This window comes from Bufo gargarizans, chromosome 5, assembly GCF_014858855.1.
Source record: "Bufo gargarizans isolate SCDJY-AF-19 chromosome 5, ASM1485885v1, whole genome shotgun sequence".
NCBI lineage: Eukaryota > Metazoa > Chordata > Amphibia > Anura > Bufonidae > Bufo > Bufo gargarizans.
The window spans coordinates 457,843,237-457,987,415 of NC_058084.1; the positions used below are offsets into that span (position 1 = coordinate 457,843,237).

The window sequence follows — 144,179 nt, forward strand, 5'->3', positions numbered from 1 at the left end:
GATCACCCGGTCCGGCTGCCGCAGTGAGTGACAGCAGCTAAGCTTAGGTCGGACAAACACTGTCTGCTACGCGGGCCACATGACGAGGTCTGGCGGGCCGGATTCGGCCCGCGGGCCTTGTGTTTGACACCCGTGTGCTAAGCTTTTCTTTCCTGAACCTGCTATTCAGGCTATCTAACACTAGGGGTAAGCTCCGCACACCGCATCAACACTGTCACACTCTGCCACTCTATGCTTATCTATGATCTCTGTATCTCAGCGCCAATAACTCCTCTTATTCCCTCACAGACTGCCTAAAACCGACATCACATAACTACACCCCTCCCGACATGTTTCGCCGCTGTTGCGGCTTCGTCAGGGGATGCGGGGTATATGTGTTTCGCCAAACACTTGGCGTCCTCAGGGGTTTTGGGCAGTTCTGCCAAAAACCCCTGAGGAACCGCCCAAAACCCCTGAGGACGCCAAGTGTTTGGCGAAACATGTCGGGGGGCAGAGTGTGAATGATACATGTGTTTTAAACAGCGAGTGACTGCAGAGCAGTAGACATGCAGCCTGAATGAGTAAATAGGGAGCGATAAGACAGACCCAAAGGTGCAGCGCACTGTGAGAAAGCCAGTGTGAGCTCAAACAGCACGGCAGGTACCGTGGGAAGATAGAAGAGCCTAGTAGGCAGATAGGGATGAGAGCCACCTAGGTAGTCCCATCGCACCAAAGCAAGGCAATAATAAGCGACAACTGCAGACACAGCTGATAATTTTAAAATGTCAGTCATAGGTAGGGGATTTTTTAGTGATACAGAAATAAACGTTATATTTTATACATAGGCATAAAATAACACATGTAAACCTAGAGACAACTTCTGGTCCTAGTGACCAATTGTAAATAATCACATCCTGTATTATACTCCAGAGCTGCACTCACTATTCTGCTGGTGCAGTCACTGTGTACATACATTACATTACTTATTCTGTACTGATCCTGAGTTACATCCTGTATTATACTCCAGAGCTGCGCTCACTATTCTGCTGGTGCAGTCACTGTGTACATACATTACATTACTTATCCTGTTCTGATCCTGAGTTACATCCTGTATTATACTCCAGAGCTGCACTCACTATTCTGCTGGAGGAGTCACTGTGTACATACATTACTTATCCTGCACTGATCCCGAGTTACATCCTGTATTATACTCCAGAGCTGTACTCACTATTCTGCTGGTGGAGTCACTGTGTACATACATTACTTATCCTGCACTGATCCCGAGTTACATCCTGTATTATACTCCAGAGCTGCACTCACTATTCTGCTGGTGCAGTCACTGTGTACATTGCATTACTTATCCTGTACTGATCCTGAGTTACATCCTGTATTATACTCCAGAGCTGTACTCACTATTCTGCTGGTGGAGTCACTGTGTACATACATTACTTATCCTGTACTGATCCTGAGTTACAACCTGTATTATACTCCAGAGCTGCACTCACTATTCTGCTGGTGCAGTCACTGTGTACATACATTACTTATCCTGTACTGATCCTGAGTTACATCCTGTATTAGGCCCCTTTCACACGGGCGAGATTTCCGCGCGGGTGCGATGCGTGAGTTGAACGCATTGCACCCGCACTGAATCCTGACCCATTCATTTCTATGGGGCTGTTCACATGAGCGGTGATTTTCACGTATCACTTATGCGTTGCGTGAAAATCGCAGCATGTTCTATATTCAGCGTTTTTCACGTAACGCAGGCCCCATAGAAATGAATGGGGTTGCGTGAAAATCGCAAGCATCCGCAAGCAAGTGCGGATGCGGTGCGATTTCCACGCATGGGTTCTAGGTGACAGTCTATTCACTGTATTATTTTCCCTTATAACATGGTTATAAGGGAAAATAATAGCATTCTGACTACAGAATGCATAGTATAATAGTGCTGGAAGGGTTAAAAAAAATAAAAAAAGTTAACTCACCTTATCCCCATGATCGCCTAGTTCCCGGTCGGTCTGTTCTTTAGCTGTGGCTAAAGGACCTGTGGTGATGTCAGATCACATGCTCCATCACCATGGTGATGGACCATGTGATTGGAGCATGTGATCTGACATCACCAAAGGTCATTCAGCCCACAGCTAAAGAACAGACCGGGATCTACACGATCATGGGGATAAGGTGAGTTAACTTTTTTTATTTTTTTTAACCCCTCCAGCGCTATTGTACTATGCATTCTGTATTCAGAATGCTATTATTTTCCCTTATAACCATGTTATAAGGGAAAATAATACAATCTTCAGAACATCAATCCCAAGCCCGAACTTCTGTGAAGAAGTTCGGGTTTGGGTACCAAACATGCGCGATTTTTCTCACGCGAGTGCAAAACGCATTACAATGTTTTGCACTCACGCGGAAAAATCGCGGGTGTTTCCGCAACGCACCCGCACATTTTTCCGCAACGCCCGTGTGAAACCAGCCTTATACTCCAGAGCTGCACTCACTATTCTGCTGGTGCAGTCACTGTGTACATTGCATTACTTATCCTGTACTGATCCTGAGTTACATCCTGTATTATACTCCAGAGCTGTACTCACTATTCTGCTGGTGGAGTCACTGTGTACATACATTACTAATCCTGTACTGATCCTGAGTTACATCCTGTATTATACTCCAGAGCTGCACTCACTATTCTGCTGGTGCAGTCACTGTGTACATTGCATTACTTATCCTGTACTGACCCTGAGTTACATCCAGTATTATACTCCAGAGCTGCACTCACTATTCTGCTGGTGCAGTCACTGTGTACATACATTACATTACTTATCCTGTACTGACCCTGAGTTACATCCTGTATTATACTCCAGAGCTGTACTCACTATTCTGCTGGTGGAGTCACTGTGTACATAGATTGCATTACTTATCCTGTACTGATCCTGAGTTACGTCCTGTATCAATACCAGGAGTTGAAGTGGTGGCCATATTGCCTATCAACCATTTCTCTTTGAATCTAGGAACACTTAAGAGGTTTTTCCAAGCAAACCAGAAAAAAAAATGTGAAAAATTGATGGAATGTAATTAGAATAATTTGTTACATTTTTCTCATTGTTTCTGTTTTAGGGGAAAGGCCCTGTAAATGTCTCCTCTGTACATTCGATAAGTAAAACATCAAAATGACATCGATCAGACGACTTTTCTTTCTGTGTTGATTCCCCGCAGTTTCATGACTTTGCTCGGTTCTTTCTCACTTTTATACAATGTGAAGCAGAAAACAATCCCTGGGACCTGATATTTACGTAATACATTCCAGGTCCCTCTGCGAGGCATCAGTCTTACCCTGTAATAAAGCGATGATCCCCACAAGGAGACACAACACAGTCTCCCTCCCGACAGGACTATAAACCCCAGCAACTTTGACCTTTCGCACAGGCGTAAAATTAAGCGGAGTCAAAGTGTGGTGAATACTGGTGATGTGAGAATGACTTCTGCCCCTCGCCTCCTTACTGTATGCCCATGGGGGCAGCCTCGGCCAGTCCACCCCTGCCTCAGGGTTGGAGATGAGAGAATTCAAAGCATCCGATATTAGGACGCAGAGCTCATTGTCACAGGCAGTGGAAATCATAGGTTGAACTTTAAGGGAATGTCCACTTTTTTCATTATGTGTTTTTTGGGTCCAAAGTTCTGCACCAAACTAATGTAATCAGTTTCTATGAGGAGGTAAGTTCTAGACGTGACAGCGGCGAATCAATGGATGTCGTAAATCTGGACTTCTCCAAAGCATTTGACACTGTACCACATAAAAGGTTAGTATATAAAATGAGAATGCTCGGACTGGGAGAAAACGTCTGTATGTGGGTAAGTAACTGGCTGAGGGATAGAAAACAGAGGGTGGTTATTAACGGTAAATACTCAGATTGGGTCACTGTCACTAGTGGGTACCTCAGGGGTCAGTATTGGGCCCTATTCTCTTCTTTATATTTATTAATGATCTTGTAGAAGGCTTGCATAGTAAAGTATCAATTTTTGCAGATGACTACAGAGGGCAGTATACTATATATATATATACTACAGAGGGCAGTATACTATATATATATATACTACAGAGGGCAGTATAATATATATATATATATATATATATATACACTACAGAGGACAGTATACTGTGTACAGATGGATCTGGATAGATTGCAGGCTTGTGCAGAGAAGTGGCAGATGAGGTTTAACACTGACAAATGTAAAGTTATGCACATGGGAAGGAATAATGCAAGTCACCCGTACATACTAAATGGTAAAACACTCGGTAACACTGACATGGAGAAGGACCTAGGAATTTTAATAAACAGCAAACTAAGCTGCAAAAAACAGTGTCAGGCAGCTGCTGCCAAGGCCAATAAGATAATGGGTTGCATCAGAAGGGGCATAGATGCCCGTGATGAGAACATAGTCCTACCACTTTACAAATCACTGGTCAGACCACACATGGAGGACTGTGTACAGTTTTGGGCTCTTGTGAACAAGGCAGACATAGCAGAGCTGGAGAGGGTCCAGAGGAGGGCAACTAAAGTAATAACTGGAATGGGGCAACTACAGTACCCTGAAAGATTATCAACATTAGAGTTATTCACTTTAGTAAAAAGACGACTGAGGGGAGATCTAATTAATATGTATAAATATATCAGGGGTCAGTACAGAGATCTCTCCCATCATCTACAGTATTTATCCCCAGGACTGTGACTGTGACGAGGGGACATCCTCTGCGTCTGGAGGAAAGTACAAATTGACCCCCCCCCCAGTGGACAAGACCCCCCCCCACCCCCCGGGTCTTGTCCACTGATCCGTTAGGCTGCTGCGCCGCGCGGTCATAAATTCAGTAACTTCCGAGCGCTGCGCAGCGGGTCACGGGTCTCGCAGGATTATGCGCCGCAGGACGGGGTTGCGCTCTGAAGTGACTGAACTCATGCCTGCGCAGCAGCCTAGCAGTTCAGCGGACAAGTACAAGGTAGGGGGCAAATTACATAATATGAGGCACTAGTGTGTTGGCAAATTTGTGAGGCAGTGTGGGGGTCAAATCACTTAATGGGGGCAGTGTGGGGGGCAGTATTACTAATGAGGGCATTCTAGAAGGGATTACTATTGGTGGGACTATGAGGAGCACTATTACTATGGGGGCACTATTATTTCTTCAGGATAGTATTTGTGGTATTGGGGCCAGGGCACAGCGAGCAGCAGGATAACACTGGGGGCACCCTGGGTTGGGGGATGATGATAGAAATGTGAGGAAGATAAGATGTCCGTGTGTCACACTCTGCAGAGACGAGGCGGCTGAGAGAAGTTGTCTGGACCGAATAAAGAAGATGATGACAGAGAAGATCTACATCGGAGGAGACGTCACCTGGAGGCCCTGGATGTGACAGGTACGTGCTGCTGTATAGCGAGTACAGCAAAATGCGGTGTGTGGGGGGAGGGTCGATTTAGGCTCCATTCACACGTCCGCAACGTGTTTTGCGGACCGCACATTGCCGGCACTAATAGAATATGCCTGTTCTTGTCTGCAATTGCGGACAAGAATAGGACATGTACTATTTTTTTGCGGAACGGAAGTGCAGACCCGGAAGTGCGGATCCTCAATTCCGTGTCCGGGCAGTACATCGTCCTGCCCCATAGGAATGAATGGGTCCGCAATCGGAACGAAATTGCGGACGTGTGAATGGAGCCTTAGAGAACTGGGCCAGGGTTAATGCAAAGTGTTAATATGCACTGTAACTATATGAGCCCGGTACTGTGTTGTCACTGTGCATATTAACCTTTTACTGTGATGTCACTGCATATTAATAGGGATAAGAAAATAAATCCCCTATCTAAAGGTTAGGAGATAAGTGTCTGATCGGGGGGGTCCGGCCGATGGGATCCCCCACGATCTCCTGTATGGTACTCCGGATCTCCTTGTGCCCGGAGCGGTGGTCAACTCTCCCCCTCCATGTATCTATGGGAGAGCCGCAGATACAGCACTTGTGTATCTCCGAGTCTTCCATAAAGATACATGGAGGGGGAGTGTTGACCACCCCACCGCTCCGTGCGGTGGTTAACACAGCTTATTTCTTGAGGACTGAGCCGGGGCGCCGTACGGGAGATCGCGAGCATCCCAACGATCTTCATGGGGGCCTCATGTTCGAGTTTCGCCTAAGGCCTCTAGAGCTGCCTCTGTACACAAACATAGAAGAGGATTCTTTACGGTAAGAGCAGTGAGACTATGGAGCTCTCTGCCTGAGGAGGTGGTGATGGTGAGTACAATAAAGGAATTCAAGAGGGGCCTGGATGTATTTCTGGAGTGTAATAATATAACAGGCTATAGCTACTAGAGAGGGGTCGTTGATCCAGGCAGTTATTCTGATGCCTGATTGGAGTCGGAAAGGATTTTTTTCCCCCTAAAGTGGGGAAAATTGGCTTCTACCTCACAGTTTTTTTTTGCTTTCCTCTGGATCAACTTGCAGGATAACAGCCCGAACTGGATGGACAGATGTATTTTTTTGGCCTTATATACAATGTTACCAATTTCCTAATAAACCTTTATACCGGTGTGAACTCTTCTTTTTTCTGATACAGAGCTCAAAAGCTATGGCATAGAGATGACTTATAAAATTCTGCCTACAGCCACCACTAGAGGGAGCTTAAGAGCCTACTGCTTATACTTTGGAAATAACACAGTGTGCAGTGAGATCCCCCTACTAGTTGCTGCAGGTAGACATTCTGCCAATAGCCACCACTAGAGGGAGCTCAGGAGCTTACAGCTTATATAACATTGTACTCAATAATAACAGAGTGTGCAGTGGTCTCCCCCTACTGGTGGCTTCAAGTAGACATTCTGCCTGCAGTCACCACTAGAGGGAGCCTAGGAGCTTACGGCCTTTAAATTCAACTCAGTAATACATGTAACACAGTATACAGTCAGCTCCTCCTAGTGATGGCCTCAGGTAGACATTCTGCCTGCAATGAGTGAATGAGTGAATCTGGTCTGAGGTAAGTGAAGTAGACAGGTCTGGGTTCTGTATACAGTGGGTTCTGGTCTGGGGTCTGTATACAGTACATGGGTAAATCTGGTCTGGGGTCTGTATATAGTTCGGTCTGGTCTGGTGTCTGTATACAGTGGGATGTCTGGTTTGTGGTCTATATACAGTAGAGTCTATTCTTGGGTCTACATACAGTACATGAGTGAATGGGGTGTCTGGGGTAAATGGAGTGGACTGGTCTGGGGTCTGTATACAGTTGGTCTGGTCTTTGGTCTGTATACAGGAGAGTCTGGTCTGGGATCTGTATACATGGGGCTCTGGTCTAGGGGTATACAAACAGTAAATCAGTGAATCTGGTCTGAGGTACGTGGGTCTGTATAGAGTTGAGTCTGGTTTGGGGTCTGTATACAGTGGAGTCCAGTCTTGGGTCTATATAGAGTTGAGTCTGGTTTGGGGTCTGTATACAATTGGATGTCTGGTTTGGGGTCTTTATACAGGGGGTCTTATCTGGTGTCTGTATAAACATCTTATCTGAGGTCTATATAAATTTAAGAGATCTGGTGTGTGGTCTCCATTTATTTTGATTTACTTATTTAAACCTATATAAATGAAAGCATAAGAAAAATATTGTGCAGACATGACGTTCCCATCTTTGCAATCTCTCAGATGTCTTTTTTCAAAAGTTAGCAAGTACAGCATTCATCTACATAGCCTTTCCTCTGAGTAACCAGCCGTGATATCTGCCCCATTCCATGATGTGACCTCCCTAGGGGTTGCTTGTTCCTCTGTAGGAATGCATGGCCAAATGCTTAACAAGAGATCACTCACAAGAGAAGAATGAGCCTAGTGGTGGTCCTCTGCAGGTGCTTCTGGATAGAAAGGACTTAGTAGGAAATACTTGAGTCATCTCACTGTCTAAATAATTGAAATCTGTGACATATGATGACCCTACCACTGATTGACCGCAACAACCACGAGGCAGCCATTGATTTATGATCATAAGCTCACTTACATGCACTGGTGAGATCTCTAGCACTGTTTATCCTGGACATCCTGTTTCATCATGAATAGAACGCCAGAATAACAGTAAAGACAGACATGCAGAAAGAGAGATAAGGTGCAACAAGGGTATAATTCTGCCAATCATTGCATATACTGTTCAGTTCCTTTGGAAAGATAGGTTTGTTATCCTTGGCCTTGAAGGCACAGGTACTTCTAGCAGGTCCCAGCTGAGCCGAGGGGGCATGTGTATGAGGGGTGGGGAGGTACATGTTGCTTGAATAGGCATTTAGCTGACATCTATCTTACACTTATGGACAGATTTGCTATCTTGGCCCAAGGAAACTTTTGGTTTTTAGATATGGGGACAAACCGAGGAATGCAGATAGGTGACCTATGGTTGTATGGTTGTATCTATGTTGTAGCTAAAGAAAGACTCAAAAGAGTTCCAGGCATTAAATTAGAAAATCTGACAATTGCAAAAATTGGTGACTCCTAAAAATAATTGGTTCTAACTGGTGATGACCATAGAACTTGTGCTTCTCCAGAAGGTCCTGTTTTCTGGATTCTCGATGACTTGTCTTCTTTGATTGTCTCCACTCATCATGTCATCAGTGAACTTAAACTCTTCGTGGAATAATTGAACCTTCAGTAAATTTTCTTCAATATTTGGCTTAACTAGGTAAAAAAAGCAACTATGGTTTTCTTAAAGGACTTCTCCAACGCCAAAGTTGGACTAATCTTTTCCTCATTGCCCAACTTTCAGATAAACAGATAATTTATTCATAGACTGGTCAGTTCGGATCCTCAGTCTCGATCCATCAATACTTTTGGAGACCCTCTCTAAGTCTTCAATCCATGTTCTACCAAGTACTAGTCTTAAGGTGGCCCTATACAGTACATTAAATGAATGTCAATTGAATGTGCCATTTTCAGTGGCATCGGCTAAGAATCTAATGTGTATTGGGTTGTCTCGACTCTCCCCCGACAGCAGATACCAGGGTAAAGTAAGAAAAGAGTGTTTGATTTCAACATGTCTGATACTTTTGTTCGGAAGCCACTGGAGTTCGAAAGCTACTGCCAGCAACCCAGTGTGATTTCTGGCAGCCGCTTCCAGCAAAGCATGTGCCTGCCAGAGCACTTGAGATGATTAAGCAGGTGCCGGCTGCTTGGCTTGGCCACATTTTAAAACTGGCTCCCTCTACTGGGCAATGGTGGAAGTATGAAAACTCATTATTTAAAGGGGTATTCCTATCTGGACATTTATGGCATGTCAACAGGATAAATTCATAAATGTTGGATAGGTGCAGGTCCCACCAATGGGACCCACTCCTATCTCAAGAATGGGTTTCCAACGTGAATGTAGAACAAGCTGCACATGTGTTACGTTCTTTCTCTCTTCACTGTTATGGGCCGAGCTCTTGGTATGAAAGTGGCTCAGAATGGATGATGAATCTGGTGCTCAGCGAGACATTTTTGCATAATGCTTGCCAACTATTGGTTGGCTTACTGTATGCACAATTTTGGAGAATCATGTTGCATGTTGAACCATGCTCCTTTCCTACAAACCATACCCAATTTCCAGCTAAACCACCTCCTCTCATTAACCGATTGGTTTTTTTTTGTGCGCATTTGGTTCATAAATAGGCCAGAAATTTGTAAAATCTTAGCACATTTTGCTTACCAAAATCTTTTATGGCAAATTGGGGAAATTTAAGCCAAACCACCGAAACCCACTGGAACTGCCTGGTCAGTTTTTACATAAACCCCATAAATGTTTATGCCCTGACAAGCTGAATTGGCTGGGATTGTCTCTGAAAATCTAGGCATGTTGTTGACCATGATTTTGCGACAAGGTCTAGGTACAATCACATTAGCAAATTTGTCTGGAGAGTAACTTACAGTATGGGACAAAGAGAATCACAGATACGGAGACGAGAACTTAACTTTTCGATTTCACTATTTGAGAGACGTCCACCATTAGACCTTCTTTATCCATTGACCAATTGGGGAACCATCGGAGAACATTTATTAATAGTAATAAAGCCTAGGACATGGCAAGTAAAGTTCAACTTAGAAGCAATCGGAGCCATTGCAAATAGTTGACTAACCCAAGTTGGCTTCATCCTCATACAGTATCTAATGGGTGGTAAGAACCTTGCCATGGTCACCACTAAGACAGGGGTTGGAGAGCAATCTATCCCTGATACCAAAAATGGGTGCCATTATTATCTTTGCTATTGGAACTCTTAACTTCTATGTATACCCAAGGTGGACCTTGGTGAGATTCCAACAAATATCCTATGACTATGGGCAGCATAGGGCTGGAGATATCTTCTAAGACCAAAGGTGTAACTTTAGTCCCTGGAAACTCTGCAACAGGACCCCTACCTACTATAAGTGTTCATGCACACGAATGTGTGTGCCCCATGCCCAAGGTGTGGACTGCACGGGCACCGCTTGTGTGCACACCATTTGTGGATGTGAATGGGTCCGCGATCTGCAAGAGATGGTCCGAACTGCAAAAAAATAGGACGTGTTCTATTTTTTTGCGGTGTGGAAGGCACGGACCGAAATCCCACAGAAGCGCTTCGTAGAGCCTCCGTGGCCATCTGATCCGTGCCTCCTTATCTTGCAGATTGCAGACCCATTCAAGTCAATAGGTCCGCATCCGTGATACGGAGTGCACAGGGCCGGTGCCCGTATATTGCGGACCACCGCATGCGGTCCGCAATACAGGCACGGGGCACACACGTTCATATGCATGAGCCCTGAGGTCTTATGTGATAGAGGTGTCTTTGGGCTTGGAGAGACCCAAGGACATTGTCCTAATGATGACTGTTTGGGAACAGACAGATAATGAAAGAGCGGAGGAGATAATGAGACTGTAGAGATAATGAGGGTGGTAGTCGTCTGCTGAGATCACACAGGAAAAGGAAGGGAAATAAGGTCCTTACAGCTAGGCTTATAATTAGAAGAACCTTTATCTTTACAGTGTATCTTAGGCCGGGCTCACATCTGTGTTGGGACTCTATCCGGTCACTGTATCCAGCGTACATGCTGGCTATTGGCTGGATAACAAATACTACACACGGCATTTTTTTGTCTGGCCGATAGCCGCATATATGCTGAAAAGAGGCCGGGTCCCCTTACAGTGAATGAGGATACGGCGGTGCACGGTGGCATCTGGCTATGCTGGATACAGGGAACTCCTGCAGTCCTGACGACTGCCGGAGTTCACAACGCATATGTGAACGCAGCCTTATGTGATGGTTGCTATCCTATGTATAATAATTAATGCGGGAGATTATTAGGGCTGGCGTTCCATGTGTCTGCGCTGGAGTAAGAGGCGCCTAAGTTACTAAGCGCTGCAGACATGGTAATAAAGTTAACGCATCTTCTGGTAACCTGAAAATCAAGGGTACACCAAGGGTATTGAGCTGTTGTAGAATTGAGCTATCGTTTACACCGGGTTCTGGCATAAATTGTAGTAAATCTGTCAGGCTGTAAGAGGCCATGGCTCCTGATTTAGAGCTCGTTCACACGACCGTTGGTGTCTCGTTCCCGTATTGTGGACCGCATTTGCGGATCCGCAATACAAGGGCACCGCTCCATTGTCATTCCTCATCACGGATGCGGACCCATTCATTTCAATGGGTCCGCAAAATCCGGAGATGTGGAACGGAAGCACGGAACGGAACACTACGGAAGCACTACGGAGTGCTCTCTGGGGTTCTGTGCCTCCGCACCGCAAACAAATAGAACTTGCTCTATCTTTTTGCAGAACGGAGGGATCACGATCCCCATACGCCTGCCCCACGGAAGGTGCCCGTGCATTGCGGACCGCAATTTGTGTTCCACAGTGCGGGCTTCACACCGTACACTGATGAAGCTGGCGGAACAGAAAGAATGAACTTGTGAGCATTGGAACGTCGGTCATGTTTAGGGTTGAGCGAACCCAAACTGCAAAGTTTGGGACTGTACTGAACTTTGCTAGCTCGGTTACCTGGACCCCGACTTTTTTACTGAAGTTTGGGTTCGATGTTCGGGTGATTTTATTATTTTCCATTATAACATGGAAAATAATAGCATTCTTAAGACAGAATGCTAAATAAAATGGCCATTGAGGGGTTAAAAATAATTTAAAAAAAACTCACTTCATCCACTTGATCGCGCCGCCGGTATCCTCTTCTTTCTTCAGGACCCGCAAAAGAACCTGCCATGACGTCACCGCGCTCAACCCGAACTTTGACCTGGTGAACCCGAACTCCCACGGGTTCGCTCAGCTCTAGTTATATTCCCTGACTTTGGTCCATTCTTAATAATTTTGGACATCACCTTTGTTGTCCCATCTCCTGACACGTCCGTTTTAGTACATCTATTCTTATGACTCTATGTTGTGTCATTCCTCTGTTATTCCTGCTAGAAATTCTGAGTGAATTGCTAACAGTTTTCAATGGAGGTCCAGCTGGGTGTTACCAGTTGAGGGTGGATGCGGTGTCCCTGCCCAGCCTGACACTCTCCGATCAGACTGCTAGCAATTCATTCATAACTTCTAGTGGGAATAATAAAACAATAGCACAATTTGGAGTCATAAGAATAGATGCTCCAGAATCATTACATGGGGTACCAGATTATCAAATATTCTGGATTATCAAAGATTTTGAGCGCATAAACCTTTCCTAAAACACTATCGACAAAAGGTTATATAACTGAATAAAACACAATATTTCCTCCAACCCCTCCTACAAAAAAAAAAAAAAAAAAAAGGCATGAGCTTTAGAAAAAAAGTCATCCCCCAAGATTCCTCTTCTCCTCCAGTCTGGGATTGTGGAAGCGCAGGACACAAGAAATCCATCTCAGCTCTTCCTTAGATCCTCCTCTGGAGGAGGCGTGCCCCCCCCCCCCCCCAGCCTGGCTAGTATTACAGAGGTGGACACTGTCACAGTCCTGCAGCTCTGCTATTGCAGAGAGGATCCTCACATGGAAACTGACGGAGCTCCCAGCCCTGCGATCCAGCCTCACTGCAACACAGCAGAGCTTTCTGCGCTGGAGATCCGTTACATTAGCACCAGGCTTTAAAGGGGCACCAATCCCATTTGTAACTATGGGGGTCGTCTCTGTACAAATTTATTCTGGGATGTGGATTATACTGATGGTTTTGAAGCCTGGAAACTGTCAGCAAGGTAAGAATGTATTTATTTATTTATTATTTATTTTTTACATTAGTTGCTTTATTATTATAATTATTACATATTTATGTAGCAGATTTCTGGTCGGAAATTCTGAAACCGACTGCAGGTCTAGAGACCTAAGCTAACCGCGTCATTGGGTTCGTTGAGGGTCATTAGACCCATGATGGGGACAGAAATTGCAGCCGCAGTAGGGTACACAAATTTGCCTGCGTAATCTTACCTGAAACCTCCTTCTATGGTGCGGTACAGGTAGTCACAGGTAAGGCTGGGTGAGGTTGGGGGCATAGCGTTCAGAAATGTGCCCAAAATATGCCCCAGATGTAAGCCTATATTTCAACTCCCTGTAGAAGTCTATGGGCACTTTATATGTTGGGGGAATTTTCCTCTATATACGTATTGGCCGTAGGAAATGTGAACCTATAAGTGATTGACATAGCGCCGTCAGAGTGTGTGGCGGTGTACATTGTGAAACCGGCACTTACAGGGAAGGGCTTGTTCACACGACGTGCCATGTTTTGCGGTCCGCGTTTGCCTTCCGCAATTTGCGGAACAGAACAGGAGGCCCATTATAAAAAATGACTATTCGTGTTTGCAAAACGGACAAGAATAGGACACGTTTTTTCATTCTTGCGGGGCCACGGAACGGAGCAACGGATGAGGACAGGACACGGAGTGCTGTCCGCATCTTTTGAGGCCCCATTGAAGTAAATGGGTCCGCACCCGAGCCGCAAAAAAATGTGTCTCTCGGATGCGGAAAAAAACCTCAGTTGTGTGAATGAGCCCTAAGGACTATAATAATCTAGAAGCATAGAAATACATTGTGTAAGTAAAGCTGTAACCCCCCCTCAAGTAATCATTTACTGTAGTCGTTGTAAAAGCCCCCCCGACAGATCGATACATTGTACGTCCATGTAATTAAGCATCTGGTTATTTTACTTAAAGGGGTTCTGCACTTTGTTTTAACTGATGATCTATTCGACACCCAAGACCCCCGCCGATCAGCTCCAGCAGCGCCGCGGCCTTCTCGCTGTTTACCGCTGGCCCAGTGATGTCACAACTAGTATCAACTGGGCGGGGCTAAGCTCTGTTCACTTGAATGGAGCTTAGCCCCGCCCACACTAGTTGATACACGTCGTGACGTCACTGGGCCAGCGGTAAACAGTGAGAAGGTCGCGCCGCTGCCTTCTCAAACAGCTGATCGGCGGGTGTCCCAGGTGTCGGACCCCCGCCGATCAGAAGCTGATGATCTATCCAGAGGATAGATCATCAGTTAAAACAAAGTGCAGAACCTCTTTAAAGGGGGTGTCCACTTTTTCCTAGAAGAGTTTCTTAGAAGTGTCTTGGACCCCCAGCAATCAGCTATAATCTGTAGGGGAGATCTCCAGCAAGTGTTCCACTCTCCTACAGCACCACCACAGGGGAAATGAGGGTATTACACAGTCCAGTCTAATTTAAAGGAGGTTATCCCATGAATAATGTACATAATGTAGTACATTAAAACCTCTTTCTAACAAAGCTAGAACCAGCCCTGTACCTCACATGGATCCAGAGATCTCCACATTCATTGCTCCAATTGTTCTGCTAGATTTATTTCAAGCTGACAGCTCAGGGGGCGTGTCCTTTATCAGGGGGCGTGTCCTTTATCAGGGGCGTGTCCTTTATCAGGGGGCAGTCCTTTATCAGGGGAGCAGTCCTTTATCAGGGGAGGAGTCCTTTATCAGAGGGGTGTCCTTTATCGGGGGGGGAGTCCTTTATCAACGGAGTCCTTTATCAAGGGAGTCCTTTATCAGGGGGGTGTCCTTTATCAAGGGAGTCCTTTATCAGGGGGGTGTCCTTTATCAAGGGAGTCCTTTATCAGGGGGGTGTCCTTTCTGCAGCAGCTGGTGGCAGTTGAAGGATGGGACTGAGCATGTGCTTCCGCCTTAAGGAGCAGGACGGAGAAATTAGAAAACGAGCAAGCAGCAGGTGGCGCTGTACAGATAGATTTAATTGAATAACTCAGTAGCTATAATACATTTTAAATTACATGCAATTACAAAAATATTCGGATCCAGGTGCTGGTTTGAAAACTGTAGAATATTTTTCATGGGACAACCCCTTTAATGGGATGTCCGTGTGATGGTTGGACGTGCGGGCTTCACTTCTATAGGACAGGAACTTGATTGACCTTTCTATAGGTATGTTCTATATGTTGTGTTATGTTAGGGAATTACATAACTAGTGATTCCTTAGTGTACAATTCCCCCCTTTTGTGTTTAAATCACCAATTTTCAATATAACATCTCTGCTTGCTGTCAGTGAATGGATGAATCAGCATTTATAATGGAGCCTGAGTACTTCTTACAGCTGAGAGTCTGCTTCAATTGTATCCAGGTTTATACAATGCTCTGTTAGCTAAACAGCCCGGACTCCAGACTGATACGTTTCACCTGCCCTGATACATTGTTGCAAGCCATCAGCAGAGGAAAGAGGTTTGTGCTGCTGCTGAGTTTACTGTAGCTCACGGAGGATTGTGTAGACTGGATTCAAATGTAACAAACCCTCAGCTGTGAAAAAAAAATATTCAGTCAAGAGGAATTTCCAGCCTCGGAATATAAACAAGAATGTTCCCATTCACAGACGATAAGCAGAGATCTAACAAACAATAAAGAATTCATGCACAAAGTGGAAGCTCTTATTATATGGAGACTGCGCTTTATGTAGATCTGAAAACTCCCTTTAATTAATTTTCAGAATTTTTTCCCATTTGCTGTTTTTCCAGTATGTGCAAAGTATGGTGTCCGACGTGAAACGGTGAATTACCGGCGCACTAAATGTAAACCAGATGTTGTCTTCCATAAATGACATTCACATGTAATGCACAGTCCTCAGTTTGCAGAGCGAGCGCAGGATAATTACACTGGAGCTGTCTGCAAGCTATCGCTCTGTGGTAGCATCCATTTAAAGCAGGCATCCTCAAACTGCGGCCCTCCAGATGTTGCAAAACTACAACTCCCAGCATGCCCAAACAGCCTACAGGTATCAACCTACAGCAGGGCATTGTGGGAGTTGTAGTTTTACAACAGCTGGAGGGCCGCAGTTTGAGGATGCCTGATTTAAAGGGACAGTCCACTTTGAACAATCCATTTTGTTAGAAGGGTTCCCCCCAAAAACAAGCTGATGACAGGGTGTCCAGCCATCAGCAGTAATTGGTAAACGGGACCTGGTGGCAAGTATCTATTTTTCTTACAGCGCCTCCGCAGGGAAAAAGAGGTATTACATATTTTCCATAGGAATTAATGGGCAGCTTGTTTAATGCCTAGGACCTACCAGGTCCTCCAGAGGGACAGAAGCTCTTTGTAGCCTCCGAGGACCACTCTGGCAGCTGCTTATCTACTTTTGATACTCACAGCAATGATGCTCCCCCTCCCCCACATACACCAAGCACATTGGGCATATGCCCCGGGTTGCCTGTGTTCATTCATTTATATGGCGCCAACCTATTCTGTGTAGCGCTGTACATAGATTTCCATCACTCACATGGGTCCCTGTTCCCTTTGGGGCTCAAAATTTAAATTCCAGAAGATGTTTTTGGAGTGTGAGAGGATGGCGACAAAAAAAGTGCATCTATCGAATTCTGCAGATTAGTAAGAAAGGGAGTGGAGTAACAGAAGAGTGCGGGATCGTTCTGTAACCATGGTGACACATAAGTCTGCATCAGCGCTACATACAATATAGTAAAGACAATGTAACCAAGTCTATGTACAAAGTGTCTTCATTGTTTATTTATTTTTTATATATATAAAAAAAAATTGGTTGCAAAAGTATACGGAATGAAAGGAAAGCCACCGGGATAGGCTAAAGCAATGTAGGGGGAGGATGTGAGCGAGCTGACGTTTTTGTAAATATATAAGTACATGCAATACATTATGCAAATTAGTTCAAATCAGCTGGTATGAGTTAATTTGCATACTTTTTCCCATGGAGCATTGCATGAAAAATAAGTCTCATATACTGCTATGTCTCTGACTTAGGGCTCATACACACGAATGTGAGCCGCCCATTGGGGACCGCAAATTGCACCGCCCGTGGGGCCTGTGCTGGCGGATGCAGATCCACGATCCATCTACACCCAAAACAAAAAGAGCATGTTCTATATTTTTGCAGTGTGGAGGCACGGACTGAAATGCCATGGAAGCGCCCCGTATCTTCCGGATTGCAGACCCATTCATGCGAACGCGGGTCCGCATTTGTGATATGGTGCGCACGCGGCCAGTGCCCGTATATTGCAGGCTGCCATAGAGGCACGGCCAGCACACGTTCATGTGCGTGAGCATGTCCACAAGCTGCCTATACTGCATGTTCCTAACACACACGACCGCTTATCTGGGGCTTGGAAGTTCTCGGGGCTGTTGTGACAAGCAGTGTAAGCCCTAGAGAGAGGCGCCTGGTTTGGTGAATGACCCCCCCTGCAGATCCCTGTGTGACGGGATAATGTGATGCTATAATGATAAGAATCTGGGTTCACACGCAGCACATTTGTTGCAGAGGTTTTGGCGACTGTTCCATTCGTCTGAATAGGGCTTGCAAAAATCCAACGGGGAGAAATCTCTGCAAGGGATCCTCCATGTGTGAAATGGAGATTATGCATGGCTGAAAAGGCGAATAAGGTCTGGAATTACACAAGCAGTTTTTGATGCAACTCTTTTGAGCCAGTAGTAGATTCAAATACAATGGGAAGTAGAAAGGAAGGATTATATAGTTCTCTTTCCTGCTGGATTCACTTCTGGTTTTGAAAAGCCCTCCTCGAGCAGATCTGCGAAGGAGGGCATACTTACCTGCTCCCTGGTGCTGGGTCATGGCTCCTTCACTCCCTGGCCTAAGCTGCCTTTCAACATCCACTCTGACACTGCTGCAGCCAATCGCTGAACGCAGCAATGACCTGTTTCTTTTGCATCGTGTCAATTGGTCATGTGACACAAGAGAGGCGCAGGTCACTGCTATGGCCAGAGATTGACTGCAGCAGTGTCAAAGTGGATGTGGACAGCGAGGGACCCGGGAAAGGCAGCGAAGATGGTGGGGGAGCAAAGGAAACTGAGACCCCGCAGTCCAGAGCAGGTAAGGCCCCTTTTTACGCGAACGAGTGCAATACGTGACGTGAACGCATAGCACCCGCACTGAATCCTGACCCATTTGTTTCAATGGGTCTGTGTACATGAGCGTTTTTTTTCCACGCATCAGTTCTGCGTTGTATGAAAAACGCAGCATGTTCTATATCCTGCCTTTTTCAAGCAAGTCTGGTCTAGAAGTGAATGGCGCTTCAGTGAAAAACGCATTGCATCCGGGAGCACGTGCGGGTGTGATGCGTTTTTCACTGTCGGTTGCTAAGAGATGTTGTTTGTAAACATTCAGTTTATTTATCACGTGCGTGAAAAACGCATCAAAACGCATTGCACCCGCGCGGAAAAAAAATGAACAATTGAACGCAATCGCAGACAAAACTGACTGAACTTGTCCTTGACAGCGGACATTGCAGAGTCAGGTAGTTGGATTTCAACATTTCTGATGCCTTTGTTCTTGGGGGAAAAAAGACACCGTTACAGGTGCCTGCCGGCAACTAGAGGTGTCTGCCGTTTTTGTGTGGCACGCTGCAGGATTTTGATGCATGGGTGTAGAAAGCGCGCACTTCGGGCTTTCATAAAAATAAAAAAAATCTACTTCTGGTAGATAGTCTGTAGCAAATCTGCAGGATACATTGTAGAAACAACTGATACATTTCATGTTAGTGTCAGTTATGTATTGCTTTTATAGATTGATCTATATTCTGTGAATTAGGCATAAAAATTGGCCAAATACATCCGATAATTTGACACTTTGTCCACTCTGTTGGTTTACTTTTGATCTTCCAGGTTAGTTTGGGAAGATTGGTCAAATCATTCAGGCAAATAATCCAGTATATACCTATATACCAGTATATGTAACTGACTGGTCGCTTTGAGCAGCGACTTCATCGATCGTCTGATCGCTCTTGGCCTGATTCCTGCAATGTTTGTCTGGTTACACAAGTTCCCTGCAGTGGCCACTACAGGAGAAAAGTAGTATTACATGTCATAGATTCAAGTAAAAATACACAACCATGTAATACATCTGATCCACCAGAGCCATGGTGATCGTTCATGGTGGTGGCTACTGGACCTCCACTCCTATAAGGAATTCCATAAAGGAGATTAAAAAGTGCTCCCTTATATAATTTCATACAGTCCCTTTATGTAATAAATTATCTGCTTATTTCCAGAAACAGTGCCACTCTTAGTTATGGGTTGTGACTGGTATTGCAGTTCAGACCCATTCTATTGAATAATTTGGACAGCCCATGATTAAGACTAGCCCTGGTTTTGGAAGAAAGCAGCCATGTTTTACTACTGGTATAATTTTGGATGAATTTTTTGCAACTGTCGCACCGCAGCATGTCACATGTCGCAGTGCGACACCATAGCCTATCATTATAAAAATTGTTGAGACAAAATGTCGCGTGACACATGTTGTCGTGTGGCCCATAGCATTAAAGGGGCAGGGCGCTGTGGAGGTCACTGTTAAAGGGGCAGGCACTGTGGAGGTCACTGTTAAAGGGGCAGGCCGCTGTGGAGATCACTGTTAAAGGGGCGGACACTGTGGAGGTCATTGTTGAGGGAGCAGGGGCCACTATTAAAGGGGCAACTGCTGTGGAGGTCACTGTTAAGGCAGCGGGGTACTGTGGAGGTCACTGTTAAGGGGGAGGACCCCTAAGGAGGTCACTGTCAAGGGAGTGGGGTGCTGTGAAACTCACTGTTAAAGGGGTGGGGTGCTGTGAAGGTCAAAGTTAAGGGGATGGGCTGCTGTGGAGGTCCCATTTTAAAGTGGCGTGGCTCTGTGGGGGGGTCAGTGTTAAGGGGTGGGGGACTGTGGAGTTCACTGTTAAAGGGGCGGGGTGCTGTAGAGGTTACTGTTATGGGGGATACTGTCTATATCTTTTAACGACACACACTAACATTAGATGAAATAGATGAAATATACCCGAGCGAAGCCGGGTCCTTCTGCTGGTAATAATAATAATATTTATTTATATAGCGCCACCATATTCCACAGCGCTTTACAAATTCAATTTACTAGAGGATGGAGTTCAGGCCAGAGGAGTTGGTGGGGGGAGGTTTAGTCAGGGAATAGTCAGTTTAGGTAGCTTGATAAGCCTGCCTGAAAAGATGTGTTTTTAAGACAGGTTTGAAGGTGGAGAAGTCGTGGATTGACCTAGTATTCCAGGGCAGAGTATTCCAGAGAGTAGGTGCAGCTCGAGAAAAGTCTTGAAGACGGGAGTGAGAGGTACGAATTATGGAGGTTATTAATCTTAGCTCGCTAACAGAACGGAGAGCAAGAGTAGGGTCGTAGATGGAGATGAGGGAGGAGATGTATGGAGGAGGAGCACTGTGGAGAGCAGGAGTAGGGTGGTAGATGGAGATGAGGGAGGAGATGTATGGAGGTGGAGCACTGTGGAGAGCAGGAGTAGGGTGGTAGATGGAGATGAGGGAGGAGATGTATGGAGGTGCAGCACTGTGGAGAGCACGAGTAGGGTGGTAGATGGAGATGAGGGAGGAGATGTATGGAGGTGCAGCACTGTGGAGAGCAGGAGTAGGGTGGTAGATGGAGATGAGGGAGGAGATATATGGAGGTGCAGCACTGTGGAGAGCACGAGTAGGGTGGTAGATGGAGATGAGGGAGGAGATGTATGGAGGTGCAGCACTGTGGAGAGCACGAGTAGGGTGGTAGATGGAGATGAGGGAGGAGATGTATGGAGGTGCAGCACTGTGGAGAGCTTGGTGGGTGAGAAGTTTGAACTGTACTCTGTGGTGGATGGGCAACCAGTGAAGTGACTGGCACAGACTAGTAGCATCAGTGCAGCGGTTGGATGGATAGATGAGCCTGGCTGCAGCATTTAGGACAGACTGAAGGGGGGAGAGTTTAGTGAGAGGGAGACCGATTAGTAATGCGTTGCAGTAGTCAAGACGAGAATGATTCAAGGCAACAACAAGAGTTTTTGCAGTTTCCACTGTAAGAAAAGGGCGGATTCTGGCGATATTCTTGAGGTGCTGAGGACAAGAGCGCGTAAGTGATTGAATATGGGGAACAAAGGAAAGATCAGAGTCAAATTTGGCCCCAAGACAGCGGGCATGTTGCCCAGGAGTTATGATTGTGCTGAAGACTGAAATTGAAATATCAAGTTTAGGTGAGTTAGTAGATGGGGGAAAGACAAGAAGTTCAGTTTTTGAGAGATTCAGTTTTAGATACAGAGAGGACATGATGTTAGAGACAGCTGCCAGACAATTACTGGTGTTTTTGGAGTAAAGCAGGGGTGATTTCAGGGGATGAAGTGTATAGTTGGTTGTCGTCAGCATAGAGATGGTATCAAAAGTCAAATCTACTAATAGTCTGTCCGATGGGGGTTGTATAGAGGGAGAAGAGTAGAGGACCTAGTACTGAGCCCTGAGGAACGCCAACATCAAGAGGAAGAGGAGAAGAAGAACCTCTGGGGTCTATATCCACATACACTGCTTATTTTAAACACTATGGGAATTTATTAAATTACCTGGACTGCTGATCCATTTCTATTCAAAAAATAATAATCAGAAAGCTCATTGTACGTCTATGGTTAGCTTCAGACATTCTTTAGCAACAGCACTCCCTTTGGACCGGAGTTGTATTACAAGTAAAACTTTGTATTTCTTTTTTTTTTTTTTAATAATCAATTATACAGGGAGTGCAGAATTATTAGGCAAGTTGTATTTTTGAGGATTAATTTTATTATTGAACAACAACCATGTTCTCAATGAACCCAAAAAACTCATTAATATCAAAGCTGAATATTTTTGGAAGTAGTTTTTAGTTTGTTTTTAGTTTTAGCTATTTTAGGGGGATATTTGTGTGTGCAGGTGACTATTACTGTGCATAATTATTAGGCAACTTAACAAAAAACAAATATATACCCATTTCAATTATTTATTTTTACCAGTGAAACCAATATAACATCTCAACATTCACAAATATACATTTCTGACATTCAAAAACAAAACAAAAACAAATTAGTGACCAATATAGCCACCTTTCTTTGCAAGGACACTCAAAAGCCTGCCATCCATAGATTCTGTCAGTGTTTTGATCTGTTCACCATCAACATTGCGTGCAGCAGCAACCACAGCCTCCCAGACACTGTTCAGAGAGGTGTACTGTTTTCCCTCCTTGTAAATCTCACATTTGATGATGGACCACAGGTTCTCAATGGGGTTCAGATCAGGTGAACAAGGAGGCCATGTCATTAGATTTTCTTCTTTTATACCCTTTCTTGCCAGCCACGCTGTGGAGTACTTGGACGCGTGTGATGGAGCATTGTCCTGTATGAAAATCATGTTTTTCTTGAAGAATGCAGACTTCTTCCTGTACCACTGCTTGAAGAAGGTGTCTTCCAGAAACTGGCAGTAGGACTGGGAGTTGAGCTTGACTCCATCCTCAACCCGAAAATGCCCCACAAGCTCATCTTTGATGATACCAGCCCAAACCAGTACTCCACCTCCACCTTGCTGGCGTCTGAGTCGGACTGGAGCTCTCTGCCCTTTACCAATCCAGCCACAGGCCCATCCATCTGGCCCATCAAGACTCACTCTCATTTCATCAGTCCATAAAACCTTAGAAAAATCAGTCTTGAGATATTTCTTGGCCCAGTCTTGACGTTTCAGCTTGTGTGTCTTGTTCAGTGGTGGTCGTCTTTCAGCCTTTCTTACCTTGGCCATGTCTCTGAGTATTGCACACCTTGTGCTTTTGGGCACTCCAGTGATGTTGCAGCTCTGAAATATGGCCAAACTGGTGGCAAGTGGCATCTTGGCAGCTGCACGCTTGACTTTTCTCAGTTCATGGGCAGTTATTTTGCGCCTTGGTTTTTCCACACGCTTCTTGCGACCCTGTTGACTATTTTGAATGAAACGCTTGATTGTTCGATGATCACGGTTCAGAAGCTTTGCAATTTTAAGAGTGCTGCATCCCTCTGCAAGATATCTCACTATTTTTACTTTTCTGAGCCTGTCAATTCCTTCTTTTGACCCATTTTACCAAAGGAAAGGAAGTTGCCTAATAATTATGCACACCTGATATAGGGTGTTGATGTCATTAGACCACACCCCTTCTCATTACAGAGATGCACATCACCTAATATGCTTAATTGGTAGTAGGCTTTCGAGCCTATACAGCTTGGAGTAAGACAACATGCATAAAGAGGATGATGTGGTCAAAATACTCATTTGCCTAATAATTCTGCACTCCCTGTATATCTATATTTAATCCAGACGAACATAGCGATTTTTCAGACATGACCTCTGTGGTCTCATGTGTTTTTTTTTAGGATTAGGTCAATTGAGATGCTTTTCTCTGCCTATTTTCAGGTGTCAGTAGAGACCAAAGCTTTTACTCACCTTCTGACCCCTAACTTGCTCCCAGTCCATTGATCTGCAATAATTGATTGCTCTTCTTCCTACCAGGCCATAGGGAGGTCACGGAGAACGAGAGTGTTGTAGAAACAAGAGACTGAGGGGGTGAAGTGCTGTCCATCATCAAGTTGAAACCCTCACCAGCACCTAAGGTGGAGATGTCAGAGGTCTCCATTAACCTGGTAAAGGTGGAGATGTCAGAGGTCCATATTAAGGTCACCCTACAGATGGGTCAAATGAACATGTAACAAACTGGAACTTTAGACTTGCTAAATAGGTACAATACCATATGTAGACAAATTGATATTCACAGAGTTACTAAAGAAAATGGGATGTAACGAGACCAAAGAACACAAAAAAGTAACTCTGCAATAATATATGAAAGAAAAAATTCAACATTAAGTGCACTCTGATCTCTAATATCAGGAATCGCCCCTTTTTTCCCTCCTCGATTGAGACTTGTATCAGCTGGATGATGAATGCATCTTGTTGTGATTTTGATCTGGGCTTTGATTTTCTTTTCACCTTTTGCTTGCCTCTGTACACACAGCGTTTTTTGGAGGTGGGAAATATTCCTGACATACACCTATGACAAAAGGCTATGGCACAGGCCATTTTAAGGCAAGCATTCACAGATGGTCTCATATTATCCTCCAGACTCCTCTGATACAATTAGGAATCCATAGTGTATTCTATATTGGTAATATCTGCTTCGATCCTGGTGCAGAAAGTAGCGCCAAACCAGAATATTTTCACCAACATGCTTTACAGTGCTGTTATCAGACTCTTCTAGTGAAATTTTGTCATTGCTATTTTGCCAAACAGATCTCATGTGGCCAAATTATTATATATTTGCCTTGTTTGACTACGGTACATTTTTTCAAAAATCAAAGGTAAAATTCAGTCTTGCCTTGATGTTCTTTCTGGACAGTAAAGGTCACAATAAATCCACTATGTTCCCAAAGAATATGTCTCAGTGGCTCCACTATGCCATCAAAGAACAGGTCTCAGTGCACACACTATGTAATCAAGGCATAGGTCTCAGTGGATCTACTGTGCCACCAAGGGATAGGTCTCAGTAGATCCACTACTGTATGCCACCAGAAATAGGTCTCCATGTATCCACTATGCCACCAGGAATAGATCTCTGTGGACCCACTATGCCACCAGGAATAGGTCTCAATGGATCAAGCATGCCCCTAGGAATTGATCACAGTGGATCCATTATAACACCAGGAATTGGTCTCTGTGGATCCACAATGCCACCAAGAATAGTTCAAAGAGAATTTGCTGTGCCACAAGAAAAAATAGGTCACAATACATCCACTGTGCCACCAAAAGTAATTGACAGTGAACCTACTATGCTACCAGGAATAGGTTTCAGTAAATCAAGCATGCCACCAGGAATTGTTCACAGTAGATCCCCTATGCCACCAGGAATTGGTCTCTGTGGATCCACAATGCCACCAAGAATAGTTCAAAGAGAATTTGCTGTGCCACAAGAAAAAATAGGTCACAATACATCCACTGTGCCACCAAAAGTAATTGACAGTGAACCTACTATGCTAGCAGGAATAGGTTTCAGTAAATCAAGCATGCCACCAGGAATTGTTCACAGTAGATCTACTATGCCACCAGGAATCGGTCTCTGTGGATCCACTATGCCACTAGTAAGGTCTCAGTGGATCAAGCATGCTACTAGGAATTGTTCACACTGAATCCACTATGACAAAAGGGAATTGGTCTCAGTGGATCCAATATGCCACCGGGAATAGTTCATAGTACATCCACTGTGCCACCGGGAATAGTTCATAGTACCCACTGTGACACCAGGAAATAGGTCTCAGTGGATCCACTATGCCAGCATAGAATAGTTTTGAGCCGATCCACTATGAGACCAGGTAATAGGTCAAAGTAGATCCACTGTGACACTAGGAAATAGGACATACTGGATAGCGTCTGCCTGACATATGCCTTTAAAACCTGCAAAAGTTAGAAAATGTAGAATTACCCTTTAAGCTTTTTTTTCCAGTGTGTATGATGTGTGGAGTCTTCGGTCTGCGGTTGTGTTCCTATCACACATCTGTGGACTGGTAGCCTGTCTCATCACTCTTGTTGTTTCTCTTCTGAGGATACATTCCATTCAGATGAGTAACAAGATGTCATGGTGAACAGAAACTCGCCATCGAAGAGCTGATGTTTACAGGCCCGGAGTCAGTGCTCTACAGGAGGAGCAGATTTTATTTTAAAGTGTGTTATGTGAAAACTCCACCTTCCAGGAACCTTAAAGGTGAATCCAATCAAAATGAATCATCTAATAAGTCATGGATAATAGAAGTAGGTGAGTCCCAATCATGAACGTGTAAAGCCCTGCAGAAGATCAGATACCTGCAGAATGCCACCAGCCTGTTGCAACAATCCTATTATGTAGCCGTAGTGCACTCAATGGGGATGAATTGACAGAGACATGTCACAGATTAGTCTCCCACTTCCCCAGAGACCAGAGAATGACAAGGGAGCCGCTTACTAAGAATTAACTGCCCCAGCAGTGCAATACACTTGTAATTTACTCATTTATCCTGCAAGGAAATTACTCTGCTAATTCTGTCCCAATCTATACAGTGAAGCTGGCAAGTGATTATCTATTGTGACGGCTCTAAGGGTCAGCATGAGAAATGCAAAATGTCAAAACTTTTTTATGTAGATAGGGGCACAAACATAAAAAAATATGTATTTCCTCTAAAGAGATCCACTGCTGTATGGTATTATTTTTGTTGAAAAATCGAATTAATAGCGCAGCCTGAGATGTTGCCTTTGCTGCCTGCAGTCACAATACAGTGAAAACCTAAATCTTAAGTTGATAAAATGTATCCAAAAGCTGTTTTGGGTGATTATTGCAATGACGAAACTATTGGAAACCCTTGTATTTAGCATTTTGGTCCATCCCTAGAAGTGAGCGGATACAGCAGCTGGAATGACCCGTCAGTCACAGTGTTTGTACACAGAGGCAGTAATATTAATGTGGGATTTATTCGTCTGTTGCATCTTGTTGCCATTCACCATTTCCAGCAGAGTCTTGAAATAAACACTTCAGATCCCCACAATGAAGAGGATTAATGGCTGGTAAATACATCCCGGTAGCGTTAACAGGCGTGTAACATGCGATTGGGACATAAAGTTGAAAAGTTGAAGCTGAACAGCTGTTACGGGAGGACCTGAGAAGGGTATTCCTGGCTGAACACGTTTAAAAGGCAGAAACCAGAAATAAAGTTGACCCCAGTGATAGGTGAGCTACAGACAGAGTGTCTACAGCAAAATCTCATGTCATGTCGATCCATCTTAAATAAGGTTTTTAGCCTGGTATAAGCTACCGGTAATATGGTTCTTAAACTAGTGTCAATTGCCTGTAATATGGTTATTAGCCTGGTTTCAGCCGCCAGTAATGTGGTTCTTAGCCTGGTGTTAGCTGCCTGTAATATGGTTCTTTGTCTGGTGTCAGCTGCCAGTAATATGGTTCTTTGCATGGTGTCAGCCGCCAGTAATATGGTTCTTAGTCTGCTGTCAGCTACCAGTAATATGGTTCTTAGTCTGTTGTCAGCTGCCGGTAATATGGTTCTTAGCCTGGTGACAGCTGCCAGTAATATGGTTCTTAACCTGGTGTCAGCTGCCAGTAATATGGTTCTTGGTCTGGTGTCAACCACCAGTAATATCGTTCTAGGTTTGGTGTCAGCTACCAGTAATATATGGTTCTTAGCCTGGTTTCAGCTGCAACTAGTATGGTTCTTAGTCTGGTGTCAGCTACCAGTAATATGGTCATTAGCCTGGTGTCAGCTACCAGTAATAAGGTTCTTACGCTTGGTTTCTGCTGCCAGTAATATGGTTCGTAGCCTGGTGTCAGCTGTCAGTAGTATGGTTCTTAGTCTGGTGTCAGCTGCCAGTAATTTGGTTCTTGGCCTAATGTCAGCCGCCAGTAATATGGTTCTTAGTCTGGTGTCAGATGCCAGTAATATGGTTGTTAGTCTGTTGTCAGCTGCCAGTAATATGTTTCTTAGTCTGGTGTCAGATGCCAGTAATATGGTTCTTAGTCTGGTGTCAGCTACCAGTAATGTGATTCTTAGCCTCATGTAAACTGCCAGTAATGTGATTCTTAGTCTGGTGTAAGCAGCCAGTAATATGGTTTTTAGTCTGGTGTCAGCTGCCAGTAATATGGTTCTTAGTCTGGTGTCAGCTTCCAGTAATGTGATTTTTAGCCTAGTGCAAGCTGCCAGTAAAGTGATTCTTAGCCTGGTGTAAGCTACCTGTAATATGGTTCTTAGTCTGGCGTTAGCTACTAGTTTTTTTAAATTCTTAACCTGGGGTCAGCTGCCAGGAATTTGGTTCTTAGCCTACTGTCAGCTACCAGTAAAATGGTTCTTAGTCTGGTATCAGCTGCCAGTAATATGGTTTTTAGTCTGGTGTCAGCTGCCAGTAATATGGTTCTTATTCTGGTGTCAGCTGCCTGAAATATGGTTCTCAGCCTGGTGTCATCTACCAGTAATATGGTTCTTAGTCTGGCGTCAGCTGCTAGTAATATGGTTTTTAGTCTGGTGTCAGCTGCCAGTAATGTGATTCTTAGCCTGGTGTAAGCTACCTGTAATATGGTTCTTATTTTGGTGTTAGCTACCAGTATTTTGGTTCTTAAGCTGGTCAGCTGCCAGTAATATAGTTTTTAGTCTGGTGTCAGCTGCCGGTAATATGGTTCTTAGCCTGGTGTCAGCTGCCAGTAATATGGTTCTTAGTTTGGTGTCAGCTGCCAGTAATAAGGTTCTTAGTTTGGTGTCAGCTGCCAGTAATTTGTTTTGTAGCCTGGTGTCAGCTGCCTGTAATATGGTTCGTAGCTTGGTGTCAGCTGCCTGTAATATGGTTCTTAGTCTGGTGTCAGCTGCCAGTAATGTGATTCTTAGCCTGGTGTAAACTGACAATAATGTGATTACTAGCATAGTGTCAGCCGCCAGTAATATGGTTCCTAGCCTGTTGTCAGCTGTCAGTAATATGGTTCTTAGTCTGGTGTCAGCTGCCAGTAATATGGTTCTTATTCTGGTGTGAGCTGCCGTTAATATGGTTCTCAGCCTGGTGTCATCTACCAGTAATTCGGTTCTTAGTCTGGTGTCAGCTGCTAGTAATATGGTTATTAGTCTGGTATAAGCTGCCAGTAATGTGATTCTTAGCCTGGTGTAAGCTACCTGTTATATGGTTATTAGTCTGGTGTTAGCTACTAGTATTTTGGTTCTTAACCTAGTGTCAGCTGCCAGTAATATTGTTCTTTGCCCGGTGTCAGCTGCCAGTAATTTGGTTCTTAGCCTGATGTCAGCTTCCAGTAATGTGGTTCTTAGCCTAGTGTAAGCTGACAGTAATGTGATTCTTAGCCTAGTGTGAGCTATCTGTAATATGGTTCTTAGTCTGGTGTTGGCTACCCAAATTTTTTTTTGCATTGTGTCAGCTGCCAGTAAATTGTTTTTTAGTCTGGTAGCAGCTGCCAGTAATATGTTTCTTAGTCTGTTGTCAGCTGCCAGTAATATGGTTTTTAGTTTGTTGCCAGCTGCCAGTAATATGGTTCTTAGCCTGGTGTCAGCTGCCAGTATATAGTTCTTTGCATGGTTTCAGCCGCCAGTAATGTGGTTCTTAGCCTGGTGTTAGCTGCCTGTAATATGGTTCTTTGTCTGGTGTCAGCTGCCAGTAATATGGTTCTTTGCATGGTGTCAGCCGCCAGTAATATGGTTCTTAGCCTGGTGTCAGCTGCCAGCAATATGGTTTTTAGTCTGGTGTCATCTGCCAGTAGTATGGTTCTTAGTGTGGTGTCAGCTACCAGTAATTTGGTTCTTAGTCTGGTGTCAGCTACCAGTAATATGGTTCTTAGTCTGGTGTCAGCTTCCAGTAATGTGATTCCTAGTCTGGTGTTAGCTTCCAGTTATGTGATTCTTAGCCTGGTGTAAGCTGCCAGTAATGCGATTCTTAGCCTGGTGTAAGCTACCTGTAATATGGTTCTTATTCTGGCGTTAGCTACCAGTTTTTTGGTTCTTAACCTGGTGTCAGCTGCCAGTAATTTGGTTCTTAGCCTGATGTCAGCTACCAGTAATAGGTTTTCTAGTCTGGTGTCAGCTGCCTGTAATATGGTTCTTAGCCTGTTGTCAGCTGTCAGTAATATGGTTCTTATTCTGGTGTGAGCTGCCGGTAATATGGTTCTCAGCCTGGTGTCATCTACCAGTAATTCGGTTCTTAGTCTGGTGTCAGCTGCTAGTAATATGGTTATTAGTCTGGTATAAGCTGCCAGTAATGTGATTCTTAGCCTGGTGTAAGCTACCTGTAATATGGTTATTAGTCTGGTGTTAGCTACCAGTATTTTGGTTCTTAACCTGGTGTCAGCTGCCAGTAATATTGTTCTTTGCCCGGTGTCAGCTGGCAGTAATTTGGTTCTTAGCCTGATGTCAGCTTTCAGTAATGTGATTCTTAGCCTAGTGTAAGCTGACAGTAATGTGATTCTTAGCCTAGTGTGAGCTACCTGTAATATGGTTCTTAGTCTGGTGTTGGCTACCAAATTTTTTTGTGTCAGCTGCCAGTAAATTGTTTTTTAGTCTGGTAGCAGCTGCCAGTAATATGTTTCTTAGTCTGTTGTCAGCTGCCAGTAATATGGTTTTTAGTTTGTTGTCAGCTGCCAGTAATATGGTTCTTAGCCTGGTGTCAGCTGCCAGTATATGGTTCTTTGCATGGTTTCAGCCGCCAGTAATATGGTTCTTAGCCTGGTGTCAGCTGCCAGCAATATGGTTTTTAGTCTGGTGTCATCTGCCAGTAGTATGGTTCTTAGTGTGGTGTCAGCTACCAGTAATTTGGTTCTTAGTCTGGTGTCAGCTACCAGTAATATGGTTCTTAGTCTGGTGTCAGCTACCAGTAATATGGTTCTTAGTCTGGTGTCAGCTTCCAGTAATGTGATTCCTAGTCTGGTGTTAGCTTCCAGTTATGTGATTCTTAGCCTAGTATAAGCTGCCAGTAATGCGATTCTTAGCCTGGTGTAAGCTACCTGTAATATGGTTGTTATTCTGGCGTTAGCTACCAGTTTTTTGGTTCTTAACCTGGTGTCAGCTGCCAGTAATTTGGTTCTTAGCCTGATGTCAGCTACCAGTAATAGGTTTTCTAGTCTAGTGTCAGCTGACAGTAATATGGTTTTTAGTTTGTTGTCATCTGCCTGTAATATGGTTCTTAGCCTGGTGTTAGCTGCCCGTAATATGTTTCTTTGCCTGGTGTCAGCTGCCAGTAATATGGTTATTAGCCCTGTGTCAGCTGTCAGTAATATGGTTCTTTGCATGGTGTCAGCTGCCAGTGATATGGTTCTTAGCCTGGTGTTAGCTTCCAGTAATATGGTTCTTAGTCTTGTGTTAGCTGCCTCTAATTCAGTTCTGTGAGGAATATGGATCATTATTTACTGGCAGACATAATTTTCATCTGATTCACCTTTGTCTGTGTACATGCAAAATAAGTTCTCACTTCAACCCTCTGCTTGTCACATAGCGGAGGTAGTGAACTCCACAGGGGTTCTGGCTTCAAGGAGGCCACAGGCGTACCAATTCACAACTCATCCAGTCAGCCAGGAACCAGGATGATGTGACCGGCAGAATCTCTTAGCATGAGGTCTAAGCTATTCCCCAGTTCAATCAAATCTAGCAGACAGCATGGAACCGGCGATTTATATGGAATTATGAATCGCACAGCCATCACAGGCACAAATCGGATACTTATTTGTGTCGCTGTGGCCACGATAAACAGGCCCGTGGTCTTAGTGTGGTGGTGGGAGGCCAGGGAAGGGAGATATACATATTTCCCCACAGAAACCCCAAAACGGTTCCATGCTTTGAATTTAATTGTAGCCGGAACCCAGGAGGTTCTGTTTGTCTCAGAACCATCTCCCTGTGACCTTCTGGTCTGGAGCTATGGGCCCTAATAGGTTTTGTGGGTCCTTGGCTTCCAGCCCAGAAGAAGAGGAGGGGACCCTTCCCAGAGGCGGGGACGGGAGGGACCGGCTACTGGTCAAAAGCTCCTGCAAGCCAGTGGGCGGCATCTTTTTCTGAAGAAGGGTCACATTGTGCCATGTGTTTAGAGGGACCTGCAACCAGCTGACATCACTGCCCTCCATGTGACTACAGCAAAGGACTTATCATAACCTAAAGGAACATTCATCTACCCGGTAACTGACTTGTACTCTGTGTAATCCTGTTTGTACCATATTACCCGTATTTATAACCTCAGACCACTGTATATATTCCTTGTGTATATTGTGTTATCTAGTGTGCCCTTAATGCGATTAAATATATAATTTAATCTTGTGCTGTCTTGTATCTCGATCACAAATTCTTACGTACGTGTTTTGGCCTAGTTATAAGCTACCGCGGTTGGTTTCTCACCCTATATAATATGGTTAGCGGACCGGGCTTATATCAAATGAAAAGCTGGTGGCAGTATACCCGGGCAGTGAAAAGGCTCTCTTAGCTTGTTGCCTCTCTGTGCCCACGTGGACAGGATGTGTCTATGTAAACTGTACCAAGTGGACCTTACATGCTCCTCCGGGAGGACGTAACGTCACGTATTGGTAACCAGTGACCATACCGCATCTCGTGAGCTTCACGTAGTTGACGTCAAGTGGGCACTAGGGGTGGTATCCCTCACAGGTTCTTTGCTTGGTGTCAGCTGCCAGTAATATGGCAATTAGCCTGGTGTTCGCTGCTAATAATGGTTCTTTGCATGGTTTCAGCTGTCAGTGATATGGTTCTTAGTCTACTGTCAGATGTCAGTAATACAGTTCTTACTCTGGTGTCAGCTGCTAGTAATATAGTTCTTAGCTTGGTGTCAGCTGCCAGTTGTATGGTTTTTAGTCTGGAGTCAGTAGCCGGTAATATGGTTCTTAGCCTAGTGTCAGCTGACAGTAATATGGTTCTTAGCCTAGTGTCAGCTGCCGGTAAGGTGGTTCTTAGCCTGGTGTCAGCTATCAGTAATACAGTTCTTAGTCTGATGTCAGCTGCCAGTAATGTGATTCTTAACCGGGTGTCATCTGCCAGTAATATGGTTCTTAGTCTGGTGTCAGCCACCATTAATAATGTTCTTAGTCTGGTGTCAGTCGCCAGTAATACGGTTCTTAGTCTGGTGTCTATCACCATTAGTATGGTTCTTAGACTGGTATCAGCCCAGCTCCCAGTAATATGGTTCTTAGTCTGGTGTCAGCCACCAGTAATACAGTTCTTAGTTTGGTGTCGATCGCCAGTAATATGGTTCTTAGACTGGTATCGGCCTAGCTGCCAGTTATTTGGTTGGGACTCACATCATTTATGACTGATCGATGTGACTTTTAAGACATAAGAGCTTTGACCAGATTCCAAGATGGTACCATTTGGCCACTTATAGGAAATGCATTATTAATCAGATTTTTCTTAAAAATATTTCCTGGTGAAGAATGGCTATGAAACGGAGATGGTGTTTTTGCATATTGTGCATCAATATTTTGCATCAATTACCTTGTGCCTGCTTCTACACAGACATCGCAGGAACTGTTTCAGTCTGCAGATGGATTATTGATACCAGATGTCATTTCGGCCATAGTAATTCTGCAAGGTGACTGTGCAATCCGTGTAAAGAGCATCATACATTGGATGGAAACCCCCGTCCAGATGTCTACTGCACATCTTTCCATTTATGTATTCTTCAGAGTTTTAAAATGTAAAATGCTTACAGTTGACCCTGGATAGTGATCTGTACAGCTGAGGTACAGTATTTGGCTGTCTTACAGTGCACCATCTGCATGTGTTTAGCATGTTCTTCCCGTGTTTGTGTGGGATTGCTCCAGGCTCTCCGGTTTGCTCCTACTCTCCACAAACATACTGATAGGTTAATTGGCCTGCTTTGAAAATAGTTTGTCTTAGGAAAGGAAAGGAAAATGTAAGCTACAAGCAATTCACAATGTACACATAATGCTATACAGATTATTAAAGGGATCGTCCCCAGCTCTTTTCATAATATTACAGTAACAGAGTTGGTGCCCCCCTCAACCCATTTCTGACCCCTATATTAGCCACGAGGTGTTTGCCTTACATTTAGGCAGTGATATTCATAGATCAGAGGGTTGCCATAGCAAAGACTTATTATGGTGACCAATAACAGAAGGGGCAGGAACATATCTTCCCTGTCTTCTGGACAAATCTTTTCATCTTGCTTTGACCTCTTGTACTGGCCCAGTGGCCTATTTAAAGGGGAACCACCCTATCACATGTTGCCTGTTGATTAAGGTTCTTCAGTCTTCCTTTTTGACTTGATTTCTATTTTGTCCATTGCTCCTGGTTCTCGACTACATTCCTGCTGCAACCATTGCAAACTAGGCCTGGTACTTATTCTTCTCCTGGTCCTGATTCCTGGTTATTTTACTGTATTTCTGGTCCTGAGTTCTGACTTGCTCCAGACTTTATTCCTTTCTCATTCCTTTTCCATAATTTCCACCATGAGGCATGAATCATCACAAAAACGTGTTGTGGACTTTAAAAAGGGCATGTCCATGCCCAAAGAAAATTTTGGCCACATGCTTTTCATGCCACACTTAACACAGTTGGCAAGTATGCTCTTGGCTTGTCATGTCCTGTCTGTTCTCCTGGTGACAACATTGACTTCAAATGCACACCTCCTTGTGAGGGTTAAGGGTGAAGATCAGGGGATCCCTTCATATATATGATCATAACAAAGCTTTACAAGCACAGCTGTCCACTTTGATTGACAGGACCAAGCAGTGAAAACATGTTCATACCTCGCCCTGTCAATCACAGTGTAGAGGCCCCCCCCCCCCGTGTAAACCCCGCTCCTTTGGCTAGTCACGATCTAGACCAGACTAGGCTGCCATGCCATCCTTTTCCTATTATATATATTATATACATACACACACACCCTATCTGTCATGTAGTGTCATTCTATCATACTGTTGTGGGGGCCGTGTCAAAGTCTTAGGCCCCTTTCACACGGGCGAGTTTTCCGCGCGGGTGCAATGCATGATGTGAACACATTGCATCCGAACTGAATCCGGACCCATTCACTTCAATGGGGCTGTGTACATGATCAGTGATTTCCACGCATGACTTGTGCGTTGCATAAAAATCGCAGCATGTTCTATATTCTGCGTTTTTCACGTAGCGCAGGCACCACAGAAGTGAATGGGGCTGCTTGAAAATTGCATTGCATTCGCAAGCATTGCGGATGCAATGCGATTTTCACGGATGGTTGCTAGGAGATGATAGGGACCCGAACTTTATTATTTTCCCTTATAACATGGTTATAAGGGAAAATAAGAGCATTCTTAATACAGAATGCATAGTAACATGTGGCTTGAGGGGTTAAAAAATAATAAAATAATTAATTATTCACCTCATTCACTTGATCGCGCAGCCCGGCTCGTCTTCTTTCAGGACCTGGCAGGAAAAGTACCTTTAGTGACGTCACCGCGCTCACCACCAGGTTGCAAGGAGATATTGTTTGTAAACTTTGAGTTTTTTATCATGTGCATGAAAAACGCATCAAAACGCATTGCACCCGCGCAGAAAAAACTGAACGCAATCTTAGACAAAACTGACTGAACTTTCTTGAAAAATGGTGCGAGTTTCACTGAATGCACCCTGAACGCATCTGGAGCCAACCCGTATCGTTTGTGTGAAAGGGGAAAGCCATTCCCGTATTGCGGACCGCATATGCGGATCAGCAATAAATGGGCACCCTTCCGTGTGCATTCCGCATCACGGATGCGGACCTATTCACTTTAATGGGTCCGCAAATCCAGAGATGCAGAAGGGTGCGAAACGGAATCACGGAACGGAACACTACGTAAGCACTACGCAGGGCTTCCGTGGGGTTCCATTCCGCACTTCCGTTCCACCAAAAGATAGAACATGTCCTTTTTGCAGAATTGTGCTTTCCTGGGTAATATACCCGGAGAGATGAACATGACATCACACTACACTGTATGTACAGCACAGTATGACCCCTGCTGTAGCATAGGCGCCCATTCTATGTATTGCTGCAGGGCTGACACCGACTGTAGTCTGTCCCCATGGTCTGAGCCCCTGGTAACCAGTCGAGTAGCTAGAAATGACTGGGCCCCACAGCAAATTTTTAAACGGGCAGGCAGGCGTCATACAGTGGCATTTGATTCTTTAACATACATGTGTTTTTACTGGACTATGACGTACACAATACAAAAATGCAGTACTCCACGTTCTTGTATTCTGCACAATCCGGTAAAAAAAAATAATTATATATATATATTTTTTTTTTATATATTTTTTTTTTACAATGAAACTCTATGGTGAACGGATGTCACTGTCATGGCATCAGTATGAGGCATCCGAATATGTTTTTTTGTATACGTTAAACGGATGGGAAAAACGTGATGTGAACCCAGCCTTAAAGGGGTTGTCTGGGTTCAGAGCTGAACCCGGACATCCCTCAATTTTCACCCCGGCAGCCCCCCTGACATGAGCATCGCAGCAGTTCATGCTCTGATGCTCTCCTTTGCCCTGCGCTAAATTGTGAAGGGCAAAGGCATTTTTTGGAGATCTGGTGACGTATCGGGGCTCTCCATGGGGCTGCCAGGAACCCCGGTGACGTCACTGGCACTGATGGGCTGGACTTAGCTCTGCCCTAGCCAGTAAAACGGCTAGGGCAGAGCGAAAGCCCTCCCCTCAGAGCCGGTGACACCGAACACACTGCCGGGCGGAAACAAAAGAGCCCGTGCCCTGCGCGATTTAGCACAGAGCAAAGGAGTGCATCGGAGCATAAGATGCTCCGATGCTAACCTCAGGGGGGCTGTCTGGGTGAAAAGGATGGGTGAAAAGCTCTGGGTGAAAGCTCTGGGTGAAAAGCTCTGGGTGAAAAGCTCTGAACCCGGACAACCCCTTTAAATGTTGGACAAAAATGTGATGTGAACTAGTGGTGCATTGTACAGTTGTGGAAAAAAACCATACTCGCCTGCTCCCCGCCGCTCCGTGATCTTCCAGTCCCCATTCTGGCCTCATACTGGTGTCCCCAAGCTGCACATGGGCGCCCAGAGGAGTGTGGCATCAGATGAATAGGGGGCCTAGAGGGCAGGGCATCAGATAAGTAGGGGGCCCACAGGACAGAACTGGGGGGGGGGGTGGGGGGCTTCTGACAGCAGATGAATGCAGCTGGGCTACATGAGATGCAGGACAGCTAGGGTTGGCAGGCATAAGCCTGGAATGTATGGGCTCCTGATAGTGACACAGCATCTTCATTCTGCAGCACTTCCAGTGTCACTATTCAGTCTCCCCTCTCCCTCCTGTTACTGCCGACTACAGAGCAGTCTCTGCAGCAGAAGCTGGGCTGTACTAATAGTTAGGAGAGGGAGGGGAGACAGGATCTCCCTGTAGGACACTGTCCTGAGCCCTGGCTGCACTATTAAGCAGCCAGGCTCCTCTATTAATGGTCTGTGCTGATGGGCGGGGCTTAGCTCCCTGCTCTGCTCCGAGGATATTCCAAGCAGCAGTGAAGTGAGTGTAGAGGGGGGTGTGGCCAGTCTGTTTACTACTGCTCCGGGCCCATTGTCAGCCCGGGCCCCGAAGCAGCTGCTTCCCCTGCTTCCCTGGTAGGTACGCCACTGGCCTGACCCTCTCAATCAAAGCAGAGGGCAAAGCAGTTGCAGAGATAGCTGAGCCTCTAGGTGTAACGGCAACGCCCCCGTTGCTCTTAGAGGCTCATTTGCATATATAAAATCCTTGTTTTTCTCAGCAATGTGGGCACATATAAATATGGGACCAACACAGATGCCTTCAGGTGACAAGTGCACATTTAACAGGTCAGCCAGTGTCATAGGTACAAACCTGCTGACAGATGCCCTTTAAACCCATGCATGGAGTATATTCATACAGGTCATAATAAGATCCATTAACATCATAATAAAATCCATCAATAGTGCCTACTTTTTATTGGTAGTATCAGATTTTCGACACATCACAGTTGACAGAAACTGAAAAAAGAAATCTAAAAAAGAGGAAAAAAGTTATTATAAGATACAGTTAAATAAAAATAGAAAGTATTATCTAAAAAAAAAATATATATATATAATATATGATTTCAAAATCAATTCCTGCAATTAATTACATTATCCTCACAGAGGGCATAGGAATTAAAACTTAACTTTTAATAAATATGCTCAAAAAGTAGAGCACAACTTCATATATAGTGTGTACCAACAAACCCAAAATTCCCCCCCCCCCCCAAAAAAAAATCAAGATGCTAGGACTCCTCCAAATGGAGCCGCGTTAATTCAATTATGAGGGATGCAGGGGCAAAAGGGTTTCGCATTGAGAATAACATCCCTGAGTTTACCTTCACTAATGCCTAAACCCAGAGGAGGACCCTGATGGTGGTTGCCCTCTGGTCCCGTGCCTAACCTGTCTATCCCTACAGTTACCCTATAGACTTACTGACGCGTTTCCCCTCACTTAGGTTCATCAGGGGAATAGTAGTGGGTAATCATTAATCTACAGAGCAAAATTGGAGAAATAATAGATAATCAAGTGACCCATGCACATAATTAGGTATAGTAGGTAGTAATCCATCAAAACATGATTAGATTAATTACATCAATCTATAAACATGATCATATAAATAGATAAAAAGTAATAAATAATACCAAATTCATGCAGGTCACAAAATAAAATGAGATTAATTGCCGCCTGATAAAGCACTAGACATCCGGGTGCCTTAGTGACTCATATAATCCTTATAGTTCATGAAGGCTCTTAGCATAAGAGGTCAATATATATATAGGTTTGGTCCAGGGGACCTCTTACGTATAACCTAACATATCAGAGCTGATTTCAGCTAACTCGACAAGAGGAGCGGGCACTTCCGGTCCTTGGAACGCACGCCAAAGCGCATGCACCCAAACGTCGGAAGTATCTCTGGCAAGTGGAACACACGTAAAGTAGATAGCGTGCGTTCCACTCACATGAAAATGTGAGTCTTTCATGGAGTCCAAAAGGTGACTGGGATCTGAAACAATAAATCCATTCGGATTATTTTTGGAGAATTTTTGGATCCCAGTCGCCTTTTCTTTGGGACTCCTGAATCGTCTCTAGTGCGGAGAATCTTGGAGCCTCATGACGTGATTAAAAAGAACAACACCCCAGTGGCAAATCACACTGTGGAATGTGTGGAAAGCCATGGTGGTAAACCAGAGGCTCTAAGATTCTCTGCACTAGATTCAGGAGTCCCAAAGAAAAGGCGACTAGGATCGACAAATTCTCCAAAAAGAATCCAAATGGATTTATTGTTTCAGATCCCAGTCACCTTTTGGACTCCATGAAAGACTCACATTTTCATGTGAATGGAAAGCACGCTATCTACTTTACGTGTGTTCCACTTGCCAGAGATAATTCCAACGTTTTGGACTCAATGAAAGATTCACATTTTCATGTTTTCTATATAAAAAACCTCAGTGTCTGGTCTGGTTTCTTTTCTTTTCTATTTTTCTTCTATTTAGAAGTTAGCTCCAAGGTCACAACTAACTAGCCGTAATATTGATGCGTGAAGCATCTTTTGTGTGTATCCATCGTATTTTATTTATTAACTCCTTTTTCTATGAGCAGTTCTCATATAAATATCATACTCCAAACTTTCTTTTTATATGAGACATGGCGGTAATTAATAAGAATTACCATTGGCCTTCGCCTCAGACCTATACATTGAATATGTGGATTATGCATGTCCAGTCCAACCTATAGTCATGTCTGATTAATATCAAATGGACTATGTTTATAGGAGAGGAGGAATAGATAATATCTAAAAGGGCTTCATCTTGGCCATTCCATATTCCCCCCTTACAATACTAGAATGACGTCTGGACCGCATAGTTAGGACGCATATAACGGCAGCAGCATCACTGCGTTAGTAAGAACTGAATACATTTAGGCGTCGGCCTCTTTCCTTGTGGAACGAACACTATCTACTTTACGTGCGTTCCACTTGCCGGAGACACTTCCGAAGTTTGGGCGTGCACGCTTTGGGGTGCATTCCAAGGACCTGAAGCGCCCCTCCTCTTGTCGAGTTAGCTAAATCAGCTCCAAACTAAAATGGCGATGCGACAGGGCACAATCTTGCTACCCTGCGATGGGTATATAGCCGCCAGTCTCACTCATCAATGTGGACACCATCAGGAAGCCGCAGCTGACATTTTAGGTTATAAGTAAGAAGTCCCCTGGACCAAATCTATATATATACAGTACAGACCAAAAGTTTGGACACACCTTCTCATTCAAAGAGTTTTCTTTATTTTCATGACTATGAAAATTGTAGATTCACACTGAAGGCATCAAAACTATGAATTAACACATGTGGAATTATATACATAACAAAAAAGTGTGAAACAACTGAAAATATGTCATATTCTAGGTTCTTCAAAGTAGCCACCTTTTGCTTTGATTACTGCTTTGAACACTCTTTGCATTCTCTTGATGAGCTTCAAGAGGTAGTCACCTGAAATGGTTTTCACTTCACAGGTGTGCCCTGTCAGGTTTAATAAGTGGGATTTCTTGCCTTATAAATGGGGTTGGGACCATCAGTTGCGTTGTGGAGAAGTCAGGTGGATACACAGCTGATAGTCCTACTGAATAGACTGTTAGAATTTGTATTATGGCAAGAAAAAAGCAGCTAAGTAAAGAAAAACGAGTGGCCATCATTACTTTAAGAAATGAAGGTCAGTCAGTCCGAAAAATTGGGAAAACTTTGAAAGTGTCCCCAAGTGCAGTCACAAAAACCATCAAGCGCTACAAAGAAACTGGCTCACATGTGGTCCCGCCCCAGGAAAGGAAGACCAAGAGTCACCTCTGCTGCGGAGGATAAGTTCATCCGAGTCACCAGCCTCAGAAATCACAGGTTAACAGCAGCTCAGATTAGAGACCAGGTCAATGCCACACAGAGTTCTAGCAGCAGACACATCTCTAGAACAACTGTTAAGAGGAGACTGTGTGAATCAGGCCTTCATGGTAGAATATCTGCTAGGAAACCACTGCTATGGACAGGCAACAAGCAGAAGAGACTTGTTTGGGCTAAAGAACACAAGGAATGGACATTAGACCAGTGAAAATCTGTGCTTTGGTCTGATGAGTCCAAATTTGAGATCTTTGGTTCCAACCACCGTGTCTTTGTGCGACGCAGAGAAGGTGAACGGATGGACTCTACATGCCTGGTTCCCACCGTGAAGCATGGAGGAGGAGGTGTGATGGTGTGGGGGTAATTTGCTGGTGACACTGTTGGGGATTTATTAAAAATTGAAGGCATACTGAACCAGCATGGCTACCACAGCATCTTGCAGTGGCATGCTATTCCATCCGGTTTCCGTTTAGTTGGACCATCATTTATTTTCCAACAGGACAATGACCCCAAACACACCTCCAGGCTGTGTAAGGGCTATTTGACCATGAAGGAGAGTGATGGGGTGCTGCGCCAGATGACCTGGCCTCCACAGTCACCGGACCTGAACCCAATCGAGATGGTTTGGGGTGAGCTGGACCGCAGAGTGAAGGCAAAAGGGCCAACAAGTGCTAAGCATCTCTGGGAACTCCTTCAAGACTGTTGGAAGACCATTTCAGGTGACTACCTCTTGAAGCTCATCAAGAGAATGCCAAGAGTGTGCAAAGCAGTAATCAAAGCAAAAGGTGGCTACTTTGAAGAACTTAGAATATGACATATTTTCAGTTGTTTCACACTTTTTTGTTATGTATATAATACCACATGTGTTAATCCATAGTTTTGATGCCTTCAGTGGGAATCTACAATTTTCATAGTCATGAAAATATTGAAAACTCTTTGAATGAGAAGGTGTGCCCAAACTTTTGGTCTGTACTGTATATATATATTGACCTCTTATGCTAAGAGCCTTCATGAACTATAAGGATTATATGAGTCACTAAGGCACCCGGATGTCTAGTGCTTTATCAGGCGGCAATTAATCTCATTTTATTTTGTGAGCCGCATGAATTTGGTATTATTTATTACTATTTATCTATTTATATGATCATGGTTATAGATTGATGTAATTAATCTAATCATGTTTTGATGGATTACTACCTACTATACCTAATTATGTGCATGGGTCACTTGATTATCTATTATTTCTCCAATTTTGCTCTGTAGATTAATGATTACCCACTACTATTCCCCTGATGAACCTAAGTGAGGGGAAACGCGTCAGAAAGTCGATAGGGTAACTGTAGGGATAGACAGGTTAGGCACGGGACCAGAGGGCAACCACCATCAGGGTCCTCCTCTGGGTTTAGGCATTAGTGAAGGTAAACTCAGGGATGTTATTCTCAATGCGAGACCCTTTTGCCCCTGCATCCCTCATAATTGAATTAACGCGGCTCCATTTGGAGGAGTCCTAGCATCTTCTTGATTTATTTTTCTTTTGGGGTATTTTTGGTTTGTTGGTGCACACTATATATGAAGTTGTGCTCTACTTTTTGAGCATATTTAACTGTATTTATTAAAAGTCACGTTTTAATTCCTATGCCCTCTGTGATGATATTTTCTAAATAAGGCCCAGTTCACGCTTCAGTTATTTGGTCAGTTATTTCCATCAGTTATTATGAGTCAAAACCAGAGATTAGGTATGATGGAAAAACTGACCAAATAACTGAAGTGTGAACTAGGCCAAACAGTTAGGGCTCCTGCACACGACCGTATGTATTTTGTGGTCCACAAAAAAATACGGATGACGTCCGTGTGCATTCCGTATTTTGCGTAATGGAACAGCTGGCCCCTAATAGAACAGTACTATCCTTGTCCGTAATGCGGACAATAATAGGACATGTTCTATTTTTTGGCGGAACGGAAATACGGACATACGGAAACGGAATGCAGACAGAGTAACTTCCTATTTTTTTTTGCGGACCAATTGAAATAAAAGGGTTTCGTATACGGTCCGCAAAAAAAACTGAACGGATACAGAAAAAATATACGTTCGTGTGCATGAGGCCTTATAGGCAAGCACAATGTAACAAACCTAATAACACACAAACAGACCTACTGTTTACATATCTTTGATCAAGCACATTGAGTAAGTACCCACAGTGCAGAGAGAAAAAGTAATTGAACCTCTGTATAAGGAAGTCCAAATACTGTTTGGATCAGCAATAAGATAATCTTCACGTGGTCACTGTGGACTGGGCCGCATCGTGTGCAGGAACCATTATTGACTTCTCCAACAGCCGACTGGTAAAAGGTGTTACAGTTAAGCAATTTAAAAGTAATATAAAGGCACACAAAGCCTGGTTACTAACAAATCTATTTATTTATTTTTTTCAAGAAAGATTGGTTAGTTTGAAGTCAAACATATCTTGATGCAAGCAAGTGGCGGAGGCTACAAAAGCATCGTTAAAGACCTGGCTATAGTACATCAATCCACAGTCAAATAATCCTCAATTGCATTCTTCCTTACCTTTTATTTTCGCTCCAGATATCCCGGGATAATTGTAAGGAATATGTTTTTTTTTCAAAGCTGGTAACAGCAATAAATCTACAAATGACTATAAAATTGCAAATATATCTGTTTGGTGAATGTTTTATTATGTGCAAATGAACATCTAGGAGCAAGGAAGGCGTTATTAACGAGACGCTCCACCTTCTCTGCAACTGCTGCGCCCTCTGCACTTTGATTGACAGGACCAGGTTTGATGACTCTTTCACTGCCTGGTCATACAAATCAAGAGCAGGGCCTCTAGGTGTAATGACAACACCCCCGTTTGCATGTATTAAAGCATCATTTTTCTCAGCAATGCGGGCACATATGACCATGGGACCAACACAGATGCCTTCAGCTGCCAAGTGCATATGTAACAGGTCAGCCAGTGTCATATGTACAAAACTGCTGACAGATGCCCTTTAAAGTGGTTGTCCAGGTTCAGAGCTGAACCCGGATATATCCCTGTATTCACCCAGGCAGCCCTCTGACATGAGCATAGGAGAGTTTCATGCTCTCCTTTTCCCTGCGCTGAATCGTGCAGGGCAAATACTTTTTTTGGGAGATCCAGTGATGCATCGGGCTCTCCATAGCGACTGCTAGGTGGAGGGTTCTGCCTAGCAGTGAGCCTTGTGATGTCATCGGCACTAATAGGCGGGCTTTAGCGCTGCTTGTAAAACAGCTTGAGCAGAGCTGAAGCCCGCCCATCAGTGTAGGTGACATCACCGGGTTCACTGCTAGGTGAAAGCCTCCGCCAGCAGTGTAAAAAATATAAACAAACAGCCCTTGCCCCGTGCGATATAGCGCAGGGCAAGGGGGAGCATCGGAGTATGAAACGCTCCAATGCTCATATCAGGCGGATGCCTGGGTGAAAACAGGGATATGTCTGGGTTCAGATCTGAACCCGGACAACCCCTTTACGTACAGAAGATATTTTGGCTGAAGACTTTGATGTTTTTTAAAAAGTAATCAAACACTAATCAATGGGCAGTGTCTGTATGTGCTAAAAATTGCGTTGTTTCTTGCTATTGCGTAACTATTCCAGACCATATAACAAATTATTATGTCCTTGCAGCTCCAGAGTGCTCACCAACTGGACATAAGATCCTTCAGAACCCCTATAGAAGTATTGCCTTTGATTCCATGAGGCTCCAGCAATCTGCCATTCATGACCTCATATGTGACCACTCTCTCACATCCGGATGGTACCGATTTATGATCTTTGATAAACCTGCTGAGATGCCAACCAAGTGTGTGGAGGTATTTGTAATGGGAATCTTGATTACATAGGTAGAGTGTCTATAAGATAAAAAAAAAAAGATTCACAATTTAACTAATATAACACTCCCCATATGTATTACTTTATAATTACTATAATACTGCTCCTATGTACAAGAGTATAACTACTATAATACTGCTCCTATGTACAAGAATATAACTACTATAATACTGTCTCCTATGTACAAGAATATATCTACTATAATACTGCTCCCTATTACAGAATATAACTACTATAATACTGCTCCTATGTACAAGAATATAACTACTATAATACTGCTCCTATGTACAAAATATAACTACTATAATACTGCCTCCTATGTACAAGAATATAACTAATATAATACTGCTCCTATGTACAAGAATATAACTACTATAATACTGCTCCTATGTACAAGAATATAACTACTATAATACTGCTCCTATGTACAAGAATATAACTACTATAATACTGCCTCCTATGTACAAGAATATAACTACTATAATACTGCTCCTATGTACAGAATATAACTACTATAATACTGCTCCTATGTACAGCGATATAGTTACTATAATACTGCTCCCTATGTACAAGAATATAACTACTATAATACTGCTCCTAGGTACAAGAATATAACTACTATATACTGCTCCTATGTACAAGAATATAACTACTATATACTGCCTCCTCTAGTACAAGAATATAACTACTATAATACTGCTCCTATGTACAAGAAATATAACTACTATAATACTGCCTCCTATGTACTAAGAATATAACTACTATAATACTGCTCCTATGTACAAGAATATAACTACTATAATACGCTCCTATGTACAAGAAATATATAACTACTATAATACTGCCTCCTATGTACAAGAATATAACTACTATAATACTGCTCCTATGTACAGAATATAACTACTATAATACTGCTCCTATGTACAAGAACTATACTACTATAATACTGCTTCCTATGTACAAGAATATAACTACTATAATACTGCTCCTATGTACAGAAGATATACTACTATAATACTGCCTCCTATGTACAAGAATACTAACTACTATAATACTGCTCCTTGTACAAGAATATAACTACTATAATACCTGCTCCTATGTACAAGAATATAACTACTATAATACTGCTCCTATGTACAAGAATATAACCTACTATAATACTGCCTCCTACGTACAAGAATATAACTACCTATAATACTGCTCCTATGTACAAGAATATAACTACTATACTGCCTCCTATGTACAAGAATATAACTACTATAATACTGCTCCTATGTACAAGAATATAACTACTATAATACTGCTCCTATGTACAAGAATATAACTACTATACTACTGCTCCTATGTACAAGAATATAACTACTTATAATACTGGCTCCTAGTACAAGAATATAACTACAGAATACTGCTCCTATGTCACAAGAATATAACTACTATAATACTGCTCCTATGTACAAGAATATAACTACTATAATACTGCTCCTATGTACAAGAATATACTACTATAATACTGCTCCTATGTACAAGATATAACTTACTATAATACTGCTCCTATGTACAAGAATATAACTACTATAATACTGCCTCCTATGTACAAGAATATAACTACTATAATACTGCTCCTATGTACAAGAATATAACTTACTATAATACTGCTCCTATGTACAAGAATATAACTACTATACTACTGCTCTATGTACAAGATCTAACTACTATAATACTGCTCCTATGTACAAGAATATAACTACTATAATACTGCCTCCTATGTACAAGAATATAACTACTATACTACTGCTCCTATGTACAAGAATATAACTACTATAATACTGCTCCTATGTACAAGAATATAACTACTATAATACTGCCTCCTATGTACAAGAATATAACTACTATAATACTGCTCCTATGTACAAGAATATAACTACTATAATACTGCTCCTATGTACAAGAATATAGCTACTATAATACTGCTCCTATGTACAAGAATATAACTACTATAATACTGCCTCCTATGTACAAGAATATAACTACTATAATACTGCTCCTATGTACAAGAATATAACTACTATAATACTGCTCCTATGTACAAGAATATAACTACTATAATACTGCTCCTATGTACAAGAATATAACTACTATAATACTGCTCCTATGTACAAGAATATAACTACTATAATACTGCTCCTATGTACAAGAATATAACTACTATAATACTGCCTCCTATGTACAAGAATATAACTACTATAATACTGCTCCTATGTACAAGAATATAACTACTATAATACTGCTCCTATGTACAAGAATATAACTACTAATACTGCCTCTATGTACAAGAATATAAGCTACTATAATACTGCTCCTATGTACAAGAATATAACTACTATAATTCTGCTCCTATGTACAAGAATATACTACTATAATACTGCCTCTTATGTACAAGAATATACATACTATAATACTGCTCCTATGTACAGGAATATAACTACTATAATACTGCTCCTATGTACAAGAATATAGTTACTATAATACTGCTCCTATGTACAAGAATATAAATACTATAATACTGCCTCCAATGTACAAGAATATAACTACTATAATACTGCTCCTATGTACAAGAATATAACTACTATAATGCTGCTCCTATGTACAGAATATAACTACTATAATACTGCTCCTATGTGCAAGAATATAACTACTATAATACTGCTCCTGTGTACAAGAATATAACTACTATAATACTGCTCCTATGTACAAGAATATAGCTCACTATAATACTGCTCCTATGTACAGGAATATAACTACTATTAATACTGCCTCCATGTACAAGAATATAATACTATAATACTGCTCCTATGTACAAGAATATAACTACTATAATACTGCTCCTAAGTACAAGAATATAGCTACTATAATACTGCCTCCTATGTACAAGTATATAATTACTATAATGCTGCTTCTATGTACACGAATACAACTACTATAATACTGCTACTAAGCAGAAGAATATAACTATTTTGTGGGAATTCCTTTATTCTCCGGATCATTAGGCGTTATGGCAGACACTTCCTTTAGTCTGTCATCTAATTTACCCTGAAAGACACTAGTCTGGATTTTCAAGTATTTTTGATAATTGGACACTGATAGAATACCGTATAGATGTAGAGTGGATAACCTTCAGGAAGAATACAAACTTGTATAATCTTAGGCAGCAGTGTCAAATGTGAAATATCCAGATATGTCCATTAAAACTATATGTCCATGAAAATGCTTGGGCATGTATCATGGCATATCATGTATGCTGTAAATTAAAGATCTTCCCAGTCCTCACTCCATCTCTCGTTTTCCTCTGGCAGATGAATCACTGTGGCACACAAGCTCCTGTTTGGTTGTCTCTAAGGGAATCAGAGTCGCTCCCGGCTCCTGGGGAGGTGAGGCAGCTCACAGCTTGTGCCACATGGCAGTTCTTCTTCAGCAGCACCAAGGATTGTTGTCTTTTCCGCATCCCAGTGACTGTCAGAAATTGTGGAGACTTTTTTGTGTATTTGTTGCAGCCTACTCAAGGGTGTATGGGCTACTGTGCAGAAGGTAAGTCCTGCTAGTGAGGGTAATGAAAAGTAAGATTCTCATAGTAGCTGTATGATTGGCTTGCAAGACACATTTGGTTTAGAGTTAGACAGGTGTTGAGTATTTGCTACTATGGTGTTGGAGGACTAAGTCTCCTTTATCAGCCATAACATTAGTGGTTCACTAGTCATGATTCTACATAGTTTATAAAAAGTTGTGTAGAATTAGTTGCCAGATCCAACTCTAGCTTCTCTGCTGCGAAAACTTAAATGGTGCCCCCACCCTGTATGCCAAAATTTCAATCTAAGCCTTCCTCTCAGACCTACTGCTATAGAAACAATTGAATGGACATCACATACAGTGCCATGAACCATACACTACATTATATCTCATTATACACATTATTTCCTCATTTTATCCATTCGGACCAGACCGCCATGATGACTTATTTTAGCCATGTCTTGTCTCTGCAGATTTTGTCTTTCTTTTTTTCCAGTTGTCCCTGAATCTGTATCCCAGTGTGACAAGGGAGAGATAGAAGTCAATGGTGTTTGCACAAGTAAGTGTCATATTGAGCCATCTCAACGGTATTTTTTTTATCTTTGGAATAATATTTTTTTATTACATCCTTCATTTTTAGGTGAATCAAACTCACAAAGCCTATTACCTGAATCTCCATCTAGCCCGGAAATTGTACCAGATGTGGTTGGCAGCAGTGTCCATCTGAAGTGTTCTTTTGAGGTTCCCACTATGAACAGCTCCCTGGGATTCATCGTAAAATGGTCTAGACTATCGAGTGGTGGACAGAAGGAAGAAGTTAGACAAGAAGCTGTAGTGCTGTCATTTTCTATCATAGAATTGGACGGCATAAATGTCAGACTTGGAGACCGAGTAAGAATATTTTTTCTTCTATATCTGTCACGATCAGTTTGGGGGGAAAACTCCACACTGAACACAGGAGAGAAGGGGACCAGTAACTGGGCCTGGAAACTAGGGAAAGAACAGGTCACCTCCTAAACAACCCTAATCAGGGCCCTAACTACCTATCAATATGAATAGACCTTGAAGGTAGGAATATTCATATGCAGTAAGCCTAGGCCCTTATTTTCATTATAAGGCCCTGGAATAAGGTTAGTACCAGAAACAACCCATTCCTCCCCAGGTGGACGAATGGAAGTCTCTGTCTCAGGCCCAGATTCAAACAACAGGGAATATAACTTAGACTTAGCAGAAAGTAGAAAACTGTCAACTCCAGAAGCACCACAGAGTACAACCAACCAGCTAGTAATAAGGCAGAAAGAAAATCTATAAACCGCACCTCCAAGAGTGAGAAGCGGCTACTTATGGGGAAGGTAAATTGCCAACAAGCAACACCTGAAGCAAGGGGTGTGGCATTCACCAAAACACAGACACAAAAAGATCCACAAGGAACTTATCAATTTAACCCACATGTGGCCAGTCTCTCTGATCTCCTGGTACCTGCCACGGGAACGTCTGTGTCAATATCATTTTAGGTCATGGCTACTTCTCAAATTTTGCCCTAAGATGCTACATATTGTCACGCCTACAAATAATTATTCATTCTGATAAAATACATACCATAATTCTAGCTATTCAAAATGAGGGTAAATATTACATCTCTTGATGACCACATGAATAAGGGTTGTTATCTAGAATGTCCTGTCTTTTTTATGGATCTTAAGACTTTTAAATGATGCTTCTTTTAGCTTCTTCTATTGTCCCACCACCACCACTCCAATTCTTCTAGACATTTTTTCAAAAAATTGGATCTTCTTATAAGAAGGCTGATTCTAGAAGACATTCCGTGGGTCTGCTGAACCTATGGTGATGCAAGTTCAGTCCTACAGAACCCTCAAGGGCCTGGGTCTTAAAGCTGTAAAACAAAGCCAGTATCATGGCCTTGTGCAAGGAGAATGCAAATCGTAGAGGCAGACTGTGTGACTGCTATGTGGTCCTTTTAATTACATGTCGTTGCCATGGTTGGTACTATTCTCTTTGCTATTTGGTAGCAAAAACCAATGCAGGAGGTTGCTGCATTATCAAAAAAGGGTATGGGGAAATTTCCTTAGAGTCATATTACATGTTAGATGTCACGGCGTGGTGTGGGTGGTAAACTCCACACCAAACACAGGAGGGAAGAGAAGAGGTACTAGGCCTGGAAACTAGGGAAAGGTCACCACCTAGTGAATCCCTAAACTGAGCCCTGACTACTATCAGTATGAACAGACCTCGATGGTAGGAATGTTCATACGCAGGAACCTAGAGCCCAATCTGACCCTAAAGGATCCTGGAAATAGTGTCAGGACAAAAGACGACCTGTTCCTTCCCAGCTGAAGGACCAATAGACTCCCTCAGGCCTAATACCAAAAGATAGGGAAATACTACAAACTAGAAATAGGGAACTGGAGAACCAAACACCAACACTTCCACAACCAGAATAAGCTATCAACTGCATAGCATGATGGGTGAGACCAGACTAAATAGAGGAGTACGAATGACCACTTAAGCTAAACCTGAGACAAGAGGTGTGGTCATAACCAGCAACAACACAGAAACCAAAGATGCTGTCAGATCCCATCACGTGCAGCCAGTCTCTTAGATCTTTTGACCCCTGTCATGGGAGAAACCGTGACAGTAGAGGGAAAACAAACAACAAAACCTTCGGACCCGGGTGAAAAAAACCTAGTACCCTAAAAAACTTGACTTCCAGCAGCCATACCAAACCGGCCTAAAGCAGGTCATACACTTTAGTTTGCTGTCAGTTGAATGCTTGTTTGGTGAACAGCTATTGTTCCCAACCCCCAATCTAAGCATGTATGTGTTCTCAATGGGATGAGGTGAATAAACTGATGCCAGACACCTCTGATGGCAGCTTGTCTCCCCTGAGAACCAAAGGATTGATATGTTTACATTTAACATACCCAACCCTTCTGCCATTAGTAGAGTTGGAACACCACCAGAAACCTTAGATTGATGGCTGGTCATGGTGAAATTGTTGGTTTTGGATGTAATTTGAGACATTATGTATGGCCACCTAAATGATCATTTAGAGTCCTCCTAGAAGAATAGCTTGGTTGGTGAAGGATCTCTATTTTTCTGTTCGCCAGAGTTTTCTTAAAGCCATTAGCTACATCAAAGTCCCAAAGTTGCAAGACTTTTCAAGGTCCTCTTATGCATTGTTTATTGCACCCGGTCCATTAAAGGACACCTCATTACATCTCAAGATCTTTTTTTAAACTAAATTACCTCCTACATGTCCCCTTGATTCTCATGTGCTTTGATGTTGTTGTTTCTGACCACTGATTATCATCCACCTCATTCTGTTTTCTCACAGATATATTGCAGTGTTTCCAGCTTTAACCTAGAACAACCAGATGTTCATAGTCTCCCTCAAGAAAGCAAAGAATTTTTTGTTGGCATTAAGGTAAATTGTATAATAAATTTTTATGACCTGTTATTATGGTAAATATACTGTCAGATAACCTTTGCCCTTGAGTAGAATACATGCAAAACATAACGTTCCTTCTTCTGGACATGTTGGTGAATTCTCCTGATCAAGTCACAGCAAGGGATAAAAAAGATTTTTTCAGTTTAATTCTTCATTTTAAGGGGTATGAATACTTTTGCAAGCATTTTATGGAGCCTTGAGTAAAAATCTCCTCATAGTTTTATTTATGCACCTCCTAAGCAGACCTATATGTCTACAAACAAAACCAAAGTAGTCTGATTATGCTGTTTGTGTTACTCCCCTCTTACTTTTGCAAGTCTGCATTCTCATTTTAGACAGGATTAGTAAACCTCCCGCATTTGTTTTCTTCTCACAGCTGCATCCAGAAACTTTTAGCATATCAGAAGATGGTAGGGGACATAGGATGATGGTGAAGAGCACAATTCCGATTTCATGCTCAGATGCAAGTCAATTGCAGAACGATTGTAAACTCACACTAAGGTTCCATACGATAAATGAAGGTAGGTAAGAGGTTCTACACATGTAGACGTTCCTGAGAGTGCGGTATGGACTTACTGAGGTTCTACACAACATGATACAATCATGTACAGGTTCCTCAGAGTGTCTTATATGACTTTAATGTTTCTCAGCATGTGGTATGTAATTGTTGAGGTATTTCACAACATGTAGAGGTTCCTCTGAGGGCGGTGTTGACTTACTGAGGTTCTACACTACATGATACAGAGTGGTTTTTGAGCTTACTGAGGTTATACACAACATGATACAAACACATTAAGGGTCCTTACAGTATTTTTGGACTTACAGAGGTTCTATACAACATTATACAATCATGTTGAGATTCTGCAGAGTGTAGTATGGACTTGTTGAGGTACATGTACTAAACTAGATAATATAGAAGTTTCTCAGACAGCGGTCTGTGTCTGCTGGCATTTCTGTGCTCCCTGCAGGCAGAGCCAGATGAATGCTTACCCATCCCCCTGGTCTGATTCTCCGACATTCTGTTCCTGGTGGTATCACTCTGCTCTGCTGGAGTAGTGTTCAGCCTGTCCACTCCATGCTGGGGATGCAGCCTCTCTATTCCTGCTTGCAGTCCTTTCTGCCCACAGGGCATGCATTCTCTCTTTGGCTCTTAAAGGGCCAGTCTGTGCCCAGCCTATAGCTAATTGCCCTAGGGTTTTTAAGGCACTGTCCCCTTTAGAATGATGCCCCAGAAAACAGGTTCCTAGCTTCTTAGTCCAAGTGAAGGTATTTGTTGCCGTCTGATCTTCCATGCCTGACTTATGCCAATTTACCATTTTGAACCTGTTCCACCTGTCCTAAACACTCTCTGTTTATCATACTGACCCTGTGCCTGTCCCATCTTTGGCCTGTTTACTGGATTAAATTAGCAGAAGAAAAAGTTCCAGCAGCCAGGAACATGTTTCGAACCATGTTAATCGAACGGTGGAGGGAGATCATGTATGTTTAATTGGAATGTAACCGAAGTTTAATAAAGAAGTTGGCAACATTTTATCCTGGATGCTGGAACTTTTTCTTCTGTTCATGCGCCAAGGACCAATCATGGTGAGCTGGAATATTTTTCTTTATTGGATTAAATTAGCTCTGCTTGCTCTGACCTAGGCCTGTCCATTGGCTGTGATTCTGCCTGTCCCCTTTAGTGCCACGCATTGGTAACTCTTAACCTGTCCCAGCTGTCACTGCAAGACTCCAAGAGGTAGCAACCTGGTGGTTCCCCTGCAGTGGAGACCAGATCCCTTTATAGGGGTGAAAGGGTGAATATTAGTGGGGGCTCTAAGATAATGCTCTTATTAGTAGCCTTAATCTAAATCAGTTCAGTAACACAGTGTGTCCATAAGAGCTTTAAAGTTATAGACTTCTCAGGTTCTACACAAGAGAAATTAGTTTTACTGGAAAGACATAAACCATAATACTATATGATTAATGGAGAAAACCAAAGAGCAGTAACGTTACTCAGATATCACCCACCTTTAAGTTCCTAACTGCATAGTCCCTTTTTACAATAATTCAGATTATTGCATTCAAAAATGTGCCCAACCATATGTCATCGGCAGTTATTTTCACACTTTGTTCACCCATCAATATTGATTACAAAGATCAAAGGAAACCTTGAGGCACAAGCATTGAGATTTCAACAAGCACACCAGAAATCTGAAAATACTTAGAAATAAATTGTTCCTGTTAAAGACTGAGATAAAATTAGTAACTTCAGTCATGTTGCTTCAGGCTCTTGTGGTCGGGGTCTTAGTTTCTTTTAATCTTTTCCCTATAACATTCTGATGAATGCACATTTTTCAGACGCAGTAAAAATATTTTAATAAGTAACTTTCTAATTGTCTGAAATCTTGTAGCTGAAGGCAACATTTTACTCCTCATGTAATCGTCTGTATTATTTGCACAAAATCAGAAGTTATAAAAATATAAAAAATGACTAATGTAAAAAAAAAGATATATAAAAATGTGGCTTCACTCATCATTGAATAATTTAAATATGATTGTAAAGGTCTCTCAGTGTTTCCTTCCTTAATTCATAAGTTCTAATTAGAATAATAGAATGCATCTACTATAATACTGCCCCTATATGCAAGAATATAACTACAACAATACTGCACTACTATAATACAACTCTTATGTACAAGAATATAACTACTATAATACTGCCTCCTATGTACAAGAATATAACTACTATAATACTGCTCCTATGTACAAGAATATAACTACTATAATACTGCTCTTATGTACAAGAATATAACTACTATAATACTGCCTCCTATATACAAGAATATAACTACTATAATACTGCTCCTATGTACAAGAATATAACTACTATAATACTGCCTCCTATGTACAAGAATATAACTACTATAATACTGCTTCTATGTACAAGAATATAACTACTATAATACTGCTACTATGTACAAGAATATAACTACTATAATACTGCTCCTATGTACAAGAATATAACTACTATAATACTGCTCCTATGCACAAGAATATAACTACTATAATACTGCTCCTATGTACAAAAAATATAACTACTATAATACTGCTCCTATGTACAAGAATATAACTACTATAATACTGCTCCTATGTACAAGAATATAACTACTATAATACTGCCTCCTATGTACAAGAATATAACTACTATAATACTGCTCCTATGTACAAGAATATAACTACTATAATACTGCCTCCTATGTACAAGAATATAACTACTATAATACTGCTCCTATGTACAAGAATATAACTACTATAATACTGCTCCTATGTACAGGAATATAACTACTATAATACTGCTCCTATGTACAAGAATATAACTACTATAATACTGCTCATATGTGCAGGAATATAACTACTATAATACTGCTCCTATGTACAAGAATATAACTACTATAATACTGCCTCCTATGTACAGGAATATAACTACTATAATACTGCTCCTATGTACAAGAATATAACTTCTATAATACTGCCTCCTATGTACAAGAATATAACTACTATAATACTGCTCCTATGCACAAGAATATAACTACTATAATACTGCTCCTATGTACAAAAAATATAACTACTATAATACTGCTCCTATGTACAAGAATATAACTACTATAATAGTGCCCTATGTACAAGAATATAACTACTATAATACTGTCTCCTATGTACAAGAATATAACTACTTGTATGGATTCACCAGTAGGTCGATTAGTAATGCATAATGTCTATGCCCCTAATACTTCCCAGGCAGTCTTTTACGAGGCCCTAGAGAGGGACATTCTTATAGAGGATTCGCAACTGCTATTGGTGGCGGGAGACTTTAACCGGGTGCATAGTGAGCAGGAAGACAGGAAGCGAGGGGTTCCGGCGACCGCTACTAAGCGATATCGAACCCAGACGCTGCTCCTGTTAATACAAAATACCGGATTGCATGATGCATGGCGGTACCACCACCCTGAGGACCGTGAGTACACCCATTTCTCTCATGCCCAGGGGTCATGGTCCAGGATTGACCATCTCCTAACATCATCGAGATTGTTCTCCAGAGTGAAAATGGTAGACATTTCCGATCTGTTAATCTCGGACCATGCCCCGGTGGTTATGGAGCTCGTGGACACTGTCCCCAGAGGACAGGACTATACTTGGAGAATGCCTCAGCACTTGACCAAGGACAAGGAATTCATAGATAAGCTAAAAGGCTGGTGGTGGGAATACGCACAGGATAATGCGGAACATGTAACAAATCAGGGTCTATTCTGGGATGCGGCTAAGGCGGTACTGAGAGGCCGGATAATGTCGCATACGATAGGGAAGAAGCGAGAGGCGAGGAAAAAGTATGATTAAGCCACAATGCAGGTACGGGAGGCATACACCAAATTCTTACAAAGTCCCACAGACCCCAATAAATTAATATGGGTAACTGCCAAACATAATTTCGACTATTGCCAGGAAAGACGGGAAAAATGGTTCGGGGACTACCAAAGGGCAAAGTTCTTTCGCTTAGGTAATAAAGCCGGTCGATTACTGGCCAACTTAACGCGCCCCTTTGCCAAACAGTCGATGTTGCACCCCCTAAAAGATAAGTTAGGAAAGATATGCACCCAACCGAAGGATATAGTGGAAATTTTGGGTGAATTTTATCAGACACTGTATTCTAGCGATTCCTTTGATCCTATGGAAGCAAGGGGTATCTTGGATAAGGTGGACCTACCACGATTGCCTGCGGATGTATTAGAGGCCTTGAACTGCGAAATAAGGGAAGAGGAGGTCGGGGCGATCATAAAAACTCTCTCAAACTGTAAGGCACCGGGTCCGACGGGCCAAGAACTGGTTCTGACTTTGACCAGGCTGTTTAACAACATCATGGTAGGGGGGAGCCTGCTTGATACGGGCAGGATGGCCTATATTAAGATTCTCCCGAAACCGGGGAGGGACTTAACTCAGCCAAGTGCTTATAGGCCGATTTCCTTAATCAACCAGGATGTCAAGATTCTATCCAAACTCTTAGCCAATAGGTTAGCCAACTGCGTGCCTGAACTAATTGGTTCGCACCAAGTGGGATTCATGAAGGGCAGATCAGCGGTAACCAATATTCGCAAAGTCCTAGCCATCCTAAATACGAATAGGGATATAAAAAATAAACCCTGTCCAGCATTTCTTGCAATTGACGCCGAAAAGGCTTTTGATAATGTCAACTGGCAATGGCTGGCCATGGTGCTAGATAGGGTTAACATTAGGGGACACTTTAGGAATTACTTGACGGCGCTCTATGAAAATCCCCAGGCGAGAGTGAATATACCGGGCTTCTTATCCAAACCCATTATACTCAGCAAGGGAACACGTCAGGGATGCCCCTTATCCCCGTTACTCTTCAATTTGGCAATGGAACCCCTGGCAAGATGGCTGATAAAGTCTGATGTCTTTGAAGGGATTAAAATAGGAGACAGAGAGCTGAAAGTTAGTTGTTTTGCGGATGATATCCTGCTATATCTTGGTGCACCTGAGCTCCAGTTAGATAGGATATTAGAAGCACTAAACACTTACGGGAAGGTGACAGGTTATAGGGTTAACGTGGATAAGAGTCAGTTACTGTTTTTAGGACAAAAATCTCACTTGGGGAACCGCATGACAAATGGGGTTGAGGTCCGGAAGGACTATATAACTTACCTGGGCATTAAGATAGGGCGTACCCCGAACTCAATATACGCATTGAATTATCCTCCTCTCTTCTTGAAAATAGAAAGCGAATTAGAAAAGTGGCGGGAACTGCCCTTGTCCTTGTGCGGTAGAGCTCACTTAGTCAAAATGATAAGCTTCCCGAAGCTACTTTATCCACTTCAAACAATTCCGCTATTACTAAAACACACGGACGTTGCAAGGATGCAGAGAGCGTTTAATCGCTTCCTGTGGAAAACTAGAAGGCCTCGTATTGCCTACGCCAAACTGACGATGCTGAAGGACGAAGGGGGGTTACAACTTCCTAATATCCGCCACTATAATCTGGCGGCATTATTCAGACACGTACGAGATTGGGTATGGGGTACTGGCTACTACTCGGCGATTTCGTTTGAAATGGAACTAGCTGGTAGAGAGAACTTAGAGGCCCTATTGCACTCCAAACTAAGGGATATCCCAACGTCAATTAGGCAGGCCGTCCTATTGAAAGACACCATAATGGCGTGGAAGGCGATCAGAAAGATTTATGGACTCCCTTACTATATATCTCCTAGGTTGCCACTGTGGTCGCTTCCGGCTTTTCCCCAGGGTAGGGAGAATATTTTATTCCAGGTATGGAAAAACAAAAATATTACAAGACTCAGTGATCTATTGCATAATAACAGTACCCAATGGCTGACCTGGGAACAGGTGAAAAGAAAATACGACCTACATGACGCGCACTATCTTCCCTACCAGCAAATTAGAAGTTATTGGAAAGCACAGGCGAGCTCTTTAGGTGACGCGGAGAAGCTGGCATGGTTTACAGCTTTATTGGGCATGGATGGTTCCCACATGTCTCTGTCAGACCTATACCAAAAGCTTAATAACATCCAGGCGATAGGCTTGGTAAAGGGGGCCTATAAGCCTTGGGAAAGGGAACTGTCAGACCAGAACATTGCAAAAAAAATGAGAGTGGGTCTCGAGTTGGTGAGGCGGGCAACATACAATGAGCAGTGGAGAGAGTCGCAACTAAGGCTTATGCATAGGGCGACATACGCCTTTAATTTGTCATATCACGATGCCCCCGCCCATTATCTGCGAAAATTTCCCAAATGTGATCTCCTAAGAGCTGGGCTGCTACAAACCGGATTCCCAAAAAGTTGGGACACTAAACAAATTGTGAATAAAAACTGAATGCAATGATGTGGAGATGGCAAATGTCAATATTTTATTTGTAATAGAACGTAGATGACAGATCAAACGTTTAATCCGAGTAAATGTATCATTTTAAAGGAAAAATACGTTGATTCAAATTTTCACGGTGTCAACAAATCCCCAAAAAGTTGGGACAAGTAGCAATAAGAGGCTGGAAAAAGTAAATTTGAGCATAACGAAGAGCTGGAAGACCAATTAACACTAATTAGGTCAATTGGCAACATGATTGGGTATAAAAAGAGCTTCTCAGAGTGGCAGTGTCTCTCAGAAGCCAAGATGGGTAGAGGATCACCAATTCCCACAATGTTGCGCAGAAAGATAGTGGAGCAATATCAGAAAGGTGTTACCCAGCGAAAAATTGCAAAGACTTTGCATCTATCATCATCAACTGTGCATAACATCATCCGAAGATTCAGAGAATCTGGAACAATCTCTGTGCGTAAGGGTCAAGGCCGTAAAACCATACTGGATGCCCGTGATCTCCGGGCCCTTAAACGACACTGCACCACAAACAGGAATGCTACTGTAAAGGAAATCACAGAATGGGCTCAGGAATACTTCCAGAAACCATTGTCAGTGAACACAATCCACCGTGCCATCCGCCGTTGCCAGCTGAAACTCTACAGTGCAAAGAAGAAGCCATTTCTAAGCAAGATCCACAAGCTCAGGCGTTTTCACTGGGCCAGGGATCATTTAAAATGGAGTGTGGCAAAATGGAAGACTGTTCTGTGGTCAGACGAGTCACGATTCGAAGTTACTTTTGGAAATCTGGGACGCCATGTCATCCGGACCAAAGAGGACAAGGACAACCCAAGTTGTTATCAACGCTCAGTTCAGAAGCCTGCATCTCTGATGGTATGGGGTTGCATGAGTGCGTGTGGCATGGGCAGCTTGCATGTCTGGAAAGGCACCATCAATGCAGAAAAATATATTCAGGTTCTAGAACAACATCTGCTCCCATCCAGACGTCATCTCTTTCAGGGAAGACCCTGCATTTTTCAACAAGATAATGCCAGACCACATTCTGCATCAATCACAACATTATGGCTGCGTAGGAGAAGGATCCGGGTACTGAAATGGCCAGTCTGCAGTCCAGATCTTTCACCTATAGAGAACATTTGGCGCATCATAAAGAGGAAGGTGCAACAAAGAAGGCCCAAGACGATTGAACAGTTAGAGGCCTGTATTAGACAAGAATGGGAGAGCATTCCTATTTCTAAACTTGAGAAACGGGTCTCCTCGGTCCCCAGACGTCTGTTGAGTGTTGTAAGAAGAAGGGGAGATGCCACACAGTGGTGAAAATGGCCTTGTCACAACTTTTTGGGGATTTGTTGACACCATGAAATTCTGATTCAACATATTTTTCCCTTTAAATTGTACATTTTCTCAGTTTAAAGGGTTTCTACCACTTAGGCGTCACATATTTGGCTGTCAGACACTAGCGATCCGCTAGTGTCTGCTCTGGCCAACTATCCTAATATAATTGCTTTTGGGGCAGCGGTTTGGCTAAAAAAACTACTTTTATTAATATGCTAATGAGCCTCTAGGTGCTATGGGGGCGTCATTAGCACCTAGAGGCTCCGTCTACCTTTAGAAACTGCCGCCCCCAGCGCGTCCCTCCAGCCCGCCCATCTCCTCCTGAATGCGATCCTCGTATGTATTCTGCGCATGCGCAGTAAATGTCTGACAGCTTCCCTGCTCAGACATCTCCACTGCGCCTGTTCCTCGGAGCACTATGGCGTCATCGCGCAGGCGCAGTGGAGATGTCTGAGCAAGGAAGCGGTCAGACATTCACTGCGCATGCGCAGAATACATACGAGGATCGCATTCAGGAGGAGATGGGCGGGCTGGAGGGACGCGCTCGGCGGCGGCAGTTTCTGAAGGTAGACGGAGCCTCTAGGTGCTAATGACGCCCCCATAGCACCTAGAGGCTCATTAGCATATTAATAAAAGTAGTTTTTTTAGCCAAACCACCGCCCCAAAAGCAATTATATTAGGATGGTTGGCCAGAGCAGACACTAGCGGATCGCTAGTGTCTGACAGCCAAATATGTGACACCTAAGTGGTAGAAACCCTTTAAACTTTTGTTCCGTGATTTATGTTGGCACCTCCACGTCATTGCATTCAGTTTTTATTCACGATTTGTATAGTGTCCCAACTTTTTTTTGGGGAATCCTGTTTGTATATGGGAATGCCCAAAAGTGCAATCCCTGTGGCAGCAGTCAGTAGACACAAATAAAGAGATCTGGGGAGAGACAGTGGGATTAACGCCCCAACAATGTATTTTCCATTACGTACCCAGAAACCAGGACAAGGTAATAGGAGCAGTCGTTACCAAAGGAGGGGTACATCTTATGCTGATGTCAGTAAAGAAATCCCTTTTAAGGCCCTGGTTGGGAGGGGAAGTACCGTCATGGGAGGAGGTGATTGGAACAATGAGAGCTGTCCTCTATTTAGAAAGATTAGAGGTGGAGCAAGACAAGGAATGGTTAATTGAGAAATTCATTAAGAAATGGAGGAGTTTCGTAGAGAAGTTATTGTCACGTTGCGAAATCAAGGAGCTTATGGCCCCGTTCAAGTTGACTAAATGGTACCTGGAAGCGCAACTTGCCAATAGATTAGGGAAGTTGGAAACATAACTTGCCGCGAGGGATTCTCAGTTTTGAGGTATGATAGGCATTTTTACAAATGGCATACTGTAACCATTATTGTCTCAGATTAGTGTTCCTGGGTTGGGTGGTTTTGGGAGGGGGGGGGGGCTTTGGGTTATGGGTGGGGGGAGGGCAGGAGGTAGTGTTTGGGGGGGGAATTAAGAAAAATCTGTGGAAATGTGAATTTGAGAGCTGACCAAAGATGTTTGCTTGTGCAATAATATCTGTCAAATTATCATCATTTATGTCTTGTACTTGCGTACATATTGTATGTAATCTTCCACTTCAATAAAGAGATTATAAAAAAAATAAATGAATATAACTACTATATTACTGCTCCTATGTACAAGAATATAACTACTATAATACTGCTCCTATGTACAAGAATATAACTACTATAATACTGCTCCTATGTACAAGAATATAACTACTATAATACCGCTCCTATGTACAATAATATAACTACTATAATACTGCCTCCTATGTACAAGAATATACTACTATAATACTGCTCCTATGTACAAGAATATAACTACTATAATATTGCCTCCTATGTACAAGAATATAACTACTATAATACTGCTCCTATGTACAAGAATATAACTACTATAATACTGCTCCTATCTGCAAGAATATAACTACTATAATACTGCTCCTATGTACAAGAATATAACTACTATAATACTGCTCCTATGTACAAGAATATAACTACTATAATACTGCTCCTATGTACAAGAATATAACTACTATAATACTGCTCCTATGTACAAGAATATAACTACTATAATACCGCTCCTATGTACAATAATATAACTACTATAATACTGCCTCCTATGTACAAGAATATACTACTATAATACTGCTCCTATGTACAAGAATATAACTACTATAATATTGCCTCCTATGTACAAGAATATAACTACTATAATACTGCTCCTATGTACAAGAATATAACTACTATAATACTGCTCCTATGTCCAAGAATATAACTACTATAATACTGCCTCCTATGTACAAGAATATAACTACTATAATACTGCGCCTATGTACAAGAATATAACTACTATAATACTGCGCCTATGTACAAGAATATAACTACTATAATACTGCTCCTATGTACAAGAATATAACTACTATAATACTGCTCCTATGTACAAGAATATAACTACTATAATACTGCTCATATATACAAGAATATAACTGCTATAATACTGCTCCTATGTACAAGAATATAACTGCTATAATACTGTTTCTACGTAGCTGATAGCTTTAGCTCATACAATGACTGCACTATAATAAATGAGAATATATTATGAAATCTATTAAAACAATAACAATATTTACAGTAGAGTTGAGCCTCCCTGGAGAATATTCGGTGTCAGTACATACTGATTAGTGTTTCTTTTGGCCGCTGTTTTATGGTGAGCGATGCTTTTGGCTATATTGTAGCAAATCTGGAAACCTCTTATGATTTTGTCTTTAGCAGCTGAAGAGAAACATGACTCAGATTTGGCACTTTCTTCCTGTGAAGTGAATCTCCTCCAGTCGAGCTGCCAAAACGAAACGTGCGGTCAAGCCGCCCTCTATTTTACTGCAGTGATGGACTTTGCCACGGATGGGGACACAGTGACCAGCATTGAAGTTGACCCCATAGTTAGCAGCAATTTCCTGTGGAATGGATATACACTGGACCCAGTACAGGTGTTACAATTTTAAACAAAAGTCTTTTTCTACATTTAAAGAGGCTCCATATACCTCACGCTAAGGGCTCATGCACACGACTATATTTATTTAGCCGTCCGCAAAAAATACGGATGATGTCAGTGTGCATTCCGTATTTTGCGGAACGGAACATCCAGCCCCTTATAGAACAGTATTATCCTTGTCCGTAATGCGGACAATAATAGGACATGTTCTATTTATTTATTTTTTTGCAGAACTGACATAAGGAAATGGAATGCACATGGAGTCATTTCGGGGTTTTTTTTTGCAACCCCCCCCATTGAAGTGAATGGTTCCGCATAATGGGAAAAAAATTAATAAATGGTCAGTCACCGAAACAAAATACATTCGTGTGCATGAGCCCTCAGCAGAAGAATAAGTATATATTTCTCTGAGGTCTTATAGATTGCAGTTTTATCACATTGCGTCTACCTGCAGCCACCACTAGGGGGAGTGTTAGAGCTTTCTGCATACATAGACCTCAGTCATAAATCGGTGCAATTAGCTCCCTCTAGTGGTAGCTGCAAAGAGCTGGAATATTATAATTTTAATTAAATCTCTATGCTGGAGATTTGGAGGTCTTTATCTTAAAAAAAAGCAAGGCACCATTTATATTACATAAGAATAAGTTATTAATTAGCAAAAAAATGTGTTTTCTTTAGATCACAGTGACAGACATCGCCAGTGCTTACTGCTATTCATTCACTGACCCCCATATCGTCACATTAGATGGCAGGTAATATTTCATACATCTCTGTGTCAATTATTTAACTAATTTTAATTGACAAAAGACCTCTCATACTGGCTCCTGTATGGCACCTGGTGCACCAGCATATATTTGGGGCCCCATACTGTGAAATGGTCAGGGCCCCCTGTCATGTCTTTGCTTTCTATCCTGGGATGCTATACAGAAATTATATTTTGAGCTTCATAAAAGGTTGCCCCTGGATAGGTCATAAGTGTCTGACCTCTGGGGGACTTACTGGTAGGACCCCCACTGATTGAGAGAGGAGGATCCTGTGCCCCCTTTTTTGAATGCCGGTCACATATGTGCATGGCAGCTACTAGGGATGAGCGAATCGACTTTGGATGCTAAAACTGAAATAAGCTGTCAAGGTGTCCCATGGCTGAAACCTTCAGAGATCAGCTGTAATCTGTGAGGGAACCCGGCAGAAGGTGCTTTATATCTCTGCAGCGCCACCAGAGGAGAAGTGAAGCATAACATGGTGCCCATTGAGATATATGGACTGTCATCCATGGACATGTTGGGTCCTCCAGTGACAGAGACAGTCTTTCTTGTGCTTCCAAGTTATTGATGGGTGGCCTTCCTTATAGAGGTGGCCATAACTTTACCAAAGGCTCAATAGGGCACCTGCTCAGGGTGTAATTCTAGCGCAGCACATTTGATAATGCCTGAGGAATATTACCTGAAAGATGAATTGCATGGAGTACGACTGATTGCTGAGGTTCCTGGTGGTTCATTATGGTGAAAGCATTGATTAGTGTGGGGTACTGCTGAGCACCCACGTAGGACAGGATAACCCAACATGTATATCTCTTTGCAGGTATTATGATAATTTTAACACTGGGACCTTTGTGCTTTATAAAAGTACATCTCGTGATTTCGAAGTCCACGTCCGGCAGTGGGATTGTGGAAGCGTCGAGCACCCGGCTTCATGTAACTGCGGCTTTGTAGCCAAGGAAGGGGGAGATATCATCACTTTTGACATGTGCAGCGGGCAGCTCCACGAGTCTCAGCCTCACCTGGCCGTGAAGACTCAGGAATCATCTGAGCCAAACTTCAGGATTACGGAATCTTATCACGGGAGGAAGATGACGGTACGTACCTCGAGAGATAACATCTGCAGCAAAGAGTGGTAACATAATATTATAGTGACCATGTCATTTATATATTCCACCCCCTTGAATCTCATCTCATAAATGTCAAGCTTCAGCCAAAAATATCCCTCTTACTTTCTCCACTTTCTCTACTTTTGTATGCACAACTCCTCTCCAGTTTGGACTTTTCTTCCTCACCCTAAGCCCCAACTTTAAAGGGAATGCGTCAATGATATTTATCAATATCTGGTTTTAAGTTAAATAAGTTAAGTAAATATTTCTTTTTTCTAATAGATTTATTTATAGGTAGAGATTACTGTGCAGGGAGGGGGAGTATATAAGCTGCAACCACTATCTGTTGTGGATGGTGGATCCTGTGTTTTTCATATATACGCACTCAAGCTCTTAACTCAAATTTCTTAACTCATTGCGTTATCTTGAGACAAAAGCCATTGAAAAGCAATTGAACGTGTTTGCTTAACGCATTTAGTTTAGATAACACGTCTCATAAATCATGAGTGTTAACTCTACTACATCCGTAGGTGGCCTGAGTGAAAAGTACAGGATATCAGTTTTTGGGAAAATTTTAAAAAATAGCATCGCCAAAAATCTAAAAAATATATATGTTTAACATAAAAACTTAATATAAAGGAGTTCTCTGGGATTTCCGTATTGATGACCTCAATACATACGTATTGAGGTCATCAATATGAGATCGGTAGGAGTCCAGCTTCCGGGACGCCCCGCCGATCAGCTGCATGAAGAGGCCGTGGGGGTCCCATGTGACGTCATGTTCATTGGTCACATGGCCTAGGCGCAGCTCAATCCCATGCAGCACCAAGCACATCCAATATACAATGGACGGCGCTGTGCTTGGTGAACCGTGAGGAGGCTGCAGAGCTTATGAGAGTGCTGCAGCCTCCTCAAACAGCTGATTGGTGGAAGTGCGGGGAGTAGGGTCTCCGCCGAACTCAAACTAATGATCTGAGGATAGGTCTTTAATGTGTAAATCCTGAAGAACCCCTTTAAATAACAGGTCATTCTCTAATGAAATGTTCCCTTTAAAATGAATACTCCTCTTCAAAAACGTTCTGCATAATCTCCTGTTAAGCATACAGGACTTCTCTCATGCTGCCCCTATCCTCTGGAATCTTCCTCCTCATCTTGTTAGATCCCCCCAACCCAGAGGCTTCAACCAAAAATGCTCTTCTAACATCACTGCTCAGTTATAAACTACTCTCTCAAACACTTTTCTACTTCTTCCACATATTGACCAAGTCCTCCAGAACTGCTTTCCAAACCCTAGACTTCTACCATGTTTAATACTCTGACACAATCCCTCAAAATGGTACTCTTCCAAAACTGGTAACCAGACTTCAGTGACATATACCCCTCTCTGCTTCTCAAGTCCCTAGTCCTCTGGGACTTTCCTCCTCAGTCTGTGTCGCTTCTAACCCCTCTTGTGATTGCCTAATACCTTTTCACTTCTATTGGCCATATTTCAGACCTTATTAAAAAAAAATATATATATATTGATCTGTTCTCCTCCTCTCTCACAATGTCCTTTGTGCATCCAGAACTTCTCTCGTGCTGCCCCTAGTTTCAGAAACGTACTTTCGAACTCATTTAAAGTTTCCCCATTTTTAAACCATCCTCAAGGAGATTTCCGAGCTACAGATATTAATTACGGTACCAATCTTCAGGATATGTCATCAATATCAGATTCATGGAGGCCTAACAATCAGCCCCTCCAGTGATCAGATCTTTCGGGCAGCAGTGGCACTGGAAACTCTACAGTGTAGGCAGCTGGAAGCAGACAGTGGCCATGCTAGGGTACTGAAGCTCAGATCCCATTCATGTGAATGGGAGCTGAGTTTCAATATGCCAGCGGTGAAAACTGCAGTGCATGAAGCTATCTGCTTCCAGCTCCGTACATGGTATAGTTTCTGGCACCATGGCTGCCTGAAACCGCTGATCGTGGGGGTGCTGAGTGTCGGAGCTGCTGATGACCCATCCTGAGGACTTCAATATCTGCAGCCTGTAGAAACATATTAACTATCTTCAACAAAGTGTCTCATATTAAGGCCTCATGCACACGACCGTATGTATTTTGCGGTCCGCAAAAAATACAGATGACGTCCGTGTGCATTCCGTATTTTGCGGAACGGAACAGCTGGCCCCTATTAGAACAGTACTACTCTTGTCCGTAATGCAGACAATAATAGGACATGTTCTATTTTTATACGGAAAGGAAATACGGACATACGGAAACGAAATGCACACAGAGTAACTTCCGTTTTTTTTGCAGACCCATTGAAGTGAATGGTTCCGCATACGGTCCGGAACGGACATCGAAATAAAATACGTTTGTGTGCATGAGCCCTAATAATGATACTATGTTTGCAGTCATATTAAACCCATTGCACTGGTGACTAGTGATGTCATCAGAAGAGCCACCAGCTGCCAATCACATGGGAAATCAAGCATGTGTGTCCGTAATCCAACCCTCTGAAGATACGTCTGTTTTCTATAAGGTTCCTGTAAAGTATTATCACCCATTTGGTTCCATATGTTCCTCTAAATCTAATGGTCTTCTGTTCTGCCATCGCGTCCCCTTCCACCATCCACATAGCATCCTTCCCTCCCCAAACACTTCAGATTCGTTACGTGATTTATTACCAGTCTTATGGCTGTAGGGGAGACTTTGAAATGTGATTCATGGCTTCCGCCGACTAAGGGGTTAACTCAACAGCCTGTGGGAAAGTATGAAGTCCCCTCACCAGAAAACAGATGTTTTCAGATGCTCCCAGTAAAGGGACTCATTGGAGAGGCCGAGGCAATTCTAATATTTACCTTGTAGAAGAGGCATCACGTCAGAGAAGGCTTCTGGTCTCGGCTTTCTGCTCACAATACTGTAACGCCATTGTCTGGAAAGCGTGAGCCGATCCCTGCCAATAATGTAAAGCTATTATAAGGCTCAGAATGACTGGGGATCGCTTGAGTCATTCACTTATCTTTCCAAGCCAAATACATTGTATTAAATCATGCCTGAAAGGACACATCTGTCTGTAGAGATGATGACTTGCTGGTCAGGGGTGTTTAGCGGATTAGTAACGGAGCAGGCTACAATAGGCTACAAGTGGCTACAATTGGTTATAATATGTTACAATGTATTAGAATATGTTTACAAGTGGCTACAATACTTTACAGTATGTTACAAATAGTTCTAATATGTAACAAGAGAAATTCATAAAATAAAACAAAGCAAGTATTCTACAAACTCTATACAGAGGCAGCCAAAAGAGCCTGGGGGGTCCTGTCGTACCTCCGATTTCACAAGGAGCCACAGCACCTACAAAGGTAACTTTTGACACATAAGGTGACCAATCCACACACCTTAAGTAGGTTGAGCGTAGGTTCAGCCATTGAATGAATGACGACCGCCTGGTGAATGATTGTTAAGTTGATAAATTTAGCAAAGGATGGCTAAAAAGATTGTTCGTTGTAAAATTTTTCCCGAAGAACAATTGTTTTGGTTGATCAACTTTTAGGCTTCCAAAACCAAAAATATTTCCCTGACTTCTCTCAGTTTCTGATCTCACATAATCTCTTGCACACCCAAAGCTTCTTCTTTAGGCCTCATGCACACGGCTGTTGTTTTGGTCCGCATCCGAGCCGCAGTTTTTGCGGCTTGGATGCGGACCCATTCACTTCAATGGGGCCGCAAAAGATGCGGAGAGCACTCCGTGTGCTGTCCGCATCTGTTGCTCCGTTCCGTGGCCCCGCCCAAAAAATATAACATGTCCTATTCTTGTCCACACTTTGCGGACAAGAATAGGCAGTTATATTAAAGGCTATTCCGCAAATTGCACACGGACGCCATCCGTGTTTTGCGAATCCGCGGTTTGCAGACCGCAAAAAAGCTGAACTGTCGTGTGCATGTAGCCTTACTCTTTTCTTCCTAACACTTTTGATCTTCCTCTACCTTAAAGGAGTTGGCCCATCTCAGGCATTGATGGCATATTACATATATTTTTTTATTTTTATAAAATAACCTACAAAAATCTCTCCGTCCAATCAGACAGCATCAAAAACCCATAGAACAAAACCACGTTTACACATACCAAAAAGGCAATGGGACTCCAAATATACAAACATATTACAATCTTTATTAATTAATTAATCTAAGTAGATAATAATTCAAGAGAAGATAGAAAACGATACAGGAAGCAATGCAAAGGGCATTATATCCCGTATAGTGATCCGAGCCTTTAAAATAGAAGATGGAAATAAATGGCGCTACTGGGTATGTCACTATAGAAATAATAATAATCCCCAATAAATCACAGAGGGGCAGTTATGTCCGAAGCCTTGAGGGTGAAACTCGCGTCGAGGTGGCATACATTCCAGGTTATAGTGTACCATGTCACCAATAGTGCTGGAGGGGTTAAAAAAATAAAAATAATAATTTAACTCACCCCATCCACTTGTTCACGCAGCTCGGCTTCTTTTCTGTCTTCATCTTTGCTGTGCAGTAGGAAAAGGACCTGTGGTGACGTCACTGCGCTCATCACATGGTCCGTCACATGATCCATCACCATGGTGATGGATCATGTGATGGACCATGTGATGAGCGCAGTGATGTCATCAAAGGTCCTTTACCCAGGTCCTGAAGAAAGAAGACAGAAGAGGTGCCGGCTGCGCGAACAAGTGGATTAAGGTGAGTTAAATTTTTTTATTTAATTTTTTAACCCCTCCATCCCTATTGTACTATGCATTCTGTATTAAGAATGTATTATTTTCCCTTATAACACGGTTATAAGGGAAAATAATAGCAATCTACACAATACCTAACCCGAACTTCTGGGAAGAAGTCCGGGTTCAGGTCTGGGCACCAAACATGCCGATTTTTCTCACGCACGTGCAAAACGCATAAAAAATCGTGCATTTTCCCGCGACGCACCCGCATCTTATCCGGCCCAAAACCATGACGCCCGTGTGAAAGAGGCCTTAGAGAAGAATATTTTGATAATATGGTGCCATCCTATGCTTCGTAGAATGTCTATGGTTGTACTGTATGTAACTTGGTACAGGCTTCACTGAGTCAGAAAGGTTGTCATATCTACCAGGTCCAAGGCAAGCATGCTATCTTGCGGGCAGGTTCCACCTGGATTCACTTAGTCAGAAGTGCAAAAATGTCAGTTTGATTACTGCTTTATTGTGAAAAGAATTTGAAGAAAAAAAACAGCAATGTTTCGACACATAGGCCTTCCTCAAGCTGCATAAGTCCAGGCTCCTTCCATAGAAGGAGCATCTCTATTTTTAGAGGACCGGACATGTCCATGCTGATATCTAAAGGATGCTGAAAATAAAGTCCTTCCTGGTTCTTTTGAGTCACAGAAGGGATCACACGATCTTTGTTCTTGCTGTTTGTTGGCCGTGAAGAATTATATAGAACTGTCTATGAATCCATGGACCAGGAAGGGCTTTTCCAGCTCTCCTGTTTGGCATTTTGAGTATCACACTGAAGTCAATATTTTGATGAGTACTTTAAAAGAGTTGCCCACCTTGGACAGTCCCTACATCTTGGAAGGGTCCTTTGACAAAAAAAAAAGATATCAAAGTGTTGCCCTGCTGGCACTAGAAATCAACTGTGATCTGTGGGGATATCTCTCAGCAAGTGTCAAATTCCCCTGCAGCGCCACCATAGGGGAAATGAAGCATTACACCTTGTCCATTCATATCAATGGGTTGTCTGTGTAACACAGGACAGGTCCTCCAGAGTGAGAGATGCTCTTTGTAGCTGTTCTCCACTCTTGATGTTTAAAAATGGGTTCTAAAGCTGGAGAAATCTTTTAAGTAAGGTGCAAATCTACAGGAGGGGTGAATATCTCAACACGGAATGGTAAAATGCACAATCTTGTGGTTTCAGATTTTGTTCTCATCTGGAGCTTTCATCCGAGCTGATGTGAGTGACTGGGGGATGAGTTTGACGTTGAGGGCTTCCAACATGGACTTCAAGAACACGCTGGGACTTTGTGGAACGTTTGATGGAAATGCGAATAATGATTTTCATGACAAAAAAGGAGTCCAGCTGGAAGAGACCTCGCATGGACGCCTTTATTTCATCAATGAGTGGAAGTAAGAAGCTCACTCCATACTAGGGGTATACATTTATGATTGTATTGTCGTAGGCCATTTATATCTCGGACACACATTTGGGACCTCTCAATATCTTGTTGAAATCGGTGAGTTTGGCCAACTGTGTATGGCCAGCTCGAGTAGATCCTTAAAAATCAACAAATACAGTACAGCAAAAAGTTCTTTGTTTCTAGAAAAAGTAGGGGTCATTAAATAACTCAGAGTAAAAATCCAGAACTTTACTTAAAAAATAGTGTAAAAGCAACCCATAGTACATGCGGTCAGACTTGTACCTAATGTTCTGATTTTTCATGGACGTCCATGAACCAATTGACATAGCAAACTGGGGCTGGCCTTATAGTTTATGGCACAATTGAGAAAGGTTCAACATGTGCCAGAATGCATCCTAGTGTTAAGGTAATGGGTGTGGTGGAATCACTATGTCAACCGAACAGATTTGACTTCAGGGTACTGTTAAGGCTGTTATCCTAATCGTCCTCTGGTATTCCCTTTAACCCCTACACAAGGATCTGGACTTTGCTGCAAGGGAACCACCAAACTGCTGCCTCCTGCAGTAGTCTCTATTTGGTGGACTGTTTAGCCATGGAGGGCAAGTGACACTGATGCAGGGTACTGAGGGATCAGGCAAAACCGTAGTCAGGACAAGCTGAGGTCAGGGTGGGCAGCTCAGGGTCAGTACTGTGAAGAGGCAGAGGTCAGGTCAGGCAGCGTAGGGTCAAAGTCCAGGTAGTAGGCAGAAGTCTGCACACAGAAAGTCAATGTAAACAGCATATGTTAGCAGGGAACTAGCTGACTAGGAAATCTATTGCTCAGGCCTCCTCCCATAGGGGAAGTGCCTTAAAGGGGTTCTCTGGGCTTTTAATATTGATGACCTATCCTCAGTATACATCAATATCAGATCGGCGAGGGTCTGACACCCAGCACCACCGCCGATCAGCTTTCTGAAGGGAAGGCACAGACAGTGTGTGCGTGCCATCTCCCTTCCCTCTTCCTGCTTGTCATAGACTTAGCAGCTGATCTGTGGGGGTTGCCAGGTGTCGGACCCCCGACGATCTGATATTGATGACCTATCCTGAGGATAGGTCATCAATATTAATTGCCCGGAGAAAACCCTTTAAGTACGCAAAGGGGACCTGACATTGAGGTGAGGAGGGAGAGAGTAACCCCGGCAGCCGTGCATGCATGACAGAGGAAGAAAGAGGCAGGCAAGTTCCGCCAGGAACAAGGAGACCGAGGGAAGTGAGCAGAGCAGTGGCCACAGGCCGCCGATGCAATACCTTGTATCTAGATGCATCAATAAAAAAAGAAAACTAAAAGAGCACTACATTATGCCCAGTGTATGACTTGTCCCAAGGAGTTATATGCCACCCTCTACAAAGCTACTCCCTATCAAAGTTTTCCATAATGTAGTATCAGAAATGATGCAATGTATGCTTTTCTTGGTCTTACAGGATTCCTGCCGGAGAAAGTTTATTTGATAAAATCCCAACTTCCATTCCGCAAAACATTGAGAAGACCAAATATTGTGGTTGCACATCTACCCCAGGAAGAAACCTTCCCCGGCAATCACCATATACAGTCCTTACCAATTCTCTACAAGATGTCTCTGCCTGCACTGGAAAAGAAAATGTAAGGTTTCTCACCTTAATCCCAGTCTTGGATGTAACGAATGAGTACGTGTTCTCAGCCGATACCAGTCGGAATCTTCAGAAACGCTCTGTGGACAATCTCCAAGAATATAACCCATTATCTATAGGCTTCGAAGGGATGCCCACCAACCCTGTAGATGTGAAGAATGTTTCAAGAAGAAATGTTATCTCAAGGAGACCACCACAACATGTGCGGAGCTACAGAAGCCCAAGCAAAGAGAAAGTTATGAAAAATCGAGCTAAACGTCAAAATTATTATGAAGATCTCTCAATGTTTCCCTATCAAAGTCTAAGCCAAACAGACTTAGAAGGCTTCAGCTACTTTTTTCCCGAGGATCACTCCACAGAAACTCCTCCTGAGCTTATTCCTTCTTGGCCTACTGCATCAGGGTTGACTCATTCCTATGCTTCAGCAGTTTGCCAACAGGCAATTTTTAACTCCAGTATTGGGAAATTGTGCTCTGGATTCCTGGAGAAACCTCTCATGGATGTCATTGACATGTGCATTACAGATATATTATTGAAAGATGACCTAGGATGGACCGAAGCTGGTTTACCTCTCCTGGAGAATGAGTGTGAAAGAAAAATATTGGACTTTAGACAAGACAAAGCAAGAAGCTACCAGATTCCAGTTGAGAAGATTCTGTTGGAATTGAGATGTCCCAACCTCTGTAGCTCCAATGGGCAGTGTATGGAATGGGGCTGTTCCTGCTTCGATGGGTATAGCTCCTATGACTGTAGCATTTTGTCTGGTAAGTTTGGTCATCATGTGTATGTTCAGTCGATATGTGACAATCAATGACATATTCTCTTGTAACTCTCGTAAAGACCAGGTGCCTGAAATTTCTGAGCTTGAAAATTTTGGACTTTGTGATGTTCGAAGGTACGACTGCACCTCTGTAAGAGTATTTGGTCTGGGCTTCAAGGAGGGAGAGAGTCTAAAATGTGAATTTACAAAGCAACAGGTATGTAGATTGTGGGAGAGTGACTGCATGTTAGTCACAGGTGAAGATATTATGTCAAATGTCTTTATGTCAACGCCAAGCTTCAAGGAAATGATTGAAATTTCTAGGATGTAGATGAATCAAAGGATGCCTCATTTTGAGACCATACAGAGAAAAATAAGTTACTGTGTGCATATATTACAATACTTATCCTGTACTGATCCTGAGTGACATCCTGTATTATACTCCAGAGCTGCACTCACTATTCTCCTAGTGCAGTCACTGTGAACATACATTACATTACTTATCCTGTACTGTGCATGATGGGCTCCGATATGTTCCTGACAGGAATATATTGGCAAAAGTCTCAGCTTTTAATATCTGCTTGTATGGCTAGCCAGTATAGTCAGTGGCATATTCGTTTGGTGCATTTTTTTCTGTGATTTATATAATTATATTTTTATCCGCACAATGCTCCGTTTTGTGTAGGATGCCTTTGTGGTGCATGTGGACCGCGCCGGCATCCTCCATTGTACGCATTTTTTGCTGGGGATGGTCGTTTGCTGCGGTCCACATGCGGTGGGACTGCTCCCCCAATGAGAAACACGCTACAGTGTTTGGGGTTTGGGCAGTTCCCCCATATTTGCCACTATATTTCTGTGATTTTGTTTTATCCTGTACTGATCCTGAGTTACATCCTGTATTATACTCCAGAGCTGCACTCACTATTCTGCTGGTGGAGTCACTGTGTACATACATTATATTACTTATCCTGTGCTGATCCTGAGTTACATCCTGTATTATACTCCAGAGCTGCACTCACTATTCTGCTGGTGCAGTCACTGTGTACATACATTACTTATCCTGTACTGATCCTGAGTTACATCCTGTATTATACTCCAGAGCTGCACTCACTATTCTGCTGGTGCAGTCACTGTGTACATACATTACATTACTTATCCTATACTGATCCTGAGTTACATCCTGTACTATGCTCCAGAGCTGCTCCCTATGGACTAACTAAACTGTCCTCCTTGCTTCCATTTTTCCCATGCTCCCAGTATAGTGGAGGCAGATGGATCCTTCTTGAGCCAGTATTCACACAGGCTACATTCAGAAACCCCAGAGCTGTGGACTGCCAGATTCCTGCCGATGTAGCCCAGTCTGACGGGATGGATCCTGTAGATGAGAAACCCATCGCTCGCCTGAGAGTTAAGGTATTGCCTCTAATTAGTTCTTTTGGGCAGGAGATGATAAAATGAACCCTTATTATGAAAGGAGAATTTTAAGTACTGAATGTTGTCATTATAATGGTGTACAGCACAGTATGGTGGTATTATTATAGTGTATAGAACTGTACTGAGTTATCACCATTATAGTATAGTATAGTATAGTATAGCATTATCATGATGTGTAGTGCTGTATGATGTTATCATGGTATATAATACTGTACAGCATTATCATGGTGTATATCATTGCATGGCGTTATCATTATGGTGTGCAGAATTGTATAGTGTTATTATTATACTTCTTTACTGTAGAAATTCAGGTGCAAAACAATACAGGCGAGGCATAGGTCTGGCTTCTCCAGTCTCCTCCCTCACAGAAGAAGGGTTTAATGTTAAGGAAAGGCCGGAGCTAGCTGTCCCTCTCTCTCTTCAGAAGACTGGTACCCTGGTCCAAGGCTGGTGATCCAGGGTCTGTAGCAGAGTATCCCAGTCTCAGTGTCTTGTTCTGGTCACTCAATAGTTTGGTAGAGTCTCCTCTTCTGAGCACTGTTCCCTAACTGCAGAACACTAGGGGCTATGACTGCTCTCCTTATATACAGTTTCTGGCTGAACTAGAACCTTCTAGTGGGAGGGGTAGAGTGGAGAAACTCAGCACAAACAGATACAAAGTTACAACTCCCGTCTGTCATAGACTTACATTAGAGCTTCAAAGACACTCAATGCCAATGACACAGCAGTTTTCCCAGACTAAAACAATTTTCCAGACATAATAACAGAGCTAAACCAGACATTCAAAAGGTCAGACTGTCCGGTTTTGGTAGTAAACGAATTAGCTGTGGAAAATTACCAGCTTCTGATTCAAAGTCCCAAAAGTCTTTCAGTATTCATTAACTCTTTCCACAGTGCTGTGCAAATACAGTGAAAATGAGCAGGATATAAATCACAACATACATATAAAATTTAGTTATACAGTACTAAACAGTACAAGTCAATGCAAGTTAACCCTTTCAAGAGAAATAAAGTAAGGAGTTGATGACTTTGCATAGTAGAAACAGGGGGAAATGTCCACAAATGTTCAGGCTTCACAGTACCCCTGCTCCAGGGCACTACACATTGTATGGTGCTATTATAGTGTATAGCACAGTATGGTTTTAACTTTACCATAGTGTATGGCACTGTATGGTGGTATTATTATCATGATGTATACACTGTATGACAGTATTATTATTAAAATATACAGAAGCATGTAGTGTTATTATTATCATGGTGTAAAGCATTATATGGCAATATCTTTATCATAGTGTATAGAACTGTATAGCGGTATCATTATTACAGTGTATAACACTGTACATTATTGTTATCACGGTCTACATCACTGTATGGCGGTATCATTATTATGGTATAAAACATTGTATGGCACTGTATGCTGATATTTTGAGAACTATATGGGACTACTACTAGTCTCATTCTTGTCACCCTCCACACCCTACGTCTGGTTTTACAGGACTTCATTTTCCTGATCTATGGAGAACATTTGGATTGAGGAATTTGTCTGAAATTCCGGTGTCTGAATGTTTCCTTTCTCATAGAAAAGGGATGGCTTTGACCCCTAGATATAGAATTATGGTCTGGCTTGGAAAAATTTCTGGAGAGGCCAAAGCCCAGTCCTAATGATAAGAAAATGCAACATACCGCTATTACTACAGCCCAAAAACATCACAACCATCGTGTCATGGAGCAGTCATTTACAATTCATGCTGTCATTTGCAGTTGTCGAATGATGGCGAAATATTCAGCAACTTTAAATCGATGACACTATATGATGGAGCCTGCCAGACCTGCGACCCCTTGTCAGAAGGGCTTTGTACACTGAAGGTAAGTTATAGCACTTGTATCCACATTGGATAATCCCTTATGTTAGAGGGTCTTCCAATGATATTCTCACCACATGGTGTCTGGCTGCGTCGCCAGCTATGATCTATGGAGGAATGTAGTACCAAGTGTAACATTTCTATGTAGTGCCCCCACAGGCGGGATGGAGTATTACACAGTTCTCAGAAGCCAAGTCCTTCAGGAGGAGATGGAACTGCTCTTTGTTGCCATTCTCTCTGTTAGATAACAGTTAAAAAGCTATGGACACCCTTGGGGACAATTTTTGTATATTATATTCTTCTCATTTTGGGCTAAAAATTTATTTTTCCAATTGGTCTACTGTTTAGTTAACATTTTCAACAGTTTTTCCTCTACAGCTTCCACTTTTAGTGCATCTGCAGACTGACACTCAATCACAGGGAATCCATCAGAGAACTGATCTGTAGCCCTTCTCTGTACTTCCCCGCAGATCATAAACACTCATTATAGCTAATCAGTATGATAAGAACTTACCTATAATGGCTGTTTAGGAGCTGTCAGGAGTTCAGAGATCAGAGCTATAGATCGTAATGGAACAAATGCATTTCTACTGTTAAAAACCTTTTACCGAACTCGGTTTCGGTTCCAATTGGTACCTTGGAACCGAACCCGAGTTCGGTAAAAGTTTTTTTACAGTAGAAATAAATTTCTGAAGTTATTACCTGAAATCCTGCGAGACTTCGCAAAGTAATAGGGCTCATAGAAGCCAATACATTCTAATACTGTACAGAGTGCTCGCTTCGTACAGTATTCTAACGAAGTTTTATAAAACATCCGAAGTCGATTCGCTCATCGCTAATTGTAGCAGAGAAGTTGGTTCACAGAGCATTGTCTAGTCCGGAAACGATTGTATCCACTTCTCAGCTGAGAACAGGACTAGCTATGGATAGGTTTGCTGCCTCTGAATGGAAGCAAGAGTGCTCTCCTTCACTGACTGTAAGCAGTGATCCTAAAGATAGTGAGGAATTAAAGGGGTTGTATCATCTCACACATCGGGGGCATATCACTAGAACAGTGTTTCCCAACCAGTGTGCCTCCAGCTGTTGCAAAACTACAACTCCCAGCATGCCTGCACAGCCAAAGGCTGTGTGGGCATGCTGGGAGTTGTAATTTTGCAACAGCTGGAGGCACACTGGTTGGGAAACACTGCACTAGAACATGCCCCCAATGTCTGAGTTTCTGTCCCACCTCTGGGACCCGCACCTATCTCCAAATCGGAGCCTGCAAAGAGAAGGAGCGAGGAACGCGCATGCGCAGTTGCCCTCCATTGATTTCTATAGGAATGCCAAAAATAGGCAAGAACCTATCGGACATTGGAGGCATAGCCTAGTAATATGTCCCTGATGTATGAGATGACACAACCCCTTTAAGTTGTCAAACTTTTAATTGACTTCAGATTTATTAACTTTGAAACCCTTTCAGTCTATTGTAATAAAAATTTTAAGAAACCTTTATTTTTATCAGTCCCTCGAGGTTGTGATCCTAAGGCACTTGGCCAAAAGTCACTGCTTCTTGACAACTGCTGCGATCCTGGCAGTTCTGACAATGTCACAGGGTGGGAGCGAATCCCCCATTGTCTGACTCATTGAAATTAGACTTCAGCTCAGTGTGAAGAAAATAATTCTCATTCTTTTTAGGAGAAAACGTGTAACATTGACGGACTCTGCTATGCTGAAGGAGATACAAACCCAACAAGTCCCTGCTTAGTCTGCAAGCCAAGTGCCTCCAAGTTAACCTGGTCCATTGCCGAAAGTAAGATCCTTGTCTCTCAGGAATATTCATAGAAGATGAAGGGTTTCTCAGGACTCTTAGAGAAGACCTCTTAAAGAGGACCTGTCAGCTAGTCCTGAGATGACTATTTTAGCAGTATTTTCTGCACATGATTATTGCGGCCATCTTCTCTGAACTGCTCACAGCATAGCCACATGGACCATAGGAACCTATAGTCTGGAAATGACCAATTGTTTTTTTTTATGGGAGTATGTAGTGGGCATCCTTTGTGAGCTCTGTATAGATGATTGTGCAGGGAGGGGGAGTTTATATGCTGTGATATCACCAATTTTGTATGGTGGATCCTGTGTTATCTATACTGACGTGTTATTTGTAATCTTGCCTGGGATGATAATGAGATGACTGTTGAGAAGTGACCTCTAAAGAGCATGAAATCACAGCCTATTATGGGCTTAGTTGCAAGTGTGAAACTTCCGGATTGCATTGTTTTGTGAGCTGTACAAAAATGATTGTGAAGGGAGGGGGAGTAGATAAGCTGTGACATCACTTATTTTGAGTAGTGGATCCTGTGTTATCTATATAGAGATGTTACTTGTCATTGTAATCCTGCCTGTGATGATAAAGAAATGACTGAGGGGAAGTAATCTATAGACAGCAGGAAATCTCAGCCTATAATGAGGCTTAATGGCTAGTACAAAAACTTTGCAACAAAGTATCATGGTCCCAAATTAAAGACCCAAAAAGTCATATTTTAGTTTCATTGATACCTGGATGATGTCCACTAATATGCACCATCAGCCATGAGCGTGCTCAGGAAATGGAAAGGTTATTGTCATGGTCATGCCTCTCCCACCACCATCTTCTTCTCTTTCAGATAATCAGCCTCCTGAGCTCCATTCCTTACCAGAAAAGCTGCAGACCTTTTATGGCGAGAACTTTGTCTACCAGTTTGTGGGGTCAGATCCTGAAGGTTCTGCAGTCCTGTTCTCCATAGAATCTGGTCCACAAGGCGCCATTTTATCTCCAGCAGGATTACTGATCTGGAAAGTTATGTCACTGGATACAGAGAGAATTGTGTTTTCCGTCATAGATGACTGCAATGCCAAGACGAGCGTCACAGTGGAGGTATGTTACATGAAGTCATTTGACACAAAGCTCCAAGTCCCCTGCATAGATAATAGACAAGTGAAAAAAATTAAGCCTGCCTCCAGAGGAATCTCAAGAGCTTACTGTGTTAGTATTAAGTTCAATATATGAATAGGTTAAAGTAAGCTCCCCCTAGTGGTGGCTACTGGTAGAAAAAATGCCATCATTCATCTTTGATGGGGATTTGGAGATTTGTATCAGAAATATGGATCTCCAATAGGTATGAAGAGATATCGAGAAATTAATTAGCAAGAGTTTAGTAGATCTTCTCCTTCCAGACCCTAATCTTAAGAACTTGTGTCTGTCACACCAAGCTCTGTCACCTCTTCACACAAGACTAGCACTCTACTCTCCTAAAAAGCTCTGCACTGCAGAGACCTTTGTTCTGTCTCTGACCACTTCAAAATTCTCATGGTCAGAGTGACAAAGGTATCAAAGCTTTCACTCTTATTCTGAAGACACCTTAATATAGAATTTCAGAAGAATAAAATTCTTCAGAACATTGTTTCAGTATAGAATTATCCAAAGCAATATTAATGTAGAACTGATAGGAGTGAGACCTTCCTGAAGATGGAGAACCTGAAGTGTCTTCTGCCTATATGACCTGAACCACAAATACCATCTCTTTGATGTTCACACCACGCTGATCTCAGTAAACTGCATCTCTTCAACATGAAAGTTTCAGTCACTTCACATAAATGTGCACTTACCTGCCCCACAAATAACAGAATGGAATAAAGAACTTACACCTTGTGTCACATATCATCACTGCTTTATTGTACCGTCAAACAGTAAATCAGACTCAGTGACATGGAATAAACTAAAGAGCAACTCACACTAAATGCAAATTACTGCAAATTCTTAAACATCTAGGAAGTATTATAGCAGTTATATTCTTGTACATAGGGGGCAGTATTATAGTAGTTATATTCTTGTACATAGGAGCAGTATTATAGTAGTTATATTCTTGTACATTGAAGGCAGTATTATAGTAGTTATATTCTTGTACATAGGAGGCAGTATTATAGTAGTTATATTCTTGTACATAGGAGGCAGTATTATAGTAGTTATATTCTTGTACATATGAGGCAGTATTATAGTAGTTATATTCTTGTACATAGGAGCAGTATTATAGTAGTTATATTCTTGTACATAGGAGGCAGTATTATAGTAGTTATATTCTTGTACATAGGAGCAGGATTATAGTAGTTATATCATTGTACATAGGAGCAGTATTATAGTAGTTATATTCTTGTACATAGGAGCAGTATTATAGTAGTTATATTCTTGTACATAGGAGCAGTGTTATAGTAGTTATATTCTTGTACATAGGAGCAGTATTATAGCAGTTATATTCTTGTACATAGGAGCAGTATTATAGTAGTTATATTCTTATACATAGGAGCAGTATTATAGTAGTTATATTCTTGTACATAGGAGCAGTATTATAGTAGTTATATTCTTGTACATAGGAGCAGTATTATAGTAGTTATATTCTTGTACATTGAAGGCAGTATTATAGTAGTTATATTCTTGTACATAGGGGCAGTATTATAGTAGTTATATTCTTGTACATTGAAGGCAGTATTATAGTAGTTATATTCTTGTACATAGGAGCAGTATTATAGTAGTTATATTCCTGTACATAGGAGCAGTATTATAGTAGTTATATTCTTGTACATAGGAGCAGTATTATAGTAGTTATATTCTTGTACATAGGAGCAGTATTATAGTAGTTATATTCTTGCACATAGGAGCAGTATTATAGTAGGTATATTCTTATACATAGGAGCAGTATTATAGTAGTTATATTCTTGTACACAGGAGACAGTATTATAGCAGTTATATTCTTGTACATAGGAGCAGTATTATAGTAGTTATATTCTTGTACACTGGAGCAGTATTATAGTAGTTATATTCTTGTACATAGGAGTAGTATTATAGTAGTTATATTCTTGTACATAGGAGCAGTATTATAGTAGTTATATTCTTGTACAGAGGAGCAGTATTATAGTAGTTATATTCCTGTACATAGGAGCAGTATTATAGTAGTTATATTCTTGTACATAGGAGCAGTATTATAGTAGTTATATTCTTGTACATAGGAGCAGTGTTATAGTAGTTATATTCTTGTACATAGGAGCAGTATTATAGCAGTTATATTCTTGTACATAGGAGCAGTATTATAGTAGTTATATTCTTGTACATAGGAGTAGTATTATAGTAGTTATATTCTTGTACATAGGAGCAGTATTATAGTAGTTATATTCTTGTACAGAGGAGCAGTATTATAGTAGTTATATTCCTGTACATAGGAGCAGTATTATAGTAGTTATATTCTTGTACATAGGAGCAGTATTATAGTAGTTATATTCTTGTACATAGGAGCAGTGTTATAGTAGTTATATTCTTGTACATAGGAGCAGTATTATAGCAGTTATATTCTTGTACATAGGAGCAGTATTATAGTAGTTATATTCTTATACATAGGAGCAGTATTATAGTAGTTATATTCTTGTACATAGGAGCAGTATTATAGTAGTTATATTCTTGTACATAGGAGCAGTATTATAGTAGTTATATTCTTGTACATTGAAGGCAGTATTATAGTAGTTATATTCTTGTACATAGGAGGCAGTATTATAGTAGTTATATTCTTGTACATAGGAGGCAGTATTATAGTAGTTATATTCTTGTACATAGGAGCAGTATTATAGTAGTTATATTCTTGTACATAGGAGCAGTATTATAGTAGTTATATTCTTGTACATAGGGGCAGTATTATAGTAGTTATATTCTTGTACATTGAAGGCAGTATTATAGTAGTTATATTCTTGTACATAGGAGCAGTATTATAGTAGTTATATTCCTGTACATAGGAGCAGTATTATAGTAGTTATATTCTTGTACATAGGAGCAGTATTATAGTAGTTATATTCTTGTACATAGGAGCAGTATTATAGTAGTTATATTCTTGCACATAGGAGCAGTATTATAGTAGGTATATTCTTATACATAGGAGCAGTATTATAGTAGTTATATTCTTGTACACAGGAGACAGTATTATAGCAGTTATATTCTTGTACATAGGAGCAGTATTATAGTAGTTATATTCTTGTACACTGGAGCAGTATTATAGTAGTTATATTCTTGTACATAGGAGGCAGTAATATAGTAGTTATATTCTTGTACATAGGAGGCAGTATTATAGTAGTTATATTCTTGTATATAGGAGCAGTATTATAGTAGTTATATTCCTGTACATAGGAGCAGTATTATAGTAGTTATATTCTTGTACATAGGAGCAATATTATAGTAGTTATATTCTTGTATATAAGGGACAGCATTATAGTGGCTATAGTTTTGTACACAGGGGGCAGTGTTATACAAAATATATTAACCCTTGCATAAATATTCATGTAGTACCATTGTATTAGTGTTGGTAGTGTATTTTCAAGAACAGCTGAGTACAGTCAGCAGATGACAACCACTGTTTGTACTGTTTCCTTCTATTCCTCACATATCTGAGATGCTCGTACAGACGGGTGACACTGAGTTCTGAAAAAAGTATGAAATAAGCCCTTTCATGGAGTTTTTACAATTCATGGTCGGTTCATTCTTATATTTTTCTAGATGTTTGTTAAAGCCTGTGGATGCCTGAATGGTGGATCGTGTACAGCAAATGTAAATTTCCCTCCAGGAAAAGGGGAATATCTCTGCGTCTGTGCTCCAGGATATGAAGGAGACAGCTGTCAGAGAGATATCGATGATTGCCAGCCTAACCCGTGCCGTGCAGGAAGATGTGTGGACCAGGTCAACCGCTATCACTGTGAATGCCCTGCTGGCCTTAAAGGTACAGAGCCGAACATAGCAGAGCACCTTCATAGTAGTTTCAGACGGCATTGTGAGAGACATTCAAGGAAGAAGTTCCAGAAGTTTCTTTTTTTTTTTAGTTTTATTTATAGATTCTTGGGTCACGATTCTTTATATGGTTATAATAATTGTTTATTTTTATGTTATTGCTGATATTGATCTTTGTTTTACTGTTATCCTAGAAAACTTAATACAAAATAGAAAACGCTTGTTTATCGGGTAATTGGATCGTTTGTGCAGCACAAAAAAAATCCTTGCTTCCGGGTGGCAGATCAGGCAGTGTAACCATCATCTGCTGCCGGGAAACAACGCGTCTGTATGGGGACGAGCGATGGCATTAGCGATCGCTGCTCCCCATACTCTGGAGGAGCTAGAGGAGATGGGAGCATGTCAATGCCGAGGTCTCCTACGCTAGCAATCAGTAGACTGTCTGCTATAATATTGTCCCGTGTAAAGCAATCTTCAGAGGTGGACAGAGAAATAAGAAAAGGAACTAACAGCAGGTGGCGCTATAATTGAAAATTTTTATTATTTTATTATTTATTAATAATTATTGAATAACTCAGTGGCTATACAGTTTTTAATAACAAAAGTATTCAGATTTAGGATCTGATTTGAAGTGTAGGATATTATTTTTGGTGGGAAACCCCTTTAAAGTTTACATTGCTGACCATAAGTGATAGGATTTGTTCCTAGCCTATCACCATTTTCACAGTTTAGAAAACCCGTTTGCAAGCAACCTCATAGGGAATTAGTGACTGCAAAGATCCCTTTTCTCTCTCTGGAACACCCCCTATGTAGACTTTCTGTTTTCAGTGCAGGCTGTGTAATGCTTTATATCACCCGTGGGGGCGCTGCAGGGAAACTAAACACTTGTTTCTGGGTTCCTTCGCTCATTACCTCTGATGGCTGACGGCCCCAGCATTTGGGGCATTGTCTATTCTGCTTAGCATTGGGGGACCATCTTACAAAAATAAATTCTAGAAGAGGACGACCTTGGTAAATAGTTGGTTCATTAATAATTACCTTTGGAGGAAACTGAGATTTTTTTTCCCCTAGGACAAGCCTGTGAGGAGGATGTGGATGAGTGTCTGGACGCCCCTTGTTACCCCGGAGTACCCTGCACAAATACTTTTGGCTCATACACCTGCGCTTCATGTCCCTATGGTTATGGAGGAGACGGAAGAATATGTGGTAAGTAATTCATTATTCCCGCTATCAGGCAGCAGAACTCTCTGAAGCTTTCTTATTTACTTGATGCATCAATTCCCCTCCATTTTCAAAATACCTGCTTGCTTCAGTGAATAGAATAAATGTTAACAAGCCCCATGATTAGCACATTTTCCAGACAAGCTTGCAGCCCCTGGATTTCCATTCACTGACAGTAAGCACAAATCTTATATCAAGATCAAATTCAATATTTATATACTGTTGTGATGTTGTTCTCTTTCATCATACAGTCCAGATAATTCTGACAACTCAAACTCCCAAAACTGAGACCCCGGTGAATCATAGTACGTACGATCCCAGCGGAGGAAGACAAAGCCACGATGAGGGTAAAATGATTGAGCCCCAATCTGCTCTAAATGGTGAGTGACTGTTGGTTATCTGCTCCAAAGGTGGCCATGCACCTCTGCAAAAAAAATTCTTAGCCTTGAAACATATCGTATTTTCTTCTCCTTTCACATCCAAAGCAAAGAATTCTGCAAGCCAAATGTGTGTTACATAAGCCAGGACAATCCAGGATGGAGAAGAATATCGACTATTGTTAATTTAGACCTAAATCTGTACCCTTTTGGTATCTTACACAGTAGAGTGCCATTATTCTGACCAGCAGCTAATATCCAGAGTACCTGCCATGTGCAGCACGGACAGCAGCTAGGCGGGCTGGGGGGACTCCATAAGGTCCTGGTAGGTTGTCAGAGGTGTCAGGAGCCATGCTGACTGCAGTGCATCCCATCCATAGAGCGAACACGACCATCAAGATGGTCCTACAGATGCTTAATTGAGTTCAAGTCTGGGGAGTTAGGTGTCAGAGTACAGTCGTGGCCAAAAGTTTTGAGAATTACATAAATATTGGAAATTGGAAAAGTTGCTGCTTAAGTTTTTATAATAGCAATTTGCATATACTCCAGAATGTTATGAAGAGTGATCAGATGAATTGCATAGTCCTTCTTTGCCATGAAAATTAACTTAATCCCAAAAAAACCTTTCCACTGCATTTCATTGCTGTCATTAAAGGACCTGCTGAGATCATTTCAGTAATCGTCTTGTTACCTCAGGTGAGAATGTTGACGAGCACAAGGCTGGAGATCATTATGTCAGGCTGATTGGGTTAAAATGGCAGACTTGACCTGTTAAAAAGGAGGGTGATACTTGAAATCATTGTTCTTCCATTGTTAACCATGGTGACCTGCAAAGAAACGCGTGCAGCCATCATTGCATTGCATAAAAATGGCTTCACAGGCAAGGATATTGTGGCTACTAAGATTGCACTTCAATCAACAATTTATAGGATCATCAAGAACTTCAAGGAAAGAGGTTAAATTCTTGTTAAGAAGGCTTCAGGGCGTCCAAGAAAGTCCAGCAAGTGCCAGGATCGTCCCCTAAAGAGGATTCAGCTGCGGGATCGGAGTGCCACCAGTGCAGAGCTTGCTCAGGAATGGCAGCAGGCAGGTGTGAGCGCATCTACACTCAAGACTTTTGAAAGATGGCCTGGTGTCAAGAAGGGCAGCAAAGAAGCCACTTCTCTCCAAAAAAAACATCAGGGACAGACTGATCTTCTGCAGAAAATATGGTGAATGGACTGCTGAGGACTGGGGCAAAGTCATATTCTCCGATGAAGCCTCTTTCCGATTGTTTGGGGCATCAGGAAAAAGGCTTGTACGGAGAAGAAAAGGTGAGCGCTACCATCAGTCCTGTGTCATGCCAACAGTAAAGCATCCTGAGACCATTCATGTGTGGGGTTGCTTCTCATCCAAGGGAGTGGGCTGACTCTCACAATTTTGCCCCAAAACACAGCCATGAATAAAGAATGGTACCAAAACAGCCTCCAACAGGAACTTCTTCCAACAATCCAACAACAGTTTGGTGAAGAACAATGCATTTTCCAGCACGATGGAGCACCGTGCCATAAGGCAAAAGTGATAACTAAGTGGCTCGGGGACCAAAACATTGACATTTTGGGTCCATGGCCTGGAAACTCCCCAGATCTTAATCCCATTGAGAACTTGTGGTCAATCCTCAAGAGGCGGGTGGAGAAACAAAAACCCACTAATTCTGACAAACTCCAAGAAGTGATTATGAAAGAATGGGTTGCTATCAGTCAGGAATTGGCCCAGAAGTTGATTGAGAGCATGCCCAGTCGAATTGCAGAGGTCCTGAAAAAGAAGGGCCAACACTGCAAATACTGACTCTTTGCATAAATGTCATGTAATTGTCGATAAAAGCCTTTGAAACGTATGAAGTGCGTGTAATTAGATTTCACTACATCACAGAAACAACTGAAACAAAGATCTAAAAGCAGTTTAGCAGCAAACTTTGTGAAAACTAATATTTGTGTCATTCTCAAAACTTTTGGCCACGACTGTAGTATTGGGAAGTCTTGGTCATGCTCTTCCAACCAAAGTCGGACATTTCTAGCCGTGTGAAATGTCGCATTGTCTTGCTGGAAGATCCCATCTGCCCCAGGGGAGACAATTCGCATGTATAGGTGTACGAGATCTGCCTGGATGGATTCATACCCAAATCGGTTTAGAGTGCCTTCCACATGGATGAGGGGTCCAGAGAATGCCAGGAAAACCTTCCCCCGACCATAACGCTGCCACCACCAGCTTGTGTTCTTCCAGCAATTGTTAGAGGGTGTTTGTTCATTCGTTCCATGAAGCAGAAGATGTGACTCATCAGAGAAGACAACCCTTTACCAATCAGCGGAGGCCCAATTCCAATACTGCCGCAAAAACTGAAGCCTTTTCTGGTGATGCAGCTTCACACGTCTGGTCGCCCCCTGGTTCATTTTGGGGGTGATCCACAGTTTCCACGTCGCTTCTTCATAATGGTGCCATTTGTCCGCTCACCAAACACTTTCACCACAGCAGCACTGATAAATCGCCCATTTTAACCATGACAGCAACAAAGAATATGTGTGCAGAGAGCCTATCACACACCTTATATACCCACCGAGCCAGCTCACCACACCTTATATACCCACCGAGCCAGCTCACCATACCTTATATACCCACCGAGCCAGCTCACCACACCCTATATACCCACCGAGCCAGCTCACGACACCTTATATACCAACCGAGCCAGCTCACACCTTATATACCCACTGAGCCAGCTCACCACACTTTATATACCCACCGAACCAGCTCACCACACCTTATATACTCACCAAACTAGCTCTCCGCACCTTATATACCCACAGTGCCAGCTCAGCACACCTTATATACTCACTGAGCCAGCTCACCACACTATACCCACAGAGCGAACTCACCACACCTTATATACCAACCGAGCCAGCTCACCACACCTTATATACCCGCCGAGCAGCTCACCACACTTTATATACCCACTGAGCCAGCTCACCACTCCTTATATACTGACCAAACCAGCTCACCGCACCTTATATACCCACCGAGCCAGCTCAGCACACCTTATATACTCACTGAGCCAGCTCACCACACTATACCCACAGAGCCAGCTCAGCACACCTTATATACCAACCGAGCAGCTCACCACACTTTATATACCCACTGAGCCAGCTCACCACACCTTATATACTCACCAAACCAGTTCACCGCACCTTATATACCCACCGAGCCAGCTCAGCACACCTTATATACTCACTGAGCCAGCTCACCACACCTTATATACCCACCAAGCCAGCTCAGCACACCTTATATACCAACAAAGCCAGCTCATCACACCTTATATACCAACCGAGCCAGCTCACCACACCTTATATACCCCCCGAGCAGCTCACCACACTTTATATACCCACTGAGCCAGCTCACCACACCTTATATACTCACCAAACCAGCTCACCGCACCTTATTTACCCACTGAGCCAGCTCAGCAAACCTTATATACTCACTGAGCCAGCTCACCACACTATACCCACAGAGCCAGCTCAGCACACCTTATATACCAACCGAGCAGCTCACCACACTTTATATACCCACTGAGCCAGCTCACCACACCTTATATACTCACCAAACCAGCTCACCGCACCTTATATACCCACCGAGCCAGCTCAGCACACCTTATATACTCACTGAGCCAGCTCACCACACCTTATATACCCACCGAGCCAGCTCAGCTGCCTTCATAAGCTATGCACTGCCAATGTCAAAAGTAGGAGGTGGTCAGAATAATGGGAATCGTCTGTGTAGATGCAAAATGGGTCAAAAAGTGAATAGGGGGTCAAATCCTGAAGGGTAGGATGAACAAAATGTTGGAGTTTGAGAGAGCTGGATGTAGAGTTCTCCTTTCCTGGAGGAAGGCCCAGCCATGTTAGAAGAAGTATGATTGGGAATCTGTAGAAAAGCAGACACATGAGTCCGATGAAGTGGAAGCACTGCACATGTTATATAGATGAGCTGCTGACCGCGGCGACACGGACAATTTACCGGGATAATTAACCAGGACCATAAGGTAATAACAAATCAGTGTTCATTTACTGAAGCAGCTAATGAATTAAATGGTGACCATTAGCGGGATGTTGTTCTACATTCTTCTGGAGTGGAGGAGCGTATGTTTATTTGATCCGTTTCTGAGCCTGGCAGAGAACAATGACCGCTATTCTGAGGGAATGGGCCAAAAAATAATTGTGCTGTGCGGATAAGGTAAAGAAAATACATTCAGCACGAAAGTCACTGCCAAGAGGAGCCATTCGGGGGAAGAGGAACTGGCAGGAAGTTGTGAAGTCAAATGTTGGTTCACCCACAAACCATGTGCTACATAATGTGCCACCGTCATACCACCTCAGTTATCACATTGTTCTTCTTTTTCTTTTACTTCCTCCTCACTATTTTGTTTTTCATTCTTTGATTCTATTATTCCTCCCCTTTTTTCTCCTTCCTCATCCTTATGACTTTACTTTTTGTCTTCCTTCTTATTCATTCTGCTTTTATTGATAATTCATTTCATTTGCTAATCTTCTTCCTAAGGCTATTTCCACACTCGCGTTTGGTGCGGATCCGTCTTGTATCTGCACAGATGCATCCGCACCGATAATGCAAAAGCTTGTATCCGTTAATAACGGACCCGTTTGCATTATTCATAAAAAAAAAAGTCTAAGTCAAAATGGATCCGTCTTGACTTGCACCATATTGTGGCAGTGAAAAACGGATCCGTCCCCATTGACTTACATTGTAAGTCAAGAAGGATCCGTTTGGCTCCGCATAGTCAGACGGTCGCCAAAACGCTGCAAGCTGCGTTTTAGTGACCGTCTAAAAAACGTAACGGAGACCAAACGCAGCCAAATTGATGCATTCTGAACGGATCCTTATCCATTCAGAATGCATTGGGGCTTAACTGATCCGTTTTGGGCCGCTTGTGGGAGCCCTGAAACGGATCTCACAAGCGGACCCAGAAACACCCGTGTGAAAGTAGCCTTACTCTTCCTCTTCTTCATAATCCTACATTTCTTATTGTACTTCTTTCTCTCCCTCTTTTTAATCTTTGTATTATATTTTCTCTTGTATTTCCTATATTTTCTTTTCCTTCTGTTTCTTACTACTTCTTCTTCTTTCTCTTCTTCTCCTTTCTCTTCTTCTCCTTTATCTTCATCTTATTTCTCATCTCTTCTCTCTTTTTTTCTCTTATTCCATTTGCTGTTATACTTCTTCCTCCACTTATTATCTTCCTCTTCTTCATTTAATTTTCCTACCTTGTTCCTCTATTTCTTCTTACTTTTCTATGTCTTTACTTGATGTCAATGTTTGACTTCCTCTTTCATCTTCTTCTTCTTTGTCATCTTCCATTCCTTCTTCTGCTTCTTCATCTTCTTTGTCCTGCTTTTTTACATTCATTCTTAAATCTTTTTCTATTTCTTATGTTGTGATAAGTTTATTTTCTTATTGATCAGCTTCTATGTCTTCCTCTACTTCCATGTCCTCTTCTATATTTCAATATTATATCATCTTCCTCTACTACTTGTGTTGTCATAGGTTCATTTCTGTATTGCTTGATCTTCATCGTCCTCCTCTGCATTATCTTCTTCGTATTGTCTCTTTCATATGTTGTCATAGGTTGACTTCTGTATTGATTGTCTTCCATGTGTTCGGCTTCATCTGCTTCCATGTCTTCTTCTAGATATTCTTCACCACCCTCTGTTCCTTGTGCAGTTATAGGTTGACTTCCATATGAATTCTCTTCTGTATCTTCCTCTTCATCTTCTGTATCTTTCTTTTCATCTGTGTCCATATCCTCTTCTATGTATCATCTTCTTCTATTCTTTGTGTTGTCATGGGTTGGGTCTTGGGTTGACTTCAGTATGTATTCATTTCTGTGACTTCCTCTTCTTCCATGTCTTCTGATAGCTTCTAATTTTTGACCTTTTACTCTTCTTCCACTTGCTCTTCTTTTCATTGTCCTTTATTCCTTTTTCATTTCACTTTATTATTATAAATCATCTTTCTTTTTTCAGTTTTTTTCCCCACCTTCCTCTTCTTTTTCTTCTTGGATGACCTCTTCTTATCAATGTCTTCTTCCTATTCCTCTTTGTTATGATTTGCTGTAAAATTTTGACTTCTGATCACCTCTAGAGTAGGGAATAGTGTTTCTTCACAACGTCTTGTCTTCTGTTGAAGTCTTCATGCTTCTGAATTGTCATGATTTTAATAAATGTATCTTTTGTAGGTCTTCCGCTCTTCCTTTGAACTCTGAATATAGTTGCCTTTTCCAATGAATAGCAGTTGATTACTCTAATGTGCATCTTCTCTTCTTCTATTTCTTCTTTCTCTTTTTTAATAAGTGCTTTCCAGATTTGTCTTCCTTTTTCATCCTCTTCATCTTTCTCACATCAAGAATGGGATAAAACTTCATATTGGAAAGGTTTGTCTCAATATGGTATAATCGTGTGACCTAAATCCATCTTCTGACATGCTATATGGACAGGACCAGATAAAGGTTGCTGGAGGCCCCTGGGCAGTAAAGTGAAGGACATTCATCCCACCTTTATGATATGGACCTTACCTGACAGGCATCCACTTACATAGGAGAGGTGGCCATACATGCCTCTAGCAGATAACCAAGCCAGTGCCTCCCTAAGACTTCAGTGAAATCTCCACATGCTTTCTCAACCTACCCTCTGCTGGATAGTATCACTGAATATCCCATTAGTAGAGATGAGTGATTTAAAGTTGACGAAGTGGAATTCGATTTGCACCGAATCCGAATTTCCTCACGCTTCGTGGTAACGAATCGCATTTTTTCCTAAAATGGCTGCTGCACGTGTTAGGACACGGAGCAAAGATCTCTGGGAACGAGGGATCACCCACAATGCCATGCATGCAGCCAATCAGCAGCCAGCCAGACCTGTGATGTCACAGCCCTATAAATAGCCTCAGCCATCTTGGATTCAGCCATTTTCCAGAGTACTTAGTGCAGGGAGAGACGTCAGCAGGCGCTAGGGACAGTGCTAGGAAAGACTTCATTGTGCTGAAATTTTTTTTTACAAGTTCAGGGAAAGATTAGTCAAGGTGCAGGGAAAGGACAGGGAGGAATCATCTACACTATAAAAGGAGAACAGGATGCAATAGGAGAGTGTACAGCCTGGGTAATAGGAGCGATTCCATTACACCTTGCTGCACTGACTGCGGCCCAAATTGCTATTATACTGCTGCTTTTGGGTCGTTTGCACTATATGATACATCACTAATTCCAGCAAACCTTGCTTGTGATTGGGGTGCAAGTTCTGTGTGATATAACCATTTACGGGTGTATTAATAGGATAGATACGTATGTCCTATTAGCCGTTCTGCGTTGATTTTACATTGTTTTACTTTTTTGGGGGGGTTTATTATTAGGAAATAAAAGGGAAAAATATATGTCATAAGTGAAGTTCAGCAGTGAAGTTACATTGTACTACAGCCATTTACGTGGTGTAGAAAATATACATACGTCCCATCACCCACTAGTTCTGGGGTGAATTGTGATTTTTTTTGTGGGGGGGGAGTTTATTAATCATGTTAGACCCACGCTACCGTTCCAAAATGGGGGCCTTTTTCACACCCGCTGAGAGGGAGGACAAACTGAACTACTATCGAGACCGACTATGTAGTCAGTTGGCCTCTGCCTATATGCGCCATCGCCCATCGTTACGCAGGTCTGCCCGGGGGGGGTGGGGCCTCTGCACTCAGTTCCACTGCCATGGCTGCCGGGAAGGTCGGGGGGTTGGGGGGAAGGAGCAGTACCAGCTCCATCAGCAGCAACTTAAGTCTAGAGTCACTGATGAGCAGTTGTCTTCACCCACTTACAGAAGAAACTACTCAGCAGCAGCATCTAGACATTGAGCAGAACCTGAACCAGCAGGCTGTGGCATACTTGTAGTGCACCCTGCATCAGAGCGGGTGTTTAGTGCGGCAGGAGCCATAGTTACCCCAAGGAGAACTTGCCTGTCCACCCAAAATGTGGAGAAACTGACCTTTGTGAAGATGAATCAAGCGTGGGTCAGCCAGGATTTTCAAACACCAGTGCCTGATGCATCAGAGTAGATCATCCATGGTGCCACACCAACACTTTGACAAAAGAGACCTGTCAAAGCTACTATTTTGATGCTGCCACCCGCCTGATGCCACACCTGCTGCCAGGTGCTCCTACTGCCAGCCACCATCTTTAGCTGGTACTGGTATTTCCCCCCACCTCCCCACTCTGTCACTGGACTACTCTGTGGTCTCCTCATGCTGCCGCTACCTCAACACTATGTCACTGGGCCACTCTGTGGTCTCCTCATACTGCTGCCACCTCAACACTATATCACTGGGCCACTCTGTGGTCTCCTCATGCTGCTGTTACCTCAACACTATGTCACTGGGCCACTCTGTGGTCTCCTCATGCTGCTGCCACTTCACCAGTCTGTGGTCTCCTCATGCTGCTGCCCACCTCAACACTATATCAATGGGCCACTCTGTCGTCTCCTCATGATGCTGCCACATCACTACTCTGTGATCTCCTCATGCTGCTCCCACATCACTAATCTGTGATCTCCTCATGCTGCTGCCACATTACTAGTCTGTGGTCTCCTTATGTTGATGCCACATCACTACTCTGTGGTCTCCTCATGCTGCTGCCACCTCCACACTATGTCACTGGGCCACTCTATGGTCTCCTCATGCTGATGCTACCTCAACACTATGTAACTGGGCCAATCTGTGGTCTCCTTATGCTGCTGCTACCTCAACACTATTCAGTGGGTCACTCTGTGGTCTCCTCATGCTGCTGCCACATAACTACTCTGTGGTCTCCTCATGCTGCTGCCACTTCACCACACTGTGGTCTCCTCATGCTGCTGCTACCTCAACACTATGTCAATGGGCCACTCTGTGGTCTCCTTATGCTGCTGCCACCTCAACACTATGTCACTGGGCCATTCTGTGGTCTCATGCTGCTGCTACCTCAACACTATTCAATGGGCCACTCTGTGGTCTCCTCATGCTGCTGCCACATCACAACTCTGTGGTCTCCTCATGTTGCTGCCACACCACTACTCTGTGGTCTCCTCATGCTGCTGCCACTTCACCACTATGTGGTCTCCTCATGCTGTTGCCACATCACTACTCTGTGGTCTCCCCGTGCTGCTGCCACATCACTACTCTGTGGACTTCTCATGCTGTTCCCACACTCTCTCCACTCCATGACTGGGCCAGTACTTTGCCTTTTTGGCCTGGTTGACATCATCTTTTTTTTTACCCTCTTTCTGATCCGTCAGAAGGAAGGAAAAATGAGACGCACAATGGATCCTGTCTGTGTAGCAGCTGTAAGGCCTGTATGACATGGTCCCTATTTTGCATCAGTGTCATTGGTTTATGATTTGGTAGCCAAAAGCAGGAGTGGGTATAAAACACAGAAGACATGCAAATATTCCATTCACGTGTCATCTCTGTTTTGGATCCACTCCTGTTTTTTTTGGCTTTAGAAATACTGATGGATTACTGACCAAATGCTGAACAAGTGAAGGCGGACGCTCAACAGACAGGATCAGTTTTTTGGGGGGTTATTTTTCTGACGGATCAGAGGATGGGCAAAATAATTAATGACGTCAACACAAACTTACTGCTGACACCCTCTCCACTCTGTCGGGGGGCTCTACTTGTATAAGCATTTAATAGAACAGGTTCTGTAGACATCTATGTGGAATCAGTTGATGACGGTGTAAAAGGAGTGCGCTTCTTCTTGACACTAACATCGACCTGTAAGGCTCAGTTCACACTTGAGTTATTTGGTCAGTTTTGGCCCCATAACTGCACAAATAAGTGAAGTGTGCAGTGATTCTAATAGCGACGCCTGTGATCTGCATGTCATACTGACTGACAGTATTATTTCACTACCACAGCAGACTCCCTATGGGTGTTACTGCAAGGCACAGTGTTCTACACCACTATACAGGCTCTCTGCAGCCAGGAAATAGCTGTTTTTTAACGCGATTCACCACTAATAAATTCAGATCAAATCCATTAGGGTGGGAGGCTGGTGGAAACCTCAGATTTCTAGGTATGGATGTCTAAAAGTAGCACCAAAGGGGGCTATATGTACATAGTGCCACTACTCCTTTTATATTAGATGTGTTTTGATCTTTCTACCAATTAAAGTTTGTAAAATTTGAAGAATTGTTTCTCAGAATAGACATATAACTATGTACCTATTGAATATGTATGAATATAGGTTCTCCTGATGCTCCAAGCCCCACAGAAAGTAGCAAAAGACCAAAAACATCAATTGTGCCAACAACCCGGAGTCATCCATCCCTTATGACCATCAATGATTCAAAGAGGACAACATTCTCCAGAATACTAAATGGTCGAAGAACAGCTTCTCATCTACTCCGCAATGGTTGGGTCACCAGTCATACATCAAGGAATGGATACAAAGGAACTACTACCAATGAGTTTCCTATCAGAAGAAGTGTAGCTTTCATCTCTCAGCAACGACCAGGTGCCCAAGAGACAATGTTGAAGGAACACGCCAGTAAAAAGATTGAAATCAATGAAATACTAAACACAGTCAACAATGGTGACCATGAGAAGAGTCAGCAGGTACAAGATATTTCCACCTTGATGAACAGGACAGAAGATCGAGGAGAGTTGAGAAGCCCATTTACGCTGGCTCCAGAGAAACTGACTTGTGCCGATTCTCCGTGTTTCCGTGGTGTTCACTGTGAACCGAGCGTGGAAGGAGGTTTCAAATGTGGAAGGTGTCCCTTCGGATATTATGGAGATGGATTGACTTGTCAAGGTAAAGGACAACAGAATACTAATATTGGTAATATCCCTTAGTGCAGTGTTCCCCAATTTGTGGCTCTCCAGTTGTTGCCTGTGACAGTCAGAGCATGCTGGGAGTTTGGCAACAGATGGAGACCCAAAGGTTGGGAACTTCTGCTTTTGTGTACTGTAGGCTTAACTTCTTCTGATCTGATGTACCCTGCTGACAGCTAGTATGTAACACCCAAGGCCTAAATATTTATTGCACTGTGATTGCAGCAATGTCCATAGGAGGATCAGCAGGAATTGGCAGTGTTGATTGGAGAAAAATATGATCCCATCTGATTCACCCTTGTGATTGAGATCATGGTATGACAAGGGAGGAGGACTCCCTTTGTTTCATGAAGGTCAGCTCCCAATGACAATGGTTATGGAGGACTGACAGTTTTAAAGGACAGCCCTGGGGTTAATAAGACTCCCCGGTCCTCAGTAAATTTCTGAGTATACCTGACGCCGACTATAACAACTGTCTGCACAATTTACGAGGTTCTCCAATAAAAAAATATCATTGTAACATCAAAGTAGAAAATATACTATACATATGTAACATAAAAAATCATCCATAAAACAAAGAAAACAAGACCTTCCAAACAACCTCATCAAAAAAGTAAGGCTCTTTTTATGTAGTCAAGCAAAAATATGCTGCATCCTGAAGACCAAAATCTGCATGTAAGGGATTAAAGGGTTTGCACCCTCAAGACGATGGTGGTCTATATTCTCTATAATACATATAGATGTCCTAGAGGGGGTCAACTTGGTAAGACCACATATTACATGGTAATCAGTTCATTTGATTAAGTGGCCGGCAATACTACATTTCCCCTGTAGTGGCCTCCCACCACTTCCCCCGAGTGGGCTTAGCTGCTAGTTGTTACCATGAGTTTAAAAAGTTGTGCCAAGTTTCGGGCTGCAATCTTCTTTCTTTAATTAATTTACAGACCCCCTGATATTCAGTTTGCTCCGTGTTGATGTGCCCCTCCTATTAATACATGCAGGATCTGTGTGTCCAGGATGCTGCTGACTTCACTAGCATCTCATGTATCAACATAGCTTCATTCTTTGACTGATTTCCCATTCTAAAACTCACGAGGCATCTCCTCTGACTGCTACTGACAGTCACTGATGTTGAGGAGAGTGTGATTTTCCCCCCACCCTCACCCAGCAGAGTCTGATATGGGTGTTCTGCTCTCTCTATATGCTGCCTTATCTGATTCTCCCCCCACACACTGCCCTATATGTGCTTTCCTCCCTATCTACACCCTATGTGAGCTGTTTCTCCCCTCTCCACACTCTGATCTGAAGGTATATCAGAGAGAGAGAGAGAGAGCAGTGTGTTGTGGGATCTGTCAGATTCAGAAGGGCAAAATAGAAAAAATGGAAAATGCACTCCACTAAGGGGAGGTGCAGTGGTATAAGGGTGTACACCCACTATAGTCAATATAAATGAAACTACGCACTCTCAAAATTATATGTAAAGGTAGGTTTAGTGTAATGCTCCTTTATACCAAACCAGGTATATATCTCAGAATACAAAAAAGGGGAGAAAAATAAATAAATAAATATAAAGGAAAAATCAAAAAATCTAAAGTTTAAACAAATCTCAGTTTGTGATTTAAATACTCTATATTGCGATGGCTGGGGGAGACGTTTCGGTCCGTTAGACCTTTATCAAAGCATCGCTCAATAGTAAAGTGGTCGGTGCGGAAGCGGTGGCGTCCCACGTGGACACTGCTCCCTGTCTAGCGTCCTCCACGTGGGATGCCACCGCTTCCGCACCGACCACTTTACCATTGAGCGAAGCTATGATAAAGGTCTAACGGACCGAAACGTCTCCCCCAGCCATCGCAATATAGAGTATTGAAATCACAAACTGAGATTTGTTTAAACTTTTAATTTTTTTGATCTTTAATTTTGAAAAAAAAAATAAGTTTCCTTTGTTTTTTTTTCCTCCTTTTTTGTATTCTGAGATATATACCTGGTTTGGTATAAAGGAGCATTACATTTAACCTACCTTTGCATATCATTTTGAGAGTGCGTGGTTTCATTCATATTGAGATTCAGTTAGGTGAAGAGTTAATCTATGTTGAGCAAAATGGCAGAACGTTTTTAATGAGGACTATTCAGAAAGTTTGCATTGAGGAATCAAATGGACATTATTAAAACAGCCAATGTGAGCTGTTTTCTCCCTCTCCACACTCTGATCTGATGTGTACAGACTCCTCCCCCTCCCTGCTGCTATCTCTAACACTGAGAGAAGGGAAGGGGAGAGCAGAGAGAGAGTGAGAGAGACAACATAACCAGAAGCAGTGTGTTGTGAGATCTGTCAGATTCAGGAGGGCAGTCAGTTAGGTGAAGGACTATTTAGAAAGTTGTTCCATTTTGCATTTAGAAACCAAATGGACATTAATAATAAATAAATAAATAAATCTGTTCTATGGTGGCTCTATCTATTGCAACAAGGTTTCCATAGATGTACGCACAGAACTATTTATATTTTGACTGGACACGACCACCACTAGAGGGAGCAAAGTGAAGTCACACAGGCTTACTGAGTTCACTCCTAGCAGTTTGCTGCCTCTAGTGGCCACTTTGTGATTATACTTCATAAGATCTCGTCATCCATTAGGAAATCCATCGACTACTTTGTAGAACATTCCGTTTTTTCTTCTCTTGCATAAGCGTCTGTTCTGTTAGTATAAAGCTAATTCCCCCCATTAATTATCTCTCCATAACTCAGCAATTTGCAGCCATCCATGTGGAAGGAACATGGAATGCGTCGCTCCGAATGTTTGTAAATGTAAGCCGGGCTATTCTGGATACAACTGTCAGACGGGTAAGCGGCCGCACGCCGGCATTTGTCCCGATAAATGTTTACAGCTGGGGACATTGTGCTTCCTTCTAATGAGTCCTGATCTCTTACAGCTGTGTGCCGCCCGGACTGCAGGAACCGCGGGAGGTGCACGAGACCCAACGTGTGCGAGTGTGCCCTGGGCTACGGAGGGCCCACCTGTGATGAAGGTGACTATCGCTACCAACAATCCCATCTCATCTACTTGGTTACAATGTATTTCACAGGCGTAACGTGAAGCTCCTGGGCCCCAATGCAAAATCTGAGAAGAAGGGGCCACAACTACCAGTGTCTTCTTATCTGGCAGTGCTTTGGGGCCCTCAGGCACTAGAGCCCATTGACAATTGCTAACTTTGTGGCTGTGTCCCTGATGTAACATTTTAGAAACTATAAAAATGTAGTATCTGTGCCTGGGACTATACAGATGTAGCAGAGCTGCGCAACCTTTCATTATGCCGCAGTAATTCTTTTTCAAAAGGGTTAAATAGCCAGGATCGGAGCCAGGATTGTTGCAAAACTTGGTCCCTTAACAGCTGCCATAAAACATGTATGGGCAGTCAATAAGAGGTTAAACGCTTGGCCTCTTAAAGGGACAGCATGCACTATTACAACATATCCTATCCTGAGCAAAAAAAATAATAATAATATATATATATATATATATATATATATATATATATGTTCTGGTTCTGACCCAGATTGTTCCTGACTACACTACCTGATCACTTGCAGCCCTGACCTATGCACCCACATGACATCATATAGCATATATTCCGCCTGCAATCTCAACAGACGACACAGCCACCTGCTGGCTGTCTGTGGTATTGCAATACCAAACTGCATGACTCCTCAGTAGAGAGACAGCAGGAGCACAGTACGAAAGAAGGGACGATTGTATACAAATGTAGACAAGGGCAACATGGTGGCCATCCTGTCACTGTGCCCTGAGGATCGAACGGAGCTCTCACCTTACAGAGTGTGACACTAGGGCTTTTAGACTGTAATAGATCCCTATATAGGGTACGTATAATTGGGTCACTGTATATTATAATTTTTATTTGCAGCTTTTTGTGACCCACCCTGTGAACATGGAGGCGTCTGTCAGGCCAGGAACGTCTGCTCCTGCCCGTTTGGTTACGTTGGCCCCCGATGTGAAACGAGTAAGTCTTATCATGCTACTTTGCAAAAGAAAATCACTGTAAAAATGACTTAAATGTTATTTGCTTCGTAGGTTCAAAATCTGGCACTGGTTCATTTTGGAATATGTGTTTTTCGGGGTCAGAGATCCCATTTTTTTCTTTTTATTATATAGCTTCAAATGGAATGATAACATTTTGACTTCCTGAAGTCGCCACTAGGGGGAGTGTATGAGTTCATTACTATGATGTTCTATGGGAGTGAGCTCCCCCTAGTGGCTGAAACCACATTCTGATCATGTCCAAATGACGGAGCACCAAGAGCAGAGAGTCCTAGCAGAGATCTTGTAGTGGCCACTGTGGGCAAATAGCTCAGTACCCGAGGAGCTGTACCCTCTCCTGATATGTTTCTAGTAGTAACTACTTTCATCCTCTGTGTAATAACAATTTCTGGAGCATCTATTCTTTTGACTCTGTGTTGTGCCATTCCTTTATGATTCCTGCTAGAAGTTATGAATTGACTATGCAGGGACAACCCCTCCCCCTTTCAATTGGTAACACCCGGCTGGACCTTCATTGCTAATTGCTAGCAGCCCATTCATAACTTCTAGAAGGGATAATAAAGGAATGGCACATCATAGAATCATAGGAACATATGCTCCAGAATTACTATTACATGGGGGATGTGAGTAAGTGCTAAAACAGACATGTCAGGAGAGGCGACGGGGCCCATTTAAGAGGAGGCTGTAGGTAGATCTGTGGCTAAAAAAACTCAGAATTAACTGGAAACAAAAGGGACTGTGAGTGCAGCTTTGGATGTGACTGGAGTAGAACACTCCAAATACTTCCAGCTATACAAGAAGGCAAGTGTCCATAAAGTTACTTTACATAGCATTGTTCAGAGTGGAGACGGTATATGGTAGTATATAAAGACTCAATGATACCCGTTGTACAAAGGAAGAGAGCAGTTACACTGAATAACACTACGCAGAGTGCGTCGCTGCCGGTCTAGAAGGGGTTAATTGCCCAAACCCCTGAATTGGTATAAAAAATACTAAAAGATTTCTAGTGTGATTCAATAATCAAATTCTGTTGGTGTACGGCTTCCGGTTGTCAACATACACAAAATAACAAGGTAGTTGCCGTTGGTGCTATGGAGTCTATAGACTTCTCAAGAGTTAAAAACGCTGTAAGCCAATGGTCTTCAGTCTCCTCTGCTAGCGCGCGCCGTCCCGGCCGCTGACACGTGCGCGCGAAGGAAACCACGCTTTGTAATCCTAGGGAGCAAGACTAGCGGTTTTACACTAGCGGCAGGGGATTCCGACAGGCTGTTTCGGGGATCCGTCCTACTGCTACTTCACGTGTGCCCCTGGGCTGCCGCTCCGTCCCCATTGACTATAATGGGGGCGGGGTCGGAGTTCCGGCGGCAGCACGGCAGCGCACGCTGAGAGGCAGCCAGACTAAAAGTACTGCATGTCGTAGTTTTAGTCCGGCTGCCTCTCGCCGTGCTGCCGCCGGAACTCCGCCCCCACGCCTATTATAGTCAATGGGGACGGAGCGGTAGTCCGGGGGCACACGTGCACTAGCGGCAGGACGGATCCGACAGGTTGTTCACCCGCCGGAACAGCCTGCCGAACTCCCCTGCCGCTAATGTGAAAGTAGCCTAATTTGATATAATCCCCTCCTCTACGATCAGGTTTTATTTGTTCTAATGCTCCAAAAATCCCCCCCATGTTTGTATTTAAAGTAGCGTGAAAGAGGATGGCCCTCAAATTTTTTATTTATGTTTTTAATGTGTTCCCCTATTATGTTTTTTTGGTTCTGTCCACATCAACTTTTTTACATGGGCATTTTATGAAGTCAATCACACCTTTAGTATGACATGTGAGATAACCTTCAATCTTTATATACATTTTTAGCACTTTCTATTGTTTTTATTGGTGCATTTCCTTTCATAAGGTGACAGGCCTTGCATGTTTTATTTCCGTTCCGTTTTTGCGTTTCCGTTTGTGGTCCGTATGCGGAACCATTCATTTCAATGGTTCCGCAAAAAAAAAGAACGTACTCCATGTGCATTCCGTTTCTGTATTTCCGTATATTAGTTCCGCTAAGAGATAGAACATGTCCTATTATTGTCCGCATTACGGACAAGGATAGTACTGTTCTATTAGGGGCCAGATGTTCCGTTCCGCAAAATACAGCATTCACACGGATTGCAAAGTACATACGGTCATGTGCAAGAGGCCTTACAGTATGACATAATCAATCTGATACTTTCCATTGTATGACATCATCATTTTGATACTTTTTTAATGGCATGACATCATCAGACCTATACTTTCTGTTGTATGATATTATCGGTCCTATACGTTTTCATTGTATGGCATCATCTGACTGATACTTTTTTTTATAGTATGACATATTCAGACCTATACTTTTCTATGGTATGACATCATCAGTCCAATATGTTTTGATTGTATGACATCATCAGTCTGAAACTTTTTTACTGTTTGACAATATTTCTTAGTAATACACTTTTTTTTATTTTATTAGTGGTGTGCAACCGTCACTGTGAAAATGGTGGTGAATGTGTAGCCCCCGATGTGTGCAAGTGCAAATCTGGCTGGGGTGGACCTACCTGCGGCACAGGTAAGTTTAACTATGGTGCACTGGGTAATAATTGCTTTGGGCATAATTTAGAGCCAGCTATGGAGTTGCCAAAGTGGGCAACAGCCTATATCCCCCATTTTCTAGGAAGAGATCCTTAACCCAAGAGTGGACCAAAGAATATCCAGCGTTTAAGTGGTTAAGGAGCTGAGTTTACACGGTAGTCTTTTTTGGATACTCTGTAAAGGTATTGGGTAGGCATTGAGGACGCATTGCTGTAAAGGTGCATTGATTTCCTGCTGGGCTTGTGCATATACATAGCAGCCAATCTGAACAAGCAGAGCTGCAGTGTAAAGAATAGTGTGGGACAGAGCAGCACTCTTAGAATTACCATAGACTCCATCAGACAATGCAGCTAGGCTGGAGTCACTGATCATAGCTGTGTCACAATGGAGCAAAGCTAATGGGAAACCGATACCAGAAAAAGTAAGCCCATTCCTGTAAGAGAATCTATGTGGATATTAAAGTGTTAATTGTTCATTGGATTCCTTTCTAGCGCTGTGCCAGCCCCTGTGCCTCAATGGGGGAACCTGCCTGAGGTCCAATATCTGCCTCTGCCCTAACGGATTTTTTGGTGTTCAATGTCAGAATGGTGAGTCCCAGCTCATAATATTATGTACAGCTGAGTATATGTAATGTATGTACACAGTGACTCCTCCAGCAGAATAGTGAGTGCAGCTCTGGAGTATAATACAGGATGTAACTCAGGATCAGTACAGGATAACTAATGTAATGTATGTACACAGTGACTGCACCAGTAGAATAGTGAGCGCAGCTCTGGAGTATAATACAGGATGTAACTCAGGATCAGTACAGGATAAGTAATGTAATATATGTACACAGTGACTGCTCCAGCAGAATAGTGAGCGCAGCTCTGGAGTATAATACAGGATGCAACTCAGGATCAGTACAGGATAAGTAATGTATGTAGACAGTGACTCCACCAGCAGAATAGTGAGTGCAGCTCTGGAGTATAATACAGGATGCAACTCAGGATCAGTACAGGATAAGTAATGTATGTACACAGTGACTGCACCAGCAGAATAGTGAGTGCAGCTCTGGAGTATAATACAGGATGTAACTTAATGATTTTCCTATTTCATGACGTAAAGTCATAGTTTTATTAAAGACACAGAGGCGAGTATTGCTATCTCCTTCTTTACTTCCACCAATAGCAGCAAAGGAGAAATTAACATAATCTAAACAATAAAGGACCCTCCCCTAACAGATCCTATAATAAGCAGTGTCCTCTTCATATCTTCCTCTTTCTTTGAATCCACGACACCAACCGCCAACCATAACCGAAAACGAACCGAACTGGAACTGGTTCCGACACCGACCACTCTGGTCCCTCCAACTGAAGAACTCAAGCCAACATGGCGAACATCTCAGGAAACCTGGAACAACACAGAATGCCACCAGCCAAGGAGTTTTCAACCTGAAACAGAATAAATAATATAGCCAGTGTAAACACATGGGTACAAAATGCGCAATTCCGACCCTATAACGGTCGTACATCAAAAGGTCGCTGAAACAAAACCATAATAAACCTTAACGGTAAAACGTCATAAATAACAATAAAAGACAGTGTAATAGTCAATAACAATAATACCATAACAATAGGGGGAGCAGGAGAAACCTAGGGCGGGCAATACTCGCCTCCGTGTCTTTAATAAAACTATGACTTTACGTCATGAAATAGGAAAATCATTAAGTTTTACAGCAAGACACGGAGGCTTCGTATTGCAAGTTCAAAGCTGCTCAATAATAGCTGAAAACACATGAGTTGGAGGACGGAAATAAAACTCTGTGAACGTCGTGGCCCTAGACCAGTCAGCCAGACGCAGAATGTCCTCCAAACGAGCCCCCGAAACTGCCAGGGCAGTAGCAGCCGCGCCCCTGGCCGAGTGAGCGGTAAAGATCGTCGTATCAATCCCGGAAAGGGACATGACCCACTTCATCCAACGCGCCAAAGTGGGACTGGTCACCGGGCCAAAGGGATGGCGAATAGAGAGGAAAAGCTGCGGAATGTCCGCAGAACGGTGAGACCGAGTGCGCAACTCATATTCCCGTAGGCAAACTACAGGACAGAGCGCCGGAGAAGACGGAAAACTGGGATAGGACACAGACCGAATATTGGTCTTGGTACGCCGCGTGATGTTAAAAGTAACACCCTCGGGCGTAAAGGATCTGGCATCATGATCCAGAGCCCTGACATCAGAGACCCTCTTACAGGAAATCAGGCAAAAAAGGGTCAGCAATTTGGCCGACAGCTGACGGAGGGAAAGAGCCGCATTGTCGGGCCAGGAAGAGAGGAAAGAAAGGACCAGGGAAACATCCCACGTAGTGGTGAAACGTGGCTGAGGAGGCCGAGCCAAACGCGAGCCACGTAAAAGTCGAGACACCAAAGGGTGTTGACCAGCAGGAACGCCATCAAATCCCTGATGAGTCGAGGAAATCGCAGAACAGAACAAATTGATGGTCCGATAAGCTTTCCCTGCTTCAAAAAGAGATGTCAGGAATTGCAATAAATGGGTTACAGATGCCGAAACGGGATCCAGGTCCCGTTCCATGCACCAGCCAACCCAAGATCCCCAAGCTGCCCGGTAAGATTTTCGGGTGCCGGGAGCCCAAGCGTTGTCCAGGAGGCGTCTAGTTGCCTCCGAAATTCCCTCGACCTCTCCTGGAGTCCTGAGATTCGGCACGCCAGAAGTTGAAGGGAGCCTTCGACCAGGAGGGGATGTGGGGCACCCAGCGGGTCCTGGAGGAGATCCGTCAGCGTCGGGAGTAGGACAGGTACATCGACTAGGAGTTCTAGGAGGATCGGGTACCAGGCTTGAGATCCCCAGAAGGGAATCACCACCACCAGCTCCGCCACCTGACGCCGAGTCTGTAGCAACATCCTCGGAATCATGGCAAACGGTGGGAACGCGTAATGTAGGGCTGAAGACCAGTCCTGTAGAAACGCATCCACCGCTTCTGCTTCCGGGTCCGGCCGCCAGCTGAAGAACCTGGGCAGGTGAGTATTGAGCCGGGAGGCAAAAAGGTCTATGGAGCAAGGACCCCAGACGTCCGAGATTGTGGAGAACATCTCCGGATTCAGCCTCCAGTCGCTGCCGTCCGTGAAGCATCGGGAGCTCCAATCCGCTCGGTAGTTGTGAAGACCTGGAAGGTACTCCGCTTGAATCATGATGTCCCTGGACAGACAGTAGGACCAGAACTCCGCCAGCCGGGCTAAGGTGTCCGATTGAGTGCCGCCCAGGTGATTGACATACCTGACCGCCGACACATTGTCCATGCGTAGACGGATGCAAGCGTGCGCTATGCCCTTGGTGAAACTCCTGATGGCAAACGAGCCCGCTAGAAGATCCAGAGCGTTGATGTGAAGATGGGTCTCGGTCTCCGACCATCGACCCCCAGTGGAAATACCCTCGCAGTGGGCACCCCAGCCCTGGAGACTCGCGTCCGACTCCACCGTGAATTCTGGTTGGAATCTGAAGATTGCTCTGCCATTCCAGGCTTCCAAGTTGGTTATCCACCAATGAAGTTCCTCCCAAGCTTCCTGATCCAGAACCACCGCGTCTGCAAACGAGGCCCCGGTACGGAGGTGGGCGATCTTCAGGCGCTGTAGAGCCCGATAATGGAGCGGAGCGGGGAAGACTGCCTGGATAGAGGAGGCTAATAGCCCAATGATGCGAGCCAGGTGACGTAGGGATAGGGAGGAAGCTGAGAGAGCATGTCTCAACTCCTTGCGAATCGTCCGCAACTTCTCCGAAGGAAGACTGAGAGATTCCGCAACAGAGTCCACCGTGAAGCCCAGGAACTCTATCCGTCGAGTCGGTGCGAGGCAGGATTTCACGGGATTGAGCAGGAAACCCAGACCCGTCAGAAGATCCGAGGTCCACTGAAGGTGCTGAAGCAGAGACGCCTGACATTGATGCATAATGAGGATGTCGTCCAGATAAATGACTAGACGCACCCCACGACTCCGCAGCCAGGCCATGACCGGGCGCAGTAGCTTGGTGAAGCACCAAGGCGCCGAAGAAAGGCCGAACGGTAGGCAAGTGAAGCGCCACACTTCGCCCCTCCACAGGAAGCGCAGCAGATCCCTGGACGAGGAGGCAATCGGGACCGTAAGATAAGCATCTTTGAGGTCCAGCTTCACCATCCAGTCCCCCAGAATCAGCAAGTCCCGAAGGAGGTGAATCCCTTCCATCTTGAAGTGGCGATAGCGCACCACCGCATTCAAGGCCCGGAGATTTATTACTGGACGCATTTGTCCGCCTTTTTTCTGCACTAGAAAAATGTGGCTGAGAACGCCCCCCGGGGTGGGAGGGGCCCTTTCTATCGCATCCTTGTGAAAAAGGGAAATCAGTTCTACATCCACTAGTTCCCTGTCTGGACGTGCCAGGGGTGGGGGTGGAAGGACGAGATCTGGCGAACCCGTAAGTTCTATGCGAAAGGGATAGGGAGGAAGCTGAGAGAGCATGTCTCAACTCCTTGCGAATCGTCCGCAACTTCTCCGAAGGAAGACTGAGAGATTCCGCAACAGAGTCCACCGTGAAGCCCAGGAACTCTATCCGTCGAGTCGGTGCGAGGCAGGATTTCACGGGATTGAGCAGGAAACCCAGACCCGTCAGAAGATCCGAGGTCCACTGAAGGTGCTGAAGCAGAGACGCCTGACATTGATGCATAATGAGGATGTCGTCCAGATAAATGACTAGACGCACCCCACGACTCCGCAGCCAGGCCATGACCGGGCGCAGTAGCTTGGTGAAGCACCAAGGCGCCGAAGAAAGGCCGAACGGTAGGCAAGTGAAGCGCCACACTTCGCCCCTCCACAGGAAGCGCAGCAGATCCCTGGACGAGGAGGCAATCGGGACCGTAAGATAAGCATCTTTGAGGTCCAGCTTCACCATCCAGTCCCCCGGAATCAGCAAGTCCCGAAGGAGGTGAATCCCTTCCATCTTGAAGTGGCGATAGCGCACCACCGCATTCAAGGCCCGGAGATTTATTACTGGACGCATTTGTCCGCCTTTTTTCTGCACTAGAAAAATGTGGCTGAGAACGCCCCCCGGGGTGGGAGGGGCCCTTTCTATCGCATCCTTGTGAAAAAGGGAAATCAGTTCTACATCCACTAGTTCCCTGTCTGGACGTGCCAGGGGTGGGGGTGGAAGGACGAGATCTGGCGAACCCGTAAGTTCTATGCGAAACCCCTGCACCGTGCTCAGCACCCATGGGTCTGATGTAATGCTGGACCAAACGTGGGAACAGAAACGGAGTCTGCCCCCGACACAAGGAACCAAAGAAGTCCCCACTGGGGAAAGACTTACCGAAGGATTTTCGGAAGGACGGATTCCCTCTAACGGATCTGGAGCGCCATTGGCCGCCTCTGGCCGGGAAGAACGGAGGAGGATTCCTTTGGTCCTGGAAGGGAGGTCTTTGGTTGAAGGAGCCTCTGCCCGAGCTGCGGGCCTGGAAACTGGAGCGGCCGGACAGACGGCCCCTACTACTGCCGGCCCTAGTGGAGACCCGCCCCTGAAAGACCCTTCTCATGGAGGACTGGGCCTTGTCTAGGGCGGTAAATGCACCTACATATCTGCTGAGGTCCTTAATAAAGGAATCCCCGAACAGCAGACCCTGAGCATCCCTTCCTGACTCAGTGAGTGCCAGGTTGGCCAATTTCGGGTCAATTTTAAACAAAATGGCTTTACGCCAGGGAGGAGTTTGTGCTGCCCGCGATACAAATGGCCCTCTGTATCCAGCCAGTAAGCTCCTCCGGATCTATCGGAGAGCCGTCCGCTCTGGCCGATTCGGCCATCTCAAAGATTTTGGCGAGGGGGCCAAAGATGTCAAGGAGTTTATCCTGACAACTCTTAATTGCGGAATCTAACCCCTTGCGGGGATTCCAGCCGGTTTTAGCCAAAAACTGGGTCATTTTTGGATCCACAGATGGCGTATCACAGACCTTGTTGGGGATCAATGGTCTGGGGCATTCGGCTCGGAGCTTGCTGCGTGCCTCTTTGCTAAGAGGACGGCGCACCCAATGCTCCAGGTAATCGCTCACATGAGCCACCGGCAGCCACTCCGCCGACCTAGGGTGGTGGAGGGAATCAGGATCAAATAATGGGATGCCTGAGGGGTCCACCAGGGTAGAAACCGTGTTGGGGGCAGTGGCGGAGGCGCCCACGGACCCAGAGGTGGAAGGCCTAGGGCCAGCATCATCTGGAAATTCAGATTCCGTCTCCATCTCCCCTTCAGAGTGGCCGCTTGCCACCGCATAAGCCTCCATATCAGATTCTACATCCGAATCTATATCATTAGTTTGTGCTCTAGCACATTTCCACGTTCGCGTCCGTTCTGCCTGACACGGCAAGGCTCTTTTGCGCGATCTAAGCGCGCTATCAAGGGTGGCTTGAATCACACCAGTCAAGGTCTCCTGGGCAGGAGGTTCAATGGTAGGCTGCGGATTTGTGAGTACAGGCAACTGAGTAGAGGGGCCAGGGGCATGGGCAGACAAGGCCTGGGAGATGGTTTGGGAGATCATAGAGGACATGGATCCCATTGCCTCGATAACAGCACTAGACACTGAGCGTTGTAGCTCCAGGGCCTGTGCACTAGTAGTTGGTAAGCTGGGGTCCCCAGCGGATGGGGGGGGGATTAGGCCCAGCATAGAGCGGTCAGAAGACATATTTAGGAGTTAATATTAACTACTAAAGTGGCAGGTAACCTAACTGGTGGATGCCTGATATATTAGGGGTCACTAAGACCGAGGAGGTGGGTACCTAAAGAGGGGTTAGTCACCCCAAGCGCCGCAGAGCAGGAGCCGAACCGGAGCCGAGCCACAGACGTGCACGGCAGATAACTCCGAAATCCCGCGAGAGGACGGGCGGGAGCTCCCAAAATGGCCGCGAGATCCCGCGAGATCTCGGAGCCGCGGGAAACAAAGCGCAAGCTGCCGCCGAAACCTAGAGCGCCGGGAACCAGCGGGGTGGAATCGGAGCAGAGAATGAAGGTAGGGAGGAAAGGAGGAGAGGCGCAGAGCTCCTCCCAAGCAAAACGGAGCGAAAATTTGAATAAAAACGCGGTGGTTGAAGCAAGGATAGGATGGGGAAAAAAGGGGGGGGGGGCACCCCCAAACGAAAACGCAATAGGCGCAGGGGAATACAGGTGACAAGGAAGCAACTAGTCCAAAACTAGGGGAAAGAAAAGACCTGGCAAAGGGCAGAGACTATGAATAATAGACAAGCCCTAAGCAACACAGGGTAATGAAATACAGGCATCATACATGCAAAAATACCACATGAAACACAGAATAACTTAGCTTTGGTGGAGCAGCAAAGAAAGAGGAAGATATGAAGAGGACACTGCTCATTATAGGATCTGTTAGGGGAGGGTCCTTTATTGTTATGATTATGTAAATTTCTCCTTTGCTGCTATTGGTGGAAGTAAAGAAGGAGATAGCAATACTCGCCTCCGTGTCTTGCTGTAAAACTCAGGATCAGTACAGGATAAGTAATGTAATGTATGTACACAGTGACTGCACCAGCAGAATAGTGAGTGCAGCTCTGGAGTATAATACAGGATGTAACTCAGGATCAGTACAGGATAAGTAATGTATATACACAGTGACTGCACCAGCAGAATAGTGAGTGCAGCTCTGGAGTATAATACAGGATGTAACTCAGGATCAGTACAGGATAAGTAATGTAATGTATGTACACAGTGACTGCACCTGCAGAATAGTGAGTGCAGCTCTGGGGTATAATACAGGATGTAACTCAGGATCAGTACAGGATAAGTAATGTATGTACACAGTGACTGCACCAGCAGAATAGTGAGTGCAGCTCTGGGGTATAGTACAGGATGTAACTCAGGATCAGTACAGGATAAGTAATGTAATGTATGTACACAGTGACTGCACCAGCAGAATAGTGAGTGCAGCTCTGGAGTATAATACAGGATGTAACGCAGGATCATTACAGGATAAGTAATGTATGTACACAGTGACTGCACCAGCAGAATAGTGAGTGCAGCTCTGGAGTATAACACAGGATGTAACTCAGGATCAGTACAGGATAAGTTATGTGATGTATGTGCACAGTAACTCCACCAGCAGAATAGTGAGCGCAGCTCTGGAGTATAATACAGGATGTAACTCAGGATCAGTACAGGATAAGTAATGTAATGTATGTATACAGTGACTCCACCAGCAGAATAGTGAGCGCAGCTCTGGAGGCATGGACAGAAACCCCACGGAAGCACTACAGAGTGCTTCTGTGGGATTCCTTGTCGCCATTCCGCACCGCAGCTTCCGGATTGCTGAACTATTCAAATGAATGGGTTCACATCCGTGATGCGGTGTAAAAATGGCTGGTGCCTGAATATGGTACAGTCGTGTGCTCGACCCCTAAGGCACCTGTCATATGAATTTGCCAGTAACTGATGATATCTTACAGCGATCTGCAGTCCATCATGTAAGAATGGCGGTCAGTGCATGAGGAATAATGTCTGCAGTTGTCCTGAAGGCTACACTGGAAAAAGATGTCAGACAAGTAAGTCACCCCGAGTCTCAAGCATTACATTGTCTGGACCATGAAGGGGTATGCCAGCTCTAAGAAAGTACTCTCTATCTATAGTATAGGAGATAACTACAACTCCCACCATGCCCTGCTGTAGGATAATAGATGTAGACATGCTGGGAGTTGTAGTTTTGCAACAGCTGGAGAGCCTCAGCTTGGCCATCCCTGCTATAGAATATGAATGGAGCGGCGGTGCACATTCTTGAGTGCTGCTCTATTTAATCAGGGGACATGAGACCCCCATACTCATGTTTTGTGGGGTCCCAACAGTCAGACCTCTATCAGTCAGACACATCTCCTTCCCATGCGGACAGATGACAGCTTTTGATTCTGTGAAAACCCCTTTTAAACAATTAATAATAAAAAGTTTAATATCAGCTTTCTAATCTACTTTCTAGGATACCACTAGTTTGAAGGTTCCTGCTTGCTGTCAGTGAATGATTCTCCCAGCTGAGAGAGTATGACAATTGTATCCATCTCTCTGTGAGGTAAACAGTTTGGCTGATACATTGTAACAAACTATCCAGGATCGGAGAGACATTGGCGCCACCGACGTGTCTACCTCTTATCGTTTGTACTGGCTGTGACAGTAACAAACCCTCTGCTGTGAGAAGTATGGGGTCTGCATGAGAGTTTAACATTCTGCACGTAAACAGGATAGGCCTCGTTCACTGACAGCAAGTAGAAATTGAGAAATGTTGAAATTTAAAGTGGCAGAAGTTTTCTCTATATTTTATTAATTTACTTCCCTGCCTGAACTCATTGAAACCGAAAATATTAACTGTTTGCTTCCCAGGTATCTGTGACCCGACCTGTATGAACGGAGGGAAATGCGTTGGACCCAATATCTGCTCCTGTCCATCGGGCTGGAAGGGCAAACGATGCAGCATACGTAAGAAGTTCAGACATAAACATGAGAGAGAATGGCGGATCTCCACAAGTGCAGCGGGATCTGGCCTTCTCACAGCGTGTTTCTGTTACTATCGCAGCCATTCGCTGCCCTTTTACGTTGCAGACAGGCTCTTGGGTGCTCAGCATGAATCTGCACCACCTATACTTAAAGGGGTTATTCTGAATTAAAATTGCATGGCTGCTTTTTTCCAAAAACAGTGCCTCTCCTGTCCACAGGTGGTGTGAGGTATTGCAGGTGGGCTCTGATTGCTTCTATCGGGCCGAAATGCAGTTCCTGACAGGTGTGATGCTGAAATTAGCCATGTATTTCCAATCCTGGCTAATCATGCAGTTTCTGCACTGACCACTAGGCCTCATAATATGTTGAGGCTTCTGGTTCTGTACGGGTAACATTTCAGTAGTCATCTCATGATCAGCCCAGGCAGGATCACAATGACAGGTACCACCTCTGTGGAGAAAACACAGGACCAACCATTCGCATTAGTTGATGGTCATCTTATCTACTCCTCCTCCCTGCACAATGACCCCTGAACAGGTTCACAGAGCATGCCTAGAAATATGTCCCATTAAAGTCAATGGGGTCTGCACTTGTTTTTGGCCCATGTGACCGCTCTAAAAGAACGGGAAGAACTTCACATATTTAGGCCTAGTGGCCAGTGCGAAAACGGCAAGATTTTAGGATTTTTATTTCATATAGAGAGGGACATGGAAAATGAAAAAAAAAATAATAATAATCTCTAAAAATTCACCAAAAATATATATATTTAAAGTAAAAACCTGATAACCTGATTTGAAGAATAGGTTCTTTGTCTGTCCATATTCGTTGTAGTCCATACTATTAGTATGTATAGATGCTGGATATGCCAGTACTTTGTAATAAAAAAAAAATAAAAAAAAATTATAATAATATAAAAATAGACAAAATAATTTAAAAAAGTCAAATAAATAAGTCATATTAAAATAACAACAAAAAAAAATCACTTTTTTTTTTACATTAAAAGTCCAATATGGTTGGTCTTGTTACATCGATAGCAACTTGGGCAATACAATTATAACGACATTTATAATGATTGGTGTATGCTGTAAAGTTATTGCCCCCCCAAGACTAGGCAACAATTAACCCCGTCCTCAAGGGCCTAAATTATACTTTACTATATTCCCATTGATATTAATGAGAATTGTGAAAATCTATATGCGGTGAGCTCCCCCTGGTGGTGGCTGCAGGTATCCAGAATGTTGCCCGTTGTTTCTATGCCTTTGTAAATGGAAGCTACTGCGACTAGTATGGTCTATATGGGGCCAAATGTAGCCTTATGGGATCACAGCTCGTTCCGTTCACCCCTGGTAATTAGTCCCATTCATCTTCCGTAGAAATAACCTATCCCGAGGCTTGCACGCCGTACAACGTGAGTTTATATTAGGTCTTTTGTATATTTTGTTAATTAATTGCGCTTTCGTGTTTCCCCCAGCAATCTGTCTCCAGAAATGTAAGAATGGGGGCGAATGTATTGGCCCAAATACCTGTCAGTGCCCGGCCGAGTGGGAAGGGGCTCAGTGCCAGACGCGTAAGTGATACCAGCCCCCCCCCCCCCCCCCCCCCCAGTGATTGCTTCAGTTTCCGAATGTTCTGGAATAAAATGTTTCTACCTTTTATGTGTTTTTACTATTTCTTCAGCCGTCTGCAATTACAAGTGTCTGTATGGCGGGCGCTGCATGGCTCCCAACGTGTGTTCCTGTCGCCCTGGCTATACCGGAGTCACGTGCGGTCACAGATTACAGGTAAGTAGTCGCTTCTGGAAGCACACAATGGAAGAAAAACATCATTCAGAATCCAGAAATAATCAGAAAAGTTTAAATCCGAATTCTCCCTGTTTATAGCTCTGTTTCTTTGTCCCTCCACCATGCTTTATACTGCAGTTCTGCTCCATTTGGTCACACAGCAGGCGACTCTAACTTAGTTGCACTATTGGCTTTGCTGTCTATCCTATATGCTATTTGCTGACTCCAGCTTAGCTGCACCGTCCATTGTAATCTGAGGTAGTCTGAGAATTTCCTACTTCCATCATGCATCTCTCTCCTTCCATCATGCTTTACACTGCAGCAGCTGCAGCTTTGGTTGTAGGCAGAGATAGGACTGATGACTCCAGCTTAGCTTCATTGTCTATTAGAGTATGAGGCTGACAACCTGTTTCGCCATAGATTCTGTTCCTACTCCATGCTTTATACTGCACCCCTGTTCCATCAGGACTCCTGCTTAGCTGCATAGTCTATTAGAGTCTGAGGTAGTCTGAAGATTACATTAGATTCTGTCCCTCCTCCATTCTTTTCACTGCACCTCAGTGACTCCAGCTTAGGCCTCATGCACACGACAGTATTTTTTCACGGTCCGCAAAAACGGGGTCCGTAGGTCCGTGATCCGTGACCGTTTTTTCGTCCGTGAGTCTTCCTTGATTTTTGCAGGATCCACGGACATGAAAAAAAAAGTCGTTTTGGTGTCCGCCTGGCCGTGCGGAGCCAAACGGATCCGTCCTGAATTACAATGCAAGTCAATGGGGACGGATCCGTTTGATGTTGACACAATATGATGCCATTGCAAACGGATCCGTCCCCATTGACTTTTAATGTAAAGTCAGGAGTCCCTTTATACCATCGGATCGGAGTTTTCTCCAATCCGATGGTATATTTTAACTTGAAGCGTCCCCATCACCATGGGAACGCCTCTATGTTAGAATATACTGTCGGATATGAGTTACATCGTGAAACTCAGATCCGACAGTATATTCTAACACAGAGGCGTTTCCATGGTGATGGGGACGCTTCAGGTTAGAATATACTAAAAAACTGTGTACATGACTGCCCCCTGCTGCCTGGCAGGTGCTGCCAGGCAGCAGGGGGCAGACCCCCCCCCCCTGTTTTTAACTCATTGGTGGCCAGTGCGGCCACCCCCCCCTCCCTCCCCCCCTGTAGTTAACTCGTTGGTAGCCAGCCGCCCCCCTGTTCCCCTGTAGTTAACTCATTAGTGGCCAGTGGTCCCCCCCCCCTCCCTCCCCTGTAGTTAACTCATTGGTATCCAGTGGACCCCCCCCCCTCCCCTGTAGTTAACTCATTAGTGGCCAGTGGCCCCCCCCTCCCTCCCCTGTAGTTAACTCATTGGTATCCAGTGGACCCCCCCCCCTCCCCTGTAGTTAACTCATTAGTGGCCAGTGGCCCCCCCCTCCCTCCCCTGTAGTTAACTCATTGGTATCCAGTGGACCCCCCCTCCCTCCCCTGTAGTTAACTCGTTGGTGGCCAGTGGGCCCTCTCCCCTCCCTCCCCCTCCTAATTAAAATCTCCCCCCCTATCATTGGTGGCAGTGGAGAGTACCGATCGGAGTCCCAGTGTAATCGCTGGGGCTCCGATCGGTAACCATGGCAACCGGGATGCTACTGCAGTCCCGGTTGCCATGGTTACTTAGCAATTTGTAGAAGCTTCATACTTACCTGCGAGCTGCGATGTCTGTGACCGGCCGGGAGCTCCTCCTACTGGTAAGTGACAGATCATTAAGCAATGCACCGCACAGACCTGTCACTTACCAGTAGGAGGAGCTCCCGGCCGGTCACAGACATCGCAGCTCGCAGGTAAGTATGAAGCTTCTACAAATTGCTAAGTAACCATGGAAACCGGGACTGCAGTAGCATCCCGGTTGCCATGGTTACCGATCGGAGCCCCAGCGATTAAACTGGGACTCCGATCGGTACTCTCCACTGCCACCAAACCAATGATGGGGGGGGGGGGGGGAGATTTTAATTAGGAGGGGGAGGGAGGGCCCACTGGCCACCAATGAGTTAAGTCATGTACACAGTTCTTTTCGTATATTCTAACTTTCTAACTAGAAGCGTCTCCATCACCATGGAAACGCCTCTGTGTTAGAATATAGTGTCGGATCTGAGTTTTCACGAAGTGTCGGATCAGTGTCGGATCTGAGTTTTCACGAAGTGAAAACTCAGCTCTGAAAAAGCTTTTATGCAGACGGATCTTCGGATCCATCTGTATGAAAGTAACCTACGGATACGGATGCCAATCTTGTGTGCATCCGTGTTCTTTCACGGACCCATTGACTTGAATGGGTCCGTGAACCGTTGTCCGTCAAAAAAATAGGACAGATCCTATTTTTTTGACGGACAGGATACACGGATCACGGTCTCGGCTGCAAAACGGTGCATTTTCCGATTTTTCCAGGGACCCATTGAAAGTCAATGGGTCCGCGTAAAAAACGGAAAACGGCACAACGGCTACGGATGCACACAACGGTCGTGTGCATGGGGCCTTATCCGCATGATCTATTGAGGTCTGTGGTAGTCTGAAGTTGACCTGTCTCAGAATAGCTTCTGTCCCTCCTCCATGCTTTACACTGCACTTCGATTCCATCAGGACACACCTATGATCATGGGCTCCAGCTTTAGCCGCATTGTCTATTAAAGTCTGAGGTCATCCAGAGGTGGGACCTGCAATTATCTGACGTTGATAATACGCCATATGCCATCAGTGCCCTAGATGTGCAGCCACCAGGTTGTCAGGGATTATTTCCTTATATTTCTTGAATTTTTTAGGCGTTGCGAGGATGAATCTGTGGACTTGTGGAGAACGTTGGCATTACTGATCGACCACAGGACTATAACTTGGAGGAACATGTGACAGGAGAAGGTCACACGTTGAGAGGACGCAGAGAATGAAGATGTCGCAGCAGCTCGGGTAGAAGAGAAGAACTTTGTATTTAGTAGCACAACAAACCCCGGGCGGAACGATATCGGGACCGGAGAACGCCATTGATTCCTTCATGTATAGAAATGGGCATTTCCATAACACGGCACATGTAAATGCATACCGCTGCGGCCTTGTAAACTGTAAGAACAGTGGCCGGTCAGATACAGATGTAGCAGAGCTAAACTTGTTATTTTGTACATTGAGACTAAGATGTGTATTGTTTCCATTAATAATAAAGCTGAGCTGCAGGGTTACGTAAAACTGCGGAGGACAAACCATATGATCATGACAATTTCCGTAAAATGCACTGGACATTATCTCCACTACGTGTCCAGCGCACGTTACAGAAAACTATCAAAAGATGATTAGACTGAGACTACATCAGACAATGAGCCTTGGAAGTCTGTGAGAAAAAGATGTAAATAATTCATGGTAAAGACAAGAAATGTTCTGTTATCTATTATATGCATAACACTGATCTGTAATAAATAAAAACGTCTATGTCTGTGTATTACAGCACTACAGTCCGAAAACCAGTGTCAGTCCGATAGTTCAGCTGCAGAATTGTAGGAATTCTATTCCTGTACATAGGAGTGTCACAACCAGACAGCTGAGAAGCTCTGACAGAGGCCTTTCAGAACCTCCTCCTTGAATTTCTGTGTTGTGGTATTCAGCTCCTCCTCTCGTCAGCCTCTCTCAGCTGTCATGTCTTAATTGCTTCCCTTTAAATGCCTCCTCAGAATGCTTTTCTGGGCGGCTTATATTTCCTCCTGGAGTGTGTGTGCACGCTGATCTGTCCTCCTCTTTGCTTCAAAGCTAAGTGTACTTTTATATGTTTATATCTGTTTGCTGGATCCCAGATGACCCTGACTCCCTCCGTGTCTTGTGTAGGGAGCCGGTGGTCGTGTCCCCTCACTATAGTAGGGTGCTCAGGGCTTTATAGTCAAGGTTCGTGGATATGCAAACCTCCACCATTAGGATCTTTGCATAGGCTGAGCAGCCAGGGAAAGTGCCAGGTCTTCTGCAGGGGTCTCCCTTGGTTCCTTAGTTTTTGGATCCAGCGAGTCGTTTATACATGTTGCTTTGCCTTGTTTCCTGTACACATTCCGTGACATTATAAGCCGCCAAAACCGTCTTAAGCATGGATCCGGTTTCACTTTTGGCTGAACGCTTCCAGGGTCTTTCATTGGAGGTAGCTGACCTCCGTAAGACTTTGTCTCAGCTTCAAGTGACCGGTTCAGCTTGCGTTCATGGAGCTTGTTCTGAGCCTAAGATCTCGCTCCCGGATACGTTCTCCGGGGGTAGTGAGAATTTTGTGCGTTTTAGAGAGGCTTGCAAACTCCATTTTCGCCTTCTTCCCCATTCTTCTGGTGATGAGGAACGGAGGGTGGGGATCATTATATCGCTGCTCAGGGGTAACGCTCAGTCCTGGGCCTTTTCGCTGCCGGAGGGGGCACGGCCCCTCCGTTCAGTGGATGAATTCTTTTTAGCCCTGGGTCAGATATATGATGATCCGGATCGTATTGCTCTGGCGGAGTCTAGACTACGTCTCCTATGCCAGGGTAAACAATCCGCAGAAATATACTGCTCAGAATTTCGGAGTTGGGCAGCTGATACTGGTTGGAATGATGCTGCACTCCGAAGTCAATTTTGCCATGGTCTTTCAGAGGGATTGAAAGATGCATTTGCCTTTCATGAAAGGCCTATTTCTTTGGACTCTGCTATGTCTCAGGCCGTTCGTATTGACAGGCGTCTTAGAGAGAGAGGAGAGATCTCTCCTTTCTGTCATACTCGGTCCCAGGACTGTGCAGCGGTCCCATTCTCTGCGCAGGGGTCTCAGTCGCTGTCAGCCCCTTCTGAGCAGGAGCCCATGCAGCTGGGGTTGATTGCTTCTGACAATAGAAGATTCAGCCCGCATGAGAGGGTTTGTTTTTGTTGTGGAGGTATTAATCATTTGGCAAATATTTGTCCCTCTAGGAGATTCAGGCAGTTCTCTGGGTATAATAAAGAAACAAAGAGGAAAAAATCTTTGAAAAATGTTCCGTCTGTTACTATTGGCAGGATTGAGGCGGAAATTGAAGATTTTCCGTTTGCTTGTAGTTCCCGTTTTGTCCTGCCGGCTAGGGTGGCGCTAGAGAGCAAGAACATTTTTTGTGAGATTTTTGTGGATAGTGGAGCAGCGGTTAATCTCATTGATAATCACTTTGCGATAACTCATGGTTTCCAGGTGTGCGCTTTGAGAAAGGATATTCCTGTGTTTTCTATCGATTCCGCTCCACTTTCTCAGAAGTCATTAAAGGGCATAGTTCACAATATCCGTTTAATTGTGAGTGATGCTCATGTTGAGGATGTGTCATGTTTCGTCCTTAGCGGTTTGCCGACTCCTCTAGTGTTGGGGCTACCCTGGCTCACTAAACATAACCCCACCATTGATTGGCAAGCAAGGCAAATAAATGGTTGGAGTGACTTTTGCAGAGAGAATTGCCTCACGACATCTGTTTCTGAGGTTGCTACTAAGACTGTACCATCTTTTCTCTCTGAATTTTCGGATGTCTTCTCTGAGAGTGGAGTTCAGGATTTGCCCCCGCACAGGGAGTACGATTGCCCTATTAATCTCATCCCAGACGCCAAGCTGCCTAAATCTCGTTTATACAATCTTTCCCAACCTGAGAGGATCGCTATGCGTGCTTATATCTCTGAGAGTCTGAGAAAGGGACACATACGACCCTCAAAGTCACCTGTTGCCGCTGGTTTTTTCTTTGTTAAGAAAAAAGATGGTTCTTTAAGACCTTGTCTGGATTTCAGGGAGCTGAACAATATCACTATTCGTGACCCTTATCCGCTTCCTCTGATCCCGGACCTGTTTAACCAGGTTGTTGGGGCTAAAGTCTTTTCCAAATTAGATTTAAGAGGGGCATACAACCTGGTCAGGGTCAGAGAAGGGGACGAATGGAAGACGGCCTTCAATACCCCTGAGGGCCATTTTGAGAATTTGGTTATGCCTTTTGGGTTGATGAATGCCCCAGCCGTTTTTCAGCATTTCGTGAACAGCATTTTTTATCATTTGATGGGAAAATTTGTATTAGTGTATTTGGATGACATTTTGATTTTTTCTCCCGATTTCAAAACTCATAAGGAACATTTACGTCAGGTCTTGCTCATCCTGCGGGAGAATAAACTATATGCGAAACTGGAAAAATGTGTGTTTGCGGTTCCAGAAATTCAATTTCTGGGGTTTCTTCTCTCCGCTTCTGGTTTTCGCATGGACCCCGAGAAGGTCCGCGCTGTGCTTGAGTGGGAGCTTCCTGAGAATCAAAAGGCGCTGATGCGTTTTTTGGGCTTTGCCAATTATTACAGGAAGTTCATTTTGAATTATTCTTCTATTGTTAAACCACTCACTGATATGACCAGAAAGGGGGTAGATTTTTCTTCTTGGTCAGTAGAGGCGCGTAAGGCCTTTTCTGATATCAAGGAGAGTTTTGCTTCCGCTCCCATCTTGGTGCAACCTGATGTTTCATTACCCTTCATAGTTGAGGTTGATGCTTCTGAGGTGGGTGTGGGGGCGGTCTTGTCTCAGGGTTCCTCTCCTGCCAATTGGCGACCGTGTGCCTTTTTCTCAAGAAAACTCTCCTCCGCAGAGAGAAATTACGATGTGGGAGATAGGGAATTGTTGGCCATCAAGTTGGCTTTTGAGGAATGGCGCCATTGGCTAGAGGGGGCCAGACACCCTATTACCGTATTTACTGACCATAAAAATCTGGCCTACTTGGAGTCAGCCAAGCGTCTGAATCCGAGACAGGCCAGATGGTCGTTGTTCTTTTCTAGGTTTAATTTTGTTGTCACGTTTCGCCCTGGAGTTAAGAATGTGAAGGCAGATGCCCTGTCACGTTGTTTTCCGGGAGGCGGGAATTTTGAAGACCCGGGTCCCATTTTGGCTGAAGGTGTGGTGGTCTCTGCTCTTTTTCCTGAATTGGAGGCAGAGGTGCAGGCAGCCCAGTCTGAGGCTCCTGATCTTTGTCCTCCTGGGAGGTTGTTTGTGCCTCTCGCTTTAAGACACAAGATTTTTAAAGAACACCACGATACGGTCCTTGCTGGGCACCCGGGGGTAAGAGCCACACTGGATCTCATCGCTCGGAGATTCTGGTGGCCTGCGCTTCGTAAGTCGGTTGAGGGTTTTGTGGCAGCCTGCGAGACTTGCGCTCGTGCCAAGGTCCCTCATTCACGGCCATCAGGTCCTCTCCTTCCCTTACCCATTCCTTCCCGTCCTTGGACACATCTGTCCATGGACTTTATCACGGACCTGCCTCGTTCCTCGGGGAAGACTGTGATTCTGGTGGTGGTGGACCGTTTTAGCAAAATGGTGCATTTCATCCCTTTTCCTGGTTTGCCCAATGCTAAGACGCTGGCGCAGGCATTTGTTGATCACATTGTCAAGTTGCACGGTATTCCTTCAGACATAGTCTCTGATAGGGGCACGCAGTTTGTTTCCAGATTCTGGAAGGCTTTCTGTTCTCGCTTGGGGGTTCGGTTGTCATTCTCTTCTGCTTTCCACCCGCAGTCGAATGGCCAGACAGAGCGCGTCAATCAGAATCTGGAGACATATCTGCGTTGTTTTGTGGCGGAGAATCAAGAGGATTGGTGTTCTTTTTTGTCCCTTGCTGAGTTTGCTTTAAATAACCGTCGTCAGGAGTCCTCTGATAAGTCACCATTTTTTGGTGCATATGGGTTTCATCCACAGTTTGGGACTTTCTCGGGAGAGGGGTCTTCTGGTTTACCTGATGAGGACAGATTCTCCTCGTCTTTGTCATCTATTTGGCAAAAGATTCAAGAGAATCTAAAGAGCATGAGTGAGAGATATAAGCGTGTGGCTGATAAGAGACGTGTGCTTGGTCCGGACCTGAATGTTGGTGATCTGGTGTGGTTGTCTACCAAGAATATCAAATTGAAGGTTCCCTCCTGGAAGTTGGGTCCTAGGTTTATTGGGCCTTACAAAATCCTGTCTGTCATCAATCCTGTTGCATACCGTCTTGATCTTCCTCAGACTTGGAAGATCCATAATGTTTTTCATAAGTCCTTATTGAAACCTTATGTTCAACCCATTGTACCCTCGCCTTTGCCTCCTCCTCCGATTATGGTTGATGGGAATCTTGAATTCCAGGTCTCTAGGATTGTGGATTCTCGTCTTGTCCGCGGTTCTCTTCAGTACCTTGTTCAGTGGGAGGGGTATGGTCCTGAGGAGAGGATGTGGGTCCCAGTGACGGACATTAAGGCCTCTCGTCTCATCAGGGCATTCCATAGGTCCCATCCTGAGAAGGTGGGCTCTGAGTGTCCGGAGTCCACTCGTAGAGGGAGGGGTACTGTCACAACCAGACAGCTGAGAAGCTCTGACAGAGGCCTTTCAGAACCTCCTCCTTGAATTTCTGTGTTGTGGTATTCAGCTCCTCCTCTCGTCAGCCTCTCTCAGCTGTCATGTCTTAATTGCTTCCCTTTAAATGCCTCCTCAGAATGCTTTTCTGAGCGGCTTATATTTCCTCCTGGAGTGTGTGTGCACGCTGATCTGTCCTCCTCTTTGCTTCAAAGCTAAGTGTACTTTTATATGTTTATATCTGTTTGCTGGATCCCAGATGACCCTGACTCCCTCCGTGTCTTGTGTAGGGAGCCGGTGGTCGTGTCCCCTCACTATAGTAGGGTGCTCAGGGCTTTATAGTCAAGGTTCGTGGATATGCAAACCTCCACCATTAGGATCTTTGCATAGGCTGAGCAGCCAGGGAAAGTGCCAGGTCTTCTGCAGGGGTCTCCCTTGGTTCCTTAGTTTTTGGATCCAGCGAGTCGTTTATACATGTTGCTTTGCCTTGTTACCTGTACACATTCCGTGACAAGGAGGCAGTATTATAGTAGTTATATTCTTGTACATAGGAGGCAGTATTATAGTAGTTATATTCTTGTACATAGGAGCAATATTATAGTAGTTATATTCTTGTACATAGGAGCAGTATTATAGTAGTTATATTCTTGTACATAGGAGCAATATTATAGTAGTTATATTCTTGTACATAGGAGCAATATTATAGTAGTTATATTCTTGTACATAGGAGCAGTATTATAGTAGTTATATTCTTGTACATAGGAGCAGTATTATAGTAGTAATAATTATGTATATAGGAGGCAGTATTATAGTAGTTATATTCTTGTACATAGGAGGCAGTATTATAGTAGTTATATTCTTGTACATAGGAGGCAGTATTATAGTAGTTATATTCTTGTACATAGGAGGCAGTATTATAGTAGTTATATTCTTGTACATAGGAGCAGTATTATAGTAGTTATATTCTTGTACATAGGAGCAGTATTATAGTAGTTATATTCTTGTACATAGGAGGCAGTGTTATAGTAGTTATATTCTTGTACATAGGAGGCAGTATTATAGTAGTTATATTCTTGTACATAGGAGCAGTATTATAGTAGTTATATTCCTGTACATAGGAGCAGTATTATAGTAGTTATATTCCTGTACATAGGAGCAGTATTATAGTAGTTATATTCTTAACCAAATCTCTTTTTATTGGTTATGTCATGAAAAAGATACAGGCAAGTTGAATAATAGCACCATTGACAATGCACATCAGATAAGGTGTAACATGACAAATGCCTATAATGCACATTACAGTAATCTTGCGATACAGTCTGTATCATCAATAAGAGGCAAATACGACATCTCTATCCAAGCAAATGGACATCTGTAAATTGAATCCAATAGAGATCTAATATAACAGTAAAACAAAGAAAGACATAAAGACAAGGGTAAGAAGGGAAAGGGGGGGGGAGGGGGGGGGGGAATCTGCTCTAGCTGTCAGGAAACCTGAATTTCTTCCAAGGAAGCCACACCTTAAGGAACTTCGTGCGAGTGTGGGTCTCCCAGTGTGCCAGCTCTTCAAATCTATAAAGTTGGTCCACCTTTTCCAGCCAACTCGAAATAGTGGGAGGCAGAGTCTGCTTCCACAGCAAGGGGACTAGAAGCCTAGCGGCGGTAAGTAATATAGTAGGCAAATCTGATTTGGTTGGGGTAAATGAAGAGTTGGGGCACCAGAGTAGGATCAACTTCTGATCTAAGGATACAGAGGTGGAGCAGATTTTATTAGTTAAAGTCTCCACTTGGCTCCAGAAGGGGCGCATACTAATGCAATCCCACCAAATATGCGAAAGAGAACCGATGCCCGCCCCGCACCTCCAGCAGACCTCAGGGATTTCCGGGTTGAGTCTATGAAGAAACTCAGGAGTCTTATACCATCTGGTCAGCAACTTATACGAGTTCTCCTGAATTTTAATGCATCGGCTAAAACCATGAGATTGGGCCAAAATAAAAGCCCTCTCCGGTTCTGATAATTTGAGGGATAGTTCCTTCTCCCATGCGCTCAGGAAATGAGGTTCAGAGCAAGTAAAGGATAGTAGCTCCTTATACATCGTGGAAAAGGGTCTGCTGGAGGGCCGGGCCGACATCAGCTTCCGCTCCAACCAAGTAGGGGAGGCCAGATGAGACGTTTGTAGTTGCAGAATTCCTATGTCTCTCTTAAAACTATGGAGATGCAAGAAAGCTACTGATTGAACTTTAGGTAATTCAAGGATCCCTTTCCAATCCAGCCCACCCTCTGTTGACACCACTTCTTGTAGCGTATGGTTCTTGAGCAGTGCCCATACCCCTGTGACCCCAAGTATTTCGGGATGAATATAACTTTGTAATAGATATAATGGGAGCTCAGGACTAGGGAAGTGAAGCGTCTTTGAACTGTAAAGCTTAGACCAGGTGAATAGCACCCCCCTCCACAGTAAAGGCAATTTAGACGCTGTGGGGGAACATAGGCGGACACCCCACAGAATTAATTTCTCATTATCAGTGAGTAGCTTTCGTTCCAATTGTGAGCAGATGGTCATAGGCTGTCCTAATAGGAGGCTCACTCCCCTGCACATAAGGTTAGCTTTGTAGTACAAGTGGATATCAGGCAATCCAAATCCTCCAAACCTTTTTTCCCTGGTTAAAATGGCGTAGGCCACCCTCGGGGACCGGCCCCTCCAAAGAAAGAGGGACATCATCCTGCGGACTTCCGTGAAATATGACTGCGGTACCCAAATCGGTAGAGTCTGCAGGAGGTACAAGAACCTAGGGAGTATATAAGTTTTTAAATAATTCTTCCTCCCAATCCAAGAGATGAAAGGCATTTTTAGTGAATGGAGCTGTGTTTTGACAGCTTGAAGTAAAGAAAGGTAGTTGGAGGGAAATAATTCCTTAGGGTCTGCAGTTACCTTGATACCTAAAAAAGGTATTTCTTTAGAGGCCCACTTAAAAGGAGTAGATTCTTTTAAAAGCTGCACTATGTTTCTAGGGCAGGATACATTAAGAGCCATAGATTTGGAATAATTGACTTTAAAATTGGAGACGAAACCAAAATCTTCAAAAATGGTAAGCAGTTTGGGGAAGGATACCCTAGGATTTGAAGTCATCACCAACAGATCGTCAGCAAAAGCCGCTGTAATATGATCTTGAGACCCAATGGTGATTCCCTCAATCTCAGATGACTGACGGATTTTACTCAGCAGTGTCTCCATCACCAAAACAAAGAGAGTCGGGGAGAGTGGACACCCCTGACGCGTACCATTGAAAATGCCGAATGTTGGGGATAAGGTCCCATTGACTTTGACCCTGGCAGAAGGGGCTAGGTATAATGAGAAAATGGCAGAGATGAATTGTTCTGGAATACCAAACTTCAACAATGTCTTGGCCATAAAAGCCCAGCTCACCCTGTCAAATGCTTTTTCTGCGTCGGTGCTCAATAACGCTACCGGCAGCCCTTTAGTTTGCGCCCAGGACATCAAGTGCAGCAAACGAACTGTATTCTCATTGCCCCGTCTGCCAGGGACAAAGCCAACCTGCTCACCGTGTACTATGTCAGGAAGCAGTAGCTGAAGGCGTTGGGACAATATCTTCGCCCACCACTTAACATCTACATTTAATAGGGAAATGGGACGGTAGCTTCCACATTCCAGAGGGTCTTTATTTTCCTTATGAAGGATGGTGACATGGGCCATTAAGGATTGTGGAGGCAAAGACCCCCCGTTTAGTAAATAGTTGCAAAGGGATTTAAAATGTGGGAGCAATATATCCTTAAAAGTTTTATAATACGAGATGTTCAGGCCGTCAGGACCAGGGCTCTTCCCTGAGGGGATGGATGATAGTACTTTAAGTATCTCGTCGTCTGTAATTGGAGATGTGAGCTGGGAAGCTTGCGCGGGACTTATGGAGGGGAGATCGAGCGTTTTAAGGAATTGATCCGTCGCATCAGCTATAGACTCCGGGGACGCAAGGTTCGGAGATGGTAAGTTATATAGATTAGAGTAGAAGGCGCAAAACGCCTTTGCTATCTCGGGCGTCGTCTTGTGCACATTACCCGCCGCATCCCTAATACCCGGGATAAAGGAACTTGTTTGTTGTTGTTTACAGAGCGCAGACATCAGCTTATTTCCCTGATCGCCATGGGCATAGGACCTAAACTTAGACCGAAACAGTAACTTGGCCGAAGTAGCATTCAATAGGTTTTTAAGGTCATTCCTAGCTCTATATAATTCCTCTGCCACTTGGGAAGCTTGGGACTGTTTGTGGGTGAGTTCAAGAGCTGCGATACGGGACATTAACAGGTTCTGAGCCTGAGATCGTTTTTTCTTTGCATAAGAGCCAAGAGCAATCAATTCACCCCTAATCACGGCCTTATGTGTCTCCCATATAATGGGGATAGACGGGGGGGCTGAAAGTTTGGAAACGTGGTCAGGGTCCTGGATAAGTGTGTCATTTAGTCGCCATGTCCAGTCTTTCTTTGGGAGGCCGGCCAACGAGAGGGTCAGGAAGATTGGAGCATGGTCTGAGAGTACAATGTTCCCTATTCTAGCGCTGGTGACTAATGGGGCGTGGGTACCTGAAAGGAAAAGATAGTCTATCCTGTGGTAAGAATTTTTTGCATGAGAATAAAATGAGTAATCCCTCCCTGAAGGGTGCAATGTGCGCCACATGTCTAGTACCCCCAGTCTCTTCAAAGAAACCTTAAGGCGCCTCAGAAGCCTGTGGGTAACAGACGACCTGCCTGATGAGGAATCTAAAGAGGGCTCTATGGCTACATTAAAATCCCCGCCTAGTACTAGCAATCCCTCGGTAAAGGAGCTCAACTGTCTAAGGGTCCGAACGAGCCATGGGACCTGACCCCTATTGGGGGCGTAGATATTCGCCAGTGTGACAGAGGTATCAGCAATGAGGCCCTTTACAAACAGAAAGCGCCCCTCAGGGTCTGCAGAGGTCGCCTTCTGAGTAAATGGGATGCTTTTGTGTATTGCAATGCTGACCCCTCTGCTGGCTGACGAATGAGTGCTATGGTACCATTGGGAGAATTTTGCGGATGGTAACTTCGGTATCTTCCCTGTTTTAAAGTGTGTTTCCTGAAAATAAGCTATAGAAGTTTTTTCCTTCTGCAGGAGTGACAATACCTGAGATCTCTTACATGGCTCGTTCAGACCCCGGACATTCAATGATGATACGACAAAGGTAGCCATGGCAACCTAGTAAAGAGAGGAGAAAAAAGCATATACCACCGGAAAAACACACAGTTCAAATACATAGTACATCCTGACAGAGCATGGAAAGAGAACACAAGGAAAGAGACAGACGGACAGACAGGGGAAGACAACAAAGGTGTGATAAAGCAAAATGAGAACAAATAAATGAGGAATTGAGTCAGACAATTTAACTTGCACTGTAAAGGTAAAGGTCCCATGAAACATCTGATGGGTGGTGGCCCCTTTTTCATCACGACGTCAAGCCGGGAACCAACATCAGAGGGGGCCTTCCATGGGACAACTGAGGGCCATTGAGCGGCCTTCAGAGGGGGAGTGAACCTCATATGGAGAGGAACTGGTGAAAAAACCCCATAACTGGACTAAACGGGGTATAACGAGGTATAGCCATAGCAACAGTCCGAACCAGGACGTAGCAACACGGGCTTATGTGGCATTAGCTCACAATCTCAGCCACATTATTCAGCCAAACAACTAGGCCTCCATGAACCGCATAACAGGATAGCGTTCATAACCTTGAACCACCCTTCTTCAAAGGGACACAATTGCAGGATCCAAATACAGGGGCACGTAGCCCGGTTTCATGCTGTAAAGTTGCACTGCCGTGCTAGATGGGCTGAGGAGCCCTGTAAGGAAAACAGGGGGATGGTAATGAATGCAGCTCAGGGTACTTGGCGGCTTTTCTTGCTCCTTTCAACCTTCCCTGGAGAAACCTCAGACCAGGTCTCAACGCTTGGAGGTGCAGGTAAGGGGTCTCCTTGGTCTGCAGGCATCCAGGATGGAATATTAATAGGCGCCAGGCCCAGCGGACCCCAGATGGATTTTAAATCTTCCGGCGTGCGGACCGTTAGCTGCCTGCCATTCTTTAAAATGGCCAGGCCAAATGGATAAAGCCACCTGAACTGTGTGGCGGATGCTTTTAATGCCTCCAGTAGTGGCTTGAGTATACGCCGCTTTGCTAATGTAGTTGGCGCCAAATCCTGAAAAAACAATATGGATGAGTCCGCATACCTCAGATCTTCAGCTTCCCTGCTAGAGCGGAGCAAATCTGCCGTGTCCACAAAACTCAGCAACCCGCAGATCACATCCCGCGGTGGGTCAGATGGCTTTGGCTTCGGGCGCAATGCGCGGTGGATGCGCTCCACTATCACCATAGCTGCCCGGTCTGGGCCTAGTAACTGGGCAAAAATTTCGGACGCTACCTTGCGGAGGGCCTCGTGCGCAATGGATTCAGGCAGGCCTCTAATCCTCAGGTTCCGGCGCCTGCTCCGGTTCTCCTGGTCCTCTATCCTGAGCAGAGCTTCATTGATCAGGTCCCGATGCGCATGCAGAGCTTGGCAGGTCTTCCCCTCGTGCAGGAGGATCGCTTCCTGCGAGTTTTCGAGCGCCACCACTCTATGGCCCAGGCCCCGGAGGTCCTCCTTAATATCTTCCAAATCCCTCTTCAGGGGAGCCAGAGCGGCATCTAGAAGCTCTTTAAGAACCTCCCTTGAGAGATTTGAGCGCCTCCGCGGCAGTCTGCATACCGACGCTTCCGATGCGCTTCCCGCTTCAGACGGATCCTCAGCATCCGATGGCTGCGGTGCTCGTGGCGCCATCTTGGAGCTCTCAGTGGGACGCAGCTTAGCCTTTTTTGTGAGATATTGCTCCATCTCAGGCTGCTTTGAACGAGCAGGTGTCAGCTCCAGATGTTCCCTGGGTCGGTCCTTGCTGGATTTTCCCATTTAGTGTGGGTTTTATAGCTTAAAAAGGGGTGTAATCACCAGCAGAAATGAGGAGCTCAGGAAGCTGCTGCCATTCAGCTTCACAGTCAAGCTCCGCCCTAGTAGTTATATTCTTGTACATAGGAGCAGTATTATAGTAGTTATATTCTTATACATAGGAGCAGCATTATAGTAGTTATATGCTTGTACATAGGAGGCAGAATTATAGCAGTTATATTCCTGTACATAGGAGGCAGTATTATAGTAGTTATATTCTTGTACATAGGAGCAGTATTATAGTAGTTATATTCTTGTACATAGGAGGCAGTATTATAGTAGTTATATTCCTGTACATAGGAGGCAGTATTATAGTAGTTATATGCTTGTACATAGGAGCAGTATTATAGTAGTTATATTCTTGTACATAGGAGGCAGTATTATAGTAGTTATATTCTTGTACATAGGAGTAGTATTATAGTAGTTATATTCTTGTACATAGGAGGCAGTATTATAGTAGTTATATTCTTGTACATAGGAGCAGTATTATAGTAGTTATATTCTTGTATATAGGAGCAGTTTTATAGTAGTTATATTCTTGTACATAGGAGCAGTATTATAGTAGTTATATTCTTGTATATAGGAGCAGTTTTATAGTAGTTATATTCTTGTACATAGGAGCAGTATTATAGTAGTTATATTCTTGTACATAGGAGCAGTATTATAGTAGTTATATTCTTGTACATAGGAGCAGTATTATAGTAGTTATATTCTTGTACATAGGAGCAGTATTATAGTAGTTATATTCTTGTACATAGGAGCAGTATTATATAGCACATCCAGGGATGTCTCCTACACAGCTGAACAAGTAATCATACAGATCAAACCAGTGAGATACAAACAGGTCTCTGCAGGACTTCACAGCTGGCACAATGCAGTCAGGCAGGTAACATTCTCCGGCATTCACCAGACTCATCCATCAGACAGAGAAGAGCGATTGGTCACTCCACCGAGGAGGTTTCCAGTGCTCCAGAGTCCAGTGGCGGCATGCTTTACATTGCTCCATCCCATGCTTCCATTGTACTTTGTTATGTAAGGCTGGCAGACAACTGCTCAGCCATGGAAACCCTTGTCATAAAGCTCTCGGCACAGCACAGTTCTTGTGAGTCAGCAGTGTTGGTGACTTGTATGCACTGTGCTCCTCGGCACTCAGTGACCCTGCTCTGTAACCTTATGTGGTCTGCACTTCGTGGCTGAGTTGGTGTGGTTCTTTCCACTTTAAAATAAAAACCACTCACTTGTGATGGTGGAAAATCTAGGAGGTTAGACATGTCAGGAAGTGACTTGTGGCAGTGGTGGCATCCTATTACAGGACTACACTGGAGTTCAGGGAGCTCTTTACAACAAGCCATTCTTTCACAGATGTCTGTAAAGGCAACTGCATGGTCAGGGTCTGGATTTTATACACACGTGGTAATGGCAGACTGCATGGTCGGGGTCTGGATTTTATACACACGTGGTAATGGCAGACTGCATGGTCGGGGTCTGGATTTCATACACACGTGGTAATGGCAGACTGCATGGTCGGGGTCTGGATTTCATACACACGTGGTAATGGCAGACTGCATGGTCGGGGTCTGGATTTTATACACACGTGGTAATGGCAGACTGCATGGTCGGGGTCTGGATTTTATACACACGTGGTAATGGCAGACTGCATGGTCGGGGTCTGGATTTTATACACACGTGGTAATGGCAGACTGCATGGTCGGGGTCTGGATTTTATACACACGTGGTAATGGCAGACTGCATGGTCGGGGTCTGGATTTTATACACACGTGGTAATGGCAGACTGCATGGTCGGGGTCTGGATTTTATACACACGTGGTAATGGCAGACTGCATGGTCGGGGTCTGGATTTTATACACACGTGGTAATGGCAGACTGCATGGTCGGGGTCTGGATTTTATACACACGTGGTAATGGTAGACTGCATGGTCGGGGTCTGGATTTTATACACACGTGGTAATGGTAGACTGCATGGTCGGGGTCTGGATTTTATACACACGTGGTAATGGCAGACTGCATGGTCGGGGTCTGGATTTTATACACACGTGGTAATGGTAGACTGCATGGTCGGGGTCTGGATTTTATACACACGTGGTAATGGCAGACTGCATGGTCGGGGTCTGGATTTATACACCTGTGGTAATGGCAGACTGCATGGTCGGGGTCTGGATTTTATACACCTGTGGTAATGGCAGACTGCATGGTCGGGGTCTGGATTTTATACACCTGTGGTAATGGCAGACTGCATGGTCGGGGTCTGGATTTTATACACCTGTGGTAATGGCAGACTGCATGGTCGGGGTCTGGATTTTATACACCTGTGGTAATGGTAGACTGCATGGACGGGGTCTGGATTTTATACACCTGTGGTGATGGCAGACTGCATGGTCGGGGTCTGGATTTTATACACCTGTGGTGATGGCAGACTGCATGGTCGGGGTCTGGATTTTATACACCTGTGGTGATGGCAGACTGCATGGTCGGGGTCTGGATTTTATACACCTGTGGTGATGGCAGACTGCATGGTCGGGGTCTGGATTTTATACACACCTGTGGTAATAGCAGACTGCATGGTCGGGGTCTGGATTTTATACACCTGTGGTAATAGCAGGCTGCATTTTATATACTTGTGGCAATGGGAATGAATTGTGTGGCCCAGTACTTTTCTCCATATAGTGGATATCACATCTGATGTGCATGACCAATTTGACGATTAGACTACCTTGTGCTACCAAACCCACACCATCCTGATACAAAAATCTAAATGGCTACCTCAAATAACTCAGATATTCTGCTCAACATTCGACTGTCAATACAATATTGGATAAAGAAGCTGGTACGAGAAAGAACGTCCTCCATTTCCTTGCCTGGGTCTCTTTGCGTTGTCTTCAAGAAACACGTGGACTTTCTATGTGGCCACATGCTTCCCAACAATACATGAGGCTCAAATCACGTCTGAAGATTTCTGGACTGAGGATCCTTGTAGATCGAGACGGTTTCTTCCTGCTGGTGCAAAGAGACCTGCATCTGCTAGAACAAGACACTGTAACCATGCATGTCCAGACACATGAGACATCAGATGTGGTACAATCAGTTCTGCTCCAACTGTAATTATCATGGCAGTTGTCAGATACCTTCCCCTTCTGTGACGGCTAATTAAAGGGCGAGCAGGAAACAGCTCTGATCTCAGCTTCCTGCCGGGTGTCAATCACTGCCCCCTACATGTCTGGTTATGTGGTGTATATAGTGGACCGCACAGACACAAAGTAATACATTGTTGACTCCGCTGACAACTGTGTGATCTAAGCGCCATCTGCTGGTGCGATACAGAACTGCAACGTTACAGTTTTAAGCTGAATTCACACGTTTTGTAGCAAGTTTTCACTCAGGAACGTTGTGGCGAGATGTTCACATGTAGCAGATAACCTGCAGGTTTTTATTCCAGGCTTACAATAACAGTCCTGACAATCTTGGCCCAAGGAGAAGTCCTGTACATGGACCACTATGGACTGATCCGGTGGACATGAAACAACGGGGACAGATGTCACTTTTTTTAACAATCTTTATTGTAACTTGTGCCATAGAAACAGAACTGCAATTACCGAACACACAAGCTCATTAGTGTTGTTAATTAATTAATGACGTAAAATACACGAGTCGCGCGGTTTACTCGCGTGTGCCAAGATCGCACTATTTACATGGAAAAATCATTAGGTCATTCAGTCATTCCTAAACAATGAGCCATCTTTATGTATATAGTGTGCAGGTCATCAATAGCAGCCATGTTACTTAAAGGGGATCTCCATCCCAAATTTTTTTTTTTGCCATTGACCCCCCCCTCTGTCATGTCACTGTCCATGTTGTCCACACTTCTAGTAAGAATTTGGTGGCTGCAAGTATGAGCGGAAAGTTTTCCTTCTGCAGAGCATTGCACAAGAACAGGTAGGGGGAAGATCCTGTGTGTATTAGCAGTGTCATTAAACAGCTGGGATTTGTAGTCCTACCCATACAACATGCTGCAGAGTCTCCCAGCAGGCAGACATGTCACTCAGGGCAGGACTTGTATTCACTCCCTTTGCAGAGCAGAGATTGTTGTTATTGCATGTAAACAAAGGGCCAGAAGAGAACCAGGGAAATTAGGAAATAGATTTTTTAATTTTTTTTGGCCTAAAACATGCTCAGCTTAGTTATATATTGCTGCCCATCAGATTTTCAGTGCTATATATTTTTTCTTTTTTTTTTTTCATAACTCGGACAACCCCTTTAAAAAAAAAAAAAAGACTAATTGCTACTTTCAAACATGACTGAGCTGTTCTCCTCATAACTGGATTGGCAGCAGCAAAAGTGATAATCAGATGAGCACTAGCCTGGTATGACTACTGCCGAACTAAGAACAGACTGGTTGCTAGGGACAAACTTCATGAAGCTATTGAAATTAATGGTTGCTAGGCAGCATATTCTCTAGGAATAAGACTAAACATAACTCAACTTCACCCCATAGTTGGATCTGCAGTACCAATAGTGAGAAGCGTTTCGGCCATAGGCACACCAGACTAGTCCTCATCTAAAGACTGGTTGCTAGGGACAACCTTCCTGAGGAATGGTTGCTAGGCAGCATATTCTCTAGGAATAAGACTAAACATAAATCAACTTCATCCCATAGTTGGATCTGCAGTACCAATAGTGAGAAGCAGTTTGGCAATGGGCTCACTGAATAATCCTCATGGTTGCTAGGGACATAGTATCTGACAACCGTATTGAAAAGACTGGTTGCTAGGCAGTGCATTTTTTTTTAAGCAATATATATATATATGTCAGTCAAATAAGACTGGTGATGACAATCGTAACAGTGATAAGTAGTTTGGCAGTAGTCACACCAGACTAGTCCTCATCGAAAGATCCTGTATTAGGCCTCTTTCACACTACCGTTTTTTTTTTCTGTTTTTTTGCGTTCCGTATACGGAACCATTCATTTCAATGGTTCCACAAAAAAAAAAAAAACGGAATGTACTCCGTATGCATTCCGTTTCCGTATTTCCGTTCCGTTGAAAGATAGAACATGTCCTATTATTGACCGCAAATAACATTCCGTGGCTCCATTCAAGTCAATGGGTCCGCCCAAAAAAACGGAACACATACTGAAATGCATCCGTATGTCTTCCGTATCCGTTCCGTTTTTGCGGAACCATCTATTGAAAATGTTATGCCCAGCCCAATTTTTTTCTATGTAATTACTGTATATGCCATACGGAAAAACGGAACGGAAACAAAAAAACGGAACAACGGATCCGTGAAAAACGGACCGCAAAACACTGAAATAGCCATACGGTAGTGTGAAAGAGGCCTTAATCAGATTTTTCTCCAAATAAATGTCGGCGGAGTCCCCCTTTAACAGGATTTAATAAGCAAGTCATTATTCTGACATTTCGATCACATGTCTCAAACAAGACCGATGGCTGAAGGGGGGTCAGAAACCAATGGGGTGAATGGGAGCTGATCAAGAACACTAATTTTGACAGAAAAACTTCATTTCAAGGAGTTTCATTTTTAAATTCAGGCGCAAAATAAGTGTTTTTTATATTATATCCTGAAGATATTGAGTTAGGAGCAGAACTCTTTACATAACACGTCACCATTTCACTTCAAAATGGCAAAAAATAAAATAGTCAAAAATGGCAGCCTTCAAATAGTAGGTCATTTAAAGGGCAACTCCATTCTTAATTTAATATTTCTTCCACCCTCCCCTTCGATACGGCTTTCTTGCCTAGCTAGGAGTATTTGCAAAAAATAGTGCTAAATTGATTTCTTAGGAGGGGGAGTGTGCAAAAAAGTATCAGGTTAATGTGCAATATAAAGGGACCACTTTACAGAGGACCCGTCAACATGCTATACCCATGACCTGTCCTCTATGTGCTGTATCTGGTAGACCCCAAATTATTCCTCCTTGCAGGAAGGGAGAAGTCTCCAGGTCATGTGCAGCTTTGACCAAATCCCAGTTGTTTATACACACATGGCCAATAGAGGGCGCTCCTCTCTGCCCTGGTCTCCTGTAATCTTCAGCAGATAAGATGGACTGATCTTAGATCCTTAATTTACCTACAGGAACCTGTCAATCCCAAATTCTGGAAGTCCCATAACCAAGCCAGCCAGGACTGCTCCCAGAAATGCCCCTTTAAATGCAAATGAACATTAGCCACGCCCCTTGGTGGTTCTTTTCACGAGGCAGGCCTGCAGCATTCAGGACCGTTGGCGTATTCCAAGTAGCAGCACGGCGCCACCTGGTGGACAGAAGGGAAACGAGATATGCTTTGACTATCTGTTTTTAGGCTAAGAACTCGTCTTGGTCCATTGCACCAGGGGGTCTAAAAGGGTTAAAAAATTTGCTACTAGTACAAGAGACAGATAAACAAGGGCGATATGCCCAGATTGCGGTCACCAAGAACATCATGGTCAGGAGGGTCCAGGAAGATTCCCCCAGGGTTCTAGGACAAATTGTCTCTGTAAACTTCCCTTTAAAACTGCCTTCCTTTGAAGATCTGGACAGCAGAAATTTTTGGAAAGGCACTAGAAAAAAGTAGCACAAAAAAAAAAAACAACAACAGGCAACAGCAGTTTTTTTTTTTTTTTAACTTGACTCATTGAGGACTCCAACTATATGATAGGGACTGGACGCTGGGCACCTGATGGACAGAGATCAGGAGCCTGAAGCCACCTGAGATCAGTGTATGAGAAAGAAGGACACTTCTGATGAGAAGCGGGTGGACCATGAGCCCGAAGACTGTGGTGGGGGAACAACCAATGGACTTCTAGGACTAGGGAACCACTGGCTAGAAGCAGTCTAGGGCAAGGTCAAGGAGGCAAGCAAGAAAAATACTCAAGCATGGATCCTACAGGCCACTAAGGAAGGATGCCCTAGAAAAATCTAAAAGGAACCCACCACCACCACCCCCACCCCCACCACCACCTATTCTGGCCCACAATCTGCTCCATACATACTATGCTAAACCTAATACCAGCCTAAAGTCGTCTCCTCTGGCATTGGCAATTCTGCAGGTATGAAATCAGAAAGGAGCTGGGAGCCCAATGGTTATTCCTCGGGGGTGGAGCATATTGCTCCTCTCTCTCTCTCACACCTTCTGGTTCCTTTAGCAGTAGCATGACTTGTCTCTAAGGCAGGTACTTTACTGCCATCTCCTAAACTTCTGCAGATAGCGTTTCTCCAGGCGTCTATTTAAGGCCCGCTAGACACTTGCCAATCAAGTCGCAGGGTGGCGCACTGGTCACCTGCAGAAACTGCATAAATAGCCGTTGCCTATCATATCCCAATTAGATACACTTACTCATAGAACGTATCTAAACTTCTCTCTCTCTGCAGGTTCCGGAGTCGGTGACTGGGTGTACTGTGCCCACCCATTATCTTTATTTCAGTGGTGTCTGGCATGGCTGGATCCAGCAGATGGCTATGGGGCCCCGGCAGAGAAGGATCTAATACAGTCTATCAAAGATCAGTGGCACCCAAATAGACGCTTATCTCCCGTTAAAAATAGCATGTGTTCAGCTTGCCGATTTAAAAAGAACGTGCTGGGACTTGCAGTTCATCAATAAGAGCACATCAATAGCAATGACCACCTACAGCAGGCAGATACACACGCCCATATAGTGCAACCCACAGCCGCTATAGCGCGGGTCAGAAAGAACTGTAAATGCTCATTCATACAATGATCAGAATACGAGAGATACAATAATCACAGGGTCAATCATTAGAACAGATAAAACCAACTAACAACTTCAACATAAAAAATAACAAAGTGGTCAGAGGGTGCAGTGATCGTTACACTGGTTTACCAGGCACCGCGGGCTAAACAGACGGCAAAATTACCCAATCAAGGTGTAAAAAAAATAAAAAATAAAATAGAATAAACACAAAAGATGACCGTTTTTGCAAAAAGACGTCTGGTTGGCATCCAAAATGGCTACTATTACAGCTCCCAGGGTCCTGAATGGTAAGCCTGCTTCATGACGAATTACTTTGGTGGAGGGGATCCATCACTGCGTAACCCAGAACATTTAGAGGGGGGCTTGTATAGTATGTTTTTGTATGTTTTCGTTAGGAAACAGCGCCACTCTAATCTATGGCCGTGTCCAGTACTGCAGCTAACAGCCCACAGACAAGAATGGTAGAGGCCATGTTTTCCAAATTATATACCTCTCCTTTAAGTTCAGGACCCATACAGAGCAGTATAGTAGATGGTGCAAAGGCCTCAAGGGAATCATACATCAATGTCAGAAGGCTGCAAGGAAAGCAGGCGGCATTCATGTCGTTGGCGGTGAAAAGTTATGTCTATACGGCCAGGATGGCAACATTTTGAAAAAAATGGTTCCCCAAACCTATTTAAAAGCAGCCATATTGGTTGTCACCCAGCTTTCCCAAGAAGAGATCCTAAAGATGTCACAAAGAAACGGTAGAAAAAAAAACTAATAACCCATATTAATGGATCTTTTTGCTGTAAGCTCTAATTTTCAGAACATATTAGACGCGTAAGTTGTGTTCCTAGAAAACAAAAAGCATAAAAAAAAAAAAAAAAAGAAAATATATAAAAAAAATATAAATGATATCCGTGCCGTCATAAAACCTAGAAAAGAACTAAAATGATAAAGAATAGTTAAAAAAAATAATTGTAAAACCATGACTATAGTTACTATGTTACCGCACTGCTAAGACACAGAGAACATGTTACTATATACAGACACGTATGTACGCGGGGTCCGAGGTACGAACCTCACCATATGACCAGTGAATGGAGAGCCTCGGCCATGGATTTCAGGGTTAGATCCTAGTCTAGATGCACCAAGAAAAGCCTTCTGCTCCAAATCAAACAGCCAAACCGAACACACGGCTGCGAAAAACCCGACACCGCTCGCGTCTCTTCTCCAACCTCAGCCGTTATTCATGCTTGAAGATGGAGCGGCTTAACTGGCCAAGGTGGTAGGTAGCGTTACCTCCGCAGTCCACGTACTGGTAGACTTCCTGGGACAGCTGCTCCGGATGACCCAGATACGAAATGGTCACCGTTACCCTGTGCATGATAGGAAAATATTACTAACTGTATGTAGAGGGCGAGACACGAGAAAATACTTCCTATTCATTCACATAGAGGGCAGTATTATAGTAGTTATATTCTTATACATAGGAGCAGTATTATAGTAGTAATATTCTTGTACATAGGAGGCAGTATTATAGTAGTTATATTCTTGTACATAGGGGTCATCACTGTAGTTATATTCCTATTCTTACACGGATACTTACTGCATGTTCACCACAATGTTATGAACCTTAATACTTGGCAGCGTGCAGTATGTGCTGTGGAGAAAGAAAAAAATTAAATCATATGTAGATGATATAGAATAGTAACACATACATATAACACCTTCTTAGGAGATGTTTAGTATAAGTAGCCGGGCAGCTGCCATGGCCGGACCCTCTCAGGCTGCGGCATTAATTAACCATAGAGGTAACAAGTTGAGTATTTAGGGATCAGAGTGGGGTCACAGCTCTCGGCCCCTCCACTTAAGTTACAAGGTGCACATAATGTTTATGCAGTAGATGATAGAAATACTCACTACATGTAGTCAAACTCCTTCCCGATTTTGGTAGGGACGGTGTAGTCAATCTGCAATTACAAAAGGAAAATTAATCAACCCCCAATCAACCGGTACCAAGACAAAGCCCCTCGTCCTCAGAGAACTTGGCGTGTCTTACTTGTTTTGTATCTAGGGGCCCGATCTTGGTTACGTTGTTTAACTTTGACTTCCCGATGACGGTTTTATAATACTGCACCTGTCCGGTGATGTTCTCCACCTCTATAGGGTAGAAGTTGTTGTTGGTTATATTCAATGTGTTCTGGGAAAAAAATAAAAATAAAAATCAAGACGACAAGTCAGGTCAACATGAGACAATTGGGTCCCAAAATGTAGGGGCTTCAGAGCAGTTTTGCAGGGGTGTAAGACTGGTGAGGATAAAGAAGCATCAGCATGGAGGTCCAGCACTACCTGATATCACTGGAGATGAATATACCAAGACTAAGGGTCCATTCAATTGTCCGTGAATGTGTCCGCACCCGTTCTGCGGACCCATTAATTCTCTACGGGGCAGGAATGGATGCGGACAGCTCACAGTGTGCTCTCCGCATCCGCATTTCCGGAGCGCGCCCCCGAACTTCCGGTCCGCAGCTCCTGAGAAAAATAGAACATGTCCTATTCTTGTCCGCAATTGCCCGTAGACGGCCCTTCAAAGCAAAGGATTCATTTTTACCTGCTCCCTGCCGCTCCGCGATGCCTCCACTCTGTCCATGTGCCGGTCCCCAGCGTTTCTTCTGGCGCTGCATGGGCATGGTCACATGCTCCACAGCAGCCAATGACAGAAGCAGCACATCACCACTGAAGCCAGTCATTGGCTGCAGTGGAGCATGTGACCATGCAGCGCCAGAAGAAACGCTCCGCACAAGGGCTCATGCACACGACCTTTGACTGCATTGCAGTCAGAAAATTTGGGATCCACAAAACGTGTGCGTTCCGCATTTTGCGCAAAGGAACGTCTGGCCCTTAATAGAACAGTTCTATCCTTATCCACAATGCGGACTATAATAGGACATGTTCTATTTTTTTTTGCGTAAAGACAATGCGGGCACGAAATGCACACAGTAATTTCCGTTTTTTGTGGCTCCATTGAAGTGAATGGTTCCGCATATGGGCTGCCCAAAAAGACGGAAAGGAAAAATATATATATACATTTGTGTGCAGAGCCCCAAGTACGAATCTTCTGTTTACAGAGGCAGGCTGCAAGCGCTTGCTAAAAAAACAAAAAAAAAAAAAATATGAGACCTCTGCTTCCTGTCAGTGAATGAGGATAAACTGGAGCAGACCCGATACGGTTCACAGATGAGGTGGAAGTCACTGGTTCCCTGTGAGCTGAACACATCAGTAGTTTGCTACAATGTATCACTGCAGGGAAAAGTCTCCAGTGTAGTGTAAACTGGATACAACTGAGAAATCCTCAGCGCTGCAAAGGGTGAGATCAGAGCAGGACTTCACCTAAAATGTTTCCAGTCACTGGCAGCAAGCAAAGATCTTGGAAATAGTAGTGATTGGACACCCAGAGCTTTAGGTACAGAAATCTGGAAAACCCATCTAATAGACTGGTGAGGTCACTGATATTGGGGGAATGTATAGTTTTTTGTACCAAGGGTGGATGGCCTTACAGAGCACATGCCAGCAGGATCAACCCCACTAAACCAGGTATACTGCCCCTGCTGATTAAAATGACACCTGTCTTGTTAAAATCTGATGAGGTCGTTCCAGAGTAAAGAAAACTTTTATTCTTTATGCAAACGACAGCAATAGTGCACAAAGGGGCCCCTGGGTGCTCCTCGGGTTTCCAGTGCTGGCCACGCCCCTCAGTGCACCGAAGGCCTCATTGGCATAAAGAATAAAAGTCTTTTTTACTTGTAAACGTCACAACTGATTTTCACAAGACAGGTATCAATTTAATCAGCAGGATCAACCCCAGTAGACAGTATGGTTGGTTTAACGGGGTTGATCCTGCCGACGGTGCTCTTGGCGCAAAACCAAGATACTCACTGTGATGTTAAGATACACTGACGGCCCGCTCTCATCATAAGTCACGATGACGGCCTTAACGCCAACATACTGCACGTCCACCGAGCGCGGGAACAGGAAAAATACCGCCAGTCCAGAAAGGAGCAAGCAAACAGTGACCGATACAGTGACGTACAGCTTCCTGTAACGAGTGTAAAGAGACAGAAAAGGGACTTTTAGTTTTATAAAATGCTGATACACAAGGTTCTGCCAGGGGGAGGGGGCTTTGGGTTGGACGCCCCACTCAGCCAATTGCTGGCCGCAACAGTGTCCAGCCTCAGGCAGTGACTGGCTGTGTGTCAAGCCCAGAGCAGGAAGTGGAGAGCAGCATCGGGGGGAAATCGGTGAGGCAAGTAGTGATTTTTTTTATTTTTAACCCATTCCACCCCTAAATAAAATTATTCCACTGGGAAACACTTGAAAATGCAGAGTTGGTAGCAGTTAACACCTAATCTGATAATCACTCCCACCATCCACACCACAATCAGAGGCTTCCCCAGGGTGGTGAGGTCTAAACTGCTGAAGATGCTTCATGGAGACGTAATCCTTCAAGGAACAGTCCGCTGCCCCCAACATCAAGATCTACGGGTCCCCCAGGTGTAGGGTACCGCCAGACTGATCTACTATGTGGCCAACAATCAGACTCCGTGAGCCACTGGTGGGGAGGTTATTAAGATCGGAGTTTCATACTCCAGGAGGTGCACTGGAGTAAGATGCGCCAAATTTACTTAAAGGAGTAGGACTCTTAAAGTTTCAAAGCAGCACCTGGATCGGAATACCTTTGTAATTCTACAAAAAAAAATTTTTATTATATGTAACTACTGAGTTATTCAATAAAACGTCTCTTCCTTATTTCTCTGTCCGCTTTGACGAGCTGTGACAGGGAGAGAGCTGCAGCAAAAAGGACACCCCCCCGTCCCCCGAGCTGTGATAGGGAGACAGCTGCAGCTAAAAGGACACACCCCTTGAGCTGTCAGATTGAAATAAATCTAGCAGAACAATTGGAGCACTGACTGGGGAGATCTCTGGATCCATGTGAGGTACAGGGCTGGTTCTAGCTTTGTTAGAAAGAGATTGTCATGTCCTATAGCAGGCATGCTCAACCTGCGGCCCTCCAGCTGTTGCAAAACTACAACTCCCACCGTGCCCTGCTGTAGGCTGATAGCTGTAGGCTGTTAGGGCATGCTGGGAGTTGTAGTTTTGCAACAGCTGGAGGGCCGCAGGTTGAGCATGCCTGTCCTATAGGATGTCAGATTTTCATTTTTTTAAATTAATCATGGGAGAACGCCTTTAATGAATTTTGTTAATCTTCTAGCAGTCTATCCCCCAGAAAAGCAGTTTCTGGCGTAAATGATATTGTATATTTTTGTGAAAAAACCAACATGTGTCAAAGCTTTCTACTACTGCCCTGATAACGTGGTAAAATCTCCTAATTTTTGGTACTTTCTTTCGGTTCGCTTTGTGAGCCGCCTCAGGTTAGGGACTGTCAAAAAAAAAACACACATAACACAAGTAGAAAGCTACAATATAACACTTACGTTCGTCTGGGGCGCAGTCTTTGATCACTGTAGGGGATCAGAGCCACAAGCTGATTTTCCCGACCTGTAATACAAGAAAACTGTCACTCCTGGCGAGAAAATTCAAAAATGTTTAACACGTGAAATACCGTAATCTAGAACCGTGACGCCTCAGCCCAGCTGGGGAAATGGAAATGACAAATCTCCCAGTGCTTCACCATTAACAAGGCAACTTAGAGGCAAATCTCCAGGCCCCTCCCCTCTACCAAGACCACTCCCCCTGATTGAGGCCCCTCCCCTTAGTCTATGAGCAGCATTTCCCTGATGATCATCTTTTCCGCTCTGGTCGTTGCAGTTTATAATCGATCTGACCTTGCTGCTGTCATACAAATGGCCTCTCCATGTAATGATTTCCTGTAAGGCTGATGCTAATGAGCAGAAGTCAATCTAAACAAGCAGAGCTTCAGTATAAAGCCAAGGGGATAGGCAGTATAGCAGCCTGAGCCTCTGATGAAACAGGATTACAGACTACCTTAGACTCAGACAGACAAAGCAGGTCAACGGGAGCCGCTCAATATAACGCGTATGCCACCAAAAAAGCGCAATCGGACAGATTTTAAAGTGCGAGGCAGGAAGCACAGAACTTGTGAGCGCAGATCACAGCGCATTAACATTCTCGCCGCAGCTCGTTCACTGTATGTTACGCTCTGTTAAGCGCCTCTAATCACATTACTCCCATGAAATACAACCGTCACGGTGTGCACGTTCAGTTTATATGCGACCTGTAATACTGTAGGGTGTAGGAATACAGCCGCAGAGAGTGAGTGCAGCATGCAGGCACCAGGACACGGTAGCTTAGAACTTAAAGAGGTGTTGCGGTTGTTTCAGTGAGTACAGCGCTCGGCTATCACTGAATCCCCATAGAAGTGAGTGAGATGACGTATTACACAGCGTCCACTCCTGTGTGGGGTCCTCCTGAGAGAGGCGCTCCCTGTAGCCTCCTTCCACTCTGGCTGATGAGGGTCCTGAAAACGGAAGCCCCTCTGCTCAGAATTCATTAATAGGGTAGGGTTTGTTTTTTGTCTTGTGAATGACCCCCTCATCTCACCTCTTGGGATGCGTCCTGTTCCTTGGCACGTGGCGCAGGTCACACTGTCCTTCCCGGTGAACTCCACATATGGGAAATGGGAAACATCTCCGTTCCTGCTGTCCTCGTGAGTGTCCGACTGAACGAGAGCGCTGGTGTCGTCAGAGGATACACCGCCATTGCTCATCCCGTCCTTCGGCGCGTGCTGCGTCATGCGAGAATACGACTTCCCCATAGTGGAGACTGGAAGAAGAAGACATAAAATGGAATATGCAATGTGACGGATACGGGTGACGCTTGTGTGCATGAGGCTAAAAACGGGCGGTCACCAGAGCCCACCACCATGAGGCCTGTTGGACCCGGCTGCTAGGAACCTGCGGAGTAAGGCCTCATGCGCACAAACATATTTTCTTTCAGTGTCCGTTCTGTTTTGTTTTTTTGCAGACCGTATGCGGAACTATTCATTTCAACGAGTCCGCAAAAAAAAAAACGGAAGTTACTCCGTGTGCATTCCGTTTCCGTATGTCCGTTATGCAAAAATAGAGCATTACGGACAAGGATAGGACTGTTCTATTAGGGGCCGGCTGTTCTGTAAAATACGGAATGCACACGGACGTCATCCGTATTTTTTGTGGATCCATTTTGTGCGGACCGCAAAATACATAGGGTCGTGGGAATGAGCCCTAAGGCAGCAGAAAACAGGTGTGAGTTCACAGGTAGCAGATCTGTCAGATGCCAAGGTGCAGCAAGAGAGTAAAACAAGCCAGAGTCTGAGCCAACACAAACCAGAAGACAAGAAGTTAATCCAGAAACAAGCAGAGGCTAATACACAGGACGGTCCAGGAAAACCAAGGTCACAGGCACCGACAACAGTAAGGGCTGAATTACATCCCCTCCGAGCCT

The 144,179-nt window shown here is 43.8% G+C and overlaps 2 protein-coding genes across 2 annotated transcripts in view; one reads left to right on the top strand and one right to left on the bottom strand.

Annotated features, from left to right (window-relative positions):
• The first annotated feature begins 13,010 nt into the window (after positions 1-13,010).
• VWDE (von Willebrand factor D and EGF domains) lies at positions 13,011-117,138 on the top strand. Its single transcript, XM_044294065.1, has 31 exons — positions 13,011-13,171; positions 44,271-44,455; positions 47,828-48,059; positions 48,535-48,597; positions 48,679-48,929; positions 51,394-51,483; positions 51,884-52,028; positions 62,545-62,762; positions 63,446-63,519; positions 64,349-64,622; positions 70,555-70,763; positions 72,236-73,185; positions 73,262-73,398; positions 74,439-74,594; positions 76,377-76,481; positions 78,155-78,269; positions 79,123-79,373; positions 83,028-83,247; positions 84,327-84,461; positions 84,728-84,856; positions 95,154-95,723; positions 98,487-98,582; positions 98,672-98,767; positions 99,662-99,757; positions 102,287-102,382; positions 102,897-102,992; positions 110,860-110,955; positions 111,779-111,874; positions 113,364-113,459; positions 113,570-113,673; positions 116,484-117,138. Exons 1-31 carry the CDS (start codon positions 13,093-13,095, stop codon positions 116,496-116,498), a joined length of 5,475 nt encoding a protein of 1,824 aa, XP_044150000.1. The 5' UTR covers positions 13,011-13,092; the 3' UTR covers positions 116,499-117,138.
• Positions 117,139-136,969: 19,831 nt separating this feature from the next.
• TMEM106B (transmembrane protein 106B) overlaps positions 136,970-144,179 on the bottom strand; it is an 8,303-nt gene continuing 1,093 nt past the window's right edge. The window contains exons 2-8 of the mRNA XM_044293247.1: positions 143,298-143,519; positions 142,211-142,274; positions 140,655-140,814; positions 138,778-138,918; positions 138,639-138,688; positions 138,325-138,378; positions 136,970-138,094 (exon numbers count right to left, since the gene is read on the bottom strand). Coding sequence (XP_044149182.1) covers positions 137,962-138,094; positions 138,325-138,378; positions 138,639-138,688; positions 138,778-138,918; positions 140,655-140,814; positions 142,211-142,274; positions 143,298-143,511 — 816 coding nt within the window. The 5' untranslated portion in view covers positions 143,512-143,519 and the 3' untranslated portion in view covers positions 136,970-137,961. The remainder of the gene's footprint in view (positions 138,095-138,324; positions 138,379-138,638; positions 138,689-138,777; positions 138,919-140,654; positions 140,815-142,210; positions 142,275-143,297; positions 143,520-144,179) is intronic.

Excerpts from the sequence above, each read along its gene's own strand:
- VWDE (XM_044294065.1), top strand. The coding sequence starts at position 13,093 with ATGGGGGTCGTCTCTGTACAAATTTATTCTGGGATGTGGATTATACTG. Across the intron at positions 13,172-44,270 it reads GCCTGGAAACTGTCAGCAAG|CTCCAGAGTGCTCACCAACT; the intron begins GTAAGAATGTAT and ends ATGTCCTTGCAG. Across the intron at positions 95,724-98,486 it reads AGATGGATTGACTTGTCAAG|CAATTTGCAGCCATCCATGT; the intron begins GTAAAGGACAAC and ends TCCATAACTCAG.